The 132,500-nt window shown below is 48.3% G+C and overlaps 31 non-coding genes and 10 pseudogenes across 31 annotated transcripts; all 41 read left to right on the top strand.

The window, feature by feature from the left end:
- Positions 1-59,679: 59,679 nt before the first annotated feature.
- Positions 59,680-59,771, top strand: LOC141235415 (U2 spliceosomal RNA; annotated as a pseudogene).
- Positions 59,772-60,560: 789 nt separating this feature from the next.
- On the top strand, positions 60,561-60,737 carry LOC141235402 (U2 spliceosomal RNA; annotated as a pseudogene).
- Positions 60,738-61,852: 1,115 nt separating this feature from the next.
- On the top strand, positions 61,853-61,944 carry LOC141235414 (U2 spliceosomal RNA; annotated as a pseudogene).
- Positions 61,945-62,733: 789 nt separating this feature from the next.
- LOC141235401 (U2 spliceosomal RNA) lies at positions 62,734-62,910 on the top strand (annotated as a pseudogene).
- Positions 62,911-64,025: 1,115 nt separating this feature from the next.
- Positions 64,026-64,216, top strand: LOC141235392 (U2 spliceosomal RNA). Its single transcript, XR_012301217.1, has one exon. It is a non-coding gene; the product is annotated as a U2 spliceosomal RNA (small nuclear RNA).
- A 1,115-nt stretch (positions 64,217-65,331) lies between these two features.
- LOC141235390 (U2 spliceosomal RNA) lies at positions 65,332-65,522 on the top strand. Its single transcript, XR_012301215.1, has one exon. It is a non-coding gene; the product is annotated as a U2 spliceosomal RNA (small nuclear RNA).
- Positions 65,523-66,634: 1,112 nt separating this feature from the next.
- LOC141235391 (U2 spliceosomal RNA) lies at positions 66,635-66,825 on the top strand. Its single transcript, XR_012301216.1, has one exon. It is a non-coding gene; the product is annotated as a U2 spliceosomal RNA (small nuclear RNA).
- A 2,598-nt stretch (positions 66,826-69,423) lies between these two features.
- Positions 69,424-69,609, top strand: LOC141235407 (U2 spliceosomal RNA). Its single transcript, XR_012301228.1, has one exon. It is a non-coding gene; the product is annotated as a U2 spliceosomal RNA (small nuclear RNA).
- A 1,115-nt stretch (positions 69,610-70,724) lies between these two features.
- Positions 70,725-70,915, top strand: LOC141235389 (U2 spliceosomal RNA). The gene has a single exon (XR_012301214.1). It is a non-coding gene; the product is annotated as a U2 spliceosomal RNA (small nuclear RNA).
- A 1,115-nt stretch (positions 70,916-72,030) lies between these two features.
- On the top strand, positions 72,031-72,221 carry LOC141235388 (U2 spliceosomal RNA). The gene has a single exon (XR_012301213.1). It is a non-coding gene; the product is annotated as a U2 spliceosomal RNA (small nuclear RNA).
- Positions 72,222-74,666: 2,445 nt separating this feature from the next.
- LOC141235404 (U2 spliceosomal RNA) lies at positions 74,667-74,864 on the top strand. The gene has a single exon (XR_012301226.1). It is a non-coding gene; the product is annotated as a U2 spliceosomal RNA (small nuclear RNA).
- Positions 74,865-75,979: 1,115 nt separating this feature from the next.
- LOC141235395 (U2 spliceosomal RNA) lies at positions 75,980-76,170 on the top strand. Its single transcript, XR_012301220.1, has one exon. It is a non-coding gene; the product is annotated as a U2 spliceosomal RNA (small nuclear RNA).
- A 6,155-nt stretch (positions 76,171-82,325) lies between these two features.
- On the top strand, positions 82,326-82,527 carry LOC141235408 (U2 spliceosomal RNA; annotated as a pseudogene).
- Positions 82,528-83,642: 1,115 nt separating this feature from the next.
- Positions 83,643-83,833, top strand: LOC141235387 (U2 spliceosomal RNA). The gene has a single exon (XR_012301212.1). It is a non-coding gene; the product is annotated as a U2 spliceosomal RNA (small nuclear RNA).
- A 1,115-nt stretch (positions 83,834-84,948) lies between these two features.
- On the top strand, positions 84,949-85,139 carry LOC141235396 (U2 spliceosomal RNA). Its single transcript, XR_012301221.1, has one exon. It is a non-coding gene; the product is annotated as a U2 spliceosomal RNA (small nuclear RNA).
- Positions 85,140-86,251: 1,112 nt separating this feature from the next.
- Positions 86,252-86,442, top strand: LOC141235385 (U2 spliceosomal RNA). The gene has a single exon (XR_012301210.1). It is a non-coding gene; the product is annotated as a U2 spliceosomal RNA (small nuclear RNA).
- A 6,109-nt stretch (positions 86,443-92,551) lies between these two features.
- On the top strand, positions 92,552-92,756 carry LOC141235403 (U2 spliceosomal RNA; annotated as a pseudogene).
- Positions 92,757-93,871: 1,115 nt separating this feature from the next.
- On the top strand, positions 93,872-94,003 carry LOC141235410 (U2 spliceosomal RNA; annotated as a pseudogene).
- A 925-nt stretch (positions 94,004-94,928) lies between these two features.
- On the top strand, positions 94,929-95,124 carry LOC141235400 (U2 spliceosomal RNA). The gene has a single exon (XR_012301225.1). It is a non-coding gene; the product is annotated as a U2 spliceosomal RNA (small nuclear RNA).
- A 1,115-nt stretch (positions 95,125-96,239) lies between these two features.
- Positions 96,240-96,430, top strand: LOC141235384 (U2 spliceosomal RNA). The gene has a single exon (XR_012301209.1). It is a non-coding gene; the product is annotated as a U2 spliceosomal RNA (small nuclear RNA).
- Positions 96,431-97,545: 1,115 nt separating this feature from the next.
- Positions 97,546-97,736, top strand: LOC141235383 (U2 spliceosomal RNA). Its single transcript, XR_012301208.1, has one exon. It is a non-coding gene; the product is annotated as a U2 spliceosomal RNA (small nuclear RNA).
- A 1,115-nt stretch (positions 97,737-98,851) lies between these two features.
- Positions 98,852-99,042, top strand: LOC141235374 (U2 spliceosomal RNA). The gene has a single exon (XR_012301200.1). It is a non-coding gene; the product is annotated as a U2 spliceosomal RNA (small nuclear RNA).
- A 1,115-nt stretch (positions 99,043-100,157) lies between these two features.
- On the top strand, positions 100,158-100,235 carry LOC141235411 (U2 spliceosomal RNA; annotated as a pseudogene).
- A 5,564-nt stretch (positions 100,236-105,799) lies between these two features.
- Positions 105,800-105,990, top strand: LOC141235399 (U2 spliceosomal RNA). The gene has a single exon (XR_012301224.1). It is a non-coding gene; the product is annotated as a U2 spliceosomal RNA (small nuclear RNA).
- A 1,115-nt stretch (positions 105,991-107,105) lies between these two features.
- Positions 107,106-107,221, top strand: LOC141235412 (U2 spliceosomal RNA; annotated as a pseudogene).
- Positions 107,222-107,745: 524 nt separating this feature from the next.
- LOC141235398 (U2 spliceosomal RNA) lies at positions 107,746-107,927 on the top strand. Its single transcript, XR_012301223.1, has one exon. It is a non-coding gene; the product is annotated as a U2 spliceosomal RNA (small nuclear RNA).
- Positions 107,928-109,042: 1,115 nt separating this feature from the next.
- On the top strand, positions 109,043-109,233 carry LOC141235382 (U2 spliceosomal RNA). The gene has a single exon (XR_012301207.1). It is a non-coding gene; the product is annotated as a U2 spliceosomal RNA (small nuclear RNA).
- Positions 109,234-110,348: 1,115 nt separating this feature from the next.
- LOC141235381 (U2 spliceosomal RNA) lies at positions 110,349-110,539 on the top strand. The gene has a single exon (XR_012301206.1). It is a non-coding gene; the product is annotated as a U2 spliceosomal RNA (small nuclear RNA).
- Positions 110,540-111,654: 1,115 nt separating this feature from the next.
- LOC141235379 (U2 spliceosomal RNA) lies at positions 111,655-111,845 on the top strand. The gene has a single exon (XR_012301205.1). It is a non-coding gene; the product is annotated as a U2 spliceosomal RNA (small nuclear RNA).
- Positions 111,846-112,960: 1,115 nt separating this feature from the next.
- Positions 112,961-113,151, top strand: LOC141235378 (U2 spliceosomal RNA). Its single transcript, XR_012301204.1, has one exon. It is a non-coding gene; the product is annotated as a U2 spliceosomal RNA (small nuclear RNA).
- Positions 113,152-114,266: 1,115 nt separating this feature from the next.
- LOC141235393 (U2 spliceosomal RNA) lies at positions 114,267-114,457 on the top strand. Its single transcript, XR_012301218.1, has one exon. It is a non-coding gene; the product is annotated as a U2 spliceosomal RNA (small nuclear RNA).
- A 1,109-nt stretch (positions 114,458-115,566) lies between these two features.
- On the top strand, positions 115,567-115,658 carry LOC141235413 (U2 spliceosomal RNA; annotated as a pseudogene).
- Positions 115,659-116,452: 794 nt separating this feature from the next.
- On the top strand, positions 116,453-116,642 carry LOC141235405 (U2 spliceosomal RNA). The gene has a single exon (XR_012301227.1). It is a non-coding gene; the product is annotated as a U2 spliceosomal RNA (small nuclear RNA).
- Positions 116,643-117,757: 1,115 nt separating this feature from the next.
- LOC141235377 (U2 spliceosomal RNA) lies at positions 117,758-117,948 on the top strand. Its single transcript, XR_012301203.1, has one exon. It is a non-coding gene; the product is annotated as a U2 spliceosomal RNA (small nuclear RNA).
- Positions 117,949-119,063: 1,115 nt separating this feature from the next.
- Positions 119,064-119,254, top strand: LOC141235376 (U2 spliceosomal RNA). The gene has a single exon (XR_012301202.1). It is a non-coding gene; the product is annotated as a U2 spliceosomal RNA (small nuclear RNA).
- A 1,115-nt stretch (positions 119,255-120,369) lies between these two features.
- On the top strand, positions 120,370-120,560 carry LOC141235375 (U2 spliceosomal RNA). The gene has a single exon (XR_012301201.1). It is a non-coding gene; the product is annotated as a U2 spliceosomal RNA (small nuclear RNA).
- A 1,115-nt stretch (positions 120,561-121,675) lies between these two features.
- LOC141235394 (U2 spliceosomal RNA) lies at positions 121,676-121,866 on the top strand. Its single transcript, XR_012301219.1, has one exon. It is a non-coding gene; the product is annotated as a U2 spliceosomal RNA (small nuclear RNA).
- A 1,115-nt stretch (positions 121,867-122,981) lies between these two features.
- Positions 122,982-123,172, top strand: LOC141235416 (U2 spliceosomal RNA). Its single transcript, XR_012301230.1, has one exon. It is a non-coding gene; the product is annotated as a U2 spliceosomal RNA (small nuclear RNA).
- Positions 123,173-124,287: 1,115 nt separating this feature from the next.
- LOC141235409 (U2 spliceosomal RNA) lies at positions 124,288-124,478 on the top strand. Its single transcript, XR_012301229.1, has one exon. It is a non-coding gene; the product is annotated as a U2 spliceosomal RNA (small nuclear RNA).
- Positions 124,479-125,593: 1,115 nt separating this feature from the next.
- Positions 125,594-125,784, top strand: LOC141235397 (U2 spliceosomal RNA). Its single transcript, XR_012301222.1, has one exon. It is a non-coding gene; the product is annotated as a U2 spliceosomal RNA (small nuclear RNA).
- Positions 125,785-126,899: 1,115 nt separating this feature from the next.
- On the top strand, positions 126,900-127,090 carry LOC141235386 (U2 spliceosomal RNA). The gene has a single exon (XR_012301211.1). It is a non-coding gene; the product is annotated as a U2 spliceosomal RNA (small nuclear RNA).
- Positions 127,091-132,500: the final 5,410 nt, after the last annotated feature.

Below are 132,500 nucleotides of genomic sequence, written 5' to 3'. Positions count from 1 at the left end.
CATGGAAGAATCTCTGGCACTGTTGTACAGAGACACAGTGTAATTCCACCCACAGCACCACTTTCCCAGTCATCCTCACACTCCCAGGCCAGTCTACAGCCATCGTTAGCACAGGCATGGGAGAAAAGGCGCCCATACTCGGCAAACCACCCCCGAGCACAGGCTCTGAATGCTGGCATTGCTAAACTACTGGCCCTTGAAATGCTATCATTCAGGCTGGTGGAGACTGACACATTCCGTAACTTTATGGCATTGGCAGTCCCACAATACAACGTGCCCAGCCGCTTTTATTTCAGCAGGCAAGCCGTCCCTGCCCTGCAACATCATGTGGAGGGAAAAATTAAACATGCGCTACAAAACGCCGTCAGTAGCAAGGTCCACCTGACCACTGATGCGTGGACCAGTAAGCATGGACAGGGACGATACCTTTCCCTCACTGCCCATTGGGTAAATGTTGTGGAGCCGGGTACAGATCTTGAGAGTGGCGCTGTACGTGTTCTGCCAACTCCAAGGATTGCAGGAATCCAGTCTGTACACATTGACTCCTCCTCATACTCCAGTTCCTCTGAATCAGCGCTGCAGGAGCCGTCACGGTCTACCTCCACATCGACCCGTGAACGGTTACCTGTTATGATGACCGATATGAGCACAGCCGTGGCCAAACGTCAACAGGCCGTATTAAAATTAATTTCTTTGGGGAATCGAAGCCACACAGCGCAGGAGCTCTGGAATGCCATCAAGCAGCAGAGTGACGTGTGGTTTGTGCCAGCGAATCTCCAGCCAGGCATGGTAGTGTGTGACAATGGCCGAAATCTGGTGGCAGCTCTGGGCCTAGGCAACCTCACTCACATCCCATGTCTGGCACATGTGCTCAACTTGGTCGTGCAGAGTTTTTTGAGGGACTATCCGGATCTTGATGCACTGCTTCACAAGGTCCGCATAGAGTGCGCTCACTTGCGGCGTTCCAGCAATGCAAGATCACGCATTGCAGCTCTGCAGCGCCGATTATGTCTTCCGGAACATCGCATCATATGTGACCTACCCACCAGGTGGAATTCAACGTTACATATGTTGGAGAGGTTGTGTGAGCAGCAGGCAGCAGTAATGGAGTACCAGCTGCAGCAGGCGCAAACAAGTCGCAGTGCGCGCCGTTCACACTTCACCACCACTGAGTGGGCCTCTATGAAGGACATTTGCCACGTTTTGCGTGCCTTCGATTATTCCACGCGGATGGCGAGTGCAGATGATGCACTAGTCAGCATGACTATCCCCCTTATCTGCCTGCTTGAAAAAACACTGCAAGCACTAAGGGACGAGGTTTTGGAAGAGGTGGAGGATGAGGAGTCACAAATGCCATCTGCTTCTCTACAGTCTGCGCAACGTGGTTCCTCACAAAGGCCTAGGCAGGGGACACTTTGTGAGGAGGATGAGGAGGAGTCAATGGATGAGGAAGACATCTGTCCAGAGGAGGGAGGTACACAATGCTCTAGTAGTCAGTATCTAGAGCGAGGGTGGGGTGATGCAGAGCAGGCAGAGATCACGCCTCAAGCAGGGGACAGCGTTTCTTGGCCAGTTGGCAGTCTGCAGCACATGGTTGATTTCATGCTGCAGTGCCTCAGAAACGACCGCCGCATCGCCCACATTCTCAACACGGCTGATTATTGGGTGTCCACCCTCCTAGATCCTCGCTACCGGGACAACTTACAAAGCCTCATAACACCATTGAACCGGGAGCGTAAAATGCGGGAGTACCAAGACGCACTGGTGCATTCCATCATGTTCTCCATTCCAACCGAGAGCAGTGCTGCTAGTGCTTTACAAAGCAGCTCAGTGCGTCGAGGCAGTGGAGGAAGCTCTGCACAAAGAGGGAGCAGAAGCAGCGCCTCAGCACAAGGCAAGACCAGTATGGCCGAAATGTGGCAAAGTTTTGTGTCCCCGCCGCCACAAATGTCTACACCATCACAGACAGCTCCAGTCAGCAGGAGGCAACGTTTCCGTCAGATGGTGACAGACTACATGTCTTGCCCTCTTAGTGTACTCCCAGACGGCTCTTCTCCCTTCAAGTTTTGGGTCTGTAAGCTGGATACATGGCCAGAGCTTAGTCAGTATGCACTGGAGGTGCTAGCTTGCCCTGCTGCTAGTGTATTATCGGAACGCGTCTTTAGTGCCGCAGGTGGTGTACTAACAGACCGTCGCATGCGACTATCCTCCGATAACGTTGACCGGCTTACTTTTCTCAAAATGAACAAGGCCTGGATCTCTCATGAATTTGCCAGTCCTCTTCCAGAATAAATAATTGGTTGGCAACAGTATCCAGGTCTCCTGTTCTGTTCATGTTTCTACCACCTGAACTGTAATCCCTGAGCTCCAACACCGCCAGTTGGCGCTCGGAAGTGCCGTCTGCACAGTCAACACTTGCTGCCGTGTTATTGGGGTTCAGTAACGTCAGCTGTTCTCCTGCTGTGCGGACGGCAATTTCTCCTGATTTGTCCACATCCACTGTACTACACATTTTAAAGTTGCTCCAATTACTCCTCTGGCTCCTCTGTTTTCATTCTTATCCCTGGGCTCCAGCACCGCCAGTTGGCGCTCGGAAGTGCCGTCTGCACAGTCAACACTTGCTACCATGTTATTGGGGTTCAGTAACGTCAGCTGTTCCCCTGCTGTGTTCACGGCAATTTCTCCTGCTCTGTCCATATTCACTGTGCTACTTATTTAAAACTTGCTCCAATTACACCTCTGGCTCCTCCGTTTTTAGTATTTACCCTGGGCTCCAACACCGCCAGTTGGCGCTCGGAAGTACTGTCTGCACAGTCAACACTTGCTGCCGTGTTATTGGGGTTCAGTAACGTCAGCTGTTCCCCTGCTGTGCGGACGGCAATTTCTCCTGCTCTGTCCACATTCTCACTACTACAGATTTTAAAGTTGCTCGAATTACACCTCTGGCTCCTCTGTTTTCATTCTTATCCCTGGGCTCCAGCACCGCCAGTTGGCGCTCGGAAGTGCTGTCTGCACAGTCAACACTTGCTACCATGTTATTGGGGTTCAGTAACGTCAGCTGTTCCCCTGCTGTGCGGACGGCAATTTCTCCTGCTCTGTCCACATTCTCACTACTACAGATTTTAAAGTTGCTCCAATTACACCTCTGGCTCCTCTGTTTTCATTCTTATCCCTGGGCTCCAGCACCGCCAGTTGGCGCTCGGAAGTGCCGTCTGCACAGTCAACACTTGCTGCGGTGTTATTGGGGTTCGGTAACGTCAGCTGTTCCCCTGCTGTGTTCACGGCAATTTCTCCTGCTCTGTCCATATTCACTGTGCTACTTATTTAAAACTTGCTCCAATTACACCTCTGGCTCCTCCGTTTTTAGTATTTACCCTGGGCTCCAATACCGCTAGTTGCTGCTCAGAAGTGCCGTCTGCACAGTCAACGCTTGCTCCAGTGTTATTGGGATTCAGTAACGTCAGCTGATCCCCAGCTGTGTGTCCGGCAAATTCTCCTGCTTTGTCCACATCCACTGTAGTACGGATTTAAAACCTCCTCCAAATACACCTCTGGCTCTTCTGTTTTTAGTATTTACCCTGGGCTCCAGCACCGCCAGCTGGTTCTCGGCAGTTCCATTGGCTCTTGTACCTTCTGCTACCCATCCGGGTTCCAGTACCGTCAGCTGGTTCTCGGCAGTGTCTTTGGCACGGGTACTCCCTCCTGCCCAGCCTGGTTCCAGCACGCCAGCTGTTTCCGGGTAGTGTCAACGTCACTTTGCCTCCAATGCGTTGTCCTGTCGTGTTGCGGTCGGGTTAGCCGACTCTATGGTGCCTGCAGTTTAGGTGACTCCTATGTGGGCTGCGGGATCTGGCAATGAAGGCTGGTTCCATAGTGCCAATAGGACAAGCACCCTCTGTAGGACTGTGGGTTTTGGTAACTGCGGCCGGCTCGCGGCCTTGAACTTTTTTTTTACATGGGTACCTTCTGCTACCCATCCGGGTTCCAGTACCGTCAGCTGGTTCTCGGCAGTGCCTTTGGATTAGGTGCCTCCTTCTCGGTATCCAAGTTCCACCAACGTCTGCTGGTCCTTGGTAGTGCTTTCTGGCACAGGTACCTCCTGCTTAGTAACCGAGTTCCAGTAACATCAGCTGGTCCTCGGTAGTTCCATTGGCTCTTGTACCTTCTGCTACCCATCCGGGTTCCAGTAACATCAGCTGGTCCTCGGTAGTTCCATTGGCTCTTGTACCTTCTGCTACCCATCCGGGTTCCAGTACCGTCAGCTGGTTCTCGGCAGTGCCTTTGGATTAGGTGCCTCCTTCTCGGTATCCAAGTTCCACCAACGTCTGCTGGTCCTTGGTAGTGCTTTCTGGCACAGGTACCTCCTGCTTAGTAACCGAGTTCCAGTAACATCAGCTGGTCCTCGGTAGTTCCATTGGCTCTTGTACCTTCTGCTATCCATCCGGGTTCCAGTACCGTCAGCTGGTCCTCGGTAGTTCCTCAGCTTTCTTGTACCTTCTGCTACATTTCCAAGTTCAAGCTTTTTGAAATGGTTCTTGGTAATCACTCTGGATCTCCCTGACGAGGACCCTGAAGACGAGGACCCTGAAGACCAACCCTAAGAAGACGAGGACCCCGAAGACAATGACCCTGAAGACGAGGACCCTGAAGACCACCCCGAAGAAGACGAGGACCCTGAAGACCACCCCGAAGAAGACGAGGACCCTGAAGACCACCCCGAAGAAGACGAGGACCCCGAAGACGAGGACCCAGAAGACCAACCCGAAGAAGACGAGGACCCCGAAGACGAGGACCCCCGAAGACGACGACCCTGAAGACCACCCCGAAGAAGACCAAGAAGATGACCCTGAAGAAGTTGACCAAGAAGACAAAGAAGAGAAGACAAGCACCAAGATACAGAAAAACAAGAGACAGAAAACCAAGAAGCAGAAATACAAGAAGCTGCAGAACAAAAAGCGGAAGAACATTAAGCATAAGACTAAAAATCAGAGCAAAAGATAATATCTAAATTATAAGCAGAAGATGACTAAGCAGTGTATGGGGGTGAGTCCGTTCCTCCTCGTGGTGCCCCTGGAAAAGACCTGCTGCTGCAGGCCAAACTGAACGCGGACAAATCCTGTTGTAAATCTTTTGTGACGGGCAGAACGAAAGGTGTAATGTCCAACCTTTTATAGATAACAACTACAGGAATGCCTGTCACAAATAAGAATATGATGAAGAAGAAGAATATGAAGAAGATGAAGAAGTAGAATATGAAGAATGTAAAAAAAAAGAATAATACGAAGAAGGTGAAGAAGAAGAAGGTGAAGAAGAAGTGGATGAAAAAGATGCTGAGGATGATGAAGGAGAAAGTGTGGGAGAAGTAAAAAAGAAGGTAAAGAGCATGGAAGTAGTGAAACATAAATATCTGACAAAATATAAAAATACTTAACATAGTTAATATTTCCGTAACTCAGAACATAATAAAAAAATATTAATTCCTGCTATTCCATTTGACTGGGCTAAACCTCTATGCCTTTATTGTCTCCCCCACCTCCCCCAATACATTCTACATTATTCTTAGTTGTTTTCCTTCATGTAGAAATAACCTACAAGGAAAGAAAGGGTTTATTTTAATTCCGATATTTATGTCCCATTGACTTGCATTGGTTTCCGGTATCGGAATCGGCGATATCCGATACTTTTTCGGTATCGGTCCGATCCAATCCGATCCGATATTTCCCGATATCGGAAGGTATCGCTCAACACTATTCATTACTTGTCAGCCAGAATTCAGCTGCATTTCTGGAAATTGAACACTGGATGGCAGCTGTGCTTTAAAAGCCATTCACTCGTTCGTGATAGACCCTCACAGGAAACACACAATAAGGAGATTTTTCACTTATCCTTCGGTGGAAAGGCTGTGATGGGGGGAGGGGATGATGATGTATCTTTTTTGTCTCTGTTGTTTCACTGAGATTAGGACTTTCAAAGCTGCTGCCTGACCTTGTAAAACATTAACTCTTTTAACACAGATTGTGACCATATAATCAAATGAGAATAAGGAGTTTAATTAAAGGCATTTAAAAAGTTGCAATTTTATTACATCATTATTTAAAAAGACACAAAAATGGCAGCAATAATCACATCCATAGATGGAGCCCATATTTCATATCAAAAATAGGTAAAAGTAAATAGAGCATGTGACCATGTTGTAAAACACTTAAAGTTGTGTAAAAACCGTGGCGTAGGAACGGGCGGTGAAATAAGCGCGCCAAAAAAACTATAAAGTTTACGTTTTTTTTCCGTAATTCATCAGATGAGCGTGATAACGGATGCTGTGCTGAACGGCGGCGCGTAGGAACGGGCGGTGAAATAAGTGCGCCAAAAAAACTATAAAGTTTACGTTTTTTTTCTGTAATTCATCAGATGAGCGTGATAACGGATGCTGTGCTGAACGGCGAAGCGTAGGAACTGGCGGTGAAATAAGTGCGCCAAAAAAACGATAAAGTTTACGTTTTTTTTCTGTAATTCATCAGATGAGCGTGATAACGGAAGCTGCGCTGAACGGCGAAGCGTAGGAACTGGCGGTGAAATAAGCGCGCCAAAAAAACTATAAAGTTTACGTTTTTTTTCCGTAATTCATCAGATGAGCGTGATAACGGAAGCTGCGCTGAACGGTGGCGCGTAGTAACAGGCGGTGAAATAAGCGCGCCAAAAAACTATAAAGTTTACTTTTTTTCCATAATTCATTAGATGAGCGTGATAACGGAAGCTGCGTTGAACGGCGGCGCGTAGGAACGGGCGGTGAAATAAGCGCGCCAAAAAAACTATAAAGTTTACGTTTTTTTTCCGTAATTCATCAAATGAGCGTGATAACGGAAGCTGCGCTGAACGGCGGCGCGTAGGAACGGGCGGTGAAATAAGCGCGCCAAAAAAACTATAAAGTTTACGTTTTTTTTCCGTAATTCATCAGATGAGCGTGATAACGGAAGGTGCGCTGAACCGCGGCGCGTAGGAACGGGCGGTGAAATAAGCGCGCCAAAAAAACTATAAAGTTTACGTTTTTTTCCATAATTCATTAGATGAGCGTGATAACGGAAGCTGCGCTGAACGGCGGCGCGTAGGAAAAGGCAGTGAAATAAGCGCGCCAAAAAAACTATAAAGTTTACGTTTTTTTCCCGTAATTTATCAGATGAGCGTGATAACGAACGCAGCCCTTAACGGCGGCGTCAGAGCGACTTTTTTTTGTTGCAGATTGAATTTTAAGTGCTTTTGCTATCATCAAACCTGTAGCCAGCTCTAATCCTCATTGAGCTATTCCAAGGGTGAGGGCTGGCTAGGGGTCGCCCTGGAGGCACCTGTAGCCAGCTCTCATCCTCATTGAGCTGCTCCAAGGGTGAGCGCTGGCTAGGGGTCGCCCTGGAGGCACCTGTAGCCAGCTCTCATCCTCATTGAGCTGCTCCAAGGGTGAGGGCTGGCTAGGGGTCGCCCTGGAGGCACCTGTAGCCAGCTCTCATCCTCATTGAGCTGCTCCAAGGGTGAGGGCTGGCTACGGGTCGCCCTGGAGGCACCTGTAGCCAGCTCTCATCCTCATTGAGCTGCTCCAAGGGTGAGGGCTGGCTAGGGGTCGCCCTGGAGGCACCTGTAGCCAGCTCTCATCCTCATTGAGCTGCTCCAAGGGTGAGGGCTGGCTAGGGGTCGCCCTGGAGGCACCTGTAGCCAGCTCTCATCCTCATTGAGCTGCTCCAAGGGTGAGGGCTGGCTAGGGGTCGCCCTGGAGGCACCTGTAGCCAGCTCTCATCCTCATTGAGCTGCTCCAAGGGTGAGGGCTGGCTAGGGGTCGCCCTGGAGGCACCTGTAGCCAGCTCTCATCCTCATTGAGCTGCTCCAAGGGTGAGGGCTGGCTAGGGGTCGCCCTGGAGGCACCTGTAGCCAGCTCTCATCCTCATTGAGCTATTCGAAGGGTGAGGGCTGGCTACGTGTCGCCCTGGAGGCACCTGTAGCCAACTCTCATCCTAATTGAGCGTGATAACGGACGCTGCGCTGAACGGCGGCGCATAGGAACGGGCGGTGAAATAAGCGCGCCAAAAAAACTATAAAGTTTACGTTTTTTTTCCGTAATTCATCAGATGAGGGTGATAACGGACGCTGTGCTGAACGGCGGCGCGTAGGAACGGGCGGTGAAATAAGCGCGCCAAAAAAACTATAAAATTCACGTTTTTTTTCCGTAATTCATCAGATGAGCGTGATAACGGAAGCTGCGCTGAACGGCGGCGCGTAGGAACGGGCGGTGAAATAAGCGCGCCAAAAAAGCTATAAAGTGTACGTTTTTTTTCCATAATTCATTAGATGAGCGTGATAACGGAAGCTGCGTTGAACAGCGGCGCGTAGGAACGGGCGATGAAATTAGCGCGCCAAAAAAACTATAAAGTTTACGTTTTTTCCGTAATTCATCAGATGAGCGTGATAACGGACGCTGCGCTGAATGGCGGCGCGTAGGAACGGGCGGTGAAATAAGCGCGCCAAAAAAACTATAAAGTTTACGTTTTTTTCCGTAATTCATCAGATGAGCGTGATAACGGATGCTGTGCTGAACGGCGGCACGTAGGAACGGGCGGTGAAATAAGTGCGCCAAAAAAACGATAAAGTTTACGTTTTTTTTCTGTAATTTATCAGATGAGCGTGATAACGGACGCAGCCCTTAACGGCGGCGTCAGAGAGACTTTTTTTTGTTGCAGATTGAATTTTAAGTGCTTTTGGTATCATCAAACCTGTAGCCAGCTCTCATCCTCATTGAGCTATTCCAAGGGTGAGGGCTGGCTAGGGGTCGCCCTGGAGGCACCTGTAGCCAGCTCTCATCCTCATTGAGCTGCTCCAAGGGTGAGGGCTGGCTAGGGGTCGCCCTGGAGGCACCTTTAGCCAGCTCTCATACTCATTGAGCTGCTCCAAGGGTGAGGGCTCGCTAGGGGTCGCCCTGGAGGCACCTGTAGCCAGCTCTCATCCTCATTGAGCTGCTCCAAGGGTGAGGGCTGGCTAGGGGTCGCCCTGGAGGCACCTGTAGCCAGCTCTCATCCTCATTGAGCTGCTCCAAGGGTGAGGGCTGGCTAGGGGTCGCCCTGGAGGCACCTGTAGCCAGCTCTCATCCTCATTGAGCTGCTCCAAGGGTGAGGGCTGGCTAGGGGTCGCCCTGGAGGCACCTGTAGCCAGCTCTCATCCTCATTGAGCTGCTCCAAGGGTGAGGGCTGGCTAGGGGTCGCCCTGGAGGCACCTGTAGCCAGCTCTCATCCTCATTGAGCTGCTCCAAGGGTGAGGGCTGGCTAGGGGTCGCCCTGGAGGCACCTGTAGCCAGCTCTCATCCTCATTGAGCTGCTCCAAGGGTGAGGGCTGGCTAGGGGTCGCCCTGGAGGCACCTGTAGCCAGCTCTCATCCTCATTGAGCTGCTCCAAGGGTGAGGGCTGGCTAGGGGTCGCCCTGGAGGCACCTGTAGCCAGCTCTCATCCTCATTGAGCTGCTCCAAGGGTGAGGGCTGGCTAGGGGTCGCCCTGGAGGCACCTGTAGCCAGCTCTCATCCTCATTGAGCTATTCCAAGGGTGAGGGCTGGCTACGTGTCGCCCTGGAGGCACTTGTAGCCAGCTCTCATCCTCATTGAGCGTGATAACGGACGCTGCGCTGAACGGCGGCGCATAGGAACGGGCGGTGAAATAAGCGCGCCAAAAAAACTATAAAGTTTACGTTTTTTTTCCGGAATTCATCAGATGAGGGTGATAACGGACGCTGCGCTGAACGGCGGTGCGTAGGAACGGGCGGTGAAATAAGCGCGCCAAAAAAACTATAAAGTTTACGTTTTTTTTCCGTAATTCATCAGATGAGCGTGATAACGGACGCTGCGCTGAATGGCGGCGCGTAGGAACGGGCGGTGAAATAAGCGCGCCAAAAAAACTATAAAGTTTACGTTTTTTTTCCGTAATTCATCAGATGAGCGTGATAACGGATGCTGTGCTGAACGGCGGCACGTAGGAACGGGCGATGAAATAAGTGCGCCAAAAAAACGATAAAGTTTACGTTTTTTTTCTGTAATTTATCAGATCAGCGTGATAACGGACGCAGCCCTTAACGGCGGCGTCAGAGCGACTTTATTTTGTTGCAGATTGAATTTTAAGTGCTTTTGCTATCATCAAACCTGTAGCCAGCTCTCATCCTCATTGAGCTATTCCAAGGGTGAGGGCTGGCTAGGGGTCGCCCTGGAGGCACCTGTAGCCAGCTCTCATCCTCATTGAGCTGCTCCAAGGGTGAGGGCTGGCTAGGGGTCGCCCTGGAGGCACCTGTAGCCAGCTCTCATCCTCATTGAGCTGCTCCAAGGGTGAGGGCTGGCTAGGGGTCGCCCTGGAGGCACCTGTAGCCAGCTCTCATCCTCATTGAGCTGCTCCAAGGGTGAGGGCTGGCTAGGGGTCGCCCTGGAGGCACCTGTAGCCAGCTCTCATCCTCATTGAGCTGCTCCAAGGGTGAGGGCTGGCTAGGGGTCGCCCTGGAGGCACCTGTAGCCAGCTCTCATCCTCATTGAGCTGCTCCAAGGGTGAGGGCTGGCTAGGGGTCGCCCTGGAGGCACCTGTAGCCAGCTCTCATCCTCATTGAGCTGCTCCAAGGGTGAGGGCTGGCTAGGGGTCACCCTGGAGGCACCTGTAGCCAGCTCTCATCCTCATTGAGCTATTCCAAGGGTGAGGGCTGGCTACGTGTCGCCCTGGAGGCACTTGTAGCCAGCTCTCATCCTCATTGAGCGTGATAACGGACGCTGCGCTGAACGGCGGCGCATAGGAACGGGCGGTGAAATAAGCGCGCCAAAAAAACTATAAAGTTTACGTTTTTTTTCCGTAATTCATCAGATGAGGGTGATAACGGACGCTGCGCTGAACGGCGGCGCGTAGGAACGGGCGGTGAAATAAGCGCGCCAAAAAAACTATAAAGTTTACGTTTTTTTTCCGTAATTCATCAGATGAGCGTGATAACGGACGCTGCGCTGAATGGCGGCGCGTAGGAACGGGTGGTGAAATAAGCGCGCCAAAAAAACTATAAAGTTTACGTTTTTTTTCCGTAATTCATCAGATGAGCGTGATAACGGATGCTGTGCTGAACGGCGGCACGTAGGAACGGGCGATGAAATAAGTGCGCCAAAAAAACTATAAAGTTTACGTTTTTTTTCCGTAATTCATCAGATGAGCGTGATAACGGATGCTGTGCTGAACGGCGGCACGTAGGAACGGGCGATGAAATAAGTGCGCCAAAAAAACGATAAAGTTTACGTTTTTTTTCTGTAATTTATAAGATCAGCGTGATAACGGACGCAGCCCTTAACGGCGGCGTCAGAGCGACTTTATTTTGTTGCATTTGAATTTTAAGTGCTTTTGCTATCATCAAACCTGTAGCCAGCTCTCATCCTCATTGAGCTATTCCAAGGGTGAGGGCTGGCTAAGGGTCGCCCTGGAGGCACCTGTAGCCAGCTCTCATCCTCATTGAGCTGCTCCAAGGGTGAGGGCTGGCTAGGGGTCGCCCTGGAGGCACCTGTAGCCAGCTCTCATCCTCATTGAGCTGCTCCAAGGGTGAGGGCTGGCTATGGGTCGCCCTGGAGGCACCTGTAGCCAGCTCTCATCCTCATTGAGCTGCTCCAAGGGTGAGGGCTGGCTAGGGTTCGCCCTGGAGGCACCTGTAGCCAGCTCTCATCCTCATTGAGCTGCTCCAAGGGAGAGGGCTGGCTAGGGGTCGCCCTGGAGGCACCTGTAGCCAGCTCTCATCCTCATTGAGCTATTCCAAGGGTGAGGGCTGGCTACGTGTCGCCCTGGAGGCACTTGTAGCCAGCTCTCATCCTCATTGAGCGTGATAACGGACGCTGCGCTGAACGGCGGCGCATAGGAACGGGCGGTGAAATAAGCGCGCCAAAAAAACTATAAAGTTTACGTTTTTTTTCCGTAATTCATCAGATGAGGGTGATAACGGACGCTGCGCTGAACGGCGGCGCGTAGGAACGGGCGGTGAAATAAGCGCGCCAAAAAAACTATAAAGTTTACTTTTTTTTCCGTAATTCATCAGATGAGCGTGATAACGGACGCTGCGCTGAATGGCGGCGCGTAGGAACGGGCGGTGAAATAAGCGCGCCAAAAAAACTATAAAGTTTACGTTTTTTTTCCGTAATTCATCAGATGAGCGTGATAACGGATGCTGTGCTGAACGGCGGCACGTATGAACGGGCGATGAAATAAGTGCGCCAAAAAAACGATAAAGTTTACGTTTTTTTTCTGTAATTTATCAGATCACCGTGATAACGGACGCAGCCCTTAACGGCGGCGTCAGAGCGACTTTTTTTTGTTGCAGATTGAATTTTAAGTGCTTTTGCTGTCATCAAACCTGTAGCCAGCTCTCATCCTCATTGAGCTATTCCAAGGGTGAGGGCTGGCTAAGGGTCGCCCTGGAGGCACCTGTAGCCAGCTCTCATCCTGATTGAGCTGCTCCAAGGGTGAGGGCTGGCTAGGGGTCGCCCTGGAGGCACCTGTAGCCAGCTCTCATCCTCATTGAGCTGCTCCAAGGGTGAGGGCTGGCTAGGGGTCGCCCTGGAGGCACCTGTAGCCAGCTCTCATCCTCATTGAGCTGCTCCAAGGGTGAGGGCTGGCTAGGGGTCGCCCTGGAGGCACCTGTAGCCAGCTCTCATCCTCATTGAGCTGCTCCAAGGGTGAGGGCTGGCTAGGGGTCGCCCTGGAGGCACCTGTAGCCAGCTCTCATCCTCATTGAGCTGCTCCAAGGGTGAGGGCTGGCTAGGGGTCGCCCTGGAGGCACCTGTAGCCAGCTCTCATCCTCATTGAGCTGCTCCAAGGGTGAGGGCTGGCTAGGGGTCGCCCTGGAGGCACCTGTAGCCAGCTCTCATCCTCATTGAGCTGCTCCAAGGGTGAGGGCTGGCTAGGGGTCGCCCTGGAGGCACCTGTAGCCAGCTCTCATCCTCATTGAGCTGCTCCAAGGGTGAGGGCTGGCTAGGGGTCGCCCTGGAGGCACCTGTAGCCAGCTCTCATCCTCATTGAGCTATTCGAAGGGTGAGGGCTGGCTACGTGTCGCCCTGGAGGCACCTGTAGCCAACTCTCATCCTCATTGAGCGTGATAACGGACGCTGCGCTGAACGACGGCGCATAGGAATGGGCGGTGAAATAAGCGCGCCAAAAAAACTATAAAGTTTACGTTTTTTTTCCGTAATTCATCAGATGAGGGTGATAACGGACGCTGCGCTGAACGGCGGCGCGTAGGAACGGGCGGTGAAATAAGCGCGCCAAAAAAACTATAAAATTTACGTTTTTTTTCCGTAATTCATCAGATGAGCGTGATAACGGAAGCTGCGCTGAACGGCGGCGCGTAGGAACGGGCGGTGAAATAAGCGCGCCAAAAAAGCTATAAAGTGTACGTTTTTTTTCCATAATTCATTAGATGAGCGTGATAACGGAAGCTGCGTTGAACGGCGGCGCGTAGGAACGGGCGGTGAAATAAGCGCGCCAAAAAAACTATAAAGTTTACGTTTTTTTCCGTAATTCATCAGATGAGCGTGATAACGGACGCTGCGCTGAATGGCGGCGCGTAGGAACGGGCGGTGAAATAAGCGCGCCAAAAAAACTATAAAGTTTACGTTTTTTTTCCGTAATTCATCAGATGAGCGTGATAACGGATGCTGTGCTGAACGGCGGCACGTAGGAACGGGCGGTGAAATAAGTGCGCCAAAAAAACGATAAAGTTTACGTTTTTTTTCTGTAATTTATCAGATGAGCGTGATAACGGACGCAGCCCTTAACGGCGGCGTCAGAGCGACTTTTTTTTGTTGCAGATTGAATTTTAAGTGCTTTTGGTATCATCAAACCTGTAGCCAGCTCTCATCCTCATTGAGCTATTCCAAGGGTGAGGGCTGGCTAGGGGTCGCCCTGGAGGCACCTGTAGCCAGCTCTCATCCTCATTGAGCTGCTCCAAGGGTGAGGGCTGGCTAGGGGTCGCCCTGGAGGCACCTGTAGCCAGCTCTCATCCTCATTGAGCTGCTCCAAGGGTGAGGGCTGGCTAGGGGTCGCCCTGGAGGCACCTGTAGCCAGCTCTCATCCTCATTGAGCTGCTCCAAGGGTGAGGGCTGGCTAGGGGTCGCCCTGGAGGCACCTGTAGCCAGCTCTCAGCCTCATTGAGCTGCTCCAAGGGTGAGGGCTGGCTAGGGGTCGCCCTGGAGGCACCTGTAGCCAGCTCTCATCCTCATTGAGCTGCTCCAAGGGTGAGGGCTGGCTAGGGGTCGCCCTGGAGGCACCTGTAGCCAGCTCTCATCCTCATTGAGCTGCTCCAAGGGTGAGGGCTGGCTAGGGGTCGCCCTGGAGGCACCTGTAGCCAGCTCTCATCCTCATTGAGCTGCTCCAAGGGTGAGGGCTGGCTACGGGTCGCCCTGGAGGCACCTGTAGCCAGCTCTCATCCTCATTGAGCTGCTCCAAGGGTGAGGGCTGGCTAGGGGTCGCCCTGGAGGCACCTGTAGCCAGCTCTCATCCTCATTGAGCTGCTCCAAGGGTGAGGGCTGGCTAGGGGTCGCCCTGGAGGCACCTGTAGCCAGCTCTCATCCTCATTGAGCTGCTCCAAGGGTGAGGGCTGGCTAGGGGTCGCCCTGGAGGCACCTGTAGCCAGCTCTCATCCTCATTGAGCTATTCCAAGGGTGAGGGCTGGCTACGTGTCGCCCTGGAGGCACTTGTAGCCAGCTCTCATCCTCATTGAGCGTGATAACGGACGCTGCGCTGAACGGCGGCGCATAGGAACGGGCGGTGAAATAAGCGCGCCAAAAAAACTATAAAGTTTACATTTTTTTTCCGTAATTCATCAGATGAGGGTGATAACGGACGCTGCGCTGAACGGCGGCGCGTAGGAACGGGCGGTGAAATAAGTGCGCCAAAAAAACTATAAAGTTTACATTTTTTTTCCGTAATTCATCAGATGAGCATGATAACGGACGCTGCGCTGAATGGCGGCGCGTAGGAACGGGCGGTGAAATAAGCGCGCCAAAAAATTTATAAAGTTTACGTTTTTTTCCGTAATTCATCAGATGAGCGTGATAACGGATGCTGTGCTGAACGGCGGCACGTAGGAACGGGCGATGAAATAAGTGCGCCAAAAAAACTATAAAGTTTACGTTTTTTTTCCGTAATTCATCAGATGAGCGTGATAACGGATGCTGTGCTGAACGGCGGCACGTAGGAACGGGCGATGAAATAAGTGCGCCAAAAAAACGATAAAGTTTACGTTTTTTTTCTGTAATTTATCAGATCAGCGTGATAACGGACGCAGCCCTTAACGGCGGCGTCAGAGCGACTTTTTTTTGTTGCAGATTGAATTTTAAGTGCTTTTGCTATCATCAAACCTGTAGCCAGCTCTCATCCTCATTGAGCTATTCCAAGGGTGAGGGCTGGCTAAGGGTCGCCCTGGAGGCACCTGTAGCCAGCTCTCATCCTCATTGAGCTGCTCCAAGGGTGAGGGCTGGCTAGGGGTCGCCCTGGAGGCACCTGTAGCCAGTTCTCATCCTCATTGAGCTGCTCCAAGGGTGAGGGCTGGCTACGGGTCGCCCTGGAGGCACCTGTAGCCAGCTCTCATCCTCATTGAGCTGCTCCAAGGGTGAGGGCTGGCTAGGGGTCGCCCTGGAGGCACCTGTAGCCAGCTCTCATCCTCATTGAGCTGCTCCAAGGGTGAGGGCTGGCTAGGGGTCGCCCTGGAGGCACCTGTAGCCAGCTCTCATCCTCATTGAGCTGCTCCAAGGGTGAGGGCTGGCTACGGGTCGCCCTGGAGGCACCTGTAGCCAGCTCTCATCCTCATTGAGCTGCTCCAAGGGTGAGGGCTGGCTAGGGGTCGCCCTGGAGGCACCTGTAGCCAGCTCTCATCCTCATTGAGCTGCTCCAAGGGTGAGGGCTGGCTAGGGGTCGCCCTGGAGGCACCTGTAGCCAGCTCTCATCCTCATTGAGCTGCTCCAAGGGTGAGGGCTGGCTAGGGGTCGCCCTGGAGGCACCTGTAGCCAGCTCTCATCCTCATTGAGCTGCTCCAAGGGTGAGGGCTGGCTAGGGGTCGCCCTGGAGGCACCTGTAGCCAGCTCTCATCCTCATTGAGCTGCTCCAAGGGTGAGGGCTGGCTAGGGGTCGCCCTGGAGGCACCTGTAGCCAGCTCTCATCCTCATTGAGCTGCTCCAAGGGTGAGGGCTGGCTAGGGGTCGCCCTGGAGGCACCTGTAGCCAGCTCTCATCCTCATTGAGCTGCTCCAAGCGTGAGGGCTGGCTAGGGGTCGCCCTGGAGGCACCTGTAGCCAGCTCTCATCCTCATTGAGCTGCTCCAAGGGTGAGGGCTGGCTAGGGGTCGCCCTGGAGGCACCTGTAGCCAGCTCTCATCCTCATTGAGCTGCTCCAAGGGTGAGGGCTGGCTAGGGGTCGCCCTGGAGGCACCTGTAGCCAGCTCTCATCCTCATTGAGCTGCTCCAAGGGTGAGGGCTGGCTAGGGGTCGCCCTGGAGGCACCTGTAGCCAGCTCTCATCCTCATTGAGCTGCTCCAAGGGTGAGGGCTGGCTAGGGGTCGCCCTGGAGGCACCTGTAGCCAGCTCTCATCCTCATTGAGCTGCTCCAAGGGTGAGGGCTGGCTAGGGGTCGCCCTGGAGGCACCTGTAGCCAGCTCTCATCCTCATTGAGCTGCTCCAAGGGTGAGGGCTGGCTAGGGGTCGCCCTGGAGGCACCTGTAGCCAGCTCTCATCCTCATTGAGCTGCTCCAAGGGTGAGGGCTGGCTAGGGGTCGCCCTGGAGGCACCTGTAGCCAGCTCTCATCCTCATTGAGCTATTCCAAGGGTGAGGGCTGGCTACGTGTCGCCCTGGAGGCACTTGTAGCCAGCTCTCATCCTCATTGAGCGTGATAACGGACGCTGCGCTGAACGGCGGCGCATAGGAACGGGCGGTGAAATAAGCGCGCCAAAAAAAACTATAAAGTTTACGTTTTTTTTCCGTAATTCATCAGATGAGGGTGATAACGGACGCTGCGCTGAACGGCGGCGCGTAGGAACGGGCGGTGAAATAAGCGCGCCAAAAAAACTATAAAGTTTACGTTTTTTTTCCGTAATTCATCAGATGAGCATGATAACGGACGCTGCGCTGAATGGCGGCGCGTAGGAACGGGCGGTGAAATAAGCGCGCCAAAAAAACTATAAAGTTTACTTTTTTTTTCCGTAATTCATCAGATGAGCGTGATAACGGATGCTGTGCTGAACGGCGACACGTAGGAACGGGCGATGAAATAAGTGCGCCAAAAAAACGATAAAGTTTACGTTTTTTTTCTGTAATTTATCAGATCAGCGTGATAACGGACGCAGCCCTTAACGGCGGCGTCAGAGCGACTTTTTTTTGTTGTAGATTGAATTTTAAGTGCTTTTGCTATCATCAAACCTGTAGCCAGCTCTCATCCTCATTGAGCTATTCCAAGGGTGAGGGCTGGCTAAGGGTCGCCCTGGAGGCACCTGTAGCCAGCTCTCATCCTCATTGAGCTGCTCCAAGGGTGAGGGCTGGCTAGGGGTCGCCCTGGAGGCACCTGTAGCCAGCTCTCATCCTCATTGAGCTGCTCCAAGGGTGAGGGCTGGCTAGGGGTCGCCCTGGAGGCACCTGTAGCCAGCTCTCATCCTCATTGAGCTGCTCCAAGGGTGAGGGCTGGCTAGGGTTCGCCCTGGAGGCACCTGTAGCCAGCTCTCATCCTCATTGAGCTGCTCCAAGGGTGAGGGCTGGCTAGGCGTCGCCCTGGAGGCACCTGTAGCCAGCTCTCATCCTCATTGAGCTGCTCCAAGGGTGAGGGCTGGCTAGGGGTCGTCCTGGAGGCACCTGTAGCCAGCTCTCATCCTCATTGAGCTGCTCCAAGGGTGAGGGCTGGCTAGGGGTCGCCCTGGAGGCACCTGTAGCCAGCTCTCATCCTCATTGAGCTGCTCCAAGGGTGAGGGCTGGCTAGGGGTCGCCCTGGAGGCACCTGTAGCCAGCTCTCATCCTCATTGAGCTGCTCCAAGGGTGAGGGCTGGCTAGGGGTCGCCCTGGAGGCACCTGTAGCCAGCTCTCATCCTCATTGAGCTGCTCCAAGGGTGAGGGCTGGCTAGGTGTCGCCCTGGAGGCACCTGTAGCCAGCTCTCATCCTCATTGAGCTGCTCCAAGGGTGAGGGCTGGCTAGGGGTCGCCCTGGAGGCACCTGTAGCCAGCTCTCATCCTCATTGAGCTATTCGAAGGGTGAGGGCTGGCTACGGGTATGCCCTGGAGGCACCTGTAGCCAGCTCTCATCCTCATTGAGCTATTCCAAGGGTGAGGGCTGGCTAGGGGTCGCCCTGGAGGCACCTGTAGCCAGCTCTCATCCTCATTGAGCTATTCCAAGGGTGAGGGCTGGCTACGTGTCGCCCTGGAGGCACCTGTAGCCAGCTCTCATCCTCATTGAGCGTGATAACGGACGCTGCGCTGAATGGCGGCGCATAGGAACGGGCGGTGAAATAAGCGCGCCAAAAAAACTATAAAGTTTACGTTTTTTTTTCCGTAATTCATCAGATGAGGGTGATAACGGACGCTGCGCTGAACGGCGGCGCGTAGGAACGGGCGGTGAAATAAGCGCGCCAAAAAAACTATAAAATTTACGTTTTTTTTCCGTAATTCATCAGATGAGCGTGATAACGGAAGCTGAGCTGAACATCGGCGCGTAGGAACGGGCGGTGAAATAAGCGCGCCAAAAAAGCTATAAAGTGTACGTTTTTTTTCCATAATTCATTAGATGAGCGTGATAACGGAAGCTGCGTTGAACGGCGGCGCGTAGGAACGGGCGGTGAAATAAGCGCGCCAAAAAAACTATAAAGTTTACGTTTTTTTTCCGTAATTCATCAGATGAGCGTGATAACGGATGCTGCACTGAATGGCGGCGCGTAGGAACGGGCGGTGAAATAAGCGCGCCAAAAAAACTATAAAGTTTACGTTTTTTTTCCGTAATTCATCAGATGAGCGTGATAACGGAAGGTGCGCTGAACCGTGGCGCGTAGTAACGGGCGGTGAAATAAGCGCGCCAAAAAAACTATAAAGTTTACGTTTTTTTCCATAATTCATTAGATGAGTGTGATAACGGAAGCTGCGCTGAACGGCGGCGCGTAGGAAAAGGCAGTGAAATAAGCGCGCCAAAAAAGCTATAAAGTTTCCTTTTTTTTTCCGTAATTTATCAGATGAGCGTGATAACGGACGCAGCCCTTAACGGCGGCGTCAGAGCGACTTTTTTTTTGTTGCAGATTGAATTTTAAGTGCTTTTGGTATCATCAAACCTGTAGCCAGCTCTCATCCTCATTGAGCTATTCCAAGGGTGAGGGCTGGCTAGGGGTCGCCCTGGAGGCACCTGTAGCCAGCTCTCATCCTCATTGAGCTATTCCAAGGGTGAGGGCTGGCTACGGGTCGCCCTGGAGGCACCTGTAGCCAGCTCTCATCCTCATTGAGCTGCTCCAAGGGTGAGGGCTGGCTAGGGGTCTCCCTGGAGGCACCTGTAGCCAGCTCTCATCCTCATTAAGCTATTCCAAGGGTGAGGGCTGGCTACGGGTCGTCCTGGAAGTACCTGTAGCCAGCTCTCATCAAGAAAAAGCTACGCCTACTAAGTTGCATTAACCAATCGGAGCAGATTCATGATTTACATTCAAATAAACCATTATTTTAGGAAAAGGAAAAGGAGTTTTGGAGGGAAGTTTAATTTGATCCAGTGCTCAGGAGCAACAAGGGTGATTAGTGCACAAGAGAAGCTGTGACCTTAGCCAATTACAACCATGCCGCCCAAAAGAAGGTAAGTACACCTGGTGGGATAGTGAGTGGGAGGGAAATATGAATCTGCAGAGGTATGTGTTGCTTCTAGAAATACTCTTTCTGGACACCATTGCAGCATGCATTCTGGGGTACACTGAGACCATGGGAGTATTTGCAGAAGAGGTTAACATACAGCATGTATTGGGATCAGGTGCCTAACTATACTGCAGCATCATCTGAGCTTGTACTGGAATCAGGTGTATAAGTATACTTGTACTCATATAGCTTGTACTGGAATCAGGTGTATAAGTATACTTGTACTCATATAGCTTGTACTGGAATCAGGTGTATAAGTATACTTGTACTCATATAGCTTGTACTGGAATCAGGTGTATAAGTATACTTGTACTCATATAGCTTGTACTGGAATCAGGTGTATAAGTATGCTTGTACTCATATAGTTTGTACTGGAATCAGGTGCCTAATCTGATGTCCTCTCTGTGACCTCTGCAAACTTTTTAGCTTGGTTGTATTACTGTGGTGGGGGGAGGGGGAAGGATTGCGGTGAGAAAGTGTATTATAACATCATGTTAAGGCTTGTAATTGTTCAGGCTCAGTCACAGAAAGGGTTTATGTTTTTGGCGCGGTCTTTCTGTATCTTTCAAAGTTTGCAGTGTGAAAAGGCTTTAAACTGTATATGTACTTGCTCGCTCACTCGTTTTTTCTCCTTTTTGACTGATAAATGAGTGCCGGTCATGTGCAAAACTGTATAAGCATTTGCATAGTCAATACCACATTAATTTTTTGCACGGTATCTTTGTCAATCTAAATAATTCTTGCAAAACCTCAGATTTGCGCAAGATCTAGGAACATGCATATGATAAAAAACCGCATGTGTTATGTGCACAATATTGCCACAATTTGTGTAGTATGCTATAAAAGTGCATTAACTTGTGCTAAACAATTGCTCCTTAAAAAATTGTGTACGTTTGTCCGTTTTTGTGACCAAAAATGAGGGCTGGCTATTGGTGGTCAAAATACACTCTAGAGCCAGCCCTCATCTTTTTAAAAAAATCTATGGCAATGATGAGACGTGCCTTTTCTCATGAGCTGTGTATTTGTTGTAAAAAAAAATCAGATTTTTGAAATCCAGTTATCCTGCTGAAACATAAAAAATGCTGGTTGATATTAGTGGGTGGAAAAGCTAGATTCTCACTGATATTGTTCCTGATCTTCCATTTTTCTTTTTTACAGCGGCTTCAGGATGCTGAAGACATGTCCACTATGTTACAAAGCATTTACTCAACTGCCACAGCACCTTACACGACAATGCCTTAGATGCTGTACACAAGAGGAGAAGGATGCGCTAGTGAAAGAATCTAGAAACTCACTGATAGCAATTGCAACAAAAGGAACATATATCCCTTATGACAAGATTCCAGAGATCACTACAAAGGACGATCTTATCTCCTTCCTGGAGGTGTAGCACCCTGAGGATTCGGCTGCTACAGGGGTATTGCACCTCAACCCAGAGGTGTGATATTCCACTCCCGGGTAAGGATGGAGAGTGGAACTGAGCTCGGAAAGCTGCATGCACTACACACATCCCATTTCCGAGGAATAGACCAACGGTACTCCCACTTAGAAATGTGCAGGTACGACCGAGTCTGTTCCTGGCTGGAGTGGGAGGGGGGTGGTACATCCCAAGTAGTGTAGGGGCAGATAGGGGGAGCAGCCTGGGTAAAGATAGGAGCTCATTGGGTGCTGGTCACCTGAGCTCACACATAGAGGGTGTATATAAGGTGGGCACCAACTAAGATCAGGGTCAGATGCAGAGAACAAGTCAGCCAGCAGAGGAGAAGAGAGACCCAGAGTGAGAGAGGAGAAGAAAGAGAGACCCAGAGGGGGAAACAGAAGAGAGGACTCTGAGACCCCAAATCCAATCCACGGGTGAAGAGTCGGCATCAGGGTACCGGAACCCAAGCTGGTGGGGGCAAAAACACACCCCAGCCAGAGACCGGAGGCCGTGGGCAGCGTCTGCCACGGCCACCCACCACATCCACCCCGAAGGCATACCACGTGGAGGGTCAGGGAACCCAAGGCCAAGGGTCTCCCAACAGAAGGCCCGAGGGAGCTGGACCTGGGTGGATCACTAGTGGGGACGGCCAGAGAACGGGACAGAAGGAGAGCTCAGGGCCACGCTCCGGACTTGTTTGGGGGTTGGCTGGATCCAGGACCTGGTGGACGCAGCACGGCTCGGGTGGTCACTCGAAGCTGGAGTGACCAGTACAACATCTGCAGTAAGTAAACACCCTTAACTGCACAACCCGACTCTGTCTTCATTGCCGTCTGCACTGCACCACCACAACCCCCATCCTCTGCACCTGTCCCCCCTGAGGCTATACCCCTCCCGTTGGGGGTTATCCCACCAAGCTGCGCACCCACCATCAGCCTCAGCGGACCCTGCTGCAGCGGCGGCCACAGTGACCGCATCACAACGGGTGGCGTAGTCGACACAAAAGAACTCTTAATAACATCTGTAGGACTGCCACATAACACTGAGCTTGACGCCCTGGGCACGGGCCAGGTCACAGCCGCTCGGAGACTACAACCCCCCATCTGATCCGGTGCCGGGTATTCCCCTCAAAAAGGAATATGTCCCAGGGGGCGCGTCAACTTTGGCGTAGTCGGCAGGATTACGTGCCCACAACAACCGGGTACTGCGTGCCTGAAGAAAAGTGCAAGTTTACCTCAGAAAGAAGTCTCCCGCCGGTTCCGGAGGGTCCACGCCATCGGACCCCATCACAGGTCGTTTCCCGCCGATTGTCCGCCATTTCCAGCTTGTTCCCGCCATCTGCAGAGTTTCCCGCCACTGGGCGACGCTTCCCGCCAAATCCGCAGATTTCCCGCCTTGGAAGAGCAGCGGACGCCATTATGGGCGTGCCAAAGGAGGGCAAGAGGCCACCTCCCATCGTGGGCCAGGACCGAAAATGGCGCCAAAAATGGAAACCGCCCCCACCAACAGAGACTGTGATGCTAGAGGTGTCTGTCAGCGTGAAAGAACTACCCCTGGAGCTGACAGTCACCGAGTTGCCCCGGGACCGCCCTCGAGGTGGGAGGAGACGAAAGAAAAGAACGAAGATGGGTGCCGCCTGGAGCAGTCTGGAGCGAGCGCACCCGGAGACAAGAAGTCTAACGAGGAGTCTGGAGCGAGCGCACCCGGAGGCAAGAAGCCTGGAGAGGAGTGGCGGAGGAGCTTGCCCGGAGATGGAGAGAAAGCAGAACAGCACCGGCCCGCTGGCCAGGAGTCTGCTAGAGACCGAGGAAGGAGAGCAGAGCAGCACCGGCCCGCTGGCCAGGAGCCTGCTGGAAGAAGAGCAGAGCAGCACCGACCCGTTGGTCAGGAGCCTGCTAGAAACCACGACCCCACTAGGCCTAGTGGAGGTCCTTGCACAGCTCCCCCGAGACCGGGAGTGTGCACAGACTGCCCTGGAGGGCCTCGCACGGAGGATGGCCCGGGTACAGCGAGAGACATTGGCGGAGTGGAGCCGAGAGATGGCCCAGCAAATCAAGACCCGGAGCACGCCAGCCAAGATGAGGAGACAGACCGCCTCTGAGGATGGCGCGGGAGGACCCAAGGCCGGAGACGGCGCCGAGAAGGGAGCCGAACGCATGGAGGCAGGTAAAGGGGACGCCTATACCCCAAGCCGGGAAACCGCCCACCTGCCCCAGCTCCCCGTCGCAGAGCCCGAAAGTCCCCCTGCTGTGCCCGTAGCCGCCATGTCACCGCTATGGACTAAGCCCCGACCGGAAGCCGCCGCAGCGACCCCTGTGACGTCACGCGCCTCGACCCGGAGCGTGACAAAGCAGGAAATACCACCAGCCTGGTCGCAAGGCCTAGTACCCCCGGGCGCCGCATCACCAACAGCGCCCCCTACCTCCGCGGAGCCTCCGGCCTGGCCGCAAGGCCAGGTAGCCCAGGGCGCCGCCGTCCTAACGGTGCCCTTCACCTTCCAGGTGCCCCAGGCCTGGCCGCAAGGCCTGGGCAACCCGGGCGCCACCACCACCGCGCCCGCGCCCGTAAAACCAAGGGTGCCACACCTGGGGGAGGACTTGTTCAGCCAGCTCACATGGCCGGACGGGCGGCCCTTCATCTGGCCCGAAGAATTCCTTGAGCTGGAACGGCAGCAGAGACTAGGGCCCTTGTGTGAGCCCCTGATTCCGGCTCCGAAGCCCGTGGCACGGATCTCGCCCCCGCTTGAAGAGGCCCAATTTGAGTGGGACCCCACCGGAGAAGACCTAATGGGGTTCACTCAGGAAACCAGGGCAGCTGCAGCGGAGCGTGCTGAGTGTTGCCGACAGCAGCTCGAAGAGTTTGCGAGGGAGCGGAGAGAGAGGCGGGTCCGGGAACAGCAGGCCCAAGTACGGAGTGCCGAGCAGAAGAGCCGGACCAGGAGGGACCCCCGTGCAGCGCATTGTCCCCGCACCATCGGGACAGTGATCAAGTTCAACCAGCAGCATGGGTGGGGCTTCATCCGAGACAACAACACCCCCGGCGACGTCTTTGTCACGCGCAGAGACGTGGAGTCCCATCTGCCGGAGGGGCACAGAGGTCGTGACCTCTACATCGGAGACGAGGTCACCTTCACCCGGCACAAGTGTGCCAAAGGACCTTACGCCCTCCACGTACACCGCCTGACGGAGGAGGAGTTGCGGTGCGAGGAGGAGGAGCAGGAGGACCTGGACGGGTCTGAAGTTACAACCAGCTACAAGCAAAGAGCAGGAGGAAGACGCCGTTGAGTGCGGCAGAGCAGTAGATGTAAATAGTTACCCGACCGGGTACCAAAGAAACTGTTGATATAGTCCCCGTTGGGACCAGCATGAGTGAACTGTTTACCCGTTATTCCGTATCCATACCAGGCTGAGGACTGTGAGCAGCCATTCCCTTTCCCTCCTTAACTGGCCGAGGACTGAGAGCGGCCATACCCTTGTACATAGTTGCGCTTCCTAAAGCGCCCCCTACCGGTTTTATAGGAAAACCATGTTTTCTAGAAAGACTGTCGCACTGTACCCGGTCACACGTTGCACAGTGACCGGAGGAGGAGCCAGAGGCGACGAGAAAGTTTTATATATATAATGTTTTATATATTTTATATGTTTATGAAAAATTTTGTATGTTTTTGGTGTTATGTCTTACAGCCCGAGGACGTGCTGTGATTTACCAGGGGGGAATGTAGCACCCTGAGGATTCGGCTGCTACAGGGGTATTGCACCTCAACCCAGAGGTGTGATATTCCACTCCCGGGTAAGGATGGAGAGTGGAACTGAGCTCGGAAAGCTGCATGCACTACACACATCCCATTTCCGAGGAATAGACCAACGGTACTCCCACTTAGAAATGTGCAGGTACGACCGAGTCTGTTCCTGGCTGGAGTGGGAGGGGGGTGGTACATCCCAAGTAGTGTAGGGGCAGATAGGGGGAGCAGCCTGGGTAAAGATAGGAGCTCATTGGGTGCTGGTCACCTGAGCTCACACATAGAGGGTGTATATAAGGTGGGCACCAACTAAGATCAGGGTCAGATGCAGAGAACAAGTCAGCCAGCAGAGGAGAAGAGAGACCCAGAGTGAGAGAGGAGAAGAAAGAGAGACCCAGAGGGGGAAACAGAAGAGAGGACTCTGAGACCCCAAATCCAATCCACGGGTGAAGAGTCGGCATCAGGGTACCGGAACCCAAGCTGGTGGGGGCAAAAACACACCCCAGCCAGAGACCGGAGGCCGTGGGCAGCGTCTGCCACGGCCACCCACCACATCCACCCCGAAGGCATACCACGTGGAGGGTCAGGGAACCCAAGGCCAAGGGTCTCCCAACAGAAGGCCCGAGGGAGCTGGACCTGGGTGGATCACTAGTGGGGACGGCCAGAGAACGGGACAGAAGGAGAGCTCAGGGCCACGCTCCGGACTTGTTTGGGGGTTGGCTGGATCCAGGACCTGGTGGACGCAGCACGGCTCGGGTGGTCACTCGAAGCTGGAGTGACCAGTACAACATCTGCAGTAAGTAAACACCCTTAACTGCACAACCCGACTCTGTCTTCATTGCCGTCTGCACTGCACCACCACAACCCCCATCCTCTGCACCTGTCCCCCCTGAGGCTATACCCCTCCCGTTGGGGGTTATCCCACCAAGCTGCGCACCCACCATCAGCCTCAGCGGACCCTGCTGCAGCGGCGGCCACAGTGACCGCATCACAACGGGTGGCGTAGTCGACACAAAAGAACTCTTAATAACATCTGTAGGACTGCCACATAACACTGAGCTTGACGCCCTGGGCACGGGCCGGGTCACAGCCGCTCGGAGACTACAACCCCCCATCTGATCCGGTGCCGGGTATTCCCCTCAAAAAGGAATATGTCCCAGGGGGCGCGTCAGAGGACAGAGGGTTTATAGTACCCGAGAAACCAACTATGGCCAGGTATGCCCCACTAGCATCTTATTCTTTGAATACTGATGTTCATACTTGTGTAAGCTTTATAGATTTGCATATATGTTCTGAACTATGCCAAATAATCACGTGTATTTTATATTTACAGGATTGTTGAAGATGAGGGGGCATCACCTGTGCAGGAGGAGCTGACAGCCAGTGAGCAAGAGCTGCCTAATGAGGAGGAAGTGCTGCCTGTTGAGGAGGAAATGTCTACAGTCATCGAGGAGGAGTCGCCCGTCCCAGAGGAAGAGCCGCCCGTCCCAGAGGAAGAGCCGCCCGTCCCAGAGGAAGAGCTGTCCGTCACAGAGGAAGAGCCGTCCGTCACAGAGGAAGAGCCGCCCGTCACAGTGGAAGAGCCGCCCGTCCCAGAGGAAGAGCCGCCCGTCCCAGAGGAAGAGCCGTCCGTCACAGAGGAAGAGCCGTCCGTCACAGTGGAAGAGCCGTCCGTCCCAGAGGAAGAGCCGCCCGTCACAGTGGAAGAGCCGCCCGTCCCAGAGGAAGAGCCGCCCGTCCCAGAGGAAGAGCCGCCCGTCCCAGAGGAAGAGCCGTCCGTCCCAGAGGAAGAGCCGTCCGTCACAGAGGAAGAGCCGTCCGTCACAGAGGAAGAGCCGCCCGTCACAGTGGAAGAGCCGTCCGTCACAGAGGAAGAGGCGCCCGTCCCAGAGGATTATGATGTCTACAGGTCAGTGTAAATTTATACAAGGAATTTACTTTAATCCCTTGATCAAACATTGCCTTGGCCTCAGCACATCCTGGCTTTTAGGCCACTTTAAAAAATTGTCAACACTGCTGGCCTACTCAAGATTGTACTTCACGTTATTACTAAGGATTTTTATAATTTACAGGACTGTTGAAGATGAGAAGCCATCTACATCAACTGGCACATCGGCACGCCGAGCCATATCAAATCCTGAATTGGTGCATCTTTCAGCTGCAGAAGACTATACATCCTCTGAAACATCCGACAGTGAAGCCGATCAACAACCAGAGACCAGAGAAAGAGAGGAAAATACCAGCCAAACAGATGAAGACAGGCCGAGGTCAGTTAGTGTGTGTAACATTCTCACTCATCATGCTTTTATATATATATACATATCTATATATATCTATATATAGATATATAGACAAAAAAATCTAAATAATAAAAATATGGGAGGAAGAGAAACCAATCACAAACTAAAATGTTTTTATACAAATGCACAAAGCATAGGCAACAAACAAGGAGAATTGGAACTACTAATGCAGGAAAAGGAATATGATGTCATTGGAATCACTGAAACTTGGTGGGACGATACACATGATTGGAATAAAAGGCTAAAAGGATACAACTTATTTGCAAGAAACAGACTTGATAAACGAGGAGGAGGTGTTGCATTGTATGTTAGAAAAGCGTATATCTGCACAGAGATTGAAGCTTCAGAGACTGGGAGTTCTGTGGAAACTGTTTGGGTAAGAATACAAGGAGAGAACAACGGAAAGGACACCATTGTAGGCATTTACTACAGGCCACCTGGGCAAGCTGAAGATATGGATGAACTCTTTATGTATCAAATGACCAAGTTCTCCAAAAAATATGACGTAGTGGTCATGGGAGATTTCAACTATCCAGACATTTGTTGGGAATCTCTCTCAAGTAAAACTAACAGGTCAAGCAAATTCTTATCCTCTCTTGCTGACAACTTTATCTTCCAAAAGGTAGGGGAGAAAACAAGGGGATCTGCTACTTTGGATCTAATTCTTATAAACAGGGAGGAAATGGTTGAGGAGGTAAAGGTGGCTGGGACCCTAGGAGGCAGCGATCATGCTATTATAGAATTTTGGATAACTAGAGGAGGAAGACATGTGAAGACTCAAACTTCAAGGTTAGATTTTAGAAAGGCAGATTTTAAGAGACTCAGAAAGAGAATAGGAGGGATCCAATGGCTGGATGTCCTTAAGGACAAAAATGTCCAGGAAGGATGGGAAATTTTTAAAAATGAGATTCTCAAAGCACAATCGTTAACAATCCCGAAAAGTAGGAAGAATGGGAAGCATTTAAGGAAACCAGGATGGATGAACACAGAACTTAAACACATGCTAAAAAGAAAGAAAGAAATGTTTATTAAATGGAAAGAGGGAGGCATATCTAAAGAAGATTATAATGCAGTCTGCAGATCCTGCAGGGCACGTATCAGGTTAGCTAAAGCTGACAATGAATTAAGGCTTGCAAGAGATGTCAAAAGCAATAAAAAAGGATTTTGGGGGTATGTCAAAAGTAAAAGAAAAGTCAAAGATGCTATAGGATTTTTACAGGATGAAAATGGAGAAATGGTAAGAGAGGATGTTGAGAAGGCCGAACTTTTTAATTCCTATTTTGCATCTGTTTTCTCTCAGAAAGAAAATGTAACATCAACTGATCTTCACTGTCCTTTTAAAGGAATAGAGGAATCCAAGTTATCAGTAAACAGAAAGATTGTGAGGGAATATTTAGCTAACATAAATGAGTTCAAGTCTCCAGGTCCAGATGAATTACACCCCAGAGTACTGAAGGAGATTGTAGAAGAAATTTTAGAACCACTCTCCATAATCTTTGAAAATTCTTGGAGAACAGGAGAAGTCCCAGAAGACTGGAGAAGAGCAAATGTTGTTCCTATCTTCAAAAAGGGGAAGAAGGTGGACCCAGGGAACTATAGGCCGGTGAGTCTGACTTCTATACCAGGAAAGATCTTTGAACAAATTATTAAACAACATGTATGTAAGTACATGGATAAGAATGAAGTGATTAACCAGAGTCAGCATGGGTTTGTAACTAACAAGTCATGTCAGACTAACTTAATTTCCTTCTATGACAGAATCACTGACTGGGTGGATCAGGGAAATGCTGTAGATATAGTATATCTTGACTTCAGCAAAGCATTTGACAAAGTATCTCACATCATCCTTATTGAAAAAATGACCAAGTATGCAATGGACCAGGCAACTGTTAGGTGGATTCATAACTGGCTTAGTGATCGGACTCAAAGGGTGGTTGTAAATGGCTTCACATCCAGCTGGATGAATGTCTCAAGTGGGGTACCACAGGGCTCCGTCCTGGGACCTGTATTGTTCAACATCTTTATCAATGATTTAGATGAAGGAATTGAGGGTAAACTGATTAAATTTGCTGATGACACAAAGCTAGGAGGGATAGCTAATACTAGAGAAGAGAGAGAGAGGATTCAAAAAGACCTAAATAAACTGGAGCAGTGGGCAGCAACCAACAGAATGGTTTTTAACAGGGAAAAATGCAAAGTACTACATCTGGGCAATAAAAATGAAAAAAGCATATACAGAATGGGAGGAATAGAGCTAAGCAACAGTACATGTGAAAAAGACTTAGGTATACTAATAGATCATAGACTGAACATGAGTCAACAGTGTGATGCAGCAGCAAAAAAGGCAAATACAATTCTGGGATGTATTAACAGAAGCATACAGTCTAGATCACGTGAAGTCATTATCGGTCTTTACTCCTCTTTGGTCAGACCTCATCTGGAATACTGTGTACAGTTTTGGGCACCACATTTTAAAAAAGACATAGACAAACTGGAGCAAGTTCAGAGAAGAGCGACCAGAATGGTGACTGGTCTGCAAACCATGTCCTATGAGGAACGGTTGCAGGATTTGGGAATGTTTAGCTTGCAAAAAAGAAGACTGAGAGGAGACTTAATAGCTGTCTACAAATATGTCAAGGGCTGTCACATTGTAGAAGGATCATCTTTATTCTCATTTGCACAAGGAAAGACTAGAAGCAATGGGATGAAACTAAATGGGAGGAGACACAGATTAGATATTAGAAAAAACTTTTTGACAGTTAGGGTGATTAATGAGTGGAACAGGCTGCCACGAGAGGTGGTGAGTTCCCCTTCAATGGACGTCTTCAAACAGAGGCTGGACAGACATCTGTCTGAGATGATCTAGTGAATCCTGCTTTGAGCAGGGGGTTGGACCAGATGACCCAGGAGGTCCCTTCCAACTCTACCATTCTATGATTCTATGATTCTATGATTCTATGATATATCTATCTATATATATATATATATATATATATATATATATATATATATATATATATATATATATATATATTTATATATATATATATTGAGCAAAAAAACAATACAAATAATGTTTAACTGGGACAATTAATAGCATATCCCACAACTTTACAGCCCTTACAAAGTAATTTTTTCTCCTATTTTAGGCAATAGATTTCCCTTCCATTGCAGCCATAAAACAGGATGCCAAAAAAGTGCCCTACACACAGACAGCTCTGTGGGGCACACAGCTTTGGCGGGGCATACTAAAATGCACTGCCATTACGATTTTCATCTGTGGGCCAGTAGAGGATGATGTACTAGCTTTACCCACAGATGAACTTCAGAACACGCAGTGTTCAGCAGTGGATGCTGCGTATAAAGGGCAGGCAGCCAGCAAAGTGCTGCTGCCAGTCAGAGCACTGGGGTCCACAGAAATCGGGCCTGGGGACACAGAAATGTTTACCACCCCTGACAACGGTGAGTGGAACCCCCAGCTGTCAAGGTCCCCGACATTTCCCCAGATTCTTCCACTGGGTGAGGGCCCCATGAATGCGTCGTTACAGGGAACCCTGGACTCACAGGCCCCATAGCGGCTGCATAGTCTACTGCCATTGGCAGGACGTCACTATATATATGCTGTATATGCTTACACAGTATTTTTCTCAAAGTTCTAATTTGTTTCTACTCTGACCTGTTGTTCTTTCTTCCAAATTTGTAGGATGACAAGCCAGAAATGGACTGTTGACAAGAGGATCAAAATGAAAGATGCAGGTTATTATGATCACCATTCTCTGTCTCATCCAATATTAAAAGGTTTTTCCTCTTATTTGCAGAACCATTGCAAGCTGGAAAGATACAAACAAATTGTTGAAAATGTGTCAAGGTTTTTATACTTTATGAACAAACGCCGTGTGAGCCTCAACTTTGCGACAAAGATTGAAAACGCCCATTTATTTTTCAAAAACCTTCAAGATCTCGGTCTGTGCAACCAAACTGTCACCAACTACATTAAGAATGTCCGGAAATTTGTACATTATCAACTATTTGCAACCAATTTACGCGATAAAAATGAAAAACTCTTCAAGGCAATGAAGTATTTCCAGTATGTGACTGCGGATATTCAGAAGAAATTTTCCAAGGGAGTTGCAAAAGAAGTTGTCAGCAAAAGGTATGTCAGCTATTTTTTATCCTTTCAGATGTATGCACAATTATTATTTTTTCTCTTTTCTCTCTCCCGCCAGGATTTTTCATACATGACTTAAAAATAGGCCTCACCTATCAGTCACATTTATTAATCTTTCTCTTAGGTACCTGGAGTTGCATAAATTGGACAAAACACCTCAGCAATGCCAGGAGATCCTGACCGTTGCAAAGCCAGCTTTCCTGCAAGCCATCGAGGATGTCCAAGGAGGATCCCGAAATGAAGTGCATCAGTTGGAGATTCTCTATTACCTTGAGGCCTTAATCATACTAAAACACTTACAAAGACCAGGAGTTGTCAGAAACATGACGGTAAGTAACAACCTACTCATTATCCTGATTTAAAGCCACATGTCTATCTAACTTTCCCATGTCTTGACTCACAGGTTTCTGAGTGGACAGAGAGGATGCGTCACATCTATCAAAATGAACAGCTAATAATTGTCGGAGTTAAATCCCATAAGACTGCTGCCCACCAAGTAGCCTGTTTTGTGCTTACTGAAGAAGAAGAAAAGGTAAGATGTTCCTGTCACTACGATGGCACCCACATTAGAGAGGGATCTGTTAGTTGTCATGACTTCAACCCGTAGGATTAGTGGCATTCTGTCCCTTTTAGTAGATCCTCCCTTTAACCAGATTTTACAGGACAACTTGGTGCTACATCCTCATGCAGGTGTGTTGGGAGTCTTTCCCTTATTTCCCTGCAGTATCCAGGATGCTAAACCATAGTATCGGTGTCCAGAATAGTGCATTTTCTTAACAATAATGCTTGTTGCAGCAGCATCCAGAATGCATTATCAGTAGGAACAGATATGCTCTCCCTTATCACAGATGTTCTGCACTTTAAATGAATGGTGGGCAGTTTATAGTCTGACATATGTTTGGTGTGAGGTGACTTTTCTATATATTTAGATTGTGTGGTTCCTATCATGCTCTGAAATCCAACTGAGGCGGAGGAGAGATACTGCCCTTTTAGTCTGTAGGTTTCGCTCTACTGGTTAGGCACATCCCTCCCTCACGTTGGTGCGGTCATTGACTCCAGTAATTAATTTAGTCTATTTCAAATTTTCTTATCTTAATATTGAAGGGCCCAACTCAATTTTTATTAAGTGGTTTACTGTTTTTTGTTTTGTTTATTTACAGTGGTTTAACATCTACTTTAAAAAAGTGAGACGGGTGCTGGCCAAAAAAGACAGTCCAGATAAATTCTTCTTATCGACTACAGGAAGACAGATATATAATGTATCCACCGACCTTCATCGCTACCAGAAGAAGTAAGTCTTAAAAGTTAAAAATCCTACATATTAGATGTTGTGCCATGTATTTATGATCTACTCTATTGCTATCTAGGTACAAACTTAAATCCATCTCTAGTCAGGTGGCAAGAAAAACTTGTGAAACATGGACCGTGTCACATTTAACAGAGACACAGAGGTATCTTTTCTCCAAATATCTCAGTCATTCCAACATGACAGCAGAGAGGAATTACAGAGAAAAAACATTAGGAGACCTCTGCCAAGCATACACACTGGTCTTGGCAGCAGGGAAATCATCGGAAAATCAACCTCAACCCAGCAGCTCAAGGTAATTTATTGCAAAGCAGTTATGATCTATTTCACCAAATTGTTGATAAAATGTAATATTCTGTTTTCTATCTCCCCTAAAGAGAAGCAGAAGAGAGCAATGGAGAAGAGGAGCAAATGGTCCAGCAAGCTGAAGACTACAGTGCCCAGGGTGAAACAGAGGACCTCGGTGTGTCAAATTTAAATACTAAGACTCAAAGGTGGGTATATTATTAAATCAAGCAAGCTAGTAGGAGTTGGCAAACTGTACATAGCTTGTGATGTTATGGACAATGACTTGTTCTTCTGAGCATCCTCAGCACCTATACCCAGGCAAAGTGCTCTCAGTAGCGGCCACTTGTAGACAGTATGCGGAAGGGTATATTACAGGCGTTTATTGATGATATCTCCATCGCAGAACAAACCTCGATGCCTAAACTTTTAGGATTGATAGAAGATATCCTTATACCACTCTAAGTGCCCAGAAAATGTAATGTTATTATTTATATCAGGCGGAGAGCACCAATCGAACCTAGGGTCACAACAAGGTCCATGAAGACAGGGATGCAGTTGAGGAAAAGGAAACACCCAGGGTAATTGGTCAATATACTCATTCACATTGTCCTTGAACAATAAACATTTCGGTTTTAACATATGTATTCCCCTTCTTTCCTTTAAAGAGATTAAGAAGACGGCAGTGATCAGCTCCCAAGAAAGAATGAGGCGTTTCGGAGACTAAAGTTCCGGTCTTGTTAAAGTTTCTGAATTCATGTTTTATTTGTTTCTTTTCTATTCTAGGTTGTTCTACAATTCCAGGTGAACGGGGCCCTCGAAGCAATGGGAGAAGATTTTCTTTATTATAAACATTTGTACTGTTTGTATTAGTGTTAAAGGGATTCTGTCACCAGGTTTTAGCCATCTCATCTGAGCGCACCATAATGTGGACACAGACATCTTTATTCCAGTGATATATCACTTACTAGGCTGCTCAGTGTAGTTTGCATTAAAACACTGTTAAATCATCTGGAGATTATCATTAGAGCACTACTCCAGAAGTCCAGTCATACTTGGGAGCTGCCAAATCTGCAACAGAGAAAACAGTAATTTTATCAAAATGACAGCAAGGAGCTCAGTAAGTGAAACATTGCTGGATCAGGATTTCTATCTCTACATTATGCTGCTGTCCGATGGGATGTCAAAAACCTGGTGACAGAGTCCTTTTAATAACTATTTTAAAGATAAATATAAAGTGGAAGTCCTATGGCTATGATGAAACAATTCTGACAACTGTTCAAATGGCACAATCATTTACTACCGTCAGGTTTCTGAGCCGTTTAGTCTAATGCTTTGTCAGTATTACTAGAATCCATAATAATTTAAAGGTCAGGTAGCCATAAAAGTGCTCCTGCCAGTCAGAGCAGTGCAGTCCCTGGAAATCAGGCCTAGGGAAGCAGAATATATTACCATCCCTAACAACGGTAAGCATGACCCCCAGCTGTCCAGCAACCCGACATGTAGAACTGCCTATAAAAATGACCATTTGTCCAGTCAGTGCATCACTCTCTGGTGCCCTTTTACACTGGCACACTGCTTTCTGTCTCTCTCTCTTTCTCTCTCTCCAGTGCAATGCTCTCTGGTGCTCTTTCACTCTCTTTCCAGTGCACCACTCTCTGATGTGTTCTCTTTCTCCCTACTGCACCGCTCTCTGGCACTCCTCTGTCTTTATAGTGCAGTGCTCTCTTTTGTGCTCTCTCAGTCTCCAGTGCATCACTGGCGCTCACTTTTGATCTCTCCCCATTGCACCACTCTCTCGCATGCTCTCTCTCTGGTGCTTTCTTTCCATCCAAAGTGCCTTTTTTTGTCTCTGTGCCTTCACGAGCCTCTCAATCTCTGTCTTTGCCCATCTGTGGCTCTCTATCGGTCTCTGTGCCTCTCTGTCCCTCCCTGTGCTTCTATTTACCTTTTGCATCCCTCTATGTGCCTACCTTTGCCCCTTTGCTCCCCTCTTTGCCTCTATGTGCCTCTCAATGACTCTCTCTCATGCACACCTCTTCCTGTAGGTCAAAGGTAAGAAGCACTACTCAAGTTGCAGCAGAGAAGATTAATTGGTAAGTAACCACAAAGCTACACAGTGTTTAACACTTGTGTATTTTTTAAGAATCTTGTTCCTGTAGGATGCTTCCTGAACATTAAAGTGAATTGTCAGGAAACATCTTTAAGCTACAGGATCTTTGAAAAATATGCAAGTTTTTATTGGATGATTTGTCAGGCTATCAACAATCACACAGGGCCACAGGCCCGTCAACAGGGCAATAGCCCACTCCACAAGGCCAATGACCCTTTGCAAAGGGCCAGAGGTCCCTTTCCGCAGTGCCATAGGCATTTCCACAGGGCCATAACCCACTCCAGCTCTCTCCACAGGGCAACAGGCCCATTTGAAGGGCCACAGATCCCTCTTCAGGGTCACAGGCCTTTCCACAGGGCCGCACCCACCTTCAGCTCTCTCCACAGGGCCATAGGCCCTTTCCTCAGGGCCACAAGCCCCTCCAGCTCTCTCCACAGGGCAACAGACCACTATACAGGGTCACAGGCCTTTCCACAGGGCCACAAGCCCATTCAGCTCTCTCCACAGGCTCCTACCGGGCCACAGGCCTTTACACAGTGCCACAAGCCCCTCCAGCTCTTTCCACAGGCAATCATGTTGCATGTTGTTTACTGCAAAAGACTTCATAGGCCCCAATCTTACTCCAGAGCCTTCCACAGGCCCCTCCAGCCCACTCCACATGGCCTTTTTTAGCAGAGCAAAACTCCCTCCAGCTCTCTTTACATCACTACATGCCCCTCTGCGGGCAAACAACCCCTTCAACTCTCTCCACAGTACCATAGGCTCCTTCTGCCGGGCCACAAGCATTTCCACAGGGCCACAATCCCCTCCAACTCTTCTCCACAGGACAACAAGCTCTCATTACAGGGCCATAGCTCCCCTCCACAGGGCCAAATGCACTTTCTGCATGGACACAGCCCCATTTAGCTCTCTCCACAGAGACACAAGGCCCGTCTGCAGAGCACAAGCCCCCTCTTCAAGGCCAAAAGGCGTTTCTACATGGCCATAGTCATTTCCATAGGGCACGAGCCCCTCCAGCTCTCTCCACAGGGCAACGGACCCCTATACAGGGTCACAGGCCTTTCCACAGGGCCACAACACCTTCAGCTCTCTCCACATGACCACAGGCTCCTACTGGGCCACAGGCCTTTCCACAGTGCCACAAGCCCCTCCAGCTCTCTCCACAGGCAATCATGTTGCATGTTGTTTACTGCAAAGGACTTCATAGGCCCAAATCTTACTCCAGAGCCTTCGAAAGGCCCCTCCAGCCCGCTCCACATGGCCTTTTCGTCAGGACACAACTCCCTCCAGCTCTCTTTACATCGCCACATGCTCCTCAGCGGGGCCACAGACACCTATACAGGGTCACAGGCCTTTCCACAGGGCCTCAACCCCTTCAGCTGTCTCCACAGGACCACAGGCTTTTCCACAGCCCACAACTCCTTCCAGCTCTCACCACAGGGCCACAGCCCCTTCCACAGGGCTAAAGGGCGTATCCATAGGGCCACAGACCTTTCCACAGGGCCACAACACCCTCCAGCTCTCTCCACAGGACAAGAAGCTCTCTTTACAGGGCCATAGCTCACCTCCACAGGGCCAAAAGCACTTTCCACACGGCCACAACTCCCAACAGCTCTCTCCACAGAGTCACAGGGCCCGTCTGCAGGGCACAAGCCCCCTCTTCAAGGCCAAAAGGCCTTTCTACATGGCCATAGTCATTTCCATAGGGCACGAGCCACTCCAGCTCTCTCCACAGGGCAACGGACCCCTATACAGGGTCACAGGTCTTTCCACAGGGCCACAATCCCCTCCAACTCTTCTCCACAGGACAACAAGCTCTCTTTACCGGGCCATAGCTCCCCTCCACAGGGCCAAATGCACTTTCTGCATGGCCACAGCCCCCTTTAGCTCTCTCCACAGAGACACAAGGCCCGTCTGCAGGGCACAAGCCCCCTCTTCAAGGCCAAAAGGCCTTTCTACAGGGCCATAGTCATTTCCATAGGGCACAAGCCCCTCCAGCTCTCTCCACAGGGCAACGGACCTCTGTACAGGGTCACAGGCCTTTCCACAGGGCCACAACACCTTCAGCTCTCTCCACAGGACCACAGGCTCCTACTGGGCCACAGGCCTTTCCACAGTGCCACAAGCCCCTCCAGTTCTCTCCACAGGCAATCATGTTGCATGTTGTTTACTGCAAAGGACTTCATAGGCCCAAATCTTACTCCAGAGCCTTCCACAGGCCTCTCCAGCCCGCTCCACATGGCCTTTTCCTCAGGCCACAACTCCCTCCAGCTCTCTTTACATCGCCACATGCCCCTCTGCGGGGCCACAGACCCCTATACAGGGTCACAGGCCTTTCCACAGGGCCTCAACCCCTTCAGCTGTCTCCACAGGACCACAGGCTTTTCCACAGCCCACAACTCCTTCCACCTCTCACCACAGGGCCACAGCCCCTTCCACAAGGCTAAAGGGCCTATTCATAGGGCCACAGACCTTTCCACAGGGCCACAACACCCTCCAGCTCTCTCCACAGGACAACAAGCTCTCTTTACAGGGCCATAGCTCACCTCCACAGGGCCAAATGCACTTTCCACACGGCCACAACTCCCAACAGCCCTCTCCACAGTGTCACAGGGCCCGTCTGCAGGGCACAAGCCCCCTCTTCAAAGCCAAAAGGCCTTTCTACATGGCCATAGTCATTCCCATAGGGCACAAGCACCTCCAGCTCTCTCCACAGGGCAACGGACCCCTGTACAGGGTCACAGGCCTTTCCACAGGGCCACAAAACCTTCAGCTCTCTCCACAGGCAATCATGTTGCATGTTGTTTACTGCAGAGGACTTCATACGCCCAAATCTTACTCCAGAGCCTTCCACAGGCCCCTCCAGCCCACTCCACATGGCCTTTTCCTCAGGCCACAACTCCCTCCAGCTCTCTTTACATCGCCACATGCCCCTCTGCGGGGCCACAGACCCCTATACAGCGTCACATGCCTTTCCACAGGGCCTCAACCCCTTCAGCTCTCTCCACAGGACCGCTGCCTCCTTCTGCCGGGCTACAAGCCTTTCCACAGGGCCACAATCCCCTCCAACTCTTCTCCGCAGGACAACAAGCTCTCTTTACCGGGCCATAGCTCCCCTCCACATGCACTTTCTGCATGGACACAGCCCCCTTTAGCTCTCTCCACAGAGACACAAGGCCCGTCTGCAGGGCACAAGCCCCCTCTTCAAGGCCAAAAGGCCTTTCTACATGGCCATAGTCATTTCCATAGGGCACAAGCCCCTCCAGCTCTCTCCACAGGGCAACGGACCCCTATACAGGGTCACAGGCCTTTCCACAGGGCCACAACACCTTCAGCTCTCTCCACAGGACCACAGGCTCCTACTGGGCCACAGGCCTTTCTACAGTGCCACAAGCCCCTCCAGCTCTCTCCACAGGCAATCATGTTGCATATTGTTTACTGCAAAGGACTTCATAGGCCCAAATCTTACTCCAGAGCCTTCCACAGGCCTTTCCAGCCCGCTCCACATGGCCTTTTCCTCAGGCCACAACTCCCTCCAGCTCTCTTTACATCGCTACATGCCCCTCTGCGGGGCCACAGACCCCTATACAGGGTCACAGGCCTTTCCACAGGGCCTCAACCCCTTCAGCTGTCTCCACAGGACCACAGGCTTTTCCACAGCCCACAACTCCTTCCACCTCTCACCACAGGGCCACAGCCCCTTCCACAAGGCCAAAGGGCCTATCCATAGGGCCACAGACCTTTCCACATGGCCACAACACCCTCCAGCTCTCTCCACAGGACAAGAAGCTCTCTTTACAGGGCCATAGCTCACCTCCACAGGGCCAAATGCACTTTCCACACGGCCACAACTCCCAACAGCCCTCTCCACAGAGTCACAGGGCCCGTCTGCAGGGCACAAGCCCCCTCTTCAAAGCCAAAAGGCCTTTCTGCATGGCCATAGTCATTTCCATAGGGCACGAGCCCCTCCAGCTCTCTCCACAGGGCAAGGGACCGCTATACAGGGTCACAGGCCTTTCCACAGGGCCACAACACCTTCAGCTCTCTCCACAGGACCACAGGCTCCTACCCGGCCACAGGCTTTTACACAGTGCTACAAGTCCCTCTAGCTCTCTCCACAGGCAATCATGTTGCATGTTGTTTACCGAAAAAAGGACTTCATAGGCCCAAATCTTACTTCAGACCCTTCCACAGGCCCCTCCAGCCCGCTCCACATGGCCTTTTCCGCAGGCCACAACTCCCTCCAGCTCTCTTTACATCGCCACATGCCCCTCTGCGGGGCCACAGACCCCTATACAGGGTCACAGGCCTTTCCACAGGGCCTCAACCCCTTCAGCTCTCTCCACAGGACCACTGGCTCCTTCTGCCGGGCCACAAGCATTTCCACAGGGCCACAATCCCCTCGAACTCTTCTCCACAGGACAACAAGCTCTCTTTACAGGGCCATAGCTCCCCTCCACAGGGCCAAATGCACTTTCTGCACGGCCACAGCCCCCTTTAGCTCTCTCCACAGAGACACAGGGCCCATCTGCAGGACACAAGCCCCCTCTTCAAGGCCAAAGGGCCTTTCTACATGGCCATAGTCATTTCCATAGGGCACAAGCCCCTCCAGCTCTCTCCACAGGGCAACTGACCCCTATACAGGGTCACAGGCTTTTCCACAGGGCCACAACACCTTCAGCTCTCTCCACAGGACCACAGGCTACTACCGGGCCACAGGTCTTTCCACAGTGCCACAAGCACCATCCAGCTCTCTCCACAGGCAATCATGTTGCACTTTTGCAACAAGAGTCAATTTTTGTTGCAGTTCGGCAACATTGGAGTCAACCCTGTTGCAAATCGGACACGAAGCTTGAAAATTTAGATGTTTACTGCAAAGGACTTCATAGGCCCCCATCTTACTCCAGAGCCTTCCACAGGCCCCTCCAGCACGCTCCACATGGCCTTTTCCACAGGCCACAACTCCATCCAGCTCTCTTTACATCGCCACATGCCCCTCTGCGGGGCAACAGACCCCTATACAGGGTTACAGGCCTCTCCACAGGGCCTCAACCCCTTCAGCTCTCTCCACAGGACCACTGGCTCCTTCTGCCGGGCCACAAGCCTTTCCACAGGGCCACAATCCCCTCCAATTCCACAGGACAACAGGCTCTCTTTACAGGGCCATAGCTCCCCTCCACAGGGCCAAATGCACTTTCCACATTGCCACAACCCCCTCCAGCTCTCTACACAGAGTCATGGGGCCCGTCTGCAGGGCACAAGCCCCTTCATCAAGGCCAAGGGGCCTTTCTACAGGGCCACTGGCCTTTAAATAGTGCCACAACCTCCTCTGGCTCTCTCAAGAGGGCCACAGGCTCCTTCTACAGGGCAAGGGCCCCCTCCACAAGGCCAAAGGCCCTTTGCAAAGGGCCATAGGTCCATTCCACAGGGCCATAGTCATTTCCATAGGGCCATAACCCCCCTCAAGCTCTCTCCACAGAACCGCAGGCTCCTTCTACAGGTTTACAGGCATATACACAGGGCCACATCCGCCTTCACCTCTCTCCACAAGGCGACAGGGCCCTTTCACTGTGTCATAGGCCTTTCCATAAGGCCACAACCCCCTCTGTCTCTCTCAAAAAGGACAGAGGCTCCCTTTACAAGGCAACAGCCCCCTCCACAAGGCCAAAGGCCTTTTTCAAAGGGCCACAGGTCCCTTTCGCAGGGCCATAGGCATTTCCCCAAGGCAATAACCCCCTCCAGCTCTCTCCACAGGACCACAGGCTCCTTCTACAAGACTACAACCCCTTTGAGCTCTTTCATCAGGGCCACAGCCTCCTCCGCCCCCCTTTAATCAGTTAAAAGGGCTCAATTGAGTGACCACAACACCTTCAGCTCTCTCCACAGGACCACAGGCTCCTACTGAGCCACAGGACTTTCCACAGTGCCACAAGCCCCTCTAGCTCTCTCCACAGGCAATCATGTTGCATGTTTTTTACTGCAAAGGACTTCATAGGCCCAAATCTTACTCCAGAGCCTTCCACAGGCCCCTCCAGCCGGCTCCACATGGCCTTTTCCTCAGGCCACAACTCCCTCCAGCTCTCTTTACATCGCCACATGCCCCTCTGCGGGGCCACAGACCCCTATACAGGGTCACTGGCCTTTCCACAGGGCCTCAACCCCTTCAGCTCTCTCCACAGGACCACAGGCTTTTCCACAGCCCACAACTCCTTCCAGCTCTCACCACAGGGCCACAGCCCCTTCCACAAGGCTAAAGGGCCTATCCATAGGGCCTCAGACCTTTCCACAGGGCCACAACACGCTCCAGCTCTCTCCACAGGACAGGAAGCTCTCTTTACAGGGCCATAGCTCACCTCCACAGGGCAAATTGCACTTTCCACACGGCCACAACTCCCAACAGCCCTCTCCACAGAGTCACAGGGCCCGTCTGCAGGGCACAAGCCCCTCTTCAAGGCCAAAAGGCCTTTCTACATGGCCATAGTCATTCCCATAGGGCACGAGCACCTCCAGCTCTCTCCACAGGGCAACGGACCCCTGTACAGGGTCACAGTCCTTTCCACAGGGCCACAACAGCTTCAGCTCTCTCCACAGGCAATCATGTTGCATGTTGTTTACTGCAGAGGACTTCATAGGCCCAAACCTTACTCCAGAGCCTTCCACAGGCCCCTCCAGCCCACTCCACATGGCCTTTTCCTCAGGCCACAACTCCCTACAGCTCTCTTTACATCGCCACATGCCCCTCTGCGGGGCCACAGACCCCTATACAGGGTCACATGCCTTTCCACAGGGCCTCAACCCCTTCAGCTCTCTCCACAGGACCACTGCCTCCTTCTGCCGGGCTACAAGCCTTTCCACAGGGCCACAATCCCCTCCAACTCTTCTCCACAGGACAACAAGCTCTCTTTACAGGGCCATAGCTCCCCTCCACAGGGCCAAATGCACTTTCTGCACGGCCACAGCCCCCTTTAGCTCTCTCCACAGAGACACAGGGCCCGTCTGCAGGACACAAGCCCCCTCTTCAAGGCCAAAGGGCCTTTCTACATGGCCATAGTCATTTCCATAGGGCACAAGCCCCTCCAGCTCTCTCCACAGGGCAACGGACCCCTATACAGGGTCACAGGCCTTTCCACAGGGCCACAACACCTTCAGCTCTCTCCACAGGACCACAGGCTACTACCGGGCCACAGGTCTTTCCACAGTGCCACAAGCACCATCCAGCTCTCTCCACAGGCAATCATGTTGCACTTTTGCAACAAGAGTCAATTTTTGTTGCAGTTCGGCAACATTGGAGTCAACCCTGTTGCAAATCGGACACGAAGCTTGAAAATTTAGATGTTTACTGCAAAGGACTTCATAGGCCTTCATCTTACTCCAGAGCCTTCCACAGGCCCCTCCAGCACGCTCTACATGGCCTTTTCCACAGGCCACAACTCCATCCAGCTCTCTTTACATCGCCACATGCCCCTCTGCGGGGCAACAGACCCCTATACAGGGTCACAGGCCTCTCCACAGGGCCTCAACCCCTTCAGCTCTCTCCACAGGACCACTGGCTCCTTCTGCCGGGCCACAAGCCTTTCCACAGGGCCACAATCCCCTCCAATTCCACAGGACAACAGGCTCTCTTTACAGGGCCATAGCTCCCCTCCACAGGGCCAAATGCACTTTCCACATGGCCACAACCCCCTCCAGCTCTCTACACAGAGTCATGGGGCCCGTCTGCAGGGCACAAGCCCCTTCATCAAGGCCAAGGGGCCTTTCTACAGGGCCACTGGCCTTTAAATAGTGCCACAACCTCCTCTGGCTCTCTCAAGAGGGCCACAGGCTCCTTCTACAGGGCAAGGGCCCCCTCCACAAGGCCAAAGGCCCTTTGCAAAGGGCCATAGGTCCATTCCACAGGGCCATAGTCATTTCCATAGGGCCATAACCCCCCTCAAGCTCTCTCCACAGAACCGCAGGCTCCTTCTACAGGTTTACAGGCATATACACAGGGCCACATCCGCCTTCACCTCTCTCCACAAGGCGACAGGGCCCTTTCACTGTGTCATAGGCCTTTCCATAAGGCCACAACCCCCTCTGTCTCTCTCAAAAAGGACAGAGGCTCCCTTTACAAGGCAACAGCCCCCTCCACAAGGCCAAAGGCCTTTTTCAAAGGGCCACAGGTCCCTTTCGCAGGGCCATAGGCATTTCCCCAAGGCAATAACCCCCTCCAGCTCTCTCCACAGGACCACAGGCTCCTTCTACAAGACTACAACCCCTTTGAGCTCTTTCATCAGGGCCACAGCCTCCTCCGCCCCCCTTTAATCAGTTAAAAGGGCTCAATTGAGTGACCACAACACCTTCAGCTCTCTCCACAGGACCACAGGCTCCTACTGAGCCACAGGACTTTCCACAGTGCCACAAGCCCCTCTAGCTCTCTCCACAGGCAATCATGTTGCATGTTTTTTACTGCAAAGGACTTCATAGGCCAAAATCTTACTCCAGAGCCTTCCACAGGCCCCTCCAGCCGGCTCCACATGGCCTTTTCCTCAGGCCACAACTCCCTCCAGCTCTCTTTACATCGCCACATGCCCCTCTGCGGGGCCACAGACCCCTATACAGGGTCACTGGCCTTTCCACAGGGCCTCAACCCCTTCAGCTCTCTCCACAGGACCACAGGCTTTTCCACAGCCCACAACTCCTTCCAGCTCTCACCACAGGGCCACAGCCCCTTCCACAAGGCTAAAGGGCCTATCCATAGGGCCACAGACCTTTCCACAGGGCCACAACACGCTCCAGCTCTCTCCACAGGACAAGAATCTCTCTTTACAGGGCCATAGCTCACCTCCACAGGGCCAAATGCACTTTCCACACGGCCACAACTCCCAACAGCCCTCTCCACAGAGTCACAGGGCCCGTCTGCAGGGCACAAGCCCCTCTTCAAGGCCAAAAGGCCTTTCTACATGGCCATAGTCATTCCCATAGGGCACGAGCACCTCCAGCTCTCTCCACAGGGCAACGGACCCCTGTACAGGGTCACAGGCCTTTCCCCAGGGCCACAACAGCTTCAGCTCTCTCCACAGGCAATCATGTTGCATGTTGTTTACTGCAGAGGACTTCATAGGCCCAAACCTTACTCCAGAGCCTTCCACAGGCCCCTCCAGCCCGCTCCACATGGCCTTTTCCTCAGGCCACAACTCCCTCCAGCTCTCTTTACATCGCCACATGCCCCTCTGCGGGGCCACAGACCCCTATACAGGGTCACATGCCTTTCCACAGGGCCTCAACCCCTTCAGCTCTCTCCACAGGACCACTGCCTCCTTCTGCCGGGCTACAAGCCTTTCCACAGGGCCACAATCCCCTCCAACTCTTCTCCACAGGACAACAAGCTCTCTTTACAGGGCCATAGCTCCCCTCCACAGGGCCAAATGCACTTTCTGCACGGCCACAGCCCCCTTTAGCTCTCTCCACAGAGACACAAGGCCCGTCTGCAGGGCACAAGCCCCCTCTTCAAGGCCAAAAGGCCTTTCTACATGGCCATAGTCATTTCCATAGGGCACGAGCCCCTCCAGCTCTCTCCACAGGGCAACGGACCGCTATACAGGGTCACAGGCCTTTCCACAGGGCCACAACACCTTCAGCTCTTCCACATGACCACAGGCTCCAGCCCGGCCACAGGCCTTTCCACAGTGCTACAAGTCCCTCCAGCTCTCTCCACAGGCAATCATGTTTCATGTTGTTTACCGCAAAAGGACTTCATAGGCCCAAATCTTACTTCAGACCCTTCCACAGGCCCCTCCAGCCCGCTCCACGTGGCCTTTTCCGCAGGCCACAACTCCCTCCAGCTCTCTTTACATCGCCACATGCCCCTCTGCGGGGCCACAGACCCCTATACAGGGTCACAGGCCTTTCCACAGGACCTCAACCCCTTCAGCTCTCTCCACAGGACCACAGACTTTTCCACAGCCCACAACTCCTTCCAGCTCTCACCAGAGGGCCACAGCCCCTTCCACAAGGCTAAAGGGCCTATCCATAGGGCCACAACACCCTCCAGCTCTCTCCACAGGACAAGAAGCTCTCTTTACAGGGCCATAGCTCACCTCCACAGGGCCAAATGCACTTTCCACACGGCCACAACTCCCAACAGCTCTCTCCACAGAGTCACAAGGCCCGTCTGCAGGGCACAAGCCCCCTCTTCAAGGCCAAAAGGCCTTTCTACATGGCCATAGTCATTTCCATAGGGCACGAGCCCCTCCAGCTCTCTCCACAGGGCAACGGACCCCTATACAGGGTCACAGGCCTTTCCCCAGGGCCACAATCCCCTCCAACTCTTCTCCACATGACAACAAGCTCTCTTTACCGGGCCATAGCTCCCCTCCACAGGGCCAAATGCACTTTCTGCATGGCCACAGCCCCCTTTAGCTCTCTCCACAGAGACACAAGGCCCGTCTGCAGGGCACAAGCCCCCTCTTCAAGGCCAAAAGGCCTTTCTACATGGCCATAGTCATTTCCATAGGGCACAAGCCCCTCCAGCTCTCTCCACAGGGCAACGGACCCCTATACAGGGTCACAGGCCTTTCCACAGGGCCACAACACTTTCAGCTCTCTCCACAGGACCACAGGCTCCTACTGGGCCACAGGCCTTTCCACAGTGCCTCAAGCCCCTCCAGCTCTCTCCACAGGCAATCATGTTGCATGTTGTTTACTACAAAGGACTTCATAGGCCCAAATCTTACTCCAGAGCCTTCCACAGGCCTTTCCAGCCCACTCCACATGGCCTTTTCCTCAGGCCACAACTCCCTCCCGCTCTCTTTACATGCCACATGCACCCTCTGCGGGGCCACAGACCCCTATACAGGGTCACAGGCCTTTCCACAGGGCCTCAACCCCTTCAGCTCTCTCCACAGGACCACTGGCTCCTTCTGCCGGGCCACAAGCATTTCCACAGGGCCACAATCCCCTCCAACTCTCTACACAGGACAACTAGCTCTCTTTACAGGGCTATAGCTCCCCTCCACAGGGCCAAATGCACTTTCCACATGGCCAAAATCCCCTCCAGCTCTCTCCACAGAGTCACGGGGCTCGTCTGCAGGGCACAAGCCCCTTCATCAAGGCCAAGGGGCCTTTCTACAGGGCTACTGGCCTTTAAATAGGGCCACAACCCCCTCTGGTACTCTCAACAGGGCCACAGGCTCCTTCTACAGGTGTACAGGCATTTACACAGGGCCACAACCACCTTTACCTCTCTCCACAGGGCAACAGGGCCCTTTCACTATGCAATAAGCCTTTCCATAAGGCCACAACCCCCTCTCTCTCTCTCAAAAAGGACAGAGGCTCCCTTTACAAGGAAACAGCCCCCTCCACAAGGCCAAAGTCCTTTTTCAAAGGGCCACAGGTCCCTTCCACAGGGCCATAGGCATTTCCCCAAGGCAATAGCCCCCTCCAGCTCTCTCCACAGGACCACAGGCTCCTTCTACAAGGCTACAACCCATTTCAGCTCTTTCATCAGGGCCACAGCCCCCTCCACCCCTCTTTAATCAGTTAAAAGGACTCATTTGAGTGACCTATTGACCATTGGTCAGCTCGAGTAAAGGAACCTGATATAGTATACTGCACTGTTTAATATTCTTTTTTTTCTTTACACAGGTTGAATGCTGGCAAAGAAATGTCACCTATGCCATGCTCCTTTATACCAGTTTTCTTGATTGACATGTTATTTTTGGAGCCAAATGAGAAAATTGGGAAATAGAAAGCTCCCCCCTCCTTCCAATCAGTGGATCCGGTCAGGTGCTCAGTGGCGGTAGGCCACCGCCTGGAAGCCAAACATGAAAAAAGGAATGCTGGCACCGGTTTCCATATGATGAATTTTACTTTATTCCATGAAGATCAATACATTAAAAAGAAGGCATCTTTACAGGCAATCCGCCATCATGTCATTTTTGGTTTAAGCCTAATTTCTTTCAATAAATAAAATGGAATAAATGTGTCACTTTTTTGCCTATACTAGTAGTTGTGGGGTATTATGACATCACAATAGAATTAATACTTACCCTTTCCGATGCCTTTTAGGGCTATCCGGTGCAGAACCAAGGCCAAATACCAACCGACAGGACCTTCATGTGACATCATGGAAGGTCCTGTCGCTCAGGACGTGGCTTTGGCTCTGCACCGGATAGACCGAAAAGGCGTCTGAAAGGGTAAGTATTAATTCTTTATTATTTTTAATACATCTGTATTTATTTAATTTTGATTTCGTACTGTATAGTAATACATTACAAAATGAAATGGGGGCTGGCAGACATGTCACAAAGGGGAGGAGGAACAGGATTCTTCTTCCACCTCTGTGACATCACTTCTCCTCCGGACCGGGTGGTGTGTGAACACAGCCTCAGGCTGCGTGCCCACGTAGCGATTTACAAGCGTATATGTTGCGTAATTTACGCAGCGGAAACGCTTGTGAAACACTTGATAATCTGCACCCCATGGTACTCAGTGGCATTCCGCAATGTTAATGCCCATGCTGTAGATTTTTACGCAGCGTTTCTGCTGCGCTTAAAAATCCTTTCCACAGGGCCACAACACATTCAGCTCTCTCCACAGGACCACAGGCTCCTACCCGGCCACAGGCCTTTCCACAGTGCTACGAGTCCCTCCAGCTCTCTCCACAGGCAATCATGTTGCATGTTGTTTACCGCAAAAGGACTTCATAGGCCCAAATCTTACTTTAGACCCTTCCACAGGCCCCTCCAGCCCGCTCCACATGGCCTTTTCCGCAGGCCACAACTCCCTCCAGCTCTCTTTACATCGCCACATGCCCCTCTGCGGGGCCACAGACCCCTATACAGGGTCACAGGCCATTCCACAGGGCCACAATCCCCTCCAACTCTTCTCCACAGGACAACAAGCTCTCTTTACCGGGCCATAGCTCCCCTCCACAGGGCCAAATGCACTTTCTGCACGGCCACAGCCCCCTTTAGCTCTCTCCACAGAGACACAAGGCCCGTCTGCAGGGCACAAGCCCCCTCTTCAAGGCCAAAAGGCCTTTCTACATGGCCATAGTCATTTCCATAGGGCACGAGCCCCTCCAGCTCTCTCCACAGGGCAACGGACCGCTATACAGGGTCACAGGCCTTTCCACAGGGCCACAACACCTTCAGCTCTTCCACAGGACCACAGGCTCCAGCCCGGCCACAGGCCTTTCCACAGTGCTACAAGTCCCTCCAGCTCTCTCCACAGGCAATCATGTTTCATGTTGTTTACCGCAAAAGGACTTCATAGGCCCAAATCTTACTTCAGACCCTTCCACAGGCCCCTCCAGCCCGCTCCACATGGCCTTTTCCGCAGGCCACAACTCCCTCCAGCTCTCTTTACATCGCCACATGCCCCTCTGCGGGGCCACAGACCCCTATACAGGGTCACAGGCCTTTCCACAGGAACTCAACCCCTTCAGCTCTCTCCACAGGACCACAGACTTTTCCACAGCCCACAACTCCTTCCAGCTCTCACCAGAGGGCCACAGCCCCTTCCACAAGGCTAAAGGGCCTATCCATAGGGCCACAACACCCTCCAGCTCTCTCCACAGGACAAGAAGCTCTCTTTACAGGGCCATAGCTCACCTCCACAGGGCCAAATGCACTTTCCACACGGCCACAACTCCCAACAGCTCTCTCCACAGAGTCACAAGGCCCGTCTGCAGGGCACAAGCCCCCTCTTCAAGGCCAAAAGGCCTTTCTACATGGCCATAGTCATTTCCATAGGGCACGAGCCCCTCCAGCTCTCTCCACAGGGCAACGGACCCCTATACAGGGTCACAGGCCTTTCCCCAGGGCCACAATCCCCTCCAACTCTTCTCCACACGACAACAAGCTCTCTTTACCGGGCCATAGCTCCCCTCCACAGGGCCAAATGCACTTTCTGCATGGCCACAGCCCCCTTTAGCTCTCTCCACAGAGACACAAGGCCCGTCTGCAGGGCACAAGCCCCCTCTTCAAGGCCAAAAGGCCTTTCTACATGGCCATAGTCATTTCCATAGGGCACAAGCCCCTCCAGCTCTCTCCACAGGGCAACGGACCCCTATACAGGGTCACAGGCCTTTCCACAGGGCCACAACACCTTCAGCTCTCTCCACAGGACCACAGGCTACTACCGGGCCACAGGTCTTTCCACAGTGCCACAAGCACCATCCAGCTCTCTCCACAGGCAATCATGTTGCACTTTTGCAACAAGAGTCAATTTTTGTTGCAGTTCGGCAACATTGGAGTCAACCCTGTTGCAAATCGGACACGAAGCTTGAAAATTTAGATGTTTACTGCAAAGGACTTCATAGGCCTTCATCTTACTCCAGAGCCTTCCACAGGCCCCTCCAGCACGCTCCACATGGCCTTTTCCACAGGCCACAACTCCATCCAGCTCTCTTTACATCGCCACATGCCCCTCTGCGGGGCAACAGACCCCTATACAGGGTCACAGGCCTCTCCACAGGGCCTCAACCCCTTCAGCTCTCTCCACAGGACCACTGGCTCCTTCTGCCGGGCCACAAGCCTTTCCACAGGGCCACAATCCCCTCCAATTCCACAGGACAACAGGCTCTCTTTACAGGGCCATAGCTCCCCTCCACAGGGCCAAATGCACTTTCCACATGGCCACAACCCCCTCCAGCTCTCTACACAGAGTCATGGGGCCCGTCTGCAGGGCACAAGCCCCTTCATCAAGGCCAAGGGGCCTTTCTACAGGGCCACTGGCCTTTAAATAGTGCCACAACCTCCTCTGGCTCTCTCAAGAGGGCCACAGGCTCCTTCTACAGGGCAAGGGCCCCCTCCACAAGGCCAAAGGCCCTTTGCAAAGGGCCATAGGTCCATTCCACAGGGCCATAGTCATTTCCATAGGGCCATAACCCCCCTCAAGCTCTCTCCACAGAACCGCAGGCTCCTTCTACAGGTTTACAGGCATATACACAGGGCCACATCCGCCTTCACCTCTCTCCACAAGGCGACAGGGCCCTTTCACTGTGTCATAGGCCTTTCCATAAGGCCACAACCCCCTCTGTCTCTCTCAAAAAGGACAGAGGCTCCCTTTACAAGGCAACAGCCCCCTCCACAAGGCCAAAGGCCTTTTTCAAAGGGCCACAGGTCCCTTTCGCAGGGCCATAGGCATTTCCCCAAGGCAATAACCCCCTCCAGCTCTCTCCACAGGACCACAGGCTCCTTCTACAAGACTACAACCCCTTTGAGCTCTTTCATCAGGGCCACAGCCTCCTCCGCCCCCCTTTAATCAGTTAAAAGGGCTCAATTGAGTGACCACAACACCTTCAGCTCTCTCCACAGGACCACAGGCTCCTACAGAGCCACAGGACTTTCCACAGTGCCACAAGCCCCTCTAGCTCTCTCCACAGGCAATCATGTTGCATGTTTTTTACTGCAAAGGACTTCATAGGCCAAAATCTTACTCCAGAGCCTTCCACAGGCCCCTCCAGCCGGCTCCACATGGCCTTTTCCTCAGGCCACAACTCCCTCCAGCTCTCTTTACATCGCCACATGCCCCTCTGCGGGGCCACAGACCCCTATACAGGGTCACTGGCCTTTCCACAGGGCCTCAACCCCTTCAGCTGTCTCCACAGGACCACAGGCTTTTCCACAGCCCACAACTCCTTCCAGCTCTCACCACAGGGCCACAGCCCTTTCCACAAGGCTAAAGGGCCTATCCATAGGGCCACATACCTTTCCACAGGGCCACAACACCCTCCAGCTCTCTCCACAGGACAAGAAGCTCTCTTTACAGGGCCATAGCTCACGTCCACAGGGCCAAATGCACTTTCCACACGGCCACAACTCCCAACAGCTCTCTCCACAGAGTCACAGGGCCCGTCTGCAGGGCACAAGCCCCCTCTTCAAGGCCAAAAGGCCTTTCTACATGGCCATAGTCATTTCCATAGGGCACGAGCCCCTCCAGCTCTCTCCACAGGGCAACAGACCCCTATACAGGATCACAGGCCTTTCCACAGGGCCACAACACCTTCAGCTCTCTCCACAGGACCACAGGCTCCTACTGGGCCACAGGCCTTTCTACAGTGCCACAAGCCCCTCCAGCTCTCTCCACAGGCAATCATGTTGCATGTTGTTTACTGCAAAGGACTTCATAGGCTCAAATCTTACTCCAGAGCCTTCCACAGGCCTCTCCAGCCCGCTCCACATGGCCTTTTACTCATGGCCACAACTCCCTCCAGCTCTCTTTACATCGCCACATGCCCCTCTGCGGGGCCACAGACCCCTATACAGGGTCACAGGCCTTTCCACAGGGCCTCAACCCCTTCAGCTGTCTCCACAGGACCACAGGCTTTTCCACAGCCCACAACTCCTTCCAGCTCTCACCACAGGACCACAGCCCTTTCCACAAGGTTAAAGGGCCTATCCATAGGGCCACATACCTTTCCACAGGGCCACAACACCCTCCAGCTCTCTCCACAGGACAAGAAGCTCTCTTTACAGGGCCATACCTCACCTCCACAGGGCCAAATGCACTTTCCACACGGCCACAACTCCCAACAGCTCTCTCCACAGAGTCACAGGGCCCGTCTGCAGGGCACAAGCCCCCTCTTCAAGGCCAAAAGGCCTTTCTACATGGCCATAGTCATTTCCATAGGGCACGAGCCCCTCCAGCTCTCTCCACAGGGCAATAGACCCCTATACAGGATCACAGGCCTTTCCACAGGGCCACAACACCTTCAGCTCTCTCCACAGGACCACAGGCTCCTACTGGGCCACAGGCCTTTCCACAGTGCCACAAGCCCCTCCAGCTCTCTCCACAGGCAATCATGTTGCATGTTGTTTACTGCAAAGGACTTCATAGGCTCAAATCTTACTCCAGAGCCTTCCACAGGCCTCTCCAGCCCGCTCCACATGGCCTTTTCCTCAGGCCACAACTCCCTCCAGCTCTCTTTACATCGCCACATGCCCCTCTGCGGGGCCACAGACCCCTATACAGGGTCACAGGCCTTTCCACAGGGCCTCAACCCCTTCAGCTGTCTCCACAGGACCACAGGCTTTTCCACAGCCCACAACTCCTTCCAGCTCTCACCACAGGGCCACAGCCCTTTCCACAAGGCTAAAGGGCCTATCCATAGGGCCACAGACCTTTCCACAGGGCCACAACACCCTCCAGCTCTCTCCACAGGACAAGAAGCTCTCTTTACAGGGCCATAGCTCACCTCCACAGGGCCAAATGCACTTTCCACACGGCTACAACTCCCAACAGCTCTCTCCACAGAGTCACAGGGCCCGTCTGCAGGGCACAAGCGCCCTCTTCAAGGCCAAAAGGCCTTTCTACATGGCTATAGTCATTTCCATACGGCACGAGCCCCTCCAGCTCTCTCCACAGGGCAACGGACCCCTATACAAGGTCACAGGCCTTTCCACAGGGCCACAACACCTTCAGCTCTCTCCACAGGCCCACAGGCTCCTACTGGGCCACAGGCCTTTCCACAGTGCCACAAGCCCCTCCAGCTCTCTCCACAGGCAATCATGTTGCATGTTGTTTACTGCAAAGGACTTCATAGGCTCAAATCTTACTCCAGAGCCTTCCACAGGCCTCTCCAGCCCGCTCCACATGGCCTTTTCCTCAGGCCACAACTCCCTCCAGCTCTCTTTACATCGCCACATGCCCCTCTGCGGGGCCACAGACCCCTATACAGGGTCACAGGCCTTTCCACAGGGCCTCAACCCCTTCAGCTGTCTCCACAGGACCACAGGCTTTTCCACAGCCCACAACTCCTTCCAGCTCTCACCACAGGGCCACAGCCCTTTCCACAAGGCTAAAGGGCCTATCCATAGGGCCACATACCTTTCCACAGGGCCACAACACCCTCCAGCTCTCTCCACAGGACAAGAAGCTCTCTTTACAGGGCCATAGCTCACCTCCACAGGGCCAAATGCACTTTCCACACGGCTACAACTCCCAACAGCTCTCTCCACAGAGTCACAGGGCCCGTCTGCAGGGCACAAGCGCCCTCTTCAAGGCCAAAAGGCCTTTCTACATGGCTATAGTCATTTCCATACGGCACGAGCCCCTCCAGCTCTCTCCACAGGGCAACGGACCCCTATACAGGATCACAGGCCTTTCCACAGGGCCACAACACCTTCAGCTCTCTCCACAGGACCACAGGCTCCTACTGGGCCACAGGCCTTTCCACAGTGCCACAAGCCCCTCCAGCTCTCTCCACAGGCAATCATGTTGCATGTTGTTTACTGCAAAGGACTTCATAGGCTCAAATCTTACTCCAGAGCCTTCCACAGGCCTCTCCAGCCCGCTCCACATGGCCTTTTCCTCAGGCCACAACTCCCTCCAGCTCTCTTTACATCGCCACATGCCCCTCTGCGGGGCCACAGACCCCTATACAGGGTCACAGGCCTTTCCACAGGGCCTCAACCCCTTCAGCTGTGTCCACAGGACCACAGGCTTTTCCACAGCCCACAACTCCTTCCAGCTCTCACCACAGGGCCACAGCCCTTTCCACAAGGCTAAAGGGCCTATCCATAAGGCCACATACCTTTCCACAGGGCCACAACACCCTCCAGCTCTCTCCACAGGACAAGAAGCTCTCTTTACAGGGCCATAGCTCACCTCCACAGGGCCAAATGCACTTTCCACACGGCCACAACTCCCAACAGCTCTCTCCACAGAGTCACAGGGCCCGTCTGCAGGGCACAAGCCCCCTCTTCAAGGCCAAAAGGCCTTTCTACATGGCCATAGTCATTTCCATAGGGCACGAGCCCCTCCAGCTCTCTCCACAGGGCAACAGACCCCTATACAGGATCACAGGCCTTTCCACAGGGCCACAACACCTTCAGCTCTCTCCACAGGACCACAGGCTCCTACTGGGCCACAGGCCTTTCTACAGTGCCACAAGCCCCTCCAGCTCTCTCCACAGGCAATCATGTTGCATGTTGTTTACTGCAAAGGACTTCATAGGCTCAAATCTTACTCCAGAGCCTTCCACAGGCCTCTCCAGCCCGCTCCACATGGCCTTTTCCTCAGGCCACAACTCCCTCCAGCTCTCTTTACATCGCCACATGCCCCTCTGCGGGGCCACAGACCCCTATGCAGGGTCACAGGCCTTTCCACAGGGCCTCAACCCCTTCAGCTGTCTCCACAGGACCACAGGCTTTTCCACAGCCCACAACTCCTTCCAGCTCTCACCACAGGGCCACAGCCCTTTCCACAAGGCTAAAGGGCCTATCCATAGGGCCACAGACCTTTCCACAGGGCCACAACACCCTCCAGCTCTCTCCACAGGACAAGAAGCTCTCTTTACAGGGCCATAGCTCACCTCCACAGGGCCAAATGCACTTTCCACACGGCTACAACTCCCAACAGCTCTCTCCACAGAGTCACAGGGCCCGTCTGCAGGGCACAAGCGCCCTCTTCAAGGCCAAAAGGCCTTTCTACATGGCTATAGTCATTTCCATATGGCACGAGCCCCTCCAGCTCTCTCCACAGGGCAACGGACCCCTATACAGGGTCACAGGCCTTTCCACAGGGCCACAACACCTTCAGCTCTCTCCACAGGACCACAGGCTCCTACTGGGCCACAGGCCTTTCCACAGTGCCACAAGCCCCTCCAGCTCTCTCCACAGGCAATCATGTTGCATGTTGTTTACTGCAAAGGACTTCATAGGCTCAAATCTTACTCCAGAGCCTTCCACAGGCCTCTCCAGCCCGCTCCACATGGCCTTTTCCTCAGGCCACAACTCCCTCCAGCTCTCTTTACATCGCCACATGCCCCTCTGCGGGGCCACAGACCCCTATACAGGGTCACAGGCCTTTCCACAGGGCCTCAACCCCTTCAGCTGTCTCCACAGGACCACAGGCTCCTACTGGGCCACAGGCCTTTCCACAGTGCCACAAGCCCCTCCAACTCTTCTCCACAGGACAACAAGCTCTCTTTACCGGGCCATAGCTCCCATCAACAGGGCGAAATGCACTTTCTGCACCGCCACTGCCCCCTTTAGCTCTCTCCACAGAGACACAAGGCCCGTCTGCAAGGCACAAGCCCCCTCTTCAAGGCCAGAAGGCCTGTCTACATGGCCATAGTCATTTCCATAGGGCACGAGCCCCTACAGCTCTCTCCACAGGGCAACGGACCCCTATACAGGGTCACAGGCCTTTCCACAGGGCCTCAACCCCATCAGCTCTCTCCACTGGACCACTGGCTCCTTCTGCCGGGCCACAAGCATTTCCACAGGGCCACAATCCCCTCAAACTCTTTTCCACATGACAACAAGCTAACTTTACAAGGACATAGCTCCCTTCCTCATAGCCAGCCCTCATGGTGTTTGTGTTATTAAAGAAAAAAAAAATTGGGGGGCTGGCTAGAGGCAGCCGTGAACACACGATAGCCAGTCCTCATGGTGTTTGTGTTATTAAAGAAAAAAAAAATTGGGGGGCTGGCTAGAGGCAGCCGTGGACACATGATAGCCAGCCCTCATGGTGTTTGTGTTATTAAAGAAAAAAAAAATTGGGGGGCTGGCTAGAGGCAGCCGTGGACACACGATAGCCAGGCCTCATGGTGCTTGTGTTATTAAAGAAAAAAAAAATTGGGGGGCTGGCTAGAGGTAGCCGTGGATACACGATAGCCAGCCCTCATGGTGTTTGTGTTATTAAAGAAAAAAAAAAATTGGGGGGCTGGCTAGAGGCAGCCGTGAACACACGATAGCCAGCCCTCATGGTGTTTGTGTTATTAAAGAAAAAAAAAAAATTGGGGGGCTGGCTAGAGGCAGCCGTGAACACACGATAGCCAGCCCTCATGGTGTTTGTGTTATTAAAGAAAAAAAAAATTGGGGTGCTGGCTAAAGGCAGCCATGGACACATGATAGCCAGCCCTCATGGTGTTTGTGTTATTAAAGAAAAAAAAATTGGGGGGCTGGCTAGAGGCAGCCGTGAACACACGATAGCCAGCCCTCATGGTGTTTGTGTTATTAAAGAAAAACAAAAATTGGGGGGCTGGCTAGAGGCAGCCGTGCACACACGATAGCCAGCCCTCATGGTGTTTGTGTTATTAAAGAAAAAAAAATTGGGGGGTTGGCTAGAGGCAGCCGTGGACACACGATAGCCAGCCCTCATGGTGTTTGTGTTATTAAAGAAAAAAAAAATTGGGGGGCTGGCTAGAGGCAGCCGTGAACACACGATAGCCAGCCCTCATGGTGTTTGTGTTATTAAAGAAAAAAAAAAATTGGGGGGCTGGCTAGAGGCAGCCGTGGACACACGATAGCCAGCCCTCATGGTGTTTGTGTTATTAAAGAAAAAAAAAATTGGGGGGCTGGCTAGAGGCAGCCGTGAACACACGAAAGCCAGCCCTCATGGTGTTTGTGTTATTAAAGAAAAAAAAAATTGGGGGGCTGGCTAGAGGCAGCCGTGGACACATGATAGCGAGCCCTCATGGTGTTTGTGTTATTAAAGAAAAAAAAAATTGGGGGGCTGGCTAGAGGCAGCCGTGAACACACGATAGCCAGCCCTCATGGTGTTTGTGTTATTAAAGAAAAAAAAAATTGGGGGGCTGGCTAGAGGCAGCCGTGAACACACGATAGCCAGCCCTCATGGTGTTTGTGTTATTAAAGAAAAAAAAAATTGGGGGGCTGGCTAGAGGCAGCCGTGGACACATGATAGCCAGCCCTCATGGTGTTTGTGTTATTAAAGAAAAAAAAAATTGGGGGGCTGGCTAGAGGCAGCCGTGGACACACGATAGCCAGCCCTCATGGTGCTTGTGTAATTAAAGAAAAAAAAAATTGGGGGGCTGGCTAGAGGTAGCCGTGGATACACGATAGCCAGCCCTCATGGTGTTTGTGTTATTAAAGAAAAAAAAAATTGGGGGGCTGGCTAGAGGCAGCCGTGAACACACGATAGCCAGCCCTCATGGTGTTTGTGTTATTAAAGAAAAAAAAAATTGGGTGGCTGGCTAGAGGCAGCCGTGGACACACGATAGCCAGCCCTAATGGTGTTTGTGTTATTAAAGAAAAAAAAAATTGGGGGGCTGGCTAGAGGCAGCCGTGAACACACGATAGCCAGGCCTCATGGTGCTTGTGTTATTAAAGAAAAAAAAAATTGGGGGGCTGGCTAGAGGTAGCCGTGGATACACGATAGCCAGCCCTCATGGTGTTTGTGTTATTAAAGAAAAAAAAAATTGGGGGGCTGGCTAGAGGCAGCCGTGAACACACGATAGCCAGCCCTCATGGTGTTTGTGTTATTAAAGAAAAAAAAAAAATTGGGGGGCTGGCTAGAGGCAGCCGTGAACACACGATAGCCAGCCCTCATGGTGTTTGTGTTATTAAAGAAAAAAAAAATTGGGGGGCTGGCTAGAGGCAGCCATGGACACATGATAGCCAGCCCTCATGGTGTTTGTGTTATTAAAGAAAAAAAAAATTGGGGGGCTGGCTAGAGGCAGCCGTGAACACACGATAGCCAGCCCTCATGGTGCTTGTGTTATTAAAGAAAAAAAAAATTGGGGGGCTGGCTAGAGGTAGCCGTGGATACACGATAGCCAGCCCTCATGGTGTTTGTGTTATTAAAGAAAAAAAAAAATTGGGGGGCTGGCTAGAGGCAGCCGTGAACACACGATAGCCAGCCCTCATGGTGTTTGTGTTATTAAAGAAAAAAAAAATTGGGGGGCTGGCTAGAGGCAGCTGTGGACACACGATAGCCAGCCCTCATGGTGTTTGTGTTATTAAAGAAAAAAAAAATTAGGGGGCTGGCTAGAGGCAGCCGTGGACACACGATAGCCAGCCCTCATGGTGTTTGTGTTATTAAAGAAAAAAAAAAATTGGGGGGCTGGCTAGAGGCAGCCGTGAACACACGATAGCCAGCCCTCATGGTGTTTGTGTTATTAAAGAAAAAAAAAATTGGGGGGCTGGCTAGAGGCAGCTGTGGACACACGATAGCCAGCCCTCATGGTGTTTGTGTTATTAAAGAAAAAAAAAATTAGGGGGCTGGCTAGAGGCAGCCGTGGACACACGATAACCAGCCCTCATGGTGTTTGTGTTATTAAAGAAAAAAAAAAATTGGGGGGCTGGCTAGAGGCAGCCGTGAACACACGATAGCCAGCCCTCATGGTGTTTGTGTTATTAAAGAAAAAAAAAATTGGGGGGCTGGCTAGAGGCAGCCGTGAACACACGATAGCCAGCCCTCATGGTGTTTGTGTTATTAAAGAAAAAAAATATTTGGGGGGCTGGCTAGAGGCAGCCGTGGACACACGATAGCCAGCCCTCATGGTGTTTGTGTTATTAAAGAAAAAAAAAATTGGGGGGCTGGCTAGAGGCAGCCGTGAACACACGATAGCCAGCCCTCATGGTGTTTGTGTTATTAAAGAAAAAAAAAAATTGGGGGGCTGGCTAGAGGCAGCCATGGACACACGATAGCCAGCCCTCATGGTGCTTGTGTTATTAAAGAAAAAAAAAATTGGGGGGCTGGCTAGAGGCAGCCGTGAACACACGATAGCCAGCCCTCATGGTGTTTGTGTTATTAAAGAAAAAAAAAATTGGGGGGCTGGCTAGAGGCAGCCGTGAACACACGATAGCCAGCCCTCATGGTGTTTGTGTTATTAAAGAAAAAAAAAATTGGGGGGCTGGCTAGAGGCAGCCGTGGACACATGATAGCCAGCCCTCATGGTGTTTGTGTTATTAAAGAAAAAAAAAATTGGGGGGCTGGCTAGAGGCAGCCGTGGACACACGATAGCCAGCCCTCATGGTGCTTGCGTTATTAAAGAAAAAAAAAATTGGGGGGCTGGCTAGAGGTAGCCGTGGATACACGATAGCCAGCCCTCATGGTGTTTGTGTTATTAAAGAAAAAAATTTCTTTTTTGGTTTGCTACAATGCCTTTTCTGAAACGTTGTCTCCTTCTGCTGGAACACTGACTTCTTTCATTTAATGCCTGCAGACTATAAAAGAGAACCCAACCCAAAAAGTTTGGTTGATTAGTCTGTGGCATTCTGTTAAACTGTTGCTTATGGCGGTCTCTGTGAGCTTCTCAGCGACATTCAGCCAGCCAGGTATCCTGCCTGCAGTAGATGGAATGTGGCAATGGAACGCTGGCTGCGCGTGTCATAATAGGCTCTGAGCCTTTATATACCTGTGCACAGCAGCAGCCACCTTCAGTCTGCTGCTGGACAGCCAGCAGCAGCAGCAGCAGGAGAGGTATGTAATCAGGAGCCCTCCTGCTAAGGGTAGACAGCTGCTCGTTCCACCCCACCCCCCGCCTTAATTGGTTCTCCTCCCTTCCAACGGTGTTGAGGCGGGTGGGAACAGCAGGGGGTGAAGGTGCTGTGTTTAAAGAGGTGGAGTTATGCAGATCTAAAACGCGTGGATTGCAGCAGCAGCAAGCCGAAAAGTGCAGGCATGTAAGGGATCTAGAGGTTGACAACATGTCTTCTTAACGGGAGTCCAGGAGCTCATCTCCACAAATGGACTTTTCAGGATCCTTGGGTGGCTCTGTAGTTTGAAACCAATTCTGGTTATCGCTTCTCGGCCTTTTGGCTAAGATCAAGTGTAGTATCTTTCGAAAAGGCGGTTTTGGATGTTGGCCGCCCTAGTAGATTGATACATTATGCACACTGGGGTTTAGGCGCTTGTTAGTACGCCAGGTGGCTAATATAGTCATCTGGTGGAAAGCATGGCCCCCCAGGATCGACGCCATTGGGCCGGGGAAGATCGAAAGCCCGAAGTGTGAAGTGCCCCAGGAGTGGTGACCCTGGGGTGCCTTAACTCACTGGGATTGGGAACCCCACTTGAGTTTATGGCACATTTGCACAAGCACTTCAAATTTTCTTTCTTCGCACACACCCTTATTCCGGGCCTTCTGGCCTTAGGATGGGGAATTTTTCAATTCCCGGTCGAAGGTCCGGGCAGTATTATACTGTGAAACCTTCACTATTTATTTAATTTCTTTGTCACTGTGTGTCCACTTATTCACGTGTGTCACGTCCTACTAGGATTTTGTCGGGATGCGGTTCCCTTACGGGTTCCTCTCTTGGCAGGTCTAGGGGGGGAGTGTGTGGCCATCAGGTTCCGCTCCCCCCTGAACCCCCCTGGCTCTCCTCTTTCGGGAGGAGAGCGTTGTTGGCTCCCCTCTTCTGGGAGGGGAGCACAGTCTTTGGCTCCCAGTGCCTTGCTCGGGTGAGAACTCGGGCAGGTGCTGGGGGTAAGATTGGGTCGCCTCTGGCTTCGGCTGGAGGTGGCTTTTTGTCCCTGTTCCTCGCTGTGGCCTTTTGGCTCGGAGGGACGGGGAATGGTTTGGGGGACCCTTCTCCTTTTGGAGAGGGTTTCAAGAAGACCAGCATCCTAGTGCACTTTTTTTGTGGCACTTGTCACTTTTTTAAGCGCACTCGGGTTTTGTACACGAATTCGGGCTTTCGATAAAAATCTGTTCTTATCAGTTTAATATCTGATACGTCCCCTATCTGGGGACCATATATTAAATGGATTTTTAGAACAGGGAGATGGAAAAAGAGCTTGCTCTGTCCACTCCACGCATTGACCTGGTATTGCAGTATCTCCAGGACTGGTGCACCCCTTCTTTAATGCAGTTTCTAAAATCAGAAAGAATTGAATTCAATGTTTTTTGTTCATTTTGCTTGTTTGTCGGATTTGGGGATGGACTCTTTGGCTTTGCTTTTCTTCTCCTCATTGGATTTTTCATGTTCAAAGTTGCAGAAGCCAGATTACAAGCTCATTTTGGTTCAACTTCAGCAACTGTGCATTGCATTGCCATGTAATGTGATGCAATGCTATCTTTCTAGCTCTCCCTTTTTACTTCCTTTTGGATAAACAGACATATTAGGCAAGCATTTTGGAGCTTTCACCTAAATAACTACAGGTGGTGAGATAAGCTGCACAATATAATTGACCTTTCAGTATATTGTTGCACACACACCATCTATTTAGCAAATGCCCTTGTTATCAACAGCAGCCTTTTAAACTCACCTGAGCTAACAGGTATGTGCGCTGGTTACTCTGCTGCGCTTAAAATTTCTTTTTTGGTTTGCTACAATGCCTTTTCTGAAACGTTGTCTCCTTCTGCTGGAACACTGACTTCTTTCATTTAATGCCTGCAGACTATAAAAGAGAACCCAACCCAAAAAGTTTGGTTGATTAGTCTGTGGCATTCTGTTAAACTGTTGCTTATGGCGGTCTCTGTGAGCTTCTCAGCGACATTCAGCCAGCCAGGTATCCTGCCTGCAGTAGATGGAATGTGGCAATGGAACGCTGGCTGCGCGTGTCATAATAGGCTCTGAGCCTTTATATACCTGTGCACAGCAGCAGCCACCTTCAGTCTGCTGCTGGACAGCCAGCAGCAGCAGCAGCAGGAGAGGTATGTAATCAGGAGCCCTCCTGCTAAGGGTAGACAGCTGCTCGTTCCACCCCACCCCCCGCCTTAATTGGTTCTCCTCCCTTCCAACGGTGTTGAGGCGGGTGGGAACAGCAGGGGGTGAAGGTGCTGTGTTTAAAGAGGTGGAGTTATGCAGATCTAAAACGCGTGGATTGCAGCAGCAGCAAGCCGAAAAGTGCAGGCATGTAAGGGATCTAGAGGTTGACAACATGTCTTCTTAACGGGAGTCCAGGAGCTCATCTCCACAAATGGACTTTTCAGGATCCTTGGGTGGCTCCGTAGTTTGAAACCAATTCTGGTTATCGCTTCTCGGCCTTTTGGCTAAGATCAAGTGTAGTATCTTTCGAAAAGGCGGTTTTGGATGTTGGCCGCCCTAGTAGATTGATACATTATGCACACTGGGGTTTAGGCGCTTGTTAGTACGCCAGGTGGCTAATATAGTCATCTGGTGGAAAGCATGGCCCCCCAGGATCGACGCCATTGGGCCGGGGAAGATCGAAAGCCCGAAGTGTGAAGTGCCCCAGGAGTGGTGACCCTGGGGTGCCTTAACTCACTGGGATTGGGAACCCCACTTGAGTTTATGGCACATTTGCACAAGCACTTCAAATTTTCTTTCTTCGCACACACCCTTATTCCGGGCCTTCTGGCCTTAGGATGGGGAATTTTTCAATTCCCGGTCGAAGGTCCGGGCAGTATTATACTGTGAAACCTTCACTATTTATTTAATTTCTTTGTCACTGTGTGTCCACTTATTCACGTGTGTCACGTCCTACTAGGATTTTGTCGGGATGCGGTTCCCTTACGGGTTCCTCTCTTGGCAGGTCTAGGGGGGGAGTGTGTGGCCATCAGGTTCCGCTCCCCCCTGAACCCCCCTGGCTCTCCTCTTTCGGGAGGAGAGCGTTGTTGGCTCCCCTCTTCTGGGAGGGGAGCACAGTCTTTGGCTCCCAGTGCCTTGCTCGGGTGAGAACTCGGGCAGGTGCTGGGGGTAAGATTGGGTCGCCTCTGGCTTCGGCTGGAGGTGGCTTTTTGTCCCTGTTCCTCGCTGTGGCCTTTTGGCTCGGAGGGACGGGGAATGGTTTGGGGGACCCTTCTCCTTTTGGAGAGGGTTTCAAGAAGACCAGCATCCTAGTGCACTTTTTTTGTGGCACTTGTCACTTTTTTAAGCGCACTCGGGTTTTGTACACGAATTCGGGCTTTCGATAAAAATCTGTTCTTATCAGTTTAATATCTGATACGTCCCCTATCTGGGGACCATATATTAAATGGATTTTTAGAACAGGGAGATGGAAAAAGAGCTTGCTCTGTCCACTCCACGCATTGACCTGGTATTGCAGTATCTCCAGGACTGGTGCACCCCTTCTTTAATGCAGTTTCTAAAATCAGAAAGAATTGAATTCAATGTTTTTTGTTCATTTTGCTTGTTTGTCGGATTTGGGGATGGACTCTTTGGCTTTGCTTTTCTTCTCCTCATTGGATTTTTCATGTTCAAAGTTGCAGAAGCCAGATTACAAGCTCATTTTGGTTCAACTTCAGCAACTGTGCATTGCATTGCCATGTAATGTGATGCAATGCTATCTTTCTAGCTCTCCCTTTTTACTTCCTTTTGGATAAACAGACATATTAGGCAAGCATTTTGGAGCTTTCACCTAAATAACTACAGGTGGTGAGATAAGCTGCACAATATAATTGACCTTTCAGTATATTGTTGCACACACACCATCTATTTAGCAAATGCCCTTGTTATCAACAGCAGCCTTTTAAACTCACCTGAGCTAACAGGTATGTGCGCTGGTTACTCTGCTGCGCTTAAAATTTCTTTTTTGGTTTGCTACAATGCCTTTTCTGAAACGTTGTCTCCTTCTGCTGGAACACTGACTTCTTTCATTTAATGCCTGCAGACTATAAAAGAGAACCCAACCCAAAAAGTTTGGTTGATTAGTCTGTGGCATTCTGTTAAACTGTTGCTTATGGCGGTCTCTGTGAGCTTCTCAGCGACATTCAGCCAGCCAGGTATCCTGCCTGCAGTAGATGGAATGTGGCAATGGAACGCTGGCTGCGCGTGTCATAATAGGCTCTGAGCCTTTATATACCTGTGCACAGCAGCAGCCACCTTCAGTCTGCTGCTGGACAGCCAGCAGCAGCAGCAGCAGGAGAGGTATGTAATCAGGAGCCCTCCTGCTAAGGGTAGACAGCTGCTCGTTCCACCCCACCCCCCGCCTTAATTGGTTCTCCTCCCTTCCAACGGTGTTGAGGCGGGTGGGAACAGCAGGGGGTGAAGGTGCTGTGTTTAAAGAGGTGGAGTTATGCAGATCTAAAACGCGTGGATTGCAGCAGCAGCAAGCCGAAAAGTGCAGGCATGTAAGGGATCTAGAGGTTGACAACATGTCTTCTTAACGGGAGTCCAGGAGCTCATCTCCACAAATGGACTTTTCAGGATCCTTGGGTGGCTCCGTAGTTTGAAACCAATTCTGGTTATCGCTTCTCAGCCTTTTGGCTAAGATCAAGTGTAGTATCTGTTCTTATCAGTTTAATATCTGATACGTCCCCTATCTGGGGACCATATATTAAATGGATTTTTAGAACAGGGAGATGGAAAAAGAGCTTGCTCTGTCCACTCCACGCATTGACCTGGTATTGCAGTATCTCCAGGACCGGTGCACCCCTTCTTTAATGCAGTTTCTAAAATCAGAAAGAATTGAATTCAATGTTTTTTGTTCATTTTGCTTGTTTGTCGGATTTGGGGATGGACTCTTTGGCTTTGCTTTTCTTCTCCTCATTGGATTTTTCATGTTCAAAGTTGCAGAAGCCAGATTACAAGCTCATTTTGGTTCAACTTCAGCAACTGTGCATTGCATTGCCATGTAATGTGATGCAATGCTATCTTTCTAGCTCTCCCTTTTTACTTCCTTTTGGATAAACAGACATATTAGGCAAGCATTTTGGAGCTTTCACCTAAATAACTACAGGTGGTGAGATAAGCTGCACAATATAATTGACCTTTCAGTATATTGTTGCACACACACCATCTATTTAGCAAATGCCCTTGTTATCAACAGCAGCCTTTTAAACTCACCTGAGCTAACAGGTATGTGCGCTGGTTACTCTGCTGCGCTTAAAATTTCTTTTTTGGTTTGCTACAATGCCTTTTCTGAAACGTTGTCTCCTTCTGCTGGAACACTGACTTCTTTCATTTAATGCCTGCAGACTATAAAAGAGAACCCAACCCAAAAAGTTTGGTTGATTAGTCTGTGGCATTCTGTTAAACTGTTGCTTATGGCGGTCTCTGTGAGCTTCTCAGCGACATTCAGCCAGCCAGGTATCCTGCCTGCAGTAGATGGAATGTGGCAATGGAACGCTGGCTGCGCGTGTCATAATAGGCTCTGAGCCTTTATATACCTGTGCACAGCAGCAGCCACCTTCAGTCTGCTGCTGGACAGCCAGCAGCAGCAGCAGCAGGAGAGGTATGTAATCAGGAGCCCTCCTGCTAAGGGTAGACAGCTGCTCGTTCCACCCCACCCCCCGCCTTAATTGGTTCTCCTCCCTTCCAACGGTGTTGAGGCGGGTGGGAACAGCAGGGGGTGAAGGTGCTGTGTTTAAAGAGGTGGAGTTATGCAGATCTAAAACGCGTGGATTGCAGCAGCAGCAAGCCGAAAAGTGCAGGCATGTAAGGGATCTAGAGGTTGACAACATGTCTTCTTAACGGGAGTCCAGGAGCTCATCTCCACAAATGGACTTTTCAGGATCCTTGGGTGGCTCCGTAGTTTGAAACCAATTCTGGTTATCGCTTCTCGGCCTTTTGGCTAAGATCAAGTGTAGTATCTGTTCTTATCAGTTTAATATCTGATACGTCCCCTATCTGGGGACCATATATTAAATGGATTTTTAGAACAGGGAGATGGAAAAAGAGCTTGCTCTGTCCACTCCACGCATTGACCTGGTATTGCAGTATCTCCAGGACCGGTGCACCCCTTCTTTAATGCAGTTTCTAAAATCAGAAAGAATTGAATTCAATGTTTTTTGTTCATTTTGCTTGTTTGTCGGATTTGGGGATGGACTCTTTGGCTTTGCTTTTCTTCTCCTCATTGGATTTTTCATGTTCAAAGTTGCAGAAGCCAGATTACAAGCTCATTTTGGTTCAACTTCAGCAACTGTGCATTGCATTGCCATGTAATGTGATGCAATGCTATCTTTCTAGCTCTCCCTTTTTACTTCCTTTTGGATAAACAGACATATTAGGCAAGCATTTTGGAGCTTTCACCTAAATAACTACAGGTGGTGAGATAAGCTGCACAATATAATTGACCTTTCAGTATATTGTTGCACACACACCATCTATTTAGCAAATGCCCTTGTTATCAACAGCAGCCTTTTAAACTCACCTGAGCTAACAGGTATGTGCGCTGGTTACTCTGCTGCGCTTAAAATTTCTTTTTTGGTTTGCTACAATGCCTTTTCTGAAACGTTGTCTCCTTCTGCTGGAACACTGACTTCTTTCATTTAATGCCTGCAGACTATAAAAGAGAACCCAACCCAAAAAGTTTGGTTGATTAGTCTGTGGCATTCTGTTAAACTGTTGCTTATGGCGGTCTCTGTGAGCTTCTCAGCGACATTCAGCCAGCCAGGTATCCTGCCTGCAGTAGATGGAATGTGGCAATGGAACGCTGGCTGCGCGTGTCATAATAGGCTCTGAGCCTTTATATACCCGTGCACAGCAGCAGCCACCTTCAGTCTGCTGCTGGACAGCCAGCAGCAGCAGCAGGAGAGGTATGTAATCAGGAGCCCTCCTGCTAAGGGTAGACAGCTGCTCGTTCCACCCCACCCCCCGCCTTAATTGGTTCTCCTCCCTTCCAACGGTGTTGAGGCGGGTGGGAACAGCAGAGGGTGAAGGTGCTGTGTTTAAAGAGTTGGAGTTATGCAGATCTAAAACGCGTGGATTGCAGCAGCAGCAAGCCGAAAAGTGCAGGCATGTAAGGGATCTAGAGGTTGACAACATGTCTTCTTAACGGGAGTCCAGGAGCTCATCTCCACAAATGGACTTTTCAGGATCCTTGGGTGGCTCCGTAGTTTGAAACCAATTCTGGTTATCGCTTCTCAGCCTTTTGGCTAAGATCAAGTGTAGTATCTGTTCTTATCAGTTTAATATCTGATACGTCCCCTATCTGGGGACCATATATTAAATGGATTTTTAGAACAGGGAGATGGAAAAAGAGCTTGCTCTGTCCACTCCACGCATTGACCTGGTATTGCAGTATCTCCAGGACCGGTGCACCCCTTCTTTAATGCAGTTTCTAAAATCAGAAAGAATTGAATTCAATGTTTTTTGTTCATTTTGCTTGTTTGTCGGATTTGGGGATGGACTCTTTGGCTTTGCTTTTCTTCTCCTCATTGGATTTTTCATGTTCAAAGTTGCAGAAGCCAGATTACAAGCTCATTTTGGTTCAACTTCAGCAACTGTGCATTGCATTGCCATGTAATGTGATGCAATGCTATCTTTCTAGCTCTCCCTTTTTACTTCCTTTTGGATAAACAGACATATTAGGCAAGCATATTGGAGCTTTCACCTAAATAACTACAGGTGGTGAGATAAGCTGCACAATATAATTGACCTTTCAGTATATTGTTGCACACACACCATCTATTTAGCAAATGCCCTTGTTATCAACAGCAGCCTTTTAAACTCACCTGAGCTAACAGGTATGTGAGCTGGTTACTCTGCTGCGCTTAAAATTTCTTTTTTGGTTTGCTACAATGCCTTTTCTGAAACGTTGTCTCCTTCTGCTGGACACTGACTTCTTTCATTTAATGCCTGCAGACTATAAAAGAGAACCCAACCCAAAAAGTTTGGTTGATTAGTCTGTGGCATTCTGTTAAACTGTTGCTTATGGCGGTCTCTGTGAGCTTCTCAGTGACATTCAGCCATCCAGGTATCCTGCCTGCAGTAGATGGAATGTGGCAATGGAACGCTGGCTGCGCGTGTCATAATAGGCTCTGAGCCTTTATATACCTGTGCACAGCAGCAGCCACCTTCAGTCTGCTGCTGGACAGCCAGCAGCAGCAGCAGCAGGAGAGGTATGTAATCAGGAGCCCTCCTGCTAAGGGTAGACAGCTGCTCGTTCCACCCCACCCCCCGCCTTAATTGGTTCTCCTCCCTTCCAACGGTGTTGAGGCGGGTGGGAACAGCAGGGGGTGAAGGTGCTGTGTTTAAAGAGGTGGAGTTATGCAGATCTAAAACGCGTGGATTGCAGCAGCAGCAAGCCGAAAAGTGCAGGCATGTAAGGGATCTAGAGGTTGACAACATGTCTTCTTAACGGGAGTCCAGGAGCTCATCTCCACAAATGGACTTTTCAGGATCCTTGGGTGGCTCCGTAGTTTGAAACCAATTCTGGTTATCGCTTCTCGGCCTTTTGGCTAAGATCAAGTGCAGTGATTTAGCGATTGCTGCCTTGGTTTTGGTTGGAGGTGTCTAGGGTACCTGGCTCGTCGGCCTTGGGGGATCGTCCTTACCTAATTGTGGGGACTTCACCCCCTTGCTGCTATAGGCGTGTCGGCTTAGTCCCCAGACAACGGGAAGTGATCATACTCGCTCCTTCTGTGTGTTGGAGTGGAGATTACGCTCATTCTGTTGGAGAATCATGGCAACAGAGGCGGAGTTGTGGCCGAAGTTGGAGGTTCCAGAACATGCACGTGTGGAGACCGCTTTCCGGATTTTTGTCCGGAGAGACTGTCAGAAGGTTAAGGACTTTCGGTTTATTATGAAGGAGATCATCTTGGGTGTCGCAAAGGTGAATAAAGAAGACATCGTGGCAGTTATGGATTATCCCCAAAAGGGTGTCTATGACGTGTTTTTTGAGTCTAGGAAGATTTTGGAGAACTATATGGATTCTTTTGATGAATTGAGACATGAGAAGTTTGTTGGAATTCGGTTTCAACATCACGTATTTAGTAGTGAAAAGATGGTGACAGTGAAAATGTTTTCACCACTGGTTCCAGAAGAGGACATTGTCACGTTTTTGAGTGGTTTTGCCAAGTCTGTAGTATCAAAAGGTAAAGTAATGAATGAATTCGGAGTATGGACGGGAAAGTGGAAATTTTTTGTGGAATTTAACATGAACAAGGATAGGAGTTTTTCCTACCCGCCTCAAAGGTTTAAGCTTGGTAAAGTAAGTGGGAATTTATTCTTTAATGGGATGGATTCCTTTTGTTCAATTTGTGAGGTATATGGTCATAAACGTGAAGACTGTACTGCAGAAAAGTGTTGGAAGTGTAAAGCGGAAGGACATGTTTCTAAATCATGTCCAGTAGAAAGGAATAAGTGTAACCTGTGTATGGAAATTGGGCATAGGTTTAAGGAATGCCCAAAGAGAAAGAGTAATAAGGAGAAGATGGAAAGTGCAAAGGCGGAAAAGAAAGAAAAAAAGAAGACGGTAGAGGTTCAGAGGCAAACAGAAGAGGAGGAAGCTGATAAAGAAATGGACAAAGTTAAAAAAGGAATTGCGGAAATGAAGGGAAGTGGTGTGTGTTTTGAAGCTTTTTTTCCAAAGGTAATCGCAAGTGTGAAGGCAAATAAAGAGAGGTTTTTTGAAACCTATAAGGTGGGAAGGACATGGATAGATTATGTGAATACAAACTTTGAATCTTTCTCGCAAGAGAAAGGACTGTTGGAGTATCTAACATATTATGCGTTGAAGGGAGGAATGCAGTAATGTGTTTTGTTTCCTTCCTCTATATATTATGTGTCTGAGAGGAAATACTGGTTGTTGTTTTGTTTTTTTTGTATATGCATTAAATAATGTTTTTTTGTTTTAAAATGACACGATGATGGATTTGGTCCATCACCGTTTTCAGAAGTATGGAATCGAGATGGTACTTGTAATCTGAGTGTTAAGAAAAAAAAAAAAAAAAAAATCTGTTCTTATCAGTTTAATATCTGATACGTCCCCTATCTGGGGACCATATATTAAATGGATTTTTAGAACAGGGAGATGGAAAAAGAGCTTGCTCTGTCCACTCCACGCATTGACCTGGTATTGCAGTATCTCCAGGACCGGTGCACCCCTTCTTTAATGCAGTTTCTAAAATCAGAAAGAATTGAATTCAATGTTTTTTGTTCATTTTGCTTGTTTGTCGGATTTGGGGATGGACTCTTTGGCTTTGCTTTTCTTCTCCTCATTGGATTTTTCATGTTCAAAGTTGCAGAAGCCAGATTACAAGCTCATTTTGGTTCAACTTCAGCAACTGTGCATTGCATTGCCATGTAATGTGATGCAATGCTATCTTTCTAGCTCTCCCTTTTTACTTCCTTTTGGATAAACAGACATATTAGGCAAGCATTTTGGAGCTTTCACCTAAATAACTACAGGTGGTGAGATAAGCTGCACAATATAATTGACCTTTCAGTATATTGTTGCACACACACCATCTATTTAGCAAATGCCCTTGTTATCAACAGCAGCCTTTTAAACTCACCTGAGCTAACAGGTATGTGCGCTGGTTACTCTGCTGCGCTTAAAATTTCTTTTTTGGTTTGCTACAATGCCTTTTCTGAAACGTTGTCTCCTTCTGCTGGAACACTGACTTCTTTCATTTAATGCCTGCAGACTATAAAAGAGAACCCAACCCAAAAAGTTTGGTTGATTAGTCTGTGGCATTCTGTTAAACTGTTGCTTATGGCGGTCTCTGTGAGCTTCTCAGCGACATTCAGCCAGCCAGGTATCCTGCCTGCAGTAGATGGAATGTGGCAATGGAACGCTGGCTGCGCGTGTCATAATAGGCTCTGAGCCTTTATATACCTGTGCACAGCAGCAGCCACCTTCAGTCTGCTGCTGGACAGCCAGCAGCAGCAGCAGCAGGAGAGGTATGTAATCAGGAGCCCTCCTGCTAAGGGTAGACAGCTGCTCGTTCCACCCCACCCCCCGCCTTAATTGGTTCTCCTCCCTTCCAACGGTGTTGAGGCGGGTGGGAACAGCAGGGGGTGAAGGTGCTGTGTTTAAAGAGGTGGAGTTATGCAGATCTAAAACGCGTGGATTGCAGCAGCAGCAAGCCGAAAAGTGCAGGCATGTAAGGGATCTAGAGGTTGACAACATGTCTTCTTAACGGGAGTCCAGGAGCTCATCTCCACAAATGGACTTTTCAGGATCCTTGGGTGGCTCCGTAGTTTGAAACCAATTCTGGTTATCGCTTCTCGGCCTTTTGGCTAAGATCAAGTGTAGTATCTGTTCTTATCAGTTTAATATCTGATACGTCCCCTATCTGGGGACCATATATTAAATGGATTTTTAGAACAGGGAGATGGAAAAAGAGCTTGCTCTGTCCACTCCACGCATTGACCTGGTATTGCAGTATCTCCAGGACCGGTGCACCCCTTCTTTAATGCAGTTTCTAAAATCAGAAAGAATTGAATTCAATGTTTTTTGTTCATTTTGCTTGTTTGTCGGATTTGGGGATGGACTCTTTGGCTTTGCTTTTCTTCTCCTCATTGGATTTTTCATGTTCAAAGTTGCAGAAGCCAGATTACAAGCTCATTTTGGTTCAACTTCAGCAACTGTGCATTGCATTGCCATGTAATGTGATGCAATGCTATCTTTCTAGCTCTCCCTTTTTACTTCCTTTTGGATAAACAGACATATTAGGCAAGCATTTTGGAGCTTTCACCTAAATAACTACAGGTGGTGAGATAAGCTGCACAATATAATTGACCTTTCAGTATATTGTTGCACACACACCATCTATTTAGCAAATGCCCTTGTTATCAACAGCAGCCTTTTAAACTCACCTGAGCTAACAGGTATGTGCGCTGGTTACTCTGCTGCGCTTAAAATTTCTTTTTTGGTTTGCTACAATGCCTTTTCTGAAACGTTGTCTCCTTCTGCTGGAACACTGACTTCTTTCATTTAATGCCTGCAGACTATAAAAGAGAACCCAACCCAAAAAGTTTGGTTGATTAGTCTGTGGCATTCTGTTAAACTGTTGCTTATGGCGGTCTCTGTGAGCTTCTCAGCGACATTCAGTCAGCCAGGTATCCTGCCTGCAGTAGATGGAATGTGGCAATGGAACGCTGGCTGCGCATGTCATAATAGGCTCTGAGCCTTTATATACCTGTGCACAGCAGCAGCCACCTTCAGTTTGCTGCTGGACAGCCAGCAGCAGCAGCAGCAGGAGAGGTATGTAATCAGGAGCCCTCCTGCTAAGGGTAGACAGCTGCTCGTTCCACCCCACCCCCCGCCTTAATTGGTTCTCCTCCCTTCCAACGGTGTTGAGGCGGGTGGGAACAGCAGGGGGTGAAGGTGCTGTGTTTAAAGAGGTGGAGTTATGCAGATCTAAAACGCGTGGATTGCAGCAGCAGCAAGCCGAAAAGTGCAGGCATGTAAGGGATCTAGAGGTTGACAACATGTCTTCTTAACGGGAGTCCAGGAGCTCATCTCCACAAATGGACTTTTCAGGATCCTTGGGTGGCTCCGTAGTTTGAAACCAATTCTGGTTATCGCTTCTCGGCCTTTTGGCTAAGATCAAGTGTAGTATCTGTTCTTATCAGTTTAATATCTGATACGTCCCCTATCTGGGGACCATATATTAAATGGATTTTTAGAACAGGGAGATGGAAAAAGAGCTTGCTCTGTCCACTCCACGCATTGACCTGGTATTGCAGTATCTCCAGGACCGGTGCACCCCTTCTTTAATGCAGTTTCTAAAATCAGAAAGAATTGAATTCAATGTTTTTTGTTCATTTTGCTTGTTTGTCGGATTTGGGGATGGACTCTTTGGCTTTGCTTTTCTTCTCCTCATTGGATTTTTCATGTTCAAAGTTGCAGAAGCCAGATTACAAGCTCATTTTGGTTCAACTTCAGCAACTGTGCATTGCATTGCCATGTAATGTGATGCAATGCTATCTTTCTAGCTCTCCCTTTTTACTTCCTTTTGGATAAACAGACATATTAGGCAAGCATTTTGGAGCTTTCACCTAAATAACTACAGGTGGTGAGATAAGCTGCACAATATAATTGACCTTTCAGTATATTGTTGCACACACACCATCTATTTAGCAAATGCCCTTGTTATCAACAGCAGCCTTTTAAACTCACCTGAGCTAACAGGTATGTGCGCTGGTTACTCTGCTGCGCTTAAAATTTCTTTTTTGGTTTGCTACAATGCCTTTTCTGAAACGTTGTCTCCTTCTGCTGGAACACTGACTTCTTTCATTTAATGCCTGCAGACTATAAAAGAGAACCCAACCCAAAAAGTTTGGTTGATTAGTCTGTGGCATTCTGTTAAACTGTTGCTTATGGCGGTCTCTGTGAGCTTCTCAGCGACATTCAGCCAGCCAGGTATCCTGCCTGCAGTAGATGGAATGTGGCAATGGAACGCTGGCTGCGCGTGTCATAATAGGCTCTGAGCCTTTATATACCTGTGCACAGCAGCAGCCACCTTCAGTCTGCTGCTGGACAGCCAGCAGCAGCAGCAGCAGGAGAGGTATGTAATCAGGAGCCCTCCTGCTAAGGGTAGACAGCTGCTCGTTCCACCCCACCCCCCGCCTTAATTGGTTCTCCTCCCTTCCAACGGTGTTGAGGCGGGTGGGAACAGCAGGGGGTGAAGGTGCTGTGTTTAAAGAGGTGGAGTTATGCAGATCTAAAACGCGTGGATTGCAGCAGCAGCAAGCCGAAAAGTGCAGGCATGTAAGGGATCTAGAGGTTGACAACATGTCTTCTTAACGGGAGTCCAGGAGCTCATCTCCACAAATGGACTTTTCAGGATCCTTGGGTGGCTCCGTAGTTTGAAACCAATTCTGGTTATCGCTTCTCGGCCTTTTGGCTAAGATCAAGTGCAGTGATCTAGCGGTTTCTGCCTTGGTCTTGGCTGGGAGGCGCTTGGGGTACCCGGCTCCTTGGCCTGGGGGGATCGCTACACTTATCGGTGGAGCTAAACCCCCCTGCTGCTATTAGGGAGTCGGATTAGTCCCTGGGCAACGAGAGGCGATCACCTTGTCACCACACATAGCTGTGGGGGGCAACTGTCGCCACACATAGTTGTGGTGGCAACATTTGGAGGATTAAAAGGAAAAAACGGAAGGAAAACGGATCGTTGAGATGGAGTTTTGGAAAAAGAAGAGATGCTTACGTTTTTTTGTGAAACGGGAGACGGAAGAAACTTTTTTGGAAGAAAAATGGATTCTGGAAATTTTGAGGAAATATGAAGTTTTGGAGAAGGATATCTACTGTATGCAAGAAATAAAGCAAGGTAAAGTTTGTGATGTGACTCTAGTTTCTGAGGAAAAGTGCATTCATTTTTTCAAAGGCTGGAGTGAAGAGGATTCTGGGAAAATTGGAGTAAGTGCATCATTCATGGGGAAACCGAAGAGTGTGATAATTTACATGGACAATCCGTTTGTGGAAATAGAGGAGATAATGGTTTTTTTGGAATCTAAATGTAAGATGGTAAAGTTTCAGAAATTATACAGGAACAAAGTTGGTATTTGGAACGGAAAGAGACGTTTTTTGGTGTGGACAACAGGAGAAGAAAATTTGCATAATGGGAGGATTATGGTAAACGGGAGTTCTGGGTATTGTTACATGGAAAGCAGCAAAGGAACTTTTGAAAAGAACTTTGGAGGACAAAAGGAAGATATTGGTGATAAAATGAAGAAGGAAGTTGATGCCATAATTATAGAGGAGAATAAGCAGGGAAAAGAAGTTGAAAGTTTAAAGGTGAAATTGAAGAAAAAGGTAACGGTACAGGAAAATTGTGGATCAAGGAAAGTATCTGGTGAAAAGAAAGAAGTAAAAGAGGAAAAGGGTAAAGTGTTGGAGAAGGTGGTGACTTTCAGAGATGATGAGGAAGAGTATGATAGGGAACAGATGCGGTTAGAGCATGAGGAGGAAGAAAAGAAGTTAAGGGGTTTTGTTGGGAGGAAAGTAAAAGAGAAAAAGGGGATATTTAGTTTGGGAAACCGGGTGAAGTAATGTCAGTGGTGATTTGTTTGGAAACTGTTGAAACTGCAAAGGAATTGTTATGTTTAACTTTATATATATTAATTCAAATGAAAAAATATAAATATAATATCTAAACACGATGATGGAACTAAAATCTTGAGTTTGGTGATATACGATTTAAGATTATAAAACTTAATTTCTGAGTGTTTGGAAAAAAAAAAAAAAAAAAAAAAAAAATCTGTTCTTATCAGTTTAATATCTGATACGTCCCCTATCTGGGGACCATATATTAAATGGATTTTTAGAACAGGGAGATGGAAAAAGAGCTTGCTCTGTCCACTCCACGCATTGACCTGGTATTGCAGTATCTCCAGGACCGGTGCACCCCTTCTTTAATGCAGTTTCTAAAATCAGAAAGAATTGAATTCAATGTTTTTTGTTCATTTTGCTTGTTTGTCGGATTTGGGGATGGACTCTTTGGCTTTGCTTTTCTTCTCCTCATTGGATTTTTCATGTTCAAAGTTGCAGAAGCCAGATTACAAGCTCATTTTGGTTCAACTTCAGCAACTGTGCATTGCATTGCCATGTAATGTGATGCAATGCTATCTTTCTAGCTCTCCCTTTTTACTTCCTTTTGGATAAACAGACATATTAGGCAAGCATTTTGGAGCTTTCACCTAAATAACTACAGGTGGTGAGATAAGCTGCACAATATAATTGACCTTTCAGTATATTGTTGCACACACACCATCTATTTAGCAAATGCCCTTGTTATCAACAGCAGCCTTTTAAACTCACCTGAGCTAACAGGTATGTGCGCTGGTTACTCTGCTGCGCTTAAAATTTCTTTTTTGGTTTGCTACAATGCCTTTTCTGAAACGTTGTCTCCTTCTGCTGGAACACTGACTTCTTTCATTTAATGCCTGCAGACTATAAAAGAGAACCCAACCCAAAAAGTTTGGTTGATTAGTCTGTGGCATTCTGTTAAACTGTTGCTTATGGCGGTCTCTGTGAGCTTCTCAGCGACATTCAGCCAGCCAGGTATCCTGCCTGCAGTAGATGGAATGTGGCAATGGAACGCTGGCTGCGCGTGTCATAATAGGCTCTGAGCCTTTATATACCTGTGCACAGCAGCAGCCACCTTCAGTCTGCTGCTGGACAGCCAGCAGCAGCAGCAGCAGGAGAGGTATGTAATCAGGAGCCCTCCTGCTAAGGGTAGATAGCTGCTCGTTCCACCCCACCCCCCGCCTTAATTGGTTCTCCTCCCTTCCAACGGTGTTGAGGCGGGTGGGAACAGCAGGGGGTGAAGGTGCTGTGTTTAAAGAGGTGGAGTTATGCAGATCTAAAACGCGTGGATTGCAGCAGCAGCAAGCCGAAAAGTGCAGGCATGTAAGGGATCTAGAGGTTGACAACATGTCTTCTTAACGGGAGTCCAGGAGCTCATCTCCACAAATGGACTTTTCAGGATCCTTGGGTGGCTCCGTAGTTTGAAACCAATTCTGGTTATCGCTTCTCGGCCTTTTGGCTAAGATCAAGTGTAGTATCTGTTCTTATCAGTTTAATATCTGATACGTCCCCTATCTGGGAACCATATATTAAATGGATTTTTAGAACAGGGAGATGGAAAAAGAGCTTGCTCTGTCCACTCCACGCATTGACCTGGTATTGCAGTATCTCCAGGACCGGTGCACCCCTTCTTTAATGCAGTTTCTAAAATCAGAAAGAATTGAATTCAATGTTTTTTGTTCATTTTGCTTGTTTGTCGGATTTGGGGATGGACTCTTTGGCTTTGCTTTTCTTCTCCTCATTGGATTTTTCATGTTCAAAGTTGCAGAAGCCAGATTACAAGCTCATTTTGGTTCAACTTCAGCAACTGTGCATTGCATTGCCATGTAATGTGATGCAATGCTATCTTTCTAGCTCTCCCTTTTTACTTCCTTTTGGATAAACAGACATATTAGGCAAGCATTTTGGAGCTTTCACCTAAATAACTACAGGTGGTGAGATAAGCTGCACAATATAATTGACCTTTCAGTATATTGTTGCACACACACCATCTATTTAGCAAATGCCCTTGTTATCAACAGCAGCCTTTTAAACTCACCTGAGCTAACAGGTATGTGCGCTGGTTACTCTGCTGCGCTTAAAATTTCTTTTTTGGTTTGCTACAATGCCTTTTCTGAAACGTTGTCTCCCTCTGCTGGAACACTGACTTCTTTCATTTAATGCCTGCAGACTATAAAAGAGAACCCAACCCAAAAAGTTTGGTTGATTAGTCTGTGGCATTCTGTTAAACTGTTGCTTATGGCGGTCTCTGTGAGCTTCTCAGCGACATTCAGCCAGCCAGGTATCCTGCCTGCAGTAGATGGAATGTGGCAATGGAACGCTGGCTGCGCGTGTCATAATAGGCTCTGAGCCTTTATATACCTGTGCACAGCAGCAGACACCTTCAGTCTGCTGCTGGACAGCCAGCAGCAGCAGCAGCAGGAGAGGTATGTAATCAGGAGCCCTCCTGCTAAGGGTAGACAGCTGCTCGTTCCACCCCACCCCCCGCCTTAATTGGTTCTCCTCCCTTCCAACGGTGTTGAGGCGGGTGGGAACAGCAGGGGGTGAAGGTGCTGTGTTTAAAGAGGTGGAGTTATGCAGATCTAAAACGCGTGGATTGCAGCAGCAGCAAGCCGAAAAGTGCAGGCATGTAAGGGATCTAGAGGTTGACAACATGTCTTCTTAACGGGAGTCCAGGAGCTCATCTCCACAAATGGACTTTTCAGGATCCTTGGGTGGCTCCGTAGTTTGAAACCAATTCTGGTTATCGCTTCTCGGCCTTTTGGCTGCGATCGTATGACTGTACCTTGATTGGTGCGAGTCTCCTGGAGGACTCCGGACCCTTTTGTGGAGGATTTTCTGCTTTTTCCTGTGGTATTCCATACCGACAGAATCCAAGATGTCTTTTGTGAAGAACACCATCCGTTTGTCCGTGGATCCATCTGACCAGAACAAGAACAACGTGGTTTTCATTGTCCAAGACATCGTTGAAGGCAAAGCTGGAGCAAGACGTTCTGAGATCTTCAGTGTCAACGAATTTTCACGTCAAGGTAATTATGACGTTACCTTTATGGACCAGGATATTTGCCTTAATGTCTTTGAATGGCTCCGTGGTCACTCTAGTGACCCCTGCTTGGAAGGAGTTAGATGGGAACCTTTGTTTGGTCTGCAAGAAAAGGAGGTGACTGTGACTGTCTATAACCCTTTTACAGACCCTGAGCTGCTGGAGTGCTTCCTCTCTCGCTACTGTGAATATGTGCGGAAGGGAGTGAAGCAAGTCAATTGTCTAGGAATCTTTAACTGTCAGTATAAATTCCGTGTGAAATTGAAAAGGGATCCTGACAGTGTGGGGGGCTTTAGACACCCTCCATCAAATTTTTCCGTTGCAGGCCATAGAGGTTTCCTCTTTTACCCAGGCCAGCCCATGTTTTGCCGTAGATGCTTTTCTTTTGGACATACCATGGTAACATGCCTTAAAGGGCAGTGTTGCCGAAATTGCAGAAAGGAGGGGCATATGGCCAACCAGTGTCCAGAGGCCAAGTCCTGTGATGTCTGTGGGAGTAGTGATCACATGTATAAGGACTGTCCTATGAGTGCACCTAGACGTTCTGATAAAGAACAGAAGGAGGAGGAGCTGGAGAGGAGGCAGATGGCAAGCGCACTGAAAGTGCTGGAAAGATTGGAGAGGGAGGAGAGAGAGGGAAGGAGGCGGGAAACTGGTAGAGCCTCTCCCTCTACGGCGCCAGAGGAGGTGTCCCTGAGACCATGTTCTTCTTCTGCTGAAGAAATGAGGAAGAAGCGGAGGGAAGAAAAGGAGTTCTGGAGGGAAGTGGCAAAGGTGGAGAAAAAGGCAGTGTCTGCGAGAATATCTAGGAAAGTGGTGGAAGCAGAGCTGCCTGAGATGATGACTTTTGGAGAGGCAATGGACGCAACAGGATGTGAAGTGCAAATCTCGGAACCCGACAGTCCTGAACACCCTTCGGGTCCTGAAAACACTGAAGATTTTTCTTCGGAGGATGATAGGGGTGCAAAGAAGAGTCGTAGGGAGGATGGTGGGGGCAGTGATGATGCAGATTTTAGTGAGCCTCAGAGGAAGATCAGAACTGCCAGAATGAGGAGTGTGGCTGGTGAAGCCAGCGGGTCGGAAACCAGCTGTTCTGTTCTGATGGCGGAGGAGGATAGTGGTGGTGCTGGATAGTGTCACCATATAATATTGTAAATGTTTTTTCTTTTTGTCCTCTTGTGAGCTTTGGTTTAGGCCAAAGGCTATTTCTTTGTGTAATTGGTGAAGGAGTAGAAGTATTATGGGATTTACCATAGTGTCCCAAAACGTAAGAGTGTTTAAAAGTAAAGTAAGAAGAGCTGCTATTTTTGAGTTTTTAGCTATGCAAAATGCATCTATTTTTTGTTTACAAGAATGTGGGGTAGTGGATGGTGTGAAAGGGGATGAATGGTCTTATGGAGCGTCTGTGTGGTCGGGGAGTGCATGTAATAAGAATGATGGTGTGGGTATTTTGGTTAAAGGAAGGGAGGTTGTTTTGAGTGATTATTTGGTTATTGAGGTGGGGAGATGTATCCTTGCTAATTTTGTATACAAGAATGTAAAGTTTTGTGTTATTAATGTTTATGCGCCAGTTGAAAAAAATGAGCGCAAAAATTTATTTGAAAAAATTAAGCTTTTTGTTCCAGGAAGAATACCTGTGGTAATTGTGGGTGATATGAACTGTGATGTGGGGAGAGTGAATGTGGATGTGTCTGGGAAAGCATTATTGGAGTTAGTGAATGATTTTGGGTTGTGTGATATGCAGCGCGTGTGTAACATGAATCCTTTGTTGAACACTTTCTTTTCTGAGAGTGGTAGGGTACAATCCAGATTGGATTATTGTTTTATTTCTAAAAATATGGTTTCTGTTAATTATAGGCAGGAAAACGTTCTTTTTTCAGATCATGTGTGTATGTTGTGTGAGTTGGATATAAAAGTTGATGGAGTGTTTGGGAGAGGATTGTGGAAGTTAAATGTTAAACTGTTAGAGAATGAAGATGTGAGAAAGGAGTATGAAAGGCGGTATGAAGAATGGTGTAAGCATAAAAATGAGTTTGGGAATGTTTGTGAGTGGTGGGACTGGGTGAAGAAACAAACAAAAATGTTCTTTAAAAATTTAGGATACAAGTATGCAGCAATTAAAAGAGAGAGTTTTGTTAAACTGAACGCGCGGTTGAGCGTTTTGTATAAGTTAAGGGAAGGAGGAGTTGAGGTGGAGGAGGATATTTTAGAGGTAAAAAAGGAGATTAGTGAGTTTTTGTTGGAGAGAGGGAGAAGCATAGTGTTTAGGGCAAAGATTGATAAGATGGAGCAGGATGAGAAATGTTCTCGGTTTTTCTTTAAAAAAGTTTTTGGAAAGAAACAGAGTATGAGCGTGGTGTATGGAGCAGATGGAAGTGAGGTGAGTGGAGAGGATATGTGTGAAGAGGTGGCTAAGTTTTATGAGGATCTGTATGCAGTGAAACAGAGGGATGAATGTTTGGAGAATGATGTTTTGAGTGTGTTAGAGAGTAAGTTGAGTGAAGCAGAAAGAGAGAGAGTGATGGGTGAGGTGACTGGTGATGAGGTATGGAAGGTTATGTGTAGTATGGCTTTGAATAAGACGCCGGGGGAGGATGGCCTCCCAGTAGAATTTTATCGTGTGATGTGGGGTGTGATTGGTAAGGACTTTGTGGATGTATGTAAGTATATGTGGGGAAACATGGAGGTGGCTGAGAGTATGCGTGCAGGTATGGTTGTGTTAATTCCTAAGAAAGGGGATTTGAAAAGTCTGAGGAATTGGAGGCCAATAACGTTACTTAATTGTGATTATAAAATCTATGCAAAACTTATGGCTAATAGGATGCGTGATGTGATAGAGAGTGTGATTGGGGATGAGCAGTGTTGTGCGGTACCTGGGAGGCGGATTCATGAGTGTGTGTGTATGTTAAGAGATTGTCTATGGGATTGCATGGGTCGTAAGAAGAGTGTATTTTTGTTAAGTTTGGATTTTGAAAAGGCTTATGATAGGTTGTCGCATGGTTTTTTGTTCAGAGTGTTGTTAAAAATGGGTTTTCCGGCTGATTTTGTTGGGCGAGTGAGAAGTTTGTATGCGGGTGTTTATAGCTGTGTTTTAATGAATGGGTATGTGGGTAGGAAAGTGAATGTGTTTTCGGGTGTGCGACAGGGGTGTCCTTTGTCCCCTGTAGCATTTATTTGTGCAATTGAGCCATTGTTGTGTATGCTGAGGAAAGATAAGGTAATTCGTGGTGTGCAAGTGCCGGGAGGTGGAGGAAAAGAATGGAAGGTGAGTGGTTATATGGATGACGTGTGTGTATTATGTGATTCTGAATGTTCGGTGAGGCGGGTGAAGTTGTTAGTGTCTATTTTTTGTGGTGCATCTGCGTTTAAAGTGAATTGGGAAAAGAGTGAGTGTAAGGGTTTTGGAGGCGGAAGTTTAAGTAGGGATGTAGGTGTGAATGTAGTGAATGGACCTATTAAAGTTTTGGGTGTGAAGTTTTCAGAGAGTTTGGATGGGAAAGAAAGTTGGGATGATGCGAAAGGAAAAGTTGAGCAGAAGTTGAATTTTTGGAAATTGAGGAGTTTATCCTTTTTTGGGAAGATTTTAATTGTTAAGAGTGTGGTGTTGCCAATATTTTTATATATTGCGGTAGTATTTCCACCAGGATATATGTGTATGAGAAGCTTGAATAGAATTTTATTTGTTTTTTTGTGGAACTCGAAAATGGAGAGAGCTAGGAGAGAAATTTTGGTTAAAAGAGTGGAAAAAGGTGGTTTGGGTTTTCCGAATTTGGACGTGTTTTTTGGTGTGAATATCGTTGTGTTTGTTTTGAAAGTGATTAGGGCGGATGGAAAGTTTTCATCTATGTGTAGGTATTTATTTGGAGCGTATTTGTTTCGTTTAAAGTGGCAAGAAAGGGATTTGCGATGTCCGATTGCTTTTGAGGTGCCTGTATGGTATGTGTGGGTTTATAAGTTTTTGGTGAGGTATGAACTGTGTGATGCAGGTGTGAGATTGCTGGAGAATAAGAAGGCTGTGTATAGGATGATTGAATGTAGAGAGGTAGAATGTGGAATAAATATGGTTAGGGGTGGTGATGTGCAGAAGGTTTGGAAGAAAGTGCGGATGAGTGGTATGACCAACAAACAGAGTGAAGTTGTGTGGCAGTCTTTACATGGAGTATTACCTGTGAGAGAGTTTCAGAGGAATAGAGGTTTGGTGAGGAGTGAAATGTGTCCAAGAAATGGCTGTGGTGGAAGGGAAAGTGTGTTGCATGTTTTTTGGAATTGCCAGTATGCTAGAGATGTGATTGGGAGAATGGGGCCTTTGTGTAAAGAATTGTGTGGTGTGAATTTGTTGTCTTTTGAGTTGTTTATGTTTGGTTTGGGAATATGTGATGGGACGAAGGAAAGAGTCTTGTGGTTGATGCTTGCATGTATAAAGGAAGTGTTATGGGATGTGAGGAATGTGTATGTGTTTAAAAGGAAGGAAATTGCTGTAAAGGATAGTGTGAAGGTGATTTTGGGGAAGATGTATGTGTGTTTCCTATGGGACAAAAAGAGGAGAGGGGAAGTGGATGCGGAGGGAATATGGAAAGTTAAAAAGTGGAGATATATTGTTAGTACCTCTTGATTTTTGTTATTGTTGTTTTGAAATATGAAATAAATATTTCCGATGATGATGGGGACAGCAAATTGCGTATTGGATTTGACGCAGCTGTTTTGATGGAATTTTCCTTTGTCTGGTTTCCATAGACTGTGGAATTTCCTCGTCTGAGGAGAAAAAAGAAAAAAAAAAAAAAAAAAAAAAAAATCTGTTCTTATCAGTTTAATATCTGATACGTCCCCTATCTGGGGACCATATATTAAATGGATTTTTAGAACAGGGAGATGGAAAAGAGCTTGCTCTGTCCACTCCACGCATTGACCTGGTATTGCAGTATCTCCAGGACCGGTGCACCCCTTCTTTAATGCAGTTTCTAAAATCAGAAAGAATTGAATTCAATGTTTTTTGTTCATTTTGCTTGTTTGTCGGATTTGGGGATGGACTCTTTGGCTTTGCTTTTCTTCTCCTCATTGGATTTTTCATGTTCAAAGTTGCAGAAGCCAGATTACAAGCTCATTTTGGTTCAACTTCAGCAACTGTGCATTGCATTGCCATGTAATGTGATGCAATGCTATCTTTCTAGCTCTCCCTTTTTACTTCCTTTTGGATAAACAGACATATTAGGCAAGCATTTTAGAGCTTTCACCTAAATAACTACAGGTGGTGAGATAAGCTGCACAATATAATTGACCTTTCAGTATATTGTTGCACACACACCATCTATTTAGCAAATGCCCTTGTTATCAACAGCAGCCTTTTAAACTCACCTGAGCTAACAGGTATGTGCGCTGGTTACTCTGCTGCGCTTAAAATTTCTTTTTTGGTTTGCTACAATGCCTTTTCTGAAACGTTGTCTCCTTCTGCTGGAACACTGACTTCTTTCATTTAATGCCTGCAGACTATAAAAGAGAACCCAACCCAAAAAGTTTGGTTGATTAGTCTGTGGCATTCTGTTAAACTGTTGCTTATGGCGGTCTCTGTGAGCTTCTCAGCGACATTCAGCCAGCCAGGTATCCTGCCTGCAGTAGATGGAATGTGGCAATGGAACGCTGGCTGCGCGTGTCATAATAGGCTCTGAGCCTTTATATACCTGTGCACAGCAGCAGCCACCTTCAGTCTGCTGCTGGACAGCCAGCAGCAGCAGCAGCAGGAGAGGTATGTAATCAGGAGCCCTCCTGCTAAGGGTAGACAGCTGCTCGTTCCACCCCACCCCCCGCCTTAATTGGTTCTCCTCCCTTCCAACGGTGTTGAGGCGGGTGGGAACAGCAGGGGGTGAAGGTGCTGTGTTTAAAGAGGTGGAGTTATGCAGATCTAAAACGCGTGGATTGCAGCAGCAGCAAGCCGAAAAGTGCAGGCATGTAAGGGATCTAGAGGTTGACAACATGTCTTCTTAACGGGAGTCCAGGAGCTCATCTCCACAAATGGACTTTTCAGGATCCTTGGGTGGCTCCGTAGTTTGAAACCAATTCTGGTTATCGCTTCTCGGCCTTTTGGCTAAGATCAAGTGTAGTATCTGTTCTTATCAGTTTAATATCTGATACGTCCCCTATCTGGGGACCATATATTAAATGGATTTTTAGAACAGGGAGATGGAAAAAGAGCTTGCTCTGTCCACTCCACGCATTGACCTGGTATTGCAGTATCTCCAGGACCGGTGCACCCCTTCTTTAATGCAGTTTCTAAAATCAGAAAGAATTGAATTCAATGTTTTTTGTTCATTTTGCTTGTTTGTCGGATTTTGGGATGGACTCTTTGGCTTTGCTTTTCTTCTCCTCATTGGATTTTTCATGTTCAAAGTTGCAGAAGCCAGATTACAAGCTCATTTTGGTTCAACTTCAGCAACTGTGCATTGCATTGCCATGTAATGTGATGCAATGCTATCTTTCTAGCTCTCCCTTTTTACTTCCTTTTGGATAAACAGACATATTAGGCAAGCATTTTGGAGCTTTCACCTAAATAACTACAGGTGGTGAGATAAGCTGCACAATATAATTGACCTTTCAGTATATTGTTGCACACACACCATCTATTTAGCAAATGCCCTTGTTATCAACAGCAGCCTTTTAAACTCACCTGAGCTAACAGGTATGTGCGCTGGTTACTCTGCTGCGCTTAAAATTTCTTTTTTGGTTTGCTACAATGCCTTTTCTGAAACGTTGTCTCCTTCTGCTGGAACACTGACTTCTTTCATTTAATGCCTGCAGACTATAAAAGAGAACCCAACCCAAAAAGTTTGGTTGATTAGTCTGTGGCATTCTGTTAAACTGTTGCTTATGGCGGTCTCTGTGAGCTTCTCAGCGACATTCAGCCAGCCAGGTATCCTGCCTGCAGTAGATGGAATGTGGCAATGGAACGCTGGCTGCGCGTGTCATAATAGGCTCTGAGCCTTTATATACCTGTGCACAGCAGCAGCCACCTTCAGTCTGCTGCTGGACAGCCAGCAGCAGCAGCAGCAGGAGAGGTATGTAATCAGGAGCCCTCCTGCTAAGGGTAGACAGCTGCTCGTTCCACCCCACCCCCCGCCTTAATTGGTTCTCCTCCCTTCCAACGGTGTTGAGGCGGGTGGGAACAGCAGGGGGTGAAGGTGCTGTGTTTAAAGAGGTGGAGTTATGCAGATCTAAAACGCGTGGATTGCAGCAGCAGCAAGCCGAAAAGTGCAGGCATGTAAGGGATCTAGAGGTTGACAACATGTCTTCTTAACGGGAGTCCAGGAGCTCATCTCCACAAATGGACTTTTCAGGATCCTTGGGTGGCTCCGTAGTTTGAAACCAATTCTGGTTATCGCTTCTCGGCCTTTTGGTTAAGATCAAGTGTAGTATCTGTTCTTATCAGTTTAATATCTGATACGTCCCCTATCTGGGGACCATATATTAAATGGATTTTTAGAACAGGGAGATGGAAAAAGAGCTTGCTCTGTCCACTCCACGCATTGACCTGGTATTGCAGTATCTCCAGGACCGGTGCACCCCTTCTTTAATGCAGTTTCTAAAATCAGAAAGAATTGAATTCAATGTTTTTTGTTCATTTTGCTTGTTTGTCGGATTTTGGGATGGACTCTTTGGCTTTGCTTTTCTTCTCCTCATTGGATTTTTCATGTTCAAAGTTGCAGAAGCCAGATTACAAGCTCATTTTGGTTCAACTTCAGCAACTGTGCATTGCATTGCCATGTAATGTGATGCAATGCTATCTTTCTAGCTCTCCCTTTTTACTTCCTTTTGGATAAACAGACATATTAGGCAAGCATTTTGGAGCTTTCACCTAAATAACTACAGGTGGTGAGATAAGCTGCACAATATAATTGACCTTTCAGTATATTGTTGCACACACACCATCTATTTAGCAAATGCCCTTGTTATCAACAGCAGCCTTTTAAACTCACCTGAGCTAACAGGTATGTGCGCTGGTTACTCTGCTGCGCTTAAAATTTCTTTTTTGGTTTGCTACAATGCCTTTTCTGAAACGTTGTCTCCTTCTGCTGGAACACTGACTTCTTTCATTTAATGCCTGCAGACTATAAAAGAGAACCCAACCCAAAAAGTTTGGTTGATTAGTCTGTGGCATTCTGTTAAACTGTTGCTTATGGCGGTCTCTGTGAGCTTCTCAGCGACATTCAGCCAGCCAGGTATCCTGCCTGCAGTAGATGGAATGTGGCAATGGAACGCTGGCTGCGCGTGTCATAATAGGCTCTGAGCCTTTATATACCTGTGCACAGCAGCAGCCACCTTCAGTCTGCTGCTGGACAGCCAGCAGCAGCAGCAGGAGAGGTATGTAATCAGGAGCCCTCCTGCTAAGGGTAGACAGCTGCTCGTTCCACCCCACCCCCCGCCTTAATTGGTTCTCCTCCCTTCCAACGGTGTTGAGGCGGGTGGGAACAGCAGGGGGTGAAGGTGCTGTGTTTAAAGAGGTGGAGTTATGCAGATCTAAAACGCGTGGATTGCAGCAGCAGCAAGCCGAAAAGTGCAGGCATGTAAGGGATCTAGAGGTTGACAACATGTCTTCTTAACGGGAGTCCAGGAGCTCATCTCCACAAATGGACTTTTCAGGATCCTTGGGTGGCTCCGTAGTTTGAAACCAATTCTGGTTATCGCTTCTCGGCCTTTTGGCTAAGATCAAGTGTAGTATCTGTTCTTATCAGTTTAATATCTGATACGTCCCCTATCTGGGGACCATATATTAAATGGATTTTTAGAACAGGGAGATGGAAAAAGAGCTTGCTCTGTCCACTCCACGCATTGACCTGGTATTGCAGTATCTCCAGGACCGGTGCACCCCTTCTTTAATGCAGTTTCTAAAATCAGAAAGAATTGAATTCAATGTTTTTTGTTCATTTTGCTTGTTTGTCGGATTTTGGGATGGACTCTTTGGCTTTGCTTTTCTTCTCCTCATTGGATTTTTCATGTTCAAAGTTGCAGAAGCCAGATTACAAGCTCATTTTGGTTCAACTTCAGCAACTGTGCATTGCATTGCCATGTAATGTGATGCAATGCTATCTTTCTAGCTCTCCCTTTTTACTTCCTTTTGGATAAACAGACATATTAGGCAAGCATTTTGGAGCTTTCACCTAAATAACTACAGGTGGTGAGATAAGCTGCACAATATAATTGACCTTTCAGTATATTGTTGCACACACACCATCTATTTAGCAAATGCCCTTGTTATCAACAGCAGCCTTTTAAACTCACCTGAGCTAACAGGTATGTGCGCTGGTTACTCTGCTGCGCTTAAAATTTCTTTTTTGGTTTGCTACAATGCCTTTTCTGAAACGTTGTCTCCTTCTGCTGGAACACTGACTTCTTTCATTTAATGCCTGCAGACTATAAAAGAGAACCCAACCCAAAAAGTTTGGTTGATTAGTCTGTGGCATTCTGTTAAACTGTTGCTTATGGCGGTCTCTGTGAGCTTCTCAGCGACATTCAGCCAGCCAGGTATCCTGCCTGCAGTAGATGGAATGTGGCAATGGAACGCTGGCTGCGCGTGTCATAATAGGCTCTGAGCCTTTATATACCTGTGCACAGCAGCAGCCACCTTCAGTCTGCTGCTGGACAGCCAGCAGCAGCAGCAGCAGCAGGAGAGGTATGTAATCAGGAGCCCTCCTGCTAAGGGTAGACAGCTGCTCGTTCCACCCCACCCCCCGCCTTAATTGGTTCTCCTCCCTTCCAACGGTGTTGAGGCGGGTGGGAACAGCAGGGGGTGAAGGTGCTGTGTTTAAAGAGGTGGAGTTATGCAGATCTAAAACGCGTGGATTGCAGCAGCAGCAAGCCGAAAAGTGCAGGCATGTAAGGGATCTAGAGGTTGACAACATGTCTTCTTAACGGGAGTCCAGGAGCTCATCTCCACAAATGGACTTTTCAGGATCCTTGGGTGGCTCCGTAGTTTGAAACCAATTCTGGTTATCGCTTCTCGGCCTTTTGGCTCAGACCTAGTGTTTGGACAAGAGGTTCCTTGTGTACTACCCCTCGGCCTTCCAGCATCGCCACTTCGGTGGCTTAAGCTGGATGCTGCTATAGGGGGAGAGTGAGGAGGAAACGAGAAGGCGATTCCTGAAGCGACCATGGGTGTCAAGCTTCGTTTTGCTGGGACCGGGGATCCCCGGGTCAAGAATGCTTTCCGTATCGACGTCTCTGAGGAGAAGAAGGACCATTTCTCGTTGTCATACCTGGTCAACGCCATTTTCTATGAAATCCTGAAGATCCAGAAGTCGGAGATCATCTGTTTGCAGGAGTTCAGAAGGGAGCATAGGTACGTCTTGGTGCTTTCTTCTATGGCGGCTTGCCAAAACCTTTTCAAAACTCTTCAAGTCCTTTCAGAGCACCCTCAGCTGGATGGACTTATCTTCACTGTACTCTACTCTAAGGGGGATATCCCGGTGGTAATATTCATGCACAACCCCTTTATCTCCCGGGATGATATCACTGCATTCCTGAGAAGACACTGCATTTTTGTGCAATTCTCCCATAAAATCTTAAATGGAGAAGGGCTGTGGACTGGGAAGTATAAATACTTTGTGAGGTTTGGGATAGACCCTCATGGTCCTGGAGGTATTCACTATCCTCCCCTGAACTTTACAATTGGAAGAGACTCTGGATATCTGTTTTTTCCCGAGGCGCCATTGTTCTGCAGGAGATGCAACATGTTCGGGCATATCCAGGATTTTTGCAAGCAATTGCCAAACTGTAGAAAGTGCAACAAGTACGGTCATCTGGCGAAGGATTGTTCCAACCCGGTGGTATGTGATGCCTGCGGGGAGGAAGGACATGTGATTCGGGATTGTAAGGCTAAAGTCAAGCCTAGGTCCTTCTCCGAAGTGACCAAAGGTAAGCCTACTGTCCCTGCTGTTGCCCCACAGGTGACTACTGCAGAGATCAATGCTGAGACGGAGCCCCCTGAGGTTGAAGATCTGGTGGGTGAGGCCCAGAACCTGTTGGACCCTCCGGCCCCTGCTGGGCCAGGTATGGAGATCTCCGAGTTGGATGTGGACCTCCCTCATCAGTCCGAAATATGTGGTGAGGGTGACATGGATGTGTCTCTAGCTCGAACCCCTGCATTGTCCTGGGGTGCTACAGACGAAGAGGTGGCCAGGGATGGTGGCCAAGGAGACTTTACTTCTGGGAGGTCTTTTGATGATGATGATACTCCTGAACTGGCCAATAAAAAACCCAGACGAGAGTACTCACCTGCCAGCGGAGGGTGCGACAGTCCTGCAAGTGACCGCATTTACCCGCAGGATGTCTTCTCCCCTGATGCTCCTTACCTTGGCATCCCTGAGAGCATCAACACCTTTGGGGTGCTTTCCCAGTCTGATGATAATGGATGAGTATGGTGTGATCAACATTGAGTCATGTATTTCTTTTCATTAATTAATGTCTTGCCAATCTGGTTGGGATGTAGTGTCCCTAAATGTAAGGCAGATCAGATCTAAAATCAGAAGAACAACTGTTCTGGACTACCTGAAACATTTAGGTGCTGATGTTTTTTGCCTTCAGGAGTGTGGGATTCAGGATGCTCCTTGTGACAAAGACTGGCCTTACGGACAGCATATCTGGTCAAGGTCTAATCATAATAAAAATGATGGGGTGGGGATATTAGTTGGGAATAAAGAAATCTCTATTGATAGTTATATTGTGGTGGAGGTGGGCCGATGTTTAATTGCATTTTTGAGTTATAGAGGGTGGCGGGTCAGAATTATTAATTTATATTGCCCTACAGGGAAGGAAGAGCGGCTTGCTCTTCTTGAAAAATTAAGTTTTTTTCTTCCAGGGAAATCTCCCACTATTTTTGTTGGGGACGTTAATTGTGTCACAGAAGGAAAGTGTGACATAACAGGAAAGAAATTGTCCCATTTAATTTGTGATTTTTCCTTTTTAGATGCAGCAGTTGTTGTTCTTGGCATGCCACCACCGCCGACATACCATGCTGACCGTGGTGAGATTCATTCCAGAATTGATTTAATGTTATTTTCTAAAAATATGGTATGTTTGGATTTTTCTCAACAAAAGGTACCTTTTTCGGACCATGAATGTTTGAGAGGCGTGTTTTGTGCGAATGGTGACCAAGTGTATGGCGGTGGGGTATGGAAGTTGAATGCAAGGCTGTTAGAGGATGATGAGGTGATGAATGAGTTTAATGTAAAGTATGAAAGATGGAGAATGCGTAAGAAGGATTTTGTGTGTGTTCTTGACTGGTGGGACTGGGTGAAAGTGCAATTTAAAACTTTCTTCAAAAAGTGGGGCTATAGAAAAGCTGCCAGATATAGGAATAGGTTTAATGACCTTAATAGACGGATTGACTGGTTGAGAAAGTGTGTTGCAAGTGGTTTGGAGATGTCTGATCAACTTACTGAGGCTAAGAATGAATTGAAGCGTGTGTTGGATGAGAAAGGAAAGGAAATTATATATCGTACTAAAATTGAGCACCTGGAGAAAAATGAGAAGTGTACGAGGTTCTTTTTTAAAAAAATGAATGGTAGGAAGACTGATATGAATGAAGTTGTGAATGAAAGTGGAACCAACTGTATGGGTGAGGATGTGCTGAAAGAAGTGAATAGGTTTTATAGCAAGTTGTATGATGAGAAATGGATTGACTCTGGGCTTGTGTCATATGTTCTGAATGGTGTGGAGAAAAAACTTGATTCTGAGGAGCGTGATCTATTGTGTGAGGATGTAGTTCTGGATGAAGTGAAGAATGTGGTGTGGAGTGCTAAAAAGAGTAAGACTCCTGGGAAAGATGGTATACCTGTAGAGTTGTATGTGAAAGCATGGGAAGTTTTGGGAACAGATTTGACTGAGGTATGTAAGTATATGTGGGTGAATGGTAGGTTGTGTGAATCAATGAAAGAAGGAGTGGTTGTGCTTGTGTATAAAAAGGGTGAGAGGAAACGTTTGGAAAACTGGAGACCAATAACACTGCTGAATTCGGATTATAAGGTCTACAGTAAGTTACTGGCAAATCGTATGCGTGAAGTGATTGGTAGTGTTGTGGAGGAGGACCAAGTATGTGCAGTGCCTGGAAGAAGTATGAGTGATAACTTGTTATTGTTGAGAGATATGATTGGGGATTGCAAGGATAGAAAGCAGAAATGTATGACTTTAGCTATTGATTTTGAGAAGGCGTTTGACAGGGTTTCGCATGTGTTTTTGTTTAAAGTACTGGAAAGAATGGGGTTTCCTAGAGAATTTGTGAATTGTGTAAAATCATTGTATGATTGTGTGTCAAGTGAGTTCTTGGTTAATGGGTGGCTGTGTGACAAAGTGAAGATTAGGTCAGGAGTAAGGCAGGGGTGTCCTATGTCCCCCGTCTTATTTGTATGTGTAATAGAAACATTGTTATGTTTGATTAGACGGGATAAAATGATGAGAGGTTTGTTGGTGCCTGGTAGTGGTGGTAAGCATGTGAAAGTGTTAGGTTATATGGATGATGTTGTGGTTGTGAGTGAAAGTATGGCTTCTTTGAATAGAATTAAATTGCTTTTGGATTTTTTTGTTGGTGCGTCTGGTTTTAGGGTAAATTGGAATAAATGTAGTTTTAAATGTTTTGGAGATAGTAGTATTCGTATGGATGGTGTAAAGTGTGAAGAGGGTGCAATCAAGATTTTGGGCGTATTATTTAATGATGACTTAAAAGGGAATGAAAGTTGGGAAGAGTGTGGTATGCGGGTTGAACGTAAATTGAATTTTTGGCGAATGAGAGAATTGACTCTGCGTGGTAAGGTGTTAATTATCAAAGCAGTGATTCTCCCTATCCTGCTTTATGTGGCGACTGTTTTTCCTTCTCCTTACAGGAAAATTAAGAGAATAGAGAAGTTGGTATTCACATTCCTGTGGTGTAGTAAGATGGAGAAGTTGAAGCGGGAGAGCCTTTTTAAGGCTTGTCAGCATGGTGGGCTGGCCTTTCCCAATATTGAAGTTTTTTTAGGCCTTAATTATATTAAGACTGTGGTTATTTTGCTGGGTAAAGGCAATAAAGGTGCTTTTATGGCTAATTATTCTGCTGGATGGATGTTGTATGGGTTATGCTGGAGGAAGAGAGATGCGAGTGTGCCTGTGGCCTTTAAGTGTCCTGTTTGGTATGAGGTGATTGAGAAATTTGTGAGAAAGCATGATTTGTTGAGTGTGGGAATGAATGATTTTAGAATGACCAAGAATGTGGTGAAAAGAATGAGTGCAAATGAGGTAGAGTGTAATATTGTTGGGCTGAGAGGGAATGAGGTTTCAGATGCATGGAAGAAGTTAGATACGTATGGGATGTCAAACAAACAGAAGGATGTGGTGTGGATGACTTTACATAATATTTTACCTGTGAGAGAAGTGCAGAAGAAAAGAGAGTTGATAAGAACAGATGTGTGTCCGAGAGTGGGATGTGGTGGTTGTGAGACTGTCAGGCATGTTATGTGGGATTGTGAGTACGCGTACAGTGTGTGGAAGTGTGTAGGTGGATTGTGTAAGGGTTTAGCAGGCGTGAATTTTGTGGATTGGCGTGTGGCGATGTTTGGAATTGGTGCGTGTAGTCGGTCTAAAGATAGAATTTTATGGTTGATAATGGCTTGTGTGATGGAGAGTTTGTGGGATGCAAGGAACCTTGGACTTTTCAAAAGGAAATCTTTATCAGTGAATGAATGTGTTAGACTTATTCTTTCAAGACTATACCTGATATATAAGTTGGACAGCAGAGGCGGTGGTGGCACAGATGCCGAAGGGATTTGGAAATTTAAAAAGTGGCATTACCTTATCAAATACCAGTGATTTTTTTCTTTGTGATTCCTTGAAGTTTCTGCATTTGTGTTACGTAAAGGATGTTCCCTTGTGATTATATTTCGTCTTATACTACTGCTAAATAAATAGAACCATGATGATGAGAAGTTTTAAGTAGCAAATTTTGGAGAAATTCATACTGTTTGCTAAAAAACTAAACTGAATGGTTTAAAAAAAAAAAAAAAAAATCTGTTCTTATCAGTTTAATATCTGATACGTCCCCTATCTGGGGACCATATATTAAATGGATTTTTAGAACAGGGAGATGGAAAAAGAGCTTGCTCTGTCCACTCCACGCATTGACCTGGTATTGCAGTATCTCCAGGACCGGTGCACCCCTTCTTTAATGCAGTTTCTAAAATCAGAAAGAATTGAATTCAATGTTTTTTGTTCATTTTGCTTGTTTGTCGAATTTTGGGATGGACTCTTTGGCTTTGCTTTTCTTCTCCTCATTGGATTTTTCATGTTCAAAGTTGCAGAAGCCAGATTACAAGCTCATTTTGGTTCAACTTCAGCAACTGTGCATTGCATTGCCATGTAATGTGATGCAATGCTATCTTTCTAGCTCTCCCTTTTTACTTCCTTTTGGATAAACAGACATATTAGGCAAGCATTTTGGAGCTTTCACCTAAATAACTACAGGTGGTGAGATAAGCTGCACAATATAATTGATCTTTCAGTATATTGTTGCACACACACCATCTATTTAGCAAATGCCCTTGTTATCAACAGCAGCCTTTTAAACTCACCTGAGCTAACAGGTATGTGCGCTGGTTACTCTGCTGCGCTTAAAATTTCTTTTTTGGTTTGCTACAATGCCTTTTCTGAAACGTTGTCTCCTTCTGCTGGAACACTGACTTCTTTCATTTAATGCCTGCAGACTATAAAAGAGAACCCAACCCAAAAAGTTTGGTTGATTAGTCTGTGGCATTCTGTTAAACTGTTGCTTATGGCGGTCTCTGTGAGCTTCTCAGCGACATTCAGCCAGCCAGGTATCCTGCCTGCAGTAGATGGAATGTGGCAATGGAACGCTGGCTGCGCGTGTCATAATAGGCTCTGAGCCTTTATATACCTGTGCACAGCAGCAGCCACCTTCAGTCTGCTGCTGGACAGCCAGCAGCAGCAGCAGCAGGAGAGGTATGTAATCAGGAGCCCTCCTGCTAAGGGTAGACAGCTGCTCGTTCCACCCCACCCCCCGCCTTAATTGGTTCTCCTCCCTTCCAACGGTGTTGAGGCGGGTGGGAACAGCAGGGGGTGAAGGTGCTGTGTTTAAAGAGGTGGAGTTATGCAGATCTAAAACGCGTGGATTGCAGCAGCAGCAAGCCGAAAAGTGCAGGCATGTAAGGGATCTAGAGGTTGACAACATGTCTTCTTAACGGGAGTCCAGGAGCTCATCTCCACAAATGGACTTTTCAGGATCCTTGGGTGGCTCCGTAGTTTGAAACCAATTCTGGTTATCGCTTCTCGGCCTTTTGGCTAAGATCAAGTGTAGTATCTGTTCTGAATGGCTCCGCGGGCAGGTCCATGTCTCGCTTCTTCCTGCTTCCTCTTTGGAGGCGACTCGGCTGGGACAAGTGGGACAGCTCCTTCCCCTACAACTGGACGACGCCATGGTTCTACGGAGACGTCGTTCGATTTGTGGGGGAGCATCAACTGGAGGGACTCAAGCCCGACTTGTGGAAGCCCAAAACTATCCACAAGCTAATCAGAGCCAAGGATGACGTGGAGAACATCACAGGACTTCACCAGGACACGCTGGAGACTGTGTGGACAAATGTGTCGTCTGACAGGCTGACCAACGGGCACAAGGACTTGTCGTGGATGGCGATTCAGGGCGGACTGCCCGTCCGGTCATTCATGCATGCCCGGAACCTGTGCAAGACCCGGTACTGCCCAAGGTGCCCCTTCGTGGAGGAAACATCTTTGCACACTTTTTGGGACTGCGGATTTGCACAGCGCCTATTGACTGCACTTGAGGACGACCTGAGGAACTCTGTCCCCAGGGCGAGCCTATCGCACCATTCTGTGCTTTACGGACTCTTCCCTGGGGTTCATACCGTCGGAGCCATCCAGGAGGCTTGGCGCCTTATGAACTGCTTCAAGGATGCCGTTTGGGTCGCCAGGAACCGGCTCATCTTGAGGAGGGAGAGGATGTCCATCCAGGACTGCCGCAGGCTGATCCACAGCCTGCTCAGAGACTATTCCATCATGGACGGTCCGGAGGACGAGGACGAGGACTAAACCCCTCCTCCCCCTCTCCCCTTATGTGTCTTGTCTTTCAATAAAGCTTCGGGCCTGTGATTTTCCCCTCCCCATCCCCTTTTTCTCAATCCCCATCCCTTATCACGGTTCGTCGTACTGTATTGATTGACATGCTTTTTCTTTCAGATTGAGTGTTTTGTGTAGCATAGGGGTGTGATGTGTCTAGTTAGTGCGTCGTATCCTCATGCTATGTAAATATGATGTAGAATTCTGTGTGTACTGGGCTGCGGCACTGTACACTGTCTGTTAACTTATTTTTTGTGCTAATAAAAGATATATTCAATCAAAAAAAAATCTGTTCTTATCAGTTTAATATCTGATACGTCCCCTATCTGGGGACCATATATTAAATGGATTTTTAGAACAGGGAGATGGAAAAAGAGCTTGCTCTGTCCACTCCACGCATTGACCTGGTATTGCAGTATCTCCAGGACCGGTGCACCCCTTCTTTAATGCAGTTTCTAAAATCAGAAAGAATTGAATTCAATGTTTTTTGTTCATTTTGCTTGTTTGTCGGATTTTGGGATGGACTCTTTGGCTTTGCTTTTCTTCTCCTCATTGGATTTTTCATGTTCAAAGTTGCAGAAGCCAGATTACAAGCTCATTTTGGTTCAACTTCAGCAACTGTGCATTGCATTGCCATGTAATGTGATGCAATGCTATCTTTCTAGCTCTCCCTTTTTACTTCCTTTTGGATAAACAGACATATTAGGCAAGCATTTTGGAGCTTTCACCTAAATAACTACAGGTGGTGAGATAAGCTGCACAATATAATTGACCTTTCAGTATATTGTTGCACACACACCATCTATTTAGCAAATGCCCTTGTTATCAACAGCAGCCTTTTAAACTCACCTGAGCTAACAGGTATGTGCGCTGGTTACTCTGCTGCGCTTAAAATTTCTTTTTTGGTTTGCTACAATGCCTTTTCTGAAACGTTGTCTCCTTCTGCTGGAACACTGACTTCTTTCATTTAATGCCTGCAGACTATAAAAGAGAACCCAACCCAAAAAGTTTGGTTGATTAGTCTGTGGCATTCTGTTAAACTGTTGCTTATGGCGGTCTCTGTGAGCTTCTCAGCGACATTCAGCCAGCCAGGTATCCTGCCTGCAGTAGATGGAATGTGGCAATGGAACGCTGGCTGCGCGTGTCATAATAGGCTCTGAGCCTTTATATACCTGTGCACAGCAGCAGCCACCTTCAGTCTGCTGCTGGACAGCCAGCAGCAGCAGCAGCAGGAGAGGTATGTAATCAGGAGCCCTCCTGCTAAGGGTAGACAGCTGCTCGTTCCACCCCACCCCCCGCCTTAATTGGTTCTCCTCCCTTCCAACGGTGTTGAGGCGGGTGGGAACAGCAGGGGGTGAAGGTGCTGTGTTTAAAGAGGTGGAGTTATGCAGATCTAAAACGCGTGGATTGCAGCAGCAGCAAGCCGAAAAGTGCAGGCATGTAAGGGATCTAGAGGTTGACAACATGTCTTCTTAACGGGAGTCCAGGAGCTCATCTCCACAAATGGACTTTTCAGGATCCTTGGGTGGCTCCGTAGTTTGAAACCAATTCTGGTTATCGCTTCTCGGCCTTTTGGCTAAGATCAAGTGTAGTATCTGTTCTTATCAGTTTAATATCTGATACGTCCCCTATCTGGGGACCATATATTAAATGGATTTTTAGAACAGGGAGATGGAAAAAGAGCTTGCTCTGTCCACTCCACGCATTGACCTGGTATTGCAGTATCTCCAGGACCGGTGCACCCCTTCTTTAATGCAGTTTCTAAAATCAGAAAGAATTGAATTCAATGTTTTTTGTTCATTTTGCTTGTTTGTCGGATTTTGGGATGGACTCTTTGGCTTTGCTTTTCTTCTCCTCATTGGATTTTTCATGTTCAAAGTTGCAGAAGCCAGATTACAAGCTCATTTTGGTTCAACTTCAGCAACTGTGCATTGCATTGCCATGTAATGTGATGCAATGCTATCTTTCTAGCTCTCCCTTTTTACTTCCTTTTGGATAAACAGACATATTAGGCAAGCATTTTGGAGCTTTCACCTAAATAACTACAGGTGGTGAGATAAGCTGCACAATATAATTGACCTTTCAGTATATTGTTGCACACACACCATCTATTTAGCAAATGCCCTTGTTATCAACAGCAGCCTTTTAAACTCACCTGAGCTAACAGGTATGTGCGCTGGTTACTCTGCTGCGCTTAAAATTTCTTTTTTGGTTTGCTACAATGCCTTTTCTGAAACGTTGTCTCCTTCTGCTGGAACACTGACTTCTTTCATTTAATGCCTGCAGACTATAAAAGAGAACCCAACCCAAAAAGTTTGGTTGATTAGTCTGTGGCATTCTGTTAAACTGTTGCTTATGGCGGTCTCTGTGAGCTTCTCAGCGACATTCAGCCAGCCAGGTATCCTGCCTGCAGTAGATGGAATGTGGCAATGGAACGCTGGCTGCGCGTGTCATAATAGGCTCTGAGCCTTTATATACCTGTGCACAGCAGCAGCCACCTTCAGTCTGCTGCTGGACAGCCAGCAGCAGCAGCAGCAGGAGAGGTATGTAATCAGGAGCCCTCCTGCTAAGGGTAGACAGCTGCTCGTTCCACCCCACCCCCCGCCTTAATTGGTTCTCCTCCCTTCCAACGGTGTTGAGGCGGGTGGGAACAGCAGGGGGTGAAGGTGCTGTGTTTAAAGAGGTGGAGTTATGCAGATCTAAAACGCGTGGATTGCAGCAGCAGCAAGCCGAAAAGTGCAGGCATGTAAGGGATCTAGAGGTTGACAACATGTCTTCTTAACGGGAGTCCAGGAGCTCATCTCCACAAATGGACTTTTCAGGATCCTTGGGTGGCTCCGTAGTTTGAAACCAATTCTGGTTATCGCTTCTCGGCCTTTTGGCTAAGATCAAGTGTAGTATCTGTTCTTATCAGTTTAATATCTGATACGTCCCCTATCTGGGGACCATATATTAAATGGATTTTTAGAACAGGGAGATGGAAAAAGAGCTTGCTCTGTCCACTCCACGCATTGACCTGGTATTGCAGTATCTCCAGGACCGGTGCACCCCTTCTTTAATGCAGTTTCTAAAATCAGAAAGAATTGAATTCAATGTTTTTTGTTCATTTTGCTTGTTTGTCGGATTTTGGGATGGACTCTTTGGCTTTGCTTTTCTTCTCCTCATTGGATTTTTCATGTTCAAAGTTGCAGAAGCCAGATTACAAGCTCATTTTGGTTCAACTTCAGCAACTGTGCATTGCATTGCCATGTAATGTGATGCAATGCTATCTTTCTAGCTCTCCCTTTTTACTTCCTTTTGGATAAACAGACATATTAGGCAAGCATTTTGGAGCTTTCACCTAAATAACTACAGGTGGTGAGATAAGCTGCACAATATAATTGACCTTTCAGTATATTGTTGCACACACACCATCTATTTAGCAAATGCCCTTGTTATCAACAGCAGCCTTTTAAACTCACCTGAGCTAACAGGTATGTGCGCTGGTTACTCTGCTGCGCTTAAAATTTCTTTTTTGGTTTGCTACAATGCCTTTTCTGAAACGTTGTCTCCTTCTGCTGGAACACTGACTTCTTTCATTTAATGCCTGCAGACTATAAAAGAGAACCCAACCCAAAAAGTTTGGTTGATTAGTCTGTGGCATTCTGTTAAACTGTTGCTTATGGCGGTCTCTGTGAGCTTCTCAGCGACATTCAGCCAGCCAGGTATCCTGCCTGCAGTAGATGGAATGTGGCAATGGAACGCTGGCTGCGCATGTCATAATAGGCTCTGAGCCTTTATATACCTGTGCACAGCAGCAGCCACCTTCAGTCTGCTGCTGGACAGCCAGCAGCAGCAGCAGCAGGAGAGGTATGTAATCAGGAGCCCTCCTGCTAAGGGTAGACAGCTGCTCGTTCCACCCCACCCCCCGCCTTAATTGGTTCTCCTCCCTTCCAACGGTGTTGAGGCGGGTGGGAACAGCAGGGGGTGAAGGTGCTGTGTTTAAAGAGGTGGAGTTATGCAGATCTAAAACGCGTGGATTGCAGCAGCAGCAAGCCGAAAAGTGCAGGCATGTAAGGGATCTAGAGGTTGACAACATGTCTTCTTAACGGGAGTCCAGGAGCTCATCTCCACAAATGGACTTTTCAGGATCCTTGGGTGGCTCCGTAGTTTGAAACCAATTCTGGTTATCGCTTCTCGGCCTTTTGGCTAAGATCAAGTGTAGTATCTGTTCTTATCAGTTTAATATCTGATACGTCCCCTATCTGGGGACCATATATTAAATGGATTTTTAGAACAGGGAGATGGAAAAAGAGCTTGCTCTGTCCACTCCACGCATTGACCTGGTATTGCAGTATCTCCAGGACCAGTGCACCCCTTCTTTAATGCAGTTTCTAAAATCAGAAAGAATTGAATTCAATGTTTTTTGTTCATTTTGCTTGTTTGTCGGATTTTGGGATGGACTCTTTGGCTTTGCTTTTCTTCTCCTCATTGGATTTTTCATGTTCAAAGTTGCAGAAGCCAGATTACAAGCTCATTTTGGTTCAACTTCAGCAACTGTGCATTGCATTGCCATGTAATGTGATGCAATGCTATCTTTCTAGCTCTCCCTTTTTACTTCCTTTTGGATAAACAGACATATTAGGCAAGCATTTTGGAGCTTTCACCTAAATAACTACAGGTGGTGAGATAAGCTGCACAATATAATTGACCTTTCAGTATATTGTTGCACACACACCATCTATTTAGCAAATGCCCTTGTTATCAACAGCAGCCTTTTAAACTCACCTGAGCTAACAGGTATGTGCGCTGGTTACTCTGCTGCGCTTAAAATTTCTTTTTTGGTTTGCTACAATGCCTTTTCTGAAACGTTGTCTCCTTCTGCTGGAACACTGACTTCTTTCATTTAATGCCTGCAGACTATAAAAGAGAACCCAACCCAAAAAGTTTGGTTGATTAGTCTGTGGCATTCTGTTAAACTGTTGCTTATGGCGGTCTCTGTGAGCTTCTCAGCGACATTCAGCCAGCCAGGTATCCTGCCTGCAGTAGATGGAATGTGGCAATGGAACGCTGGCTGCGCGTGTCATAATAGGCTCTGAGCCTTTATATACCTGTGCACAGCAGCAGCCACCTTCAGTCTGCTGCTGGACAGCCAGCAGCAGCAGCAGCAGGAGAGGTATGTAATCAGGAGCCCTCCTGCTAAGGGTAGACAGCTGCTCGTTCCACCCCACCCCCCGCCTTAATTGGTTCTCCTCCCTTCCAACGGTGTTGAGGCGGGTGGGAACAGCAGGGGGTGAAGGTGCTGTGTTTAAAGAGGTGGAGTTATGCAGATCTAAAACGCGTGGATTGCAGCAGCAGCAAGCCGAAAAGTGCAGGCATGTAAGGGATCTAGAGGTTGACAACATGTCTTCTTAACGGGAGTCCAGGAGCTCATCTCCACAAATGGACTTTTCAGGATCCTTGGGTGGCTCCGTAGTTTGAAACCAATTCTGGTTATCGCTTCTCGGCCTTTTGGCTAAGATCAAGTGTAGTATCTGTTCTTTTAAGAACACAAGAGCTACGATCTACACTTGACGAGAGCGATCGAACTCGGAAGGAGAAGAGCTTCGGAGCCCAGCTGACATCAGAGAACGAAGGCGGATATCGGTGGGAGGAAGAAGCTGTAAAGAATCCAGAAGAAGACGAAGACTCGGAGAAGAATCGGGCTGTCCTGTGGAATCTTCGAGGAAGAAAATCATCGAGACAAAGACCTTTCGGGGAATTTGTCCAGAACACGACGGGAGAAGAATCTGCATAGCTCCACCCATTCCGGGAAGAGTTCCAGATCCAGCTCCAAGAAGTAACTGCAGGAGGAAAGCCATGGCAAGCGCTGCGAGGAAGGCCGAAAAGAAGAGCCTGGAGCTGGGGACAGCCAGGAGGGCCCAGCCAGGAGCCGATTCTGACCCCAAGGACTCTGCCTCCACGACTGGCCAGCAGAAGGGACCCCAGAAGCCCCGCCACGAAGCTCCAGCCCTGGAGCCATGGATGCGGCAGACGGTGGCCCTGAAGCTGAAGGAAGTGGATGGGAGGGTGCCGGACATGTCCTCGGACGTGTTCTGCCAGAAGATGCTGCTGGATCGAGGCTTCTCCAGGTCGGACACCCTCAGCATCCAGACCTTCTTGACGGGGATCTTCTTCGTCACCTTCGCCACTGTGAACACCTGCAGGAGGTTCTGGGAAATGGTAAGCGCAAAAGGACCGGATAATTCTTTCTCTGCCTTTACAGGTAGCTGCCCTATCCAGAGGGATGAAAGGAGGATCACGGTCTCCATGCGCAACCCGCACACCCCAGGCCAAGACATCTGTACCTTCCTGAGACGCTTCTGTTTGGTTGTGAAGGAACCCTCTCACATCCTGAATGGACTCGGCTTCTGGACAGGTAAGTGGTCGGTGACCGTTAGACTTCACAGGGACCTGGCGTACTCAGACGGACTTCGGCACCTGCCCCCGACATTCTCCCTGGGCAACTCCTACGGCCTCATCTATTACCCGGACATGCCGCGGAACTGCAGGAGATGCGGCAAGAACGGCCACGAGATGAAGGACTGCAAGGAGGATGCCTGCAGGATTTGTCGAGTGACGGGACACAGCTCGAAGGACTGCCCGAAGAAGACGTCCTGCAACCTGTGTGGGCTGGCGGCTCATCTGTACAAGGATTGCCCCAGGCGTGAGAGATCCTGGGCATCGGTGGTTGCGACGACCCCAGCTACGGAGGACAAGGCCCCGACGACCAGGCCTGTGAAGGTCAAGGACGCGACGACCAAGGCCCCAGCGGCCAAGGCCGAGACGACCAAGGCCAAAGCGGTCAAGGAGTCGGTGGCCAAAGCCCCAGCGACGGTCCCAGCAGCTCCGAAGCAGAAGAAAAAGTCAAAGGAGGGTAAGAGTTCTGTCACCCCTCTCTCGATCCCTCCCCCTGCCACCCCCGTCCAATCCCCCCCCACCCCGGCCACCCCTGATGAGGATTCCACTTCCTCTTCCTCCTTCCCCTACTCCTCAGCAGGTGTCCTTTCCCCTGCCCCGGCAGCCACTCTCCCTCCCCAGACCATGGTAGCGGTGGAATTAACCTTTCCTCCACCCGCCGCTATCTATTCCGAGGAGGATTTTCCCCTTCTTGTCTCCCCAGTTCCAACCCGGGGAAAGAGGAAGGTGGAGGACAGCCCTGCTACTGAATCCTCCAAAAAGAAGATTCTGGATTTCGTAGGCGAAAAGGAGGATACCCTCCCTGAGCCAGAAGAGATGGAGCACATGGTTGAGACCCTGGTGGCCGAGCCAGAAGAGGAGGAACTGGTGGTCGCCGAGATTGAGGCCGCGCTGCTTGACCAGATGGAGGAAGAGGGCCTGCTGGTGATCCCGTCACCAGCAGTCAACACCGACGAGGGACCACCCGACCGGAGTGGTAACTAAGGTGTATTGCCTGCGCTAACTTTTTCTTTTTTCCCTACATGATGGCTAATATTAACTTATTTTCCATTAATGTCAGGAGCATCAAGGACAAGTTCAGACGTCAGACTATTTATGCCTTCCTTACTTCCCAGTTGTGTGATGTTTATATGTTGCAGGAATGTTCCCTTCCCTCCTCTAGGTCCTTCAAACATCTGGCCAGGGAGTGGTCCCACGGTCCATCCTACTGGTCCGGTGGGGGTGACTGCAAGTCTGCGGGGGTCGCAATTCTGATCAGGGGGGGCGCATTCACGCTTGAGTCCGTCCAGGAGCTCATCTGCGGCAGGGCTCTTGTTGTAGATGGCAACTGGGCGGGAGAACCTGTCAGGTTCATCAACGTGTATGCGTCCCCACTGAAGAATGAGCGTTTGGAGCTTTTCCAGACCCTGCGGCTTCAGCTTGCCACCACCAGGACCTTAGTGATGGCCGGGGATTTCAACTGCCCCATCGAGGAGGACGGTCGTAGTTCTGGCACATCTGCCAAGTTGGACATCACGTCCAAGCTGCTCATCGAGATGGTAACCGAGGCCTCTCTTCAGGACGTGGTGGGCTCCATGGGGAGAGGCTCCACGAACTATTCGTGGAGCCGACCCGATGGCTCACTCCGCTCCAGGATTGACTTTGTGTTCACCTCTCGGGCAGTCAGGCAGAGTAGGCACTCGATGGTCTCCTGCTTCTTCTCCGACCACAGAGCCATTCACTTACAAGGTGTCCTCGGCGACGGTTTTCCGTCCGGCCCCGGCTCCTGGAAGCTGAATTGTGCTCTGCTGGCTCAGGATGAAGTCGTGGAGGAGCTGAGAGCAGCCTACGCAATGTGGCAGTCCTACAAGGGTAGCTTCCAAACAGTCTCTGATTGGTGGGAATATGTTAAACTTGAGTTTCGCTGTTTCTTTCAGGCCAAGGGTCGACAACAGGAGTGTGAGAAGAGGAGGGACTTCAGAGGGCTGCAGCGCGAGCTGCGGTCGCTGCAGGACCTTCTTCACTGCGGCTGGGACGTGAGGGAGGAGCTGGAGGAGACCAAGAAGAGCCTGAAAAGGCACTTTGAGGAGGAGTCCAAGCGAATCATCTTCCGTTCCAAAGTGGAGAATCTGGAGAAGGGTGAGAAATGTAACTCATTCTTTTTCAGGAAACTTCATGCCGGTCACACGCCCCTGAACGAGCTGCGAGACGAGAGCGGAAACATGCGACGTGGGAAGGAGGACGTGATGAGGGTCGTCAGCGACTTCTACAGCGAACTCTACTCCCACAAGACTACCGACCCCGACGCTGCTGATAAGTTCCTGTCAGGTATCACTAACCATCTTGATCCTGCAGGCACGGCAGCCTTGGACAAACCTCTGATGGTGGGCGAATTGCTCTCTGCCGCTAAATCCTTTAGGACCGGCAGGACCCCGGGCAGTGATGGTCTTCCAGCGGAGCTCTATGTAGCGCTGGGAGACCTCATCTGTCCGGACCTGTTGGACCTGTACGAGGAGATGGTGGTGGAGGGTAGAATGCCTCCATCTTTGAGGGAAGGAATGGTCACGATCCTGTACAAGCGGAAGGGAGAGAGGTGCGACCTGAGGAATTGGCGTCCCATCACTCTGCTCAACGTGGACTACAAGATCCTGGCCAAGACGATGGCGACACGACTTAAGACGGTCATCGGACGGATCATCCACCCGGACCAGACCTGCGGCATCCCTGGACGTCGCATCGCAGACAGCCTCGCTCTCGTGCGGGACACGGTCGAGTACATCAAGGTCCGCCGCGCACACGCGGCCCTGGTCTCCTTGGATCAGGAGAAGGCCTTCGACCGGGTTTCCCACGAGTTCATGGGCCGAGCTCTGCACCAGTTAGGTTTGGGTAACATGTTTTGTTCGTATGTCCGTCTGATGTATTTTGATATCCACAGCTCGGTGTTGGTGAACGGCTGGAAGACTGACCCCTTCCCTGTCCTCTCTGGGGTCAGACAAGGCTGCCCTCTATCACCTCTTCTTTTTGTTTGTGTTATAGAACTCTTCGCAGAGGCTATCCGGCAGAATGGAGAGATCAGAGGGATCACCGCACCGGGTCCGGGACGACACGAGGTCAAGTGCTCGCTCTACATGGACGACGTCACCGTCTTCTGCGCTGATCGTGGTTCAGTCGACGCCCTCGTCCAGACGTGTGAGAGGTTCGGCCGGGCTTCAGGGGCCAAAGTCAACTGCAGGAAGTCGGAAGCCATGCTCTTCGGGGATTGGCAGCCGGCCTCCTCCGCCCCCTTCCCCTTCAACATTCAACCGGATTTCCTCAAGGTGCTGGGAGTCTGGTTCGGGAAGGAAGGAGCGGCCCTCAAGTCCTGGCAAGAACGCTTGGCCAAGGTGAAGCAACGGATCGGACTCTGGAGCCTCAGACACCTCACTTGTGAGGGTAAGGCACTCGTCCTGCGTAATGAGGTCCTGCCCGTCTTGCAGTACACGGCGCAGGCCTGGCCCCCACACGTCACTGTGTGCAGGGCCATTACCAGGACAGTGTTTCACTTTGTCTGGGGATCCAAGATGGACAGAGTCAGGCGGGCCGTCATGTACAAGGAGCCTCGCAAGGGTGGGAAGGGCGCTCCAGATATCCCCACCCTCCTGCGATCCTCTTTTGTGTGTGATTGTGTCCGCCGGACTTTGCAAGTCAAGAATGGCTCCGCGGGCAGGTCCATGTCTCGCTTCTTCCTGCTTCCTCTTTAGAGGCGACTCGGCTGGGACAAGTGGGACAGCTCCTTCCCCTACAACTGGACGATGCCATGGTTCTACGGAGACGTCGTTCGATTTGTGGGGGAGCATCAACTGGAGGGACTCAAGCCCGACTTGTGGAAGCCCAAAACTATCCACAAGCTAATCAGAGCCAAGGATGACGTGGAGAACATCACAGGACTTCACCAGGACACGCTGGAGACTGTGTGGACAAATGTGTCGTCTGACAGGCTGACCAACGGGCACAAGGACTTGTCGTGGATGGCGATTCAGGGCGGACTGCCCGTCCGGTCATTCATGCATGCCCGGAACCTGTGCAAGACCCGGTACTGCCCAAGGTGCCCCTTCGTGGAGGAAACATCTTTGCACACTTTTTGGGACTGCGGATTTGCACAGCGCCTATTGACTGCACTTGAGGACGACCTGAGGAACTCTGTCCCCAGGGCGAGCCTATCGCACCATTCTGTGCTTTACGGACTCTTCCCTGGGGTTCATACCGTCGGAGCCATCCAGGAGGCTTGGCGCCTTATGAACTGCTTCAAGGATGCCGTTTGGGTCGCCAGGAACCGGCTCATCTTGAGGAGGGAGAGGATGTCCATCCAGGACTGCCGCAGGCTGATCCACAGCCTGCTCAGAGACTATTCCATCATGGACGGTCCGGAGGACGAGGACGAGGACTAAACCCCTCCTCCCCCTCTCCCCTTATGTGTCTTGTCTTTCAATAAAGCTTCGGGCCTGTGATTTTCCCCTCCCCATCCCCTTTTTCCCAATCCCCATCCCTTATCACGGTTCGTCGTACTGTATTGATTGACATGCTTTTTCTTTCAGATTGAGTGTTTTGTGTAGCATAGGGGTGTGATGTGTCTAGTTAGTGCGTCGTATCCTCATGCTATGTAAATATGATGTAGAATTCTGTGTGTACTGGGCTGCGGCACTGTACACGGTCTGTTAACTTATTTTTTGTGCTAATAAAAGATATATTCAATCAAAATCTGTTCTTATCAGTTTAATATCTGATACGTCCCCTATCTGGGGACCATATATTAAATGGATTTTTAGAACAGGGAGATGGAAAAAGAGCTTGCTCTGTCCACTCCACGCATTGACCTGGTATTGCAGTATCTCCAGGACCGGTGCACCCCTTCTTTAATGCAGTTTCTAAAATCAGAAAGAATTGAATTCAATGTTTTTTGTTCATTTTGCTTGTTTGTCGGATTTTGGGATGGACTCTTTGGCTTTGCTTTTCTTCTCCTCATTGGATTTTTCATGTTCAAAGTTGCAGAAGCCAGATTACAAGCTCATTTTGGTTCAACTTCAGCAACTGTGCATTGCATTGCCATGTAATGTGATGCAATGCTATCTTTCTAGCTCTCCCTTTTTACTTCCTTTTGGATAAACAGACATATTAGGCAAGCATTTTGGAGCTTTCACCTAAATAACTACAGGTGGTGAGATAAGCTGCACAATATAATTGACCTTTCAGTATATTGTTGCACACACACCATCTATTTAGCAAATGCCCTTGTTATCAACAGCAGCCTTTTAAACTCACCTGAGCTAACAGGTATGTGCGCTGGTTACTCTGCTGCGCTTAAAATTTCTTTTTTGGTTTGCTACAATGCCTTTTCTGAAACGTTGTCTCCTTCTGCTGGAACACTGACTTCTTTCATTTAATGCCTGCAGACTATAAAAGAGAACCCAACCCAAAAAGTTTGGCTGATTAGTCTGTGGCATTCTGTTAAACTGTTGCTTATGGCGGTCTCTGTGAGCTTCTCAGCGACATTCAGCCAGCCAGGTATCCTGCCTGCAGTAGATGGAATGTGGCAATGGAACGCTGGCTGCGCGTGTCATAATAGGCTCTGAGCCTTTATATACCTGTGCACAGCAGCAGCCACCTTCAGTCTGCTGCTGGACAGCCAGCAGCAGCAGCAGCAGGAGAGGTATGTAATCAGGAGCCCTCCTGCTAAGGGTAGACAGCTGCTCGTTCCACCCCACCCCCCGCCTTAATTGGTTCTCCTCCCTTCCAACGGTGTTGAGGCGGGTGGGAACAGCAGGGGGTGAAGGTGCTGTGTTTAAAGAGGTGGAGTTATGCAGATCTAAAACGCGTGGATTGCAGCAGCAGCAAGCCGAAAAGTGCAGGCATGTAAGGGATCTAGAGGTTGACAACATGTCTTCTTAACGGGAGTCCAGGAGCTCATCTCCACAAATGGACTTTTCAGGATCCTTGGGTGGCTCCGTAGTTTGAAACCAATTCTGGTTATCGCTTCTCGGCCTTTTGGCTAAGATCAAGTGTAGTATCTTTTGAAAAGGCAGTTTTGTCCTTGGGCTGCCCTAGTAAATTGATGCATATTACACACTGGTTTGGTGCACTTGTTAGTACGCCAGGTGGCTCATAGAGTTATCTGATGGAAAACATGGCCCTCCAGGATCGAAGTCACTAGGCTGGGTAAGTGTGAGGGCTTTGGAGCAATGTGCCCCAGGAGTAGGCGCCCTGGTGGGAGTCCAAGCTTACTGGGACTGGGAACCCCAGAAAGACTTGGCTTCGTAGCACGCCGCACCTTTGCCAATCATACTTTCTGAGCAACCCCCCCTATTCCTGGCCTCCGGGCTAGGAAGGGGAATTTTTATAAACCCGGTCGGAGGTCCGGTCAGCTTTGGGCTGAGAAACCAACACAGGCTCCAGCTCCACTAGGGTGGCAGCCTAGATGGAAGCTGGGAGCACGAAAACGGCTCTTCTCCGGCTTCGGCTAGGGAGAGCATCGGAGATCCCTGACCCTCGCTGTGGCCTTCTGGCTCGGAGGGATGGGGATGGTTTATTGGGGACCCTCTTCTCCGGGAAGGGTCCACATGAATCCTCGCCTCGTGCGCTGTTTTGGTGTGACTTCGGTCACATTTTTCAGTGCCTTGGATGCAGCTTCAATCAAAAAATCTGTTCTTATCAGTTTAATATCTGATACGTCCCCTATCTGGGGACCATATATTAAATGGATTTTTAGAACAGGGAGATGGAAAAAGAGCTTGCTCTGTCCACTCCACGCATTGACCTGGTATTGCAGTATCTCCAGGACCGGTGCACCCCTTCTTTAATGCAGTTTCTAAAATCAGAAAGAATTGAATTCAATGTTTTTTGTTCATTTTGCTTGTTTGTCGGATTTTGGGATGGACTCTTTGGCTTTGCTTTTCTTCTCCTCATTGGATTTTTCATGTTCAAAGTTGCAGAAGCCAGATTACAAGCTCATTTTGGTTCAACTTCAGCAACTGTGCATTGCATTGCCATGTAATGTGATGCAATGCTATCTTTCTAGCTCTCCCTTTTTACTTCCTTTTGGATAAACAGACATATTAGGCAAGCATTTTGGAGCTTTCACCTAAATAACTACAGGTGGTGAGATAAGCTGCACAATATAATTTACCTTTCAGTATATTGTTGCACACACACCATCTATTTAGCAAATGCCCTTGTTATCAACAGCAGCCTTTTAAACTCACCTGAGCTAACAGGTATGTGCGCTGGTTACTCTGCTGCGCTTAAAATTTCTTTTTTGGTTTGCTACAATGCCTTTTCTGAAACGTTGTCTCCTTCTGCTGGAACACTGACTTCTTTCATTTAATGCCTGCAGACTATAAAAGAGAACCCAACCCAAAAAGTTTGGTTGATTAGTCTGTGGCATTCTGTTAAACTGTTGCTTATGGCGGTCTCTGTGAGCTTCTCAGCGACATTCAGCCAGCCAGGTATCCTGCCTGCAGTAGATGGAATGTGGCAATGGAACGCTGGCTGCGCGTGTCATAATAGGCTCTGAGCCTTTATATACCTGTGCACAGCAGCAGCCACCTTCAGTCTGCTGCTGGACAGCCAGCAGCAGCAGCAGCAGGAGAGGTATGTAATCAGGAGCCCTCCTGCTAAGGGTAGACAGCTGCTCGTTCCACCCCACCCCCCGCCTTAATTGGTTCTCCTCCCTTCCAACGGTGTTGAGGCGGGTGGGAACAGCAGGGGGTGAAGGTGCTGTGTTTAAAGAGGTGGAGTTATGCAGATCTAAAACGCGTGGATTGCAGCAGCAGCAAGCCGAAAAGTGCAGGCATGTAAGGGATCTAGAGGTTGACAACATGTCTTCTTAACGGGAGTCCAGGAGCTCATCTCCACAAATGGACTTTTCAGGATCCTTGGGTGGCTCCGTAGTTTGAAACCAATTCTGGTTATCGCTTCTCGGCCTTTTGGCTAAGATCAAGTGTAGTATCTGTTCTTATCAGTTTAATATCTGATACGTCCCCTATCTGGGGACCATATATTAAATGGATTTTTAGAACAGGGAGATGGAAAAAGAGCTTGCTCTGTCCACTCCACGCATTGACCTGGTATTGCAGTATCTCCAGGACCGGTGCACCCCTTCTTTAATGCAGTTTCTAAAATCAGAAAGAATTGAATTCATTGTTTTTTGTTCATTTTGCTTGTTTGTCGGATTTTGGGATGGACTCTTTGGCTTTGCTTTTCTTCTCCTCATTGGATTTTTCATGTTCAAAGTTGCAGAAGCCAGATTACAAGCTCATTTTGGTTCAACTTCAGCAACTGTGCATTGCATTGCCATGTAATGTGATGCAATGCTATCTTTCTAGCTCTCCCTTTTTACTTCCTTTTGGATAAACAGACATATTAGGCAAGCATTTTGGAGCTTTCACCTAAATAACTACAGGTGGTGAGATAAGCTGCACAATATAATTGACCTTTCAGTATATTGTTGCACACACACCATCTATTTAGCAAATGCCCTTGTTATCAACAGCAGCCTTTTAAACTCACCTGAGCTAACAGGTATGTGCGCTGGTTACTCTGCTGCGCTTAAAATTTCTTTTTTGGTTTGCTACAATGCCTTTTCTGAAACGTTGTCTCCTTCTGCTGGAACACTGACTTCTTTCATTTAATGCCTGCAGACTATAAAAGAGAACCCAACCCAAAAAGTTTGGTTGATTAGTCTGTGGCATTCTGTTAAACTGTTGCTTATGGCGGTCTCTGTGAGCTTCTCAGCGACATTCAGCCAGCCAGGTATCCTGCCTGCAGTAGATGGAATGTGGCAATGGAACGCTGGCTGCGCGTGTCATAATAGGCTCTGAGCCTTTATATACCTGTGCACAGCAGCAGCCACCTTCAGTCTGCTGCTGGACAGCCAGCAGCAGCAGCAGCAGGAGAGGTATGTAATCAGGAGCCCTCCTGCTAAGGGTAGACAGCTGCTCGTTCCACCCCACCCCCCGCCTTAATTGGTTCTCCTCCCTTCCAACGGTGTTGAGGCGGGTGGGAACAGCAGGGGGTGAAGGTGCTGTGTTTAAAGAGGTGGAGTTATGCAGATCTAAAACGCGTGGATTGCAGCAGCAGCAAGCCGAAAAGTGCAGGCATGTAAGGGATCTAGAGGTTGACAACATGTCTTCTTAACGGGAGTCCAGGAGCTCATCTCCACAAATGGACTTTTCAGGATCCTTGGGTGGCTCCGTAGTTTGAAACCAATTCTGGTTATCGCTTCTCGGCCTTTTGGCTAAGATCAAGTGTAGTATCTGTTCTTATCAGTTTAATATCTGATACGTCCCCTATCTGGGGACCATATATTAAATGGATTTTTAGAACAGGGAGATGGAAAAAGAGCTTGCTCTGTCCACTCCACGCATTGACCTGGTATTGCAGTATCTCCAGGACCGGTGCACCCCTTCTTTAATGCAGTTTCTAAAATCAGAAAGAATTGAATTCAATGTTTTTTGTTCATTTTGCTTGTTTGTCGGATTTTGGGATGGACTCTTTGGCTTTGCTTTTCTTCTCCTCATTGGATTTTTCATGTTCAAAGTTGCAGAAGCCAGATTACAAGCTCATTTTGGTTCAACTTCAGCAACTGTGCATTGCATTGCCATGTAATGTGATGCAATGCTATCTTTCTAGCTCTCCCTTTTTACTTCCTTTTGGATAAACAGACATATTAGGCAAGCATTTTGGAGCTTTCACCTAAATAACTACAGGTGGTGAGATAAGCTGCACAATATAATTTACCTTTCAGTATATTGTTGCACACACACCATCTATTTAGCAAATGCCCTTGTTATCAACAGCAGCCTTTTAAACTCACCTGAGCTAACAGGTATGTGCGCTGGTTACTCTGCTGCGCTTAAAATTTCTTTTTTGGTTTGCTACAATGCCTTTTCTGAAACGTTGTCTCCTTCTGCTGGAACACTGACTTCTTTCATTTAATGCCTGCAGACTATAAAAGAGAACCCAACCCAAAAAGTTTGGTTGATTAGTCTGTGGCATTCTGTTAAACTGTTGCTTATGGCGGTCTCTGTGAGCTTCTCAGCGACATTCAGCCAGCCAGGTATCCTGCCTGCAGTAGATGGAATGTGGCAATGGAACGCTGACTGCGCGTGTCATAATAGGCTCTGAGCCTTTATATACCTGTGCACAGCAGCAGCCACCTTCAGTCTGCTGCTGGACAGCCAGCAGCAGCAGCAGCAGGAGAGGTATGTAATCAGGAGCCCTCCTGCTAAGGGTAGACAGCTGCTCGTTCCACCCCACCCCCCGCCTTAATTGGTTCTCCTCCCTTCCAACGGTGTTGAGGCGGGTGGGAACAGCAGGGGGTGAAGGTGCTGTGTTTAAAGAGGTGGAGTTATGCAGATCTAAAACGCGTGGATTGCAGCAGCAGCAAGCCGAAAAGTGCAGGCATGTAAGGGATCTAGAGGTTGACAACATGTCTTCTTAACGGGAGTCCAGGAGCTCATCTCCACAAATGGACTTTTCAGGATCCTTGGGTGGCTCCGTAGTTTGAAACCAATTCTGGTTATCGCTTCTCGGCCTTTTGGCTAAGATCAAGTGTAGTATCTGTTCTTATCAGTTTAATATCTGATACGTCCCCTATCTGGGGACCATATATTAAATGGATTTTTAGAACAGGGAGATGGAAAAAGAGCTTGCTCTGTCCACTCCACGCATTGACCTGGTATTGCAGTATCTCCAGGACCGGTGCACCCCTTCTTTAATGCAGTTTCTAAAATCAGAAAGAATTGAATTCAATGTTTTTTGTTCATTTTGCTTGTTTGTCGGATTTTGGGATGGACTCTTTGGCTTTGCTTTTCTTCTCCTCATTGGATTTTTCATGTTCAAAGTTGCAGAAGCCAGATTACAAGCTCATTTTGGTTCAATTTCAGCAACTGTGCATTGCATTGCCATGTAATGTGATGCAATGCTATCTTTCTAGCTCTCCCTTTTTACTTCCTTTTGGATAAACAGACATATTAGGCAAGCATTTTGGAGCTTTCACCTAAATAACTACAGGTGGTGAGATAAGCTGCACAATATAATTGACCTTTCAGTATATTGTTGCACACACACCATCTATTTAGCAAATGCCCTTGTTATCAACAGCAGCCTTTTAAACTCACCTGAGCTAACAGGTATGTGCGCTGGTTACTCTGCTGCGCTTAAAATTTCTTTTTTGGTTTGCTACAATGCCTTTTCTGAAACGTTGTCTCCTTCTGCTGGAACACTGACTTCTTTCATTTAATGCCTGCAGACTATAAAAGAGAACCCAACCCAAAAAGTTTGGTTGATTAGTCTGTGGCATTCTGTTAAACTGTTGCTTATGGCGGTCTCTGTGAGCTTCTCAGCGACATTCAGCCAGCCAGGTATCCTGCCTGCAGTAGATGGAATGTGGCAATGGAACGCTGGCTGCGCGTGTCATAATAGGCTCTGAGCCTTTATATACCTGTGCACAGCAGCAGCCACCTTCAGTCTGCTGCTGGACAGCCAGCAGCAGCAGCAGCAGGAGAGGTATGTAATCAGGAGCCCTCCTGCTAAGGGTAGACAGCTGCTCGTTCCACCCCACCCCCCGCCTTAATTGGTTCTCCTCCCTTCCAACGGTGTTGAGGCGGGTGGGAACAGCAGGGGGTGAAGGTGCTGTGTTTAAAGAGGTGGAGTTATGCAGATCTAAAACGCGTGGATTGCAGCAGCAGCAAGCCGAAAAGTGCAGGCATGTAAGGGATCTAGAGGTTGACAACATGTCTTCTTAACGGGAGTCCAGGAGCTCATCTCCACAAATGGACTTTTCAGGATCCTTGGGTGGCTCCGTAGTTTGAAACCAATTCTGGTTATCGCTTCTCGGCCTTTTGGCTAAGATCAAGTGTAGTATCTGTTCTTATCAGTTTAATATCTGATACGTCCCCTATCTGGGGACCATATATTAAATGGATTTTTAGAACAGGGAGATGGAAAAAGAGCTTGCTCTGTCCACTCCACGCATTGACCTGGTATTGCAGTATCTCCAGGACCGGTGCACCCCTTCTTTAATGCAGTTTCTAAAATCAGAAAGAATTGAATTCAATGTTTTTTGTTCATTTTGCTTGTTTGTCGGATTTTGGGATGGACTCTTTGGCTTTGCTTTTCTTCTCCTCATTGGATTTTTCATGTTCAAAGTTGCAGAAGCCAGATTACAAGCTCATTTTGGTTCAACTTCAGCAACTGTGCATTGCATTGCCATGTAATGTGATGCAATGCTATCTTTCTAGCTCTCCCTTTTTACTTCCTTTTGGATAAACAGACATATTAGGCAAGCATTTTGGAGCTTTCACCTAAATAACTACAGGTGGTGAGATAAGCTGCACAATATAATTGACCTTTCAGTATATTGTTGCACACACACCATCTATTTAGCAAATGCCCTTGTTATCAACAGCAGCCTTTTAAACTCACCTGAGCTAACAGGTATGTGCGCTGGTTACTCTGCTGCGCTTAAAATTTCTTTTTTGGTTTGCTACAATGCCTTTTCTGAAACGTTGTCTCCTTCTGCTGGAACACTGACTTCTTTCATTTAATGCCTGCAGACTATAAAAGAGAACCCAACCCAAAAAGTTTGGTTGATTAGTCTGTGGCATTCTGTTAAACTGTTGCTTATGGCGGTCTCTGTGAGCTTCTCAGCGACATTCAGCCAGCCAGGTATCCTGCCTGCAGTAGATGGAATGTGGCAATGGAACGCTGGCTGCGCGTGTCATAATAGGCTCTGAGCCTTTATATACCTGTGCACAGCAGCAGCCACCTTCAGTCTGCTGCTGGACAGCCAGCAGCAGCAGCAGCAGGAGAGGTATGTAATCAGGAGCCCTCCTGCTAAGGGTAGACAGCTGCTCGTTCCACCCCACCCCCCGCCTTAATTGGTTCTCCTCCCTTCCAACGGTGTTGAGGCGGGTGGGAACAGCAGGGGGTGAAGGTGCTGTGTTTAAAGAGGTGGAGTTATGCAGATCTAAAACGCGTGGATTGCAGCAGCAGCAAGCCGAAAAGTGCAGGCATGTAAGGGATCTAGAGGTTGACAACATGTCTTCTTAACGGGAGTCCAGGAGCTCATCTCCACAAATGGACTTTTCAGGATCCTTGGGTGGCTCCGTAGTTTGAAACCAATTCTGGTTATCGCTTCTCGGCCTTTTGGCTAAGATCAAGTGTAGTATCTGTTCTTATCAGTTTAATATCTGATACGTTCCCTATCTGGGGACCATATATTAAATGGATTTTTAGAACAGGGAGATGGAAAAAGAGCTTGCTCTGTCCACTCCATGCATTGACCTGGTATTGCAGTATCTCCAGGACCGGTGCACCCCTTCTTTAATGCAGTTTCTAAAATCAGAAAGAATTGAATTCAATGTTTTTTGTTCATTTTGCTTGTTTGTCGGATTTTGGGATGGACTCTTTGGCTTTGCTTTTCTTCTCCTCATTGGATTTTTCATGTTCAAAGTTGCAGAAGCCAGATTACAAGCTCATTTTGGTTCAACTTCAGCAACTGTGCATTGCATTGCCATGTAATGTGATGCAATGCTATCTTTCTAGCTCTCCCTTTTTACTTCCTTTTGGATAAACAGACATATTAGGCAAGCATTTTGGAGCTTTCACCTAAATAACTACAGGTGGTGAGATAAGCTGCACAATATAATTGACCTTTCAGTATATTGTTGCACACACACCATCTATTTAGCAAATGCCCTTGTTATCAACAGCAGCCTTTTAAACTCACCTGAGCTAACAGGTATGTGCGCTGGTTACTCTGCTGCGCTTAAAATTTCTTTTTTGGTTTGCTACAATGCCTTTTCTGAAACGTTGTCTCCTTCTGCTGGAACACTGACTTCTTTCATTTAATGCCTGCAGACTATAAAAGAGAACCCAACCCAAAAAGTTTGGTTGATTAGTCTGTGGCATTCTGTTAAACTGTTGCTTATGGCGGTCTCTGTGAGCTTCTCAGCGACATTCAGCCAGCCAGGTATCCTGCCTGCAGTAGATGGAATGTGGCAATGGAACGCTGGCTGCGCATGTCATAATAGGCTCTGAGCCTTTATATACCTGTGCACAGCAGCAGCCACCTTCAGTCTGCTGCTGGACAGCCAGCAGCAGCAGGAGAGGTATGTAATCAGGAGCCCTCCTGCTAAGGGTAGACAGCTGCTCGTTCCACCCCACCCCCCGCCTTAATTGGTTCTCCTCCCTTCCAACGGTGTTGAGGCGGGTGGGAACAGCAGGGGGTGAAGGTGCTGTGTTTAAAGAGGTGGAGTTATGCAGATCTAAAACGCGTGGATTGCAGCAGCAGCAAGCCGAAAAGTGCAGGCATGTAAGGGATCTAGAGGTTGACAACATGTCTTCTTAACGGGAGTCCAGGAGCTCATCTCCACAAATGGACTTTTCAGGATCCTTGGGTGGCTCCGTAGTTTGAAACCAATTCTGGTTATCGCTTCTCGGCCTTTTGGCTAAGATCAAGTGTAGTATCTTTCGAAAAGGCGGTTTTGGATGTTGGCCGCCCTAGTAGATTGATACATTATGCACACTGGGGTTTAGGCGCTTGTTAGTACGCCAGGTGGCTAATATAGTCATCTGGTGGAAAGCATGGCCCCCCAGGATCGACGCCATTGGGCCGGGGAAGATCGAAAGCCCGAAGTGTGAAGTGCCCCAGGAGTGGTGACCCTGGGGTGCCTTAACTCACTGGGATTGGGAACCCCACTTGAGTTTATGGCACATTTGCACAAGCACTTCAAATTTTCTTTCTTCGCACACACCCTTATTCCGGGCCTTCTGGCCTTAGGATGGGGAATTTTTCAATTCCCGGTCGAAGGTCCGGGCAGTATTATACTGTGAAACCTTCACTATTTATTTAATTTCTTTGTCACTGTGTGTCCACTTATTCACGTGTGTCACGTCCTACTAGGATTTTGTCGGGATGCGGTTCCCTTACGGGTTCCTCTCTTGGCAGGTCTAGGGGGGGAGTGTGTGGCCATCAGGTTCCGCTCCCCCCTGAACCCCCCTGGCTCTCCTCTTTCGGGAGGAGAGCGTTGTTGGCTCCCCTCTTCCGGGAGGGGAGCACAGTCTTTGGCTCCCAGTGCCTTGCTCGGGTGAGAACTCGGGCAGGTGCTGGGGGTAAGATTGGGTCGCCTCTGGCTTCGGCTGGAGGTGGCTTTTTGTCCCTGTTCCTCGCTGTGGCCTTTTGGCTCGGAGGGACGGGGAATGGTTTGGGGGACCCTTCTCCTTTTGGAGAGGGTTTCAAGAAGACCAGCATCCTAGTGCACTTTTTTTGTGGCACTTGTCACTTTTTTAAGCGCACTCGGGTTTTGTACACGAATTCGGGCTTTCGATAAAAAAAAAAAAAAAAAAAAAAATCTGTTCTTATCAGTTTAATATCTGATACGTCCCCTATCTGGGGACCATATATTAAATGGATTTTTAGAACAGGGAGATGGAAAAAGAGCTTGCTCTGTCCACTCCACGCATTGACCTGGTATTGCAGTATCTCCAGGACCGGTGCACCCCTTCTTTAATGCAGTTTCTAAAATCAGAAAGAATTGAATTCAATGTTTTTTGTTCATTTTGCTTGTTTGTCGGATTTTGGGATGGACTCTTTGGCTTTGCTTTTCTTCTCCTCATTGGATTTTTCATGTTCAAAGTTGCAGAAGCCAGATTACAAGCTCATTTTGGTTCAACTTCAGCAACTGTGCATTGCATTGCCATGTAATGTGATGCAATGCTATCTTTCTAGCTCTCCCTTTTTACTTCCTTTTGGATAAACAGACATATTAGGCAAGCATTTTGGAGCTTTCACCTAAATAACTACAGGTGGTGAGATAAGCTGCACAATATAATTGACCTTTCAGTATATTGTTGCACACACACCATCTATTTAGCAAATGCCCTTGTTATCAACAGCAGCCTTTTAAACTCACCTGAGCTAACAGGTATGTGCGCTGGTTACTCTGCTGCGCTTAAAATTTCTTTTTTGGTTTGCTACAATGCCTTTTCTGAAACGTTGTCTCCTTCTGCTGGAACACTGACTTCTTTCATTTAATGCCTGCAGACTATAAAAGAGAACCCAACCCAAAAAGTTTGGTTGATTAGTCTGTGGCATTCTGTTAAACTGTTGCTTATGGCGGTCTCTGTGAGCTTCTCAGCGACATTCAGCCAGCCAGGTATCCTGCCTGCAGTAGATGGAATGTGGCAATGGAACGCTGGCTGCGCGTGTCATAATAGGCTCTGAGCCTTTATATACCTGTGCACAGCAGCAGCCACCTTCAGTCTGCTGCTGGACAGCCAGCAGCAGCAGCAGCAGGAGAGGTATGTAATCAGGAGCCCTCCTGCTAAGGGTAGACAGCTGCTCGTTCCACCCCACCCCCCGCCTTAATTGGTTCTCCTCCCTTCCAACGGTGTTGAGGCGGGTGGGAACAGCAGGGGGTGAAGGTGCTGTGTTTAAAGAGGTGGAGTTATGCAGATCTAAAACGCGTGGATTGCAGCAGCAGCAAGCCGAAAAGTGCAGGCATGTAAGGGATCTAGAGGTTGACAACATGTCTTCTTAACGGGAGTCCAGGAGCTCATCTCCACAAATGGACTTTTCAGGATCCTTGGGTGGCTCCGTAGTTTGAAACCAATTCTGGTTATCGCTTCTCGGCCTTTTGGCTAAGATCAAGTGTAGTATCTGTTCTTATCAGTTTAATATCTGATACGTCCCCTATCTGGGGACCATATATTAAATGGATTTTTAGAACAGGGAGATGGAAAAAGAGCTTGCTCTGTCCACTCCACGCATTGACCTGGTATTGCAGTATCTCCAGGACCGGTGCACCCCTTCTTTAATGCAGTTTCTAAAATCAGAAAGAATTGAATTCAATGTTTTTTGTTCATTTTGCTTGTTTGTCGGATTTTGGGATGGACTCTTTGGCTTTGCTTTTCTTCTCCTCATTGGATTTTTCATGTTCAAAGTTGCAGAAGCCAGATTGCAAGCTCATTTTGGTTCAACTTCAGCAACTGTGCATTGCATTGCCATGTAATGTGATGCAATGCTATCTTTCTAGCTCTCCCTTTTTACTTCCTTTTGGATAAACAGACATATTAGGCAAGCATTTTGGAGCTTTCACCTAAATAACTACAGGTGGTGAGATAAGCTGCACAATATAATTGACCTTTCAGTATATTGTTGCACACACACCATCTATTTAGCAAATGCCCTTGTTATCAACAGCAGCCTTTTAAACTCACCTGAGCTAACAGGTATGTGCGCTGGTTACTCTGCTGCGCTTAAAATTTCTTTTTTGGTTTGCTACAATGCCTTTTCTGAAACGTTGTCTCCTTCTGCTGGAACACTGACTTCTTTCATTTAATGCCTGCAGACTATAAAAGAGAACCCAACCCAAAAAGTTTGGTTGATTAGTCTGTGGCATTCTGTTAAACTGTTGCTTATGGCGGTCTCTGTCAGCTTCTCAGCGACATTCAGCCAGCCAGGTATCCTGCCTGCAGTAGATGGAATGTGGCAATGGAACGCTGGCTGCGCGTGTCATAATAGGCTCTGAGCCTTTATATACCTGTGCACAGCAGCAGCCACCTTCAGTCTGCTGCTGGACAGCCAGCAGCAGCAGCAGCAGGAGAGGTATGTAATCAGGAGCCCTCCTGCTAAGGGTAGACAGCTGCTCGTTCCACCCCACCCCCCGCCTTAATTTGTTCTCCTCCCTTCCAACGGTGTTGAGGCGGGTGGGAACAGCAGGGGGTGAAGGTGCTGTGTTTAAAGAGGTGGAGTTATGCAGATCTAAAACGCGTGGATTGCAGCAGCAGCAAGCCGAAAAGTGCAGGCATGTAAGGGATCTAGAGGTTGACAACATGTCTTCTTAACGGGAGTCCAGGAGCTCATCTCCACAAATGGACTTTTCAGGATCCTTGGGTGGCTCCGTAGTTTGAAACCAATTCTGGTTATCGCTTCTCGGCCTTTTGGCTAAGATCAAGTGTAGTATCTGTTCTTATCAGTTTAATATCTGATACGTCCCCTATCTGGGGACCATATATTAAATGGATTTTTAGAACAGGGAGATGGAAAAAGAGCTTGCTCTGTCCACTCCACGCATTGACCTGGTATTGCAGTATCTCCAGGACCGGTGCACCCCTTCTTTAATGCAGTTTCTAAAATCAGAAAGAATTGAATTCAATGTTTTTTGTTCATTTTGCTTGTTTGTCGGATTTTGGGATGGACTCTTTGGCTTTGCTTTTCTTCTCCTCATTGGATTTTTCATGTTCAAAGTTGCAGAAGCCAGATTACAAGCTCATTTTGGTTCAACTTCAGCAACTGTGCATTGCATTGCCATGTAATGTGATGCAATGCTATCTTTCTAGCTCTCCCTTTTTACTTCCTTTTGGATAAACAGACATATTAGGCAAGCATTTTGGAGCTTTTACCTAAATAACTACAGGTGGTGAGATAAGCTGCACAATATAATTGACCTTTCAGTATATTGTTGCACACACACCATCTATTTAGCAAATGCCCTTGTTATCAACAGCAGCCTTTTAAACTCACCTGAGCTAACAGGTATGTGCGCTGGTTACTCTGCTGCGCTTAAAATTTCTTTTTTGGTTTGCTACAATGCCTTTTCTGAAACGTTGTCTCCTTCTGCTGGAACACTGACTTCTTTCATTTAATGCCTGCAGACTATAAAAGAGAACCCAACCCAAAAAGTTTGCTTGATTAGTCTGTGGCATTCTGTTAAACTGTTGCTTATGGCGGTCTCTGTGAGCTTCTCAGCGACATTCAGCCAGCCAGGTATCCTGCCTGCAGTAGATGGAATGTGGCAATGGAACGCTGGCTGCGCGTGTCATAATAGGCTCTGAGCCTTTATATACCTGTGCACAGCAGCAGCCACCTTCAGTCTGCTGCTGGACAGCCAGCAGCAGCAGCAGCAGGAGAGGTATGTAATCAGGAGCCCTCCTGCTAAGGGTAGACAGCTGCTCGTTCCACCCCACCCCCCGCCTTAATTGGTTCTCCTCCCTTCCAACGGTGTTGAGGCGGGTGGGAACAGCAGGGGGTGAAGGTGCTGTGTTTAAAGAGGTGGAGTTATGCAGATCTAAAACGCGTGGATTGCAGCAGCAGCAAGCCGAAAAGTGCAGGCATGTAAGGGATCTAGAGGTTGACAACATGTCTTCTTAACGGGAGTCCAGGAGCTCATCTCCACAAATGGACTTTTCAGGATCCTTGGGTGGCTCCGTAGTTTGAAACCAATTCTGGTTATCGCTTCTCGGCCTTTTGGCTAAGATCAAGTGTAGTATCTGTTCTTATCAGTTTAATATCTGATACGTCCCCTATCTGGGGACCATATATTAAATGGATTTTTAGAACAGGGAGATGGAAAAAGAGCTTGCTCTGTCCACTCCACGCATTGACCTGGTATTGCAGTATCTCCAGGACCGGTGCACCCCTTCTTTAATGCAGTTTCTAAAATCAGAAAGAATTGAATTCAATGTTTTTTGTTCATTTTGCTTGTTTGTCGGATTTTGGGATGGACTCTTTGGCTTTGCTTTTCTTCTCCTCATTGGATTTTTCATGTTCAAAGTTGCAGAAGCCAGATTACAAGCTCATTTTGGTTCAACTTCAGCAACTGTGCATTGCATTGCCATGTAATGTGATGCAATGCTATCTTTCTAGCTCTCCCTTTTTACTTCCTTTTGGATAAACAGACATATTAGGCAAGCATTTTGGAGCTTTCACCTAAATAACTACAGGTGGTGAGATAAGCTGCACAATATAATTGACCTTTCAGTATATTGTTGCACACACACCATCTATTTAGCAAATGCCCTTGTTATCAACAGCAGCCTTTTAAACTCACCTGAGCTAACAGGTATGTGCGCTGGTTACTCTGCTGCGCTTAAAATTTCTTTTTTGGTTTGCTACAATGCCTTTTCTGAAACGTTGTCTCCTTCTGCTGGAACACTGACTTCTTTCATTTAATGCCTGCAGACTATAAAAGAGAACCCAACCCAAAAAGTTTGGTTGATTAGTCTGTGGCATTCTGTTAAACTGTTGCTTATGGCGGTCTCTGTGAGCTTCTCAGCGACATTCAGCCAGCCAGGTATCCTGCCTGCAGTAGATGGAATGTGGCAATGGAACGCTGGCTGCGCGTGTCATAATAGGCTCTGAGCCTTTATATACCTGTGCACAGCAGCAGCCACCTTCAGTCTGCTGCTGGACAGCCAGCAGCAGCAGCAGCAGGAGAGGTATGTAATCAGGAGCCCTCCTGCTAAGGGTAGACAGCTGCTCGTTCCACCCCACCCCCCGCCTTAATTGGTTCTCCTCCCTTCCAACGGTGTTGAGGCGGGTGGGAACAGCAGGGGGTGAAGGTGCTGTGTTTAAAGAGGTGGAGTTATGCAGATCTAAAACGCGTGGATTGCAGCAGCAGCAAGCCGAAAAGTGCAGGCATGTAAGGGATCTAGAGGTTGACAACATGTCTTCTTAACGGGAGTCCAGGAGCTCATCTCCACAAATGGACTTTTCAGGATCCTTGGGTGGCTCCGTAGTTTGAAACCAATTCTGGTTATCGCTTCTCGGCCTTTTGGCTAAGATCAAGTGTAGTATCTGTTCTTATCAGTTTAATATCTGATACATCCCCTATCTGGGGACCATATATTAAATGGATTTTTAGAACAGGGAGATGGAAAAAGAGCTTGCTCTGTCCACTCCACGCATTGACCTGGTATTGCAGTATCTCCAGGACCGGTGCACCCCTTCTTTAATGCAGTTTCTAAAATCAGAAAGAATTGAATTCAATGTTTTTTGTTCATTTTGCTTGTTTGTCGGATTTTGGGATGGACTCTTTGGCTTTGCTTTTCTTCTCCTCATTGGATTTTTCATGTTCAAAGTTGCAGAAGCCAGATTACAAGCTCATTTTGGTTCAACTTCAGCAACTGTGCATTGCATTGCCATGTAATGTGATGCAATGCTATCTTTCTAGCTCTCCCTTTTTACTTCCTTTTGGATAAACAGACATATTAGGCAAGCATTTTGGAGCTTTCACCTAAATAACTACAGGTGGTGAGATAAGCTGCACAATATAATTGACCTTTCAGTATATTGTTGCACACACACCATCTATTTAGCAAATGCCCTTGTTATCAACAGCAGCCTTTTAAACTCACCTGAGCTAACAGGTATGTGCGCTGGTTACTCTGCTGCGCTTAAAATTTCTTTTTTGGTTTGCTACAATGCCTTTTCTGAAACGTTGTCTCCTTCTGCTGGAACACTGACTTCTTTCATTTAATGCCTGCAGACTATAAAAGAGAACCCAACCCAAAAAGTTTGGTTGATTAGTCTGTGGCATTCTGTTAAACTGTTGCTTATGGCGGTCTCTGTGAGCTTCTCAGCGACATTCAGCCAGCCAGGTATCCTGCCTGCAGTAGATGGAATGTGGCAATGGAACGCTGGCTGCGCGTGTCATAATAGGCTCTGAGCCTTTATATACCTGTGCACAGCAGCAGCCACCTTCAGTCTGCTGCTGGACAGCCAGCAGCAGCAGCAGCAGGAGAGGTATGTAATCAGGAGCCCTCCTGCTAAGGGTAGACAGCTGCTCGTTCCACCCCACCCCCCGCCTTAATTGGTTCTCCTCCCTTCCAACGGTGTTGAGGCGGGTGGGAACAGCAGGGGGTGAAGGTGCTGTGTTTAAAGAGGTGGAGTTATGCAGATCTAAAACGCGTGGATTGCAGCAGCAGCAAGCCGAAAAGTGCAGGCATGTAAGGGATCTAGAGGTTGACAACATGTCTTCTTAACGGGAGTCCAGGAGCTCATCTCCACAAATGGACTTTTCAGGATCCTTGGGTGGCTCCGTAGTTTGAAACCAATTCTGGTTATCGCTTCTCGGCCTTTTGGCTAAGATCAAGTGTAGTATCTGTTCTTATCAGTTTAATATCTGATACGTCCCCTATCTGGGGACCATATATTAAATGGATTTTTAGAACAGGGAGATGGAAAAAGAGCTTGCTCTGTCCACTCCACGCATTGACCTGGTATTGCAGTATCTCCAGGACCGGTGCACCCCTTCTTTAATGCAGTTTCTAAAATCAGAAAGAATTGAATTCAATGTTTTTTGTTCATTTTGCTTGTTTGTCGGATTTTGGGATGGACTCTTTGGCTTTGCTTTTCTTCTCCTCATTGGATTTTTCATGTTCAAAGTTGCAGAAGCCAGATTACAAGCTCATTTTGGTTCAACTTCAGCAACTGTGCATTGCATTGCCATGTAATGTGATGCAATGCTATCTTTCTAGCTCTCCCTTTTTACTTCCTTTTGGATAAACAGACATAGTAGGCAAGCATTTTGGAGCTTTCACCTAAATAACTACAGGTGGTGAGATAAGCTGCACAATATAATTGACCTTTCAGTATATTGTTGCACACACACCATCTATTTAGCAAATGCCCTTGTTATCAACAGCAGCCTTTTAAACTCACCTGAGCTAACAGGTATGTGCGCTGGTTACTCTGCTGCGCTTAAAATTTCTTTTTTGGTTTGCTACAATGCCTTTTCTGAAACGTTGTCTCCTTCTGCTGGAACACTGACTTCTTTCATTTAATGCCTGCAGACTATAAAAGAGAACCCAACCCAAAAAGTTTGGTTGATTAGTCTGTGGCATTCTGTTAAACTGTTGCTTATGGCGGTCTCTGTGAGCTTCTCAGCGACATTCAGCCAGCCAGGTATCCTGCCTGCAGTAGATGGAATGTGGCAATGGAACGCTGGCTGCGCGTGTCATAATAGGCTCTGAGCCTTTATATACCTGTGCACAGCAGCAGCCACCTTCAGTCTGCTGCTGGACAGCCAGCAGCAGCAGCAGCAGGAGAGGTATGTAATCAGGAGCCCTCCTGTTAAGGGTAGACAGCTGCTCGTTCCACCCCACCCCCCGCCTTAATTGGTTCTCCTCCCTTCCAACGGTGTTGAGGCGGGTGGGAACAGCAGGGGGTGAAGGTGCTGTGTTTAAAGAGGTGGAGTTATGCAGATCTAAAACGCGTGGATTGCAGCAGCAGCAAGCCGAAAAGTGCAGGCATGTAAGGGATCTAGAGGTTGACAACATGTCTTCTTAACGGGAGTCCAGGAGCTCATCTCCACAAATGGACTTTTCAGGATCCTTGGGTGGCTCCGTAGTTTGAAACCAATTCTGGTTATCGCTTCTCGGCCTTTTGGCTAAGATCAAGTGTAGTATCTGTTCTTATCAGTTTAATATCTGATACGTCCCCTATCTGGGGACCATATATTAAATGGATTTTTAGAACAGGGAGATGGAAAAAGAGCTTGCTCTGTCCACTCCACGCATTGACCTGGTATTGCAGTATCTCCAGGACCGGTGCACCCCTTCTTTAATGCAGTTTCTAAAATCAGAAAGAATTGAATTCAATGTTTTTTGTTCATTTTGCTTGTTTGTCGGATTTTGGGATGGACTCTTTGGCTTTGCTTTTCTTCTCCTCATTGGATTTTTCATGTTCAAAGTTGCAGAAGCCAGATTACAAGCTCATTTTGGTTCAACTTCAGCAACTGTGCATTGCATTGCCATGTAATGTGATGCAATGCTATCTTTCTAGCTCTCCCTTTTTACTTCCTTTTGGATAAACAGACATAGTAGGCAAGCATTTTGGAGCTTTCACCTAAATAACTACAGGTGGTGAGATAAGCTGCACAATATAATTGACCTTTCAGTATATTGTTGCACACACACCATCTATTTAGCAAATGCCCTTGTTATCAACAGCAGCCTTTTAAACTCACCTGAGCTAACAGGTATGTGCGCTGGTTACTCTGCTGCGCTTAAAATTTCTTTTTTGGTTTGCTACAATGCCTTTTCTGAAACGTTGTCTCCTTCTGCTGGAACACTGACTTCTTTCATTTAATGCCTGCAGACTATAAAAGAGAACCCAACCCAAAAAGTTTGGTTGATTAGTCTGTGGCATTCTGTTAAACTGTTGCTTATGGCGGTCTCTGTGAGCTTCTCAGCGACATTCAGCCAGCCAGGTATCCTGCCTGCAGTAGATGGAATGTGGCAATGGAACGCTGGCTGCGCGTGTCATAATAGGCTCTGAGCCTTTATATACCTGTGCACAGCAGCAGCCACCTTCAGTCTGCTGCTGGACAGCCAGCAGCAGCAGCAGCAGGAGAGGTATGTAATCAGGAGCCCTCCTGCTAAGGGTAGACAGCTGCTCGTTCCACCCCACCCCCCGCCTTAATTGGTTCTCCTCCCTTCCAACGGTGTTGAGGCGGGTGGGAACAGCAGGGGGTGAAGGTGCTGTGTTTAAAGAGGTGGAGTTATGCAGATCTAAAACGCGTGGATTGCAGCAGCAGCAAGCCGAAAAGTGCAGGCATGTAAGGGATCTAGAGGTTGACAACATGTCTTCTTAACGGGAGTCCAGGAGCTCATCTCCACAAATGGACTTTTCAGGATCCTTGGGTGGCTCCGTAGTTTGAAACCAATTCTGGTTATCGCTTCTCGGCCTTTTGGCTAAGATCAAGTGTAGTATCTGTTCTTATCAGTTTAATATCTGATACGTCCCCTATCTGGGGACCATATATTAAATGGATTTTTAGAACAGGGAGATGGAAAAAGAGCTTGCTCTGTCCACTCCACGCATTGACCTGGTATTGCAGTATCTCCAGGACCGGTGCACCCCTTCTTTAATGCAGTTTCTAAAATCAGAAAGAATTGAATTCAATGTTTTTTGTTCATTTTGCTTGTTTGTCGGATTTTGGGATGGACTCTTTGGCTTTGCTTTTCTTCTCCTCATTGGATTTTTCATGTTCAAAGTTGCAGAAGCCAGATTACAAGCTCATTTTGGTTCAACTTCAGCAACTGTGCATTGCATTGCCATGTAATGTGATGCAATGCTATCTTTCTAGCTCTCCCTTTTTACTTCCTTTTGGATAAACAGACATATTAGGCAAGCATTTTGGAGCTTTCACCTAAATAACTACAGGTGGTGAGATAAGCTGCACAATATAATTGACCTTTCAGTATATTGTTGCACACACACCATCTATTTAGCAAATGCCCTTGTTATCAACAGCAGCCTTTTAAACTCACCTGAGCTAACAGGTATGTGCGCTGGTTACTCTGCTGCGCTTAAAATTTCTTTTTTGGTTTGCTACAATGCCTTTTCTGAAACGTTGTCTCCTTCTGCTGGAACACTGACTTCTTTCATTTAATGCCTGCAGACTATAAAAGAGAACCCAACCCAAAAAGTTTGGTTGATTAGTCTGTGGCATTCTGTTAAACTGTTGCTTATGGCGGTCTCTGTGAGCTTCTCAGCGACATTCAGCCAGCCAGGTATCCTGCCTGCAGTAGATGGAATGTGGCAATGGAACGCTGGCTGCGCGTGTCATAATAGGCTCTGAGCCTTTATATACCTGTGCACAGCAGCAGCCACCTTCAGTCTGCTGCTGGACAGCCAGCAGCAGCAGCAGCAGGAGAGGTATGTAATCAGGAGCCCTCCTGCTAAGGGTAGACAGCTGCTCGTTCCACCCCACCCCCCGCCTTAATTGGTTCTCCTCCCTTCCAACGGTGTTGAGGCGGGTGGGAACAGCAGGGGGTGAAGGTGCTGTGTTTAAAGAGGTGGAGTTATGCAGATCTAAAACGCGTGGATTGCAGCAGCAGCAAGCCGAAAAGTGCAGGCATGTAAGGGATCTAGAGGTTGACAACATGTCTTCTTAACGGGAGTCCAGGAGCTCATCTCCACAAATGGACTTTTCAGGATCCTTGGGTGGCTCCGTAGTTTGAAACCAATTCTGGTTATCGCTTCTCGGCCTTTTGGCTAAGATCAAGTGTAGTATCTGTTCTTATCAGTTTAATATCTGATACGTCCCCTATCTGGGGACCATATATTAAATGGATTTTTAGAACAGGGAGATGGAAAAAGAGCTTGCTCTGTCCACTCCACGCATTGACCTGGTATTGCAGTATCTCCAGGACCGGTGCACCCCTTCTTTAATGCAGTTTCTAAAATCAGAAAGAATTGAATTCAATGTTTTTTGTTCATTTTGCTTGTTTGTCGGATTTTGGGATGGACTCTTTAGCTTTGCTTTTCTTCTCCTCATTGGATTTTTCATGTTCAAAGTTGCAGAAGCCAGATTACAAGCTCATTTTGGTTCAACTTCAGCAACTGTGCATTGCATTGCCATGTAATGTGATGCAATGCTATCTTTCTAGCTCTCCCTTTTTACTTCCTTTTGGATAAACAGACATATTAGGCAAGCATTTTGGAGCTTTCACCTAAATAACTACAGGTGGTGAGATAAGCTGCACAATATAATTGACCTTTCAGTATATTGTTGCACACACACCATCTATTTAGCAAATGCCCTTGTTATCAACAGCAGCCTTTTAAACTCACCTGAGCTAACAGGTATGTGCGCTGGTTACTCTGCTGCGCTTAAAATTTCTTTTTTGGTTTGCTACAATGCCTTTTCTGAAACGTTGTCTCCTTCTGCTGGAACACTGACTTCTTTCATTTAATGCCTGCAGACTATAAAAGAGAACCCAACCCAAAAAGTTTGGTTGATTAGTCTGTGGCATTCTGTTAAACTGTTGCTTATGGCGGTCTCTGTGAGCTTCTCAGCGACATTCAGCCAGCCAGGTATCCTGCCTGCAGTAGATGGAATGTGGCAATGGAACGCTGGCTGCGCGTGTCATAATAGGCTCTGAGCCTTTATATACCTGTGCACAGCAGCAGCCACCTTCAGTCTGCTGCTGGACAGCCAGCAGCAGCAGCAGCAGGAGAGGTATGTAATCAGGAGCCCTCCTGCTAAGGGTAGACAGCTGCTCGTTCCACCCCACCCCCCGCCTTAATTGGTTCTCCTCCCTTCCAACGGTGTTGAGGCGGGTGGGAACAGCAGGGGGTGAAGGTGCTGTGTTTAAAGAGGTGGAGTTATGCAGATCTAAAACGCGTGGATTGCAGCAGCAGCAAGCCGAAAAGTGCAGGCATGTAAGGGATCTAGAGGTTGACAACATGTCTTCTTAACGGGAGTTCAGGAGCTCATCTCCACAAATGGACTTTTCAGGATCCTTGGGTGGCTCCGTAGTTTGAAACCAATTCTGGTTATCGCTTCTCGGCCTTTTGGCTGAGACCAAGTGCTTCACAGCAGGAGGTTTCAGTTGAAGGGCACTCAGGTACCCCTCTCCTTGGCCTGGCAGGATCGTCCACTTCGGTGGGCTTCACCTGCCTGCTGCTATTAGGGAGAGGGATTAGTCCTAGGGTAACGGGCAGCGATCCCCCAGCCTTCAGGTGCTTTATCTCAAAGCTCTGAAGGCGCAGATTGCAGGCGGTTGCAATTTGCATTTTGTTGCGCCATACCATGGAGGTTGACCCCAACCTCGTGCCTCTATATGCGAGGCTTAAGAACACCATAAGGGTCCGATTTACGGCTGGTGGTTCCGATATACGGAATCTGGGATATGTAGTCCAGGACGTGCTTGAGAAACTGCTCCACGTCAGAACCAACGAAATCCTTTCTATCCAGGATTATCCTCGACGTGGAGATTATGATGTAACCTTTACTGGCGAAGGTATTTTCAAAGATGTTTTGTCCAGAGTTAAGTCGGTAGAAAATAGCCCTGGTCTAAAAGGGATTCAGATCATCGAGCACGTCCTGGATGAGGTAAAGATGGTGGTTGTGAAAATCTTCTCACCCTTCATAACAGCACCAGAGGTTATTTCCTTTTTGTCAGTTTATTTTAAAAGTGTGAAATTGATTGGGAAAGTGTTGAATGAGTTTAACATCTGGACCTCAAAATGGAAGTTTTTAGTAAAATGTGAAAGAGACCCTAAATTCCCTGGAGGTGTGAGACTTCCTCCAGCTCGATTTAAAATAGGGCAAACTAATGGGGATTTTTTTTTCTCAGGAATGCCACTTTTCTGTAGGTATTGTGGTCTCTATGGGCACTCTAAGGATAGTTGTGGTGCCACTTGTAGAAATTGTGCCAGTACTGAACATGACACAAAGGAGTGCCCAAATGAAAAAAAATGCTCTTTTTGTCGGACACCTGGTCATTTCTATTTTTCTTGCCCTCACAGGTTCAGAGAGGATGAACAAAAACAAAAGGAGAAGTCCAAGACATCCGGGAATGGACGGGCCAATCAGACCACCCCTCAGGAGGAGGAGCAACAACCTGGAGCCTCGGGAGGTGATAAGGGCGCTTCAACTAGTAACAATCCCTCCGAGTCAATGACAGGTAACTCACAGGAGCCCAGGAGCTGGCTGAAAGACCATAAGGAGGCTAAAAGGAAGGCTGAGAAAGATCATAAAGGGGCGGTCGGTAAGGCCAAAAAAGAGCGCCAAAAGGCTGACACCGAGCCCAAAATTCCCACTGGGTCTCACGAGAGCGAGGGCGGTACGTGGCATTTGGTGAGGTCTCATAATAAGAAAAAGAATGGTTCCGTGGAGGTGGCTAATAGGGAGGAGATGGATACATCCCCTCACGGGGGTGTAGACTCTGGAATCCCGAGGTCCCGGGGCTCTGCTGCTCCAGGTGGGGCCCCGAACCTGGCTGCCTCCGGGGACTCTGAGGCTCCGCCATGTGCGCAGCCTGCCCCTGTGTTACGACCCTCTGCGGGTCAGCAGGGGAGTGCGGAGCCTCTCGGAGACCCACCTGACGAGGACCTAAATGGTCAGCCTATGGAGACCCAGTGTAACCTTTCTCTCAATATCCTTCCGAGCTACACCCCAGTAGCGTCGGGTCTTAATTTAAGTGAATGTTCCTTCTCCGATGATGAAGACTCTTTGATAACGGTGGATTCAGAAGAGGGCGTTGGTGAAAGTCCAAGTGGTCTGATCCGTCCATCGGATAGGTAAAGTCCAGTTTTTGTTTCTTCCTAACCATTTGTTATGATGGCTGACATTAGTGGTGTTTCCCTCAATGTGAGAGGCATAGGATCCAAGACCAGAAGAGCTACTGTTTTACATTTTTTAACCTGTTTTACAGCTTCTGTTTTCTTTTTACAAGAATGTCATATCCCTCATAAGATTTCTTACAAAAAATATAAGGAAGAGTGGAAACATGGTCCATCGGTCTGGTCTGGATCAAATGCAACCGGATCAGCCGGGGTAGCTATACTTTTTAAGGGAAATGTGTCTATTGATTTTATCCAAGATATTTTACCGGGTCGTATTCTTTTAGTTAAGGCTTTTATTGATGGGACAAGATGGCAGTTTTTAAATTTTTATGGGTCACCTGATAAAAATGAAAGGGCTGATATGCTGGAAATTTTACCTTTATTTATTAACATTTCTGAACCTTTTATCCTGGCAGGTGATTTTAATTGTATTTTAAAAGGCGAAAGCCGACGCTCCGGTTCCGTGAGTAGAAATTATGACAAAACGTCTGGAATGTTAAGCAATATTATAAATGATTGTAAATTAACTGATGTGTATAAAGAATGTAACAAGGATAGCCCTATAGACGCTGGTTTCACCTGGAGCAATTCTACATGTAGCTCCAGGATAGATTTTGTTTTAGGTTCAGAAAAAATACTGCCAGTGAAATGTGAAGTTTTAACTAATATTCTCTCAGATCACAAGGTTTTATCTTTTAGAGTGAGGATTAATGGAAAGAAGAAATGTGGTAAGAAATCTTGGAAATTGAATGTGTCCCTTTTAAAAGATCCACAAATTTTATCGGATTTTATTGAGTTTTATGTAAACTGTAGAAAAAGGAAAAACCCCAATATTTCTTTTAGCTCCTGGTGGGATAGAATGAAAATAAACATTAAAGATTTCTTTATAAAGAAAAGCATACAAAAAGCTAAAGAAAAGTTTGAGATCTATAATTTTCTTAATATCAGGTTACAGACATTGTACAAATTCAAAGACAATGGTCTGGATGTAGGTAATGATATATTGAGTCTTAAAGGAGAAATTTCAAAGTGGTTGGAACAAAAAGGAAAAGAACTGATTTTTCGTTCAAAGGTAAAACACGTAGAAGAGGATGAGACTTGTTCCAGGTATTTTTTTAAGAAAAACAAACAGGCGAAAACAATAATTGATAACATAGATGGAGATAATAATATCAACGTTATATTGGATAAGGTAAATGTCTATTTTAATGATCTTTTTAATGTAAAAACTGTAGACCATGATTTAATACACACTTTCCTGGGGGAGATCAAGTCCACCCTAGATGCTGATGCCCAAAGTTTTTTATCCCAACCTCTATGTGAGGAAGAGATTTTAGAAACCATGAAGAGTTTTAAAAATGGTAAAGTGCCCGGCCCTGATGGTATCCCCATAGAGTTTTATATAAGTTTTTATGATATTTTAAAAGATGATTTGTTTAATTTGTTTTCCGAAGTTTTTAATAATAAGGTTTTACTCAACTCATGGAAGAAAGGTGAGGTATCACTACTATACAAAAAAGGTGACAAAACGGATCTTAAAAACTGGAGGCCGATAACTCTTTTAAATAGTGATTACAAAATTATGGCTAAGATCTGTGCAAATCGGTTGAAAAAGGTGATACATAAAGTAATTCATGCAAATCAGGTATGCGGGGTACCTGGGCGTAGTATCTGGGACAATTTAAACCTGGTGAAAGATTGTATTGAAGATGTAAAAACCAGAAAGACAAAGATGTCAATCCTAGCGGTGGATTTTGAGAAAGCTTTTGACCGCGTGTCTCATTTTTATCTTTTTAAAGTTTTAGAAAAAATGGGCATTCCGGGTGGGTTTTTATTGTCTCTTAAAGCTTTTTATAATGATTGTACGAGTAAGATTTTAGTTAATGGTTTTAAAACAAAAGAGGTAGTTTTAAAATCAGGGGTGAAGCAGGGTTGCCCTTTGTCCCCCCTGCTTTTTATATGTGCTATAGAACCCCTTTTATGTACAATACGCCGGGATAAGCAAATATGTGGAGTACCCTTACCCGGAGGGAACGGTCTACAAGTTAAAGTTGTAAGCTATATGGATGATGTAGCAGTGTTTGGATGTGATGTACCTTCAATACAAAAAACGATAAGCCAAATTCAGTCTTTTTGTACAGTTTCCGGTTTTAAAATTAATCTTACTAAATGTAATATTTTAAATGTCGGGGGGATGAGTTTACATGATGTACCAATTGAAGTTACAGATTCCATTACTATTTTAGGTGTTTCTTTTAATGAATCTAATAATGGTTTTAATAGCTGGGATGCGGCAGCACAGAAAATTAATCAGAAAATCTGCATGTGGAATATGAGAAAGCTGTCAATGGAAGGTAAAGTTCTGATTGTAAAAATGGTGATATTACCTATCCTGTTATATCTTAGTTTGGTGTTCCCCCCTCCTACAAATTTGTTGAAACGAATTACAAAAGTATGTTTTACCTTTTTTTGGGGCTCAAAAATGGAGAAACTCAAAAGAGAA

This window comes from Phyllobates terribilis, unplaced genomic scaffold (assembly GCF_046119375.1).
Source record: "Phyllobates terribilis strain yellow unplaced genomic scaffold, ASM4611937v1 Scaffold_658__1_contigs__length_872986, whole genome shotgun sequence".
NCBI lineage: Eukaryota > Metazoa > Chordata > Amphibia > Anura > Dendrobatidae > Phyllobates > Phyllobates terribilis.
The sequence above is the reverse complement of the archived record's forward strand: the minus strand, read 5'-3'. Positions and strand labels throughout refer to the sequence as shown.